General features: G+C 41.0%; 2 protein-coding genes across 6 annotated transcripts; one reads left to right on the top strand and one right to left on the bottom strand.

Moving 5' to 3' along the window:
- The first annotated feature begins 54,154 nt into the window (after positions 1-54,154).
- On the top strand, positions 54,155-80,146 carry ARHGAP22 (Rho GTPase activating protein 22). Of its 2 annotated transcripts, none has more exons than XM_031053185.2 (7): positions 54,155-54,383; positions 60,375-60,582; positions 64,531-64,663; positions 69,184-69,257; positions 71,066-71,187; positions 74,224-75,124; positions 79,250-80,146. In XM_031053185.2, exons 1-7 carry the CDS (start codon positions 54,263-54,265, stop codon positions 79,476-79,478), a joined length of 1,788 nt encoding a protein of 595 aa, XP_030909045.1. In that variant the 5' UTR covers positions 54,155-54,262; the 3' UTR covers positions 79,479-80,146. The 2 variants fall into 2 exon arrangements, with proteins under 2 accessions (XP_030909045.1, XP_030909044.1); XM_031053184.2 differs by having other exon boundaries at positions 71,051-71,187.
- A 3,515-nt stretch (positions 80,147-83,661) lies between these two features.
- Positions 83,662-143,936, bottom strand: MAPK8 (mitogen-activated protein kinase 8). 4 transcript variants are annotated; one of them, XM_031053375.2, is made up of 12 exons: positions 143,894-143,936; positions 115,224-115,390; positions 110,693-110,822; positions 109,562-109,620; positions 109,304-109,442; positions 102,375-102,540; positions 97,492-97,563; positions 95,363-95,545; positions 94,373-94,497; positions 93,368-93,431; positions 91,408-91,485; positions 83,662-88,716 (listed from the first exon to the last, which is right to left on the bottom strand). In XM_031053375.2, exons 2-12 carry the CDS (start codon positions 115,343-115,345, stop codon positions 88,571-88,573), a joined length of 1,284 nt encoding a protein of 427 aa, XP_030909235.1. In that variant the 5' UTR covers positions 115,346-115,390; positions 143,894-143,936; the 3' UTR covers positions 83,662-88,570. The 4 variants fall into 4 exon arrangements, with proteins under 4 accessions (XP_030909235.1, XP_005153964.1, XP_030909236.1 ...); XM_005153907.3 differs by lacking the exon at positions 97,492-97,563 and adding an exon at positions 97,908-97,979 and having other exon boundaries at positions 143,907-143,926; XM_031053376.2 differs by having other exon boundaries at positions 83,662-88,721; positions 143,907-143,926.
- Positions 143,937-144,179: the final 243 nt, after the last annotated feature.

Genomic DNA, 144,179 nt, shown 5'->3' with positions numbered 1-144,179 from the left:
ACCAGTTGTTACTACTGTCTTGTAGGTAGTGGAGACTGCCAGCTGCATGTTTAGACAGTACCTAGCACTTAGCAGCCTACGCTTAGTGAACCTCTTTAGTCACTGCTGTGACTCTATTTCCACCAGAGCTCTGTATTTTAGAGCGGCATGACACATGGAGTTATGGCCTAAATTTTAACAGAGGCATCTGTGTCAGCTGTTTCTGTGGTGATGTTATTATCATCAGTGCATCTCAGGTATTGAATTCATAAACCAGGTTGAGAGGCAAAGTTTGAGGCATAATGTAAGGGAGCAAATTGCAGAGTAGCAGTGGTATAAAAATTAGCAAGTTGAATTTAGTTGTTTCCTGAAAACTGAAGAGAGAAAAAAAAAATCTGCTTTCTTTAGCCAAAGTAAAATCTTTGGAGTTTAAGCAGGCATATTAATTTAGGACATTTCATCCGGTATTTACAGCTTTTTTAAACTGTCAGGAGAGCCTGAGGTTTCAAAAAGATTAATTCAGGGATGCCAAGCATACACCACACAGGCCAGAACATTCCCCTCCCATCCTGTTTGTTGGTGGTTCTTCAGATGTGGGCAGGAAGTGGGTCAAGGACTGGAGGGATTATTCTGGTAGTCTTGTCCCTGCTGTGCTCCTACCCAGAGGCTCCATAGATTTTTTTTTTTCCCAAACACGTGAACAAAGTAAATCTTTCAGGTGAAGAAAATTCTAACAGCTCCTATACATGCAATAGTGATGCATCTGATGATGTGCTGGAAAGCACATTCAATGCATCCTGCATTTGACTCTGCACATAGAATCATAGAATTGTAGGATAGTTAGGATTGGAAAGGATCTTAAGGTCATCCAGTTCCAACCCCACTGCCATGGGCAGGGACACCTCACACTAAAACATGTCACCCAAGGCTCTATCCAACCTGGCCTTGAACACCACCAGGGATGGAGCATTCACAACTTCCCTGGGCAACCTATTCCAGTGTCTCACCACCCTAACAGTAAAGAAATTCTTCCTTATATCCAATCTAAACTTCCCCTGTTCAAGTTTGAACCCATTACTCCTTGTCATATCACTGCAGTCCCTAATGAAGAGTCCCCCCCAGCATCCTTCTAGGCCAGATACTGGAAGGCTGCTATGAGGTCTCCACGCAGCCTTCTCTTCTCCAGGCAGAACAGCCCCAGCTCTCTCAGCCCGTCTTCATACAGGAGGTGCTCCAGTCCCCTGATCATCCTCGTGGCCCTCCCCTGGACTTGTTCCAACAGTTCCATGTCCTTTTTATGTTGAGGACACCAGAACTGCACACAATACTCCAAGTGAGGTCTCATGAGGGCAGAGTAGAGGGGTAGGATCACCTTCTTTGACCTGCTGGCCATGCTCCTTTAGATGCAGCCCAGGATACAGTTGGCTTTCTGGGCTGTGAGCACACACTGAAGCCAGCTCATGTTCATTTTTTCATCAACCAACACCCCGAAGTCCTTCTCTGCAGGGCTGCTCTGAATCTCTTCTCTGCCCAGCCTGTAGCTGTGCCTGGGATTGCTCCCATCCAGCTGTAGGACCTTGCACTTGTCCTGGTTAAACTTCATGAGGTTGGCATCAGCCCACCTCACAAGTGTGTCAAGGTCCCTCTGAATGGCATTCCTTCCCTCCAGTGTATCAGCCGAACCACACAGCTTGGTGTCACACGATGGGGGTAGGGTACAATGCTTGAGGGTGTCTGGAAATGTGAGTTACTTTCAGTACCAGTTACTGTACTTGTGTTACTGTGTTTGTGTTTTACTGTTTGTATCGGGCAGAGGGAGACTGAGCATCAGGAAGTTCCCACACTAAACAACTGGGCAGATAGGAGAGTGTGGTGACTCCTGGCTGCTGCCCTTGCCTCTCCAAGAGCTCACCCACATGCTCAGCAGCTGTAGTGCCACAAACTGAACCTCATGGTGGAGTTAGTTTTGCAAGATAAGGAGCATGTGAATAAGGAAAATTGTGTCATGGTTAAGATGCAGCCTGTGCTTCATAAACTGAAGTCTGTAATACTCATCTGTTTGAATTATGACCCTCTACTCCAGATAGACTTACTACCTGTTTATTTTTATTTTTCTTTCTCCCTACATGGAAGCAGCTGCCTATTTTTATGTACTCTTATGGGAAAATCCAATATTTGTTCAATTGGAAATAATTCTGAAACTGTTCAGGTAGCTGCACCCATTGAACGGGCAGCCCGGCAGCCAAGGTGGTAGCAAGGGATTGTGCCAAAGGCCATGAAGAATTCCAGCTGTGAGCAAATGTGAGAGCAGACTCTGGATACCCAAGCACTGCCCCTTCCAGCTGTCGTTTCTTTCACAGCTGTGGGAATGTTTAAAAATTATGGATGGCTAGGGAGGAGGGGAAAAAAGATCACAGTGACTTTCAACTCTGGCTGAAAGCCAGATATGTTGTTATGGGCAGAAATTCAGCATTGCAACTGCAGCCATGAGAGGCTGCATTTATTTTGCATTCAGAGACTGGGATTTATTTTTAAGTATACTTAATTCCAAGTTTCTTTCTCAGAATGCGAAGCCTTTGTTGGCATGCTGGGGCCCAGCCTGCCCTTTCTCACTCTCCCTGCACTGACCTAGTCTTGTTTCATTCATTCCTCTCAGCTGTTATTAATGGAGATTGCCTAGTTATTTTTTCATTCTCTGTCAGCTATTCCCACTCCAGTTTTGGTGTCTGAGGGACTTGGGACAGCTGAGATGGATGTGTGGAAGCTGGGGTGGATAGAAGGGTTAAGTTTCTGCCTCCAGATGTTTACCTGCCAGGTTCTATTCCCATTGCTGCCCTCACATTATTGGGGAGCTTGCTTGCAGCAACTGTGGTTAGTAAATGAGATGATTCAAGCTGGCCTTCCTTAGGTATCAATTTGAAATGCTTGGGCCATGTAACTACTGTCCTTTTCAGTGCAGATGCCCCTTTTAGTGTTGGAGTTGGAGACCGGGGTATCCAAAGCACGTGAAATGATGGCTAGGATTTCCTTCTGTGAGTTCAAATAATGTCATGTCTAGATTTAGATTGTCGTCAAAAAAAAAAACATGATCATCAGAGTTTGATTAAAAAATTAATTTTAAAGACTGAAATTACTCAGTGGACTGTTGTAAGTTCAGAGAAATGTTTGTATTAAAAGAGTAGGTGAGACCATTTTAACTGTATTTCAAAATTACATTTTCCATCTCTTTGAATGAATGGGAATTGTATGGGTATTTTTCACATAGAAGCAACAAATTTCAGATTAATGAAGAGTCTTATTTCTTGATCCAAAATTGGTTATGGAATTGGTGAGAAATGCTCTGATGAAAAAATACAAAACTATGTCTTTCGGTATGTTCTGGATCTGTTACTGTGACCCTGTCTACCTGCAAGTCTTTGAAAACCTCTGGTGTCAGCACATGGATGAATGACATGTATGGATGTTGTTGCCTACGTCATTGAGTAGCTGTTATGGTTATCCTTAGGCTGCTGCTGGTGAAGCTCTCTAAATAACACTAAAAACCTAGCCCAAGGAGGATGAAAGGGCCTGAGACCCAGGGTGTGAATCCGTTTCGTGCTGCATGTTCATGCCTCCTTCTGTGAGGTAGCTTGACATCCTGAATTGTAAGCTTCTAGAGAAAGCCATACAGTTTAGCTTAGGCAGCGTTGTTGCTTTTTGGCTATCCCTGATTCCTGTGCTGGACTGGTCAAGTTGAGAGGTCCTCTGTGCCAATTTAGGGTAGCCACACCTGTGGGAATGGAGTTATGTTAGGTTGCCAGGTACCTTGAAAAGTATCTGAACACTAAAGGGATATTAGGGTAAAAAGAATATATTTACTTTTTAACAAATACTAGTTTTTGTCCACCTGTGTTTTAAATAGATTCTAGGAAGATCCAGAGACTTCCTGCTGTTCATAACTTAACAAGAGATTCAGTTTTAGTTCTCTCTGGGCAAAAGTGTTAACTCCTTTATTGGTTTCTGTGATGGTGATGGCCTGTGGGCCATCATTTACCCAGACAGCAGGTAGCAGGTGTTTACCTCTTACCTATAAACATAAGAATTTGCATCTCTTAGAAGAACCACTCCTTCCTGGCTCAGTGGAGTACAGCTTTCAAACACAGCTCTTAAAACTGAAATGTATTTCTATAGAGAGCTAAAAACAGACATCTATATTTTATATAAACATATAAGTGAAGGGGATGAAAGGAATTGACTGTAAGGGTATTAGACTGAGATTAGACATAATGGCAGCCTAATAAGTTTGTGAATAAACAAAAAAGTTTTGAGGGACAGAGAAGTTAGGAAAACTTCATTCAATGAAGCCAGAAACATCCATAGTCAATTATCTGATTTACACTGTGTTCCCTACCATACAAGGATATTGGGAAGGCAGAATTCACTCAGAAGCAATGAGGTGTGTAGACAGAGTAAGGTTGCTAAAATAGGAGATCAGAGATTTAGTCTTAAAGCAGCAGTGAGATGAGTCAGTCTCTTTAACCTGGAACTCAAGACACCGTCTTCCTTTTACTGGGAAAAGCAGATTTTTTTTTTGTTGCACCACATTGATTTGTTAATATTGTAGGAATTGAGCCTTTGAGGTTCACTTTTGTCATAAACGTGCAAGTGATGCGTGTATGTTGTAATGAAAGGCTTTAATAAAGTTGATTAGGAAGTGTGCGTGTGACTCACTGCTAATAATACCAATACAGCTGGAGAGGCTACAGAGACAAGTAACTGCTGTGTTGGCTTCTAGCAAGGGTTCCCTTCAGGCAGGGAGCAGATGGGAGATGGGGGAAAGAAGGGAGTTAGGGGAAAATATGGGTTCCACATGGAATTGTTATTGTTCTGTTCTGTGTTTTTCCCATATAAACTCAAAGTGCCACCCCAGTTGCTTGAGGCAGGAGAGATCTTGCAAGAATTCAAGGGCCTAGCAGACTCATGAAAAGGGCTGGCTAGCCCTCTATCCTTACAGCTTTGGCCTTTGGTGCTCTGGGTTGTTGGCTTTCAAATTGCTTTGGATTTTCTTTTTTGACTTACTGTTGGCAGCATATATAGGCCCTGGGATGTTTTCACATCCCTTTTAACAAGTTCTGCACCACCTGCTTTTTTTCTGCTCCCTTTCTTGTCTTTAAGGCATGAAATACTGTAGGGAAAATGCTTCTGATAGACATGATATGCTCTTCAGAATGAGGATCAACCTGAATTGCTCCTATTCTAATATTCTCCATGGCTTGAGGCTTGTACAATGTTCCGTGGGTTATTTCTGGATAGCATCATAGACATTAATGCTGAGGTTCCCATTCCATTGCAGGAGGTGCTGTCTGACAGTATAAGTGGATAGGCTTACAGGAAATCTCAGAGAAATGTGAAATAGCAGTAAGAAATATGTGCCAGTGCAGGACTTATACCTACTATTGACAACTCCAGAACTGCCTGTCAGTTGAATAGCAGCTCAGCACGCTTGAAAAAGAGCAGTAGTTTATAAAAAACCTTACGTTATATATGTGCAGGAAGGAGTAGAACTGATTCTGAGTCATCTATGTAGTTGTGATAGCCTTGCCAAACTGTTTACAGTAGCTTGTGTATAAGGCATATAGTAACAGAACAGTAACAGTTTTACTGTAACCTTGCTTTTTCATAGGCTGATCTCTAATACTAGTTACGTAGTAATTTTGTTGAAAACTACAATTATGAGAGGAATCTGGTTTTCACAGATATTAGGTTTTTTACAGTTTAAGTAAAATCACTTAATTAAGATGAGAATAACATGGAGATAGTCCTGGTCATGAGGCTGGGAAGCTGTTCAGCTGAGCATACAGCAGGTAACTGTATGACAACATGTAAATTCAGAGAGTCATGTAATTCCTTGGAATAGAATTGATGATGTGAGGTCTCTTATTTTGCAGCCCAATCCATGTTTTCTTTGCTGCTTTCATCACATACAAATTCCTTTGTAATTAGCCATTCCCTGTCATCTCTCATTGTTGCCAAGATTAATTTTTCCATAACATACAAGTTTTCACATAATACATTGTTTTTAATCTCCTGTGGTTATTTCTGTCTTCATAATCTATCTAGGATTTTTCGCTCTCATTTTGTCATTTGCAGTTTACAGCACACTATCTTCACATACTCTTACACTTGCAAATCTTTATGAAGATATTATCTGAACACTAAATGAAAATTACAAGATGTGCTCTTTTGGGAGAGAGTAATGTTGGATGCCTCTAAATGTAGTAGCTTTTGATGCAAACATGAATCTAAATACAAGACCTGAAGCATAGCTGAGACTAGAGCCTCTAATACTGCATGTATTGTGGTGAGAAACTAGACATGTACTGAAAAGCTGACAGTCTGAGGCAGTTCCAAGAATTTAACAGGGTTTTAGTACTGAAGATGTAGTCATATGCTGCAATGCACTGTTCTGAGTTGAATTAATTTTGATGTTTCATATTTGTACTAAAAAAAAAAGTACATCCCCTAGGCTCTAAAGCAGCCAGCTTTATTTCGACACAAATATGGTCTGCTCATATAGATATGCTCTGCTTATATCATTCCAATTTTGTGCTGGATTAGGTATCTTTTCTCCTGTAGCTGGCATGAGGCTGATGTAAACTCTCTATTGTGTGCTTTTGCTAATTTGACAGAAATGTGATTGTGTCCATGCCTGATCTAGCTCAGTCATGCCTTAAATGATTTGGTAGCTTAGAGCCAGCAGTAATTGTTGTGGAACTTCTGCCATGTTAAGCAAGACAGAAATAAGAAGTTGTCATCTTCACCATTTTGCATAAGGGGAGCTACAGCAAAGGGAACAAAACCATGTTCCAGCTCAGAGCAGAACTGGCCTTCTGTCTCTGAGCTTCCTATTCTGCTGCTTGCTGTTGCATGTCCCTTCTCAAGTTTGGTACACTGCATGCTGTGATAATGCTTTTTTTGAGAAGCCTTCAGAGTTTTGGGTTCCTCTGGCAGCATTTGTGCTCCAGACAACTTGAGTTACTGCAGTAAGGAATTCAGGAGCCACAGGAAATGGTACTGTAATGAAATCCAAGCATTTTGCCCTGCTGCACTTCTTTCCTTGTTGTACAGCCTTATTGTAGCAACCCAATCCATTTTATCTGTAATACTTTGCCCTTTATAAACCAACGCCGTCTCTGAAACCCATTGTTTACCATCTTCCCATTGATTAGTGTTTTATTCTCTTTCTATTACTTTTATTCTTGCTTGGAGAATGGGTCTGGCTCAGGCCAGTAATTACATGGGTTATTCCTCTTTTTTGCTATGCCTACTTGTAAATTATAGATTATAATAACATCAAGCTTTATAGTTAGCTGTAAATTTTGCATTTAATGTTAACATAAGCTTGATTACAGTTTCCAAAGGGACTGTCAAACCCTTGTTCTCCTTTAAGGTAGAGTTAGTGCCAGGTATAGACACAGTTTGATGTCCACCCAGCAAACCCACTGTCATGTGTGCAAGGTCATTATAGCAGAATTAAGAAGACTAGTTATTTTGAAGTAGCGTGTGAAGTCCTGCAGGTCCAACCAGCAATCTTAGCTCTGGTTTTATCAGATCATGAATAGAGCGGGCTAAATACCAGGTAAATCTCCCAGAGTTCCCGGACTTGGACTTAGCCACTGACCTTAAAGAGTCAGTCTAAGGGAAGGGCTGTAGAGGAGAGTGCTGAGGAAAAAGAGAGCAGAGGGCAGAAGGAAAGATCTAAAAGCAAATTGAGATGGTGAGAAGGCTCTCTCTCCTGCTGAAGTTACTATCTCAGAAAGATCATTTGCAGAGGTGCTCTCCTTCCTCAGGCCCTTTCCCTAGGTGACCCAGTTAGACTCAGCAGAATTCACTTGGCTCCTTTCTACCAGGACAGAAAAAATTGGATAGCCATCAGGACCAGGTTGGGGTGGTGGATCTATCCCAGCCAAGACAGCCCTTATTGCCCAGGGTACCACCCCTTTACAGCCAGTCTGCGTGATTCAGGCAAACTTGTGCAGAAGCTGTTTTGGCAGTTACAGGCAACTGAAGGAGTCTTCAATGGATGTTGCTGGGCAGCTGTAAGAAGCAGCAATGTTCCTAGCCTGGCAATAATGCAAATGTTGCATTTAAGGAAGAGTTGAACACGGGGAGGTCAGGCAATGTCAGTTTTTAACTCTACTTCTCTTGCTTAGTGGATTACCATGATATACTGCTTAGGCTTGCTGGTCAGATCCAGAGCAGTATCGTTGCCTGCTCCTTTTGTGTCAGTGCTGTGGACAGTTTCAGGAAAGCTGGCTCCAGCTGAGCAGTGGCTTCTGTAACAGCTCCTTGACCGTGCACAGTGGATAGCCAGTGTATGACAGCATGTCTGTTGTCAGCTGCTGTACAGTGATGGATCCTGTTCAACATGCCTCAAAATACAGGTCAGAAGCATTCTCAGCTAATGTACTGGTCACTGTTGCTCTAATTACTGTATCAAAAAGCATCTAAGCAGACAAAGTTACTTCAGAAATTATTCTCACGCTGTTTGGCTGCAGCAGCCTGTTCAGAGCTCCTGAAAAGAGCCACCTATGGATCAAAGCCATGGCTCTTAGGACTGAAAATGCAGACATCCTAGTTCTGTACTCTGAAACAATAATGTATACACTGCAAAAATGGGGAAGAAACAACAAACCAAAAGTATTTAGATGAAGAGAGGTGTCTTCACTTCTCCCCTTGCCACCAGTAAGTTGCTGATATGGGAAAGATCATCAAACCACTAGGCTGTTCCAGAGTTTGAAATGCAAGAATAAGTCATTATTAATGTTATTCCTCTTTTTGTCCTCTTTATTGACAGTCTAGCTTCTCAAGTGACAGTGTGTTAGTCATCTTCATTATAATGTTGGTATTGAACATCAAAAGCTTTTCCTGTATTTGTTGTGTATCCTGGGGACCATTGCAGCTTCACTTTCACTCACCTCCTGTCCTCTGCATACACCTTCTAAATTAGAAAATGGAAAATCTAGAAGTAACTTATAAAAACACAAAGCAAAAATTGGCATGTAGGAGAACACACTGCAAAAGAAAGTTACCTCATTTCCAGTGTTGCCCTGCGCTCCTTTTTTCATAAGTTTCACTCTCAACAGACAAAAGTCAATATAGCCCTGCTGACTTCAGTAGAGCAATGTCACCTGGAAAGCTGAGCTTGTAGGGAGCTGCCTCTTTCATCTGCAAATTTAACATCAGTCCTGGATTTTGTGACCCAAGCCTCACCCAAGTGCCATAGCAGTGTGCCTGTTCTGTCTTACAGGACATGGCTGGAGATTTGTTGACAGCTTTGCATCCATCTAAAAACTGGAGAAAATACCTTCAGTTATGCAAGTAGAGATGCTTTCTTTCTGACAATGACTTCAGTAGCCCTTTTCCTATGGTCATCTGTCCATTTTTACTCAACAGATGTATGCCCTCCTGTAAAATAGGTTTAGGACTTTGATCATATTCTTGATCTCCCCTACTCTAATTGAAACAATCCCCAAAAAGTACATACCAAAATTAAGAGCAGTGGGAATAGTTTCAGATAAATGGATGGCTTCTATGCAGGAAGAAACTGCCTAGGTCGTAAGAGTAGATAGAGAGAACTGGATATAACTGTGAACAGTATGGGCAAACAAAAAGGGAATAATTAATTATTCAGGATTAATCATAACACAGCAGGTAGGATCACTTAAATAATCAGAATATCTATTTTTTAAAATGGAAAAAAGGCTTTTTTTTTCTTGACAATTAACAATTATATTGCAGCCCTCATTACTGTAGTTTATTATGGGAGCTAAAGCCCAGATGATTTCAGAATGGGCTTAGGCACTCATAGGATAGCAAGTTTGTTGGTAGCTGTTACAGACAGCTGTAACATATGGATGTGTATATTCTGTATACAACAGTGAAAAAGCTACATTTCTGTTGTACTTTTTCTGTACCTTCTTCCTGTACATCCAACTCTGATCTGACTGAACATGGTTGTTCTTCTGGTTTATAGTTTTGTTTCTTTGTTTTAACTTAAGCCTCAAGTTTGTATAGTGTTCTGGAACTTGTTTTAACTTGCAGTGTTGTGGCATGTATGATATACCCTGACCTAAACAGTTTCTTTACCACTGATACTGGGGGTTGGACTTGTGAACCAAGGTGACCTGGGCTGGATACAGTTTTCCAGTATGTTAGATAAACCCATGGGATTCAACCCTTTTGAGCAAATGTTGCACAGCCTGAGACATTTGAGGCTTTTAAATGTCTCCTGCTCTGGTCCTTCCTCCATCCTGAGACTGCACCCCCCTCCTTTCTTGCCCTGGGGCTGCATTATGTTCTTGACATAAACCATTGATGCCCTGTTATAATATCTAACCAATAATGATTTCCCTCTTTAAATATTTAATTCTCTGTATTTGAATAAGTCCTGAGGTAGAAAATCATAATTTTTGGCTGCCGTAGAGAGCAGCTGACCCCAGTCTAAAATGGAGTTTGTCATGGTACAGCTGGTGATCTATGGTGACGGGGTAGCTAGGCTACATGAATGTTTGTGTGCAAATGATTTGCAACAAATCGTCTTGGCCTGTTAGGTGAGGGCATTTGCATTGCTATTACTGGGTATTGGAGTTAGCATCTTGGTTTCTGGCTCTTCAAATGTTTTTGAGTGTGTATCACTGCATTAGCTTCAGGTATGTTGAGATGATTCTCTGCCATGCAATGGGTGAGAAACTCAGAGGAGTCAGTGCAGTTTAAAGCAAAATGTTGGTAAATTTGCTTCATATCTACCATACTCTGTATGAAAGGTGGAGAGATTACATTTCATTCTCTAGGGACAAGTGAGTAAAGCAAAGTAATGCAATCTCACAGTACCCTATGGACTGTGGACCTGTGTACAGTAGAGGAGCGATGAAGATGCTGACAGTCCTTATCAGTGATGCTAGTGGTGTGAAAGGTTTAGCTGGTGAGTGTTGATGGATCAAATCAGTTCAGAGCACAGAGCATACAACTGTCTCTTGCTCTCCATCCTCCACTGGGAAAGGAACTGTCTGAGACCCTGTAGCATTATGCTGCAGCTGCAGGGCCTTTTCTGAACAAAGAGGAACTCTTAGGCCTTAACCTAGATGCTAGTGAAAGAAGGAAAAATTGGATTTGGGGTTTTTTTTTTTTTTTTTTTTTTTTTTTTTTTTTTGCTGCTGTTTGGGGGCTTTCTTGTTGTTGTTATTTTACATTTTGGTTACTTGCCTCCATTTTTGTTCTCTAGGAAAGTAATGATCCTGGGGGAGGAAAACTGTGGAAAGATAGTGGTTTAGGCTTCCTAAATTAAATTACCTTTCAGCAAAGCAGCGAGGACAAATTCATTTTGAGTCATCCCAAGACAGTTTGCTGACTTCCAGACCAAATGTTTTTAGTTTATTTTCACACTGTTTTTCCTAAGCTTTTTTTTTTGCTATAGATCAGCAGAAATATATATATCAAGAGGAATATTTAAATACTTCATGAAAGATTTAATAATTTGAGATGTTTTAATTTAGGCCAGACCCATTTGTACTGAATTAAAAAGGTGTTCCAGTCTCCTGGAAATATACCTTCCACTTCTGGCTCTGTTCTGTTGTGGAGATCCTTCTGTGGGTTTAACTACTCTAACTGCACCAGTCTGAAGTTGAATGCATTTTGTACAATCGTTACTGCTCAAGGGTGAAAATAGCTGTGTTCTCTGATCAACACAGCTGGTTTAGTAAACACTGCCAACACAGTTAAGTATCAGTTACCTGTTTCCACATGAGGCTTTTGTTCAGTGTGACCTACAGGATGTGTTATGGTAACAGATCTGCAGCTTTGTTAGTCTAAGCTGAAGCTGTACGAGAATGATACTTCAGTCTGTATCTGATATCCCTCTGGCATCATTGGAAAAAACTCATAGTATAAATCTAGCTCTGGAGCTTAGTTAACAGGCCTAAAGCTGTCAGCTGTGGCTGTGCACAGGAAAGAAGTGGAGCCAGATTCTCAGCTGGGGATAAATTAAGATTTGCTGACATCATTAGAGCTGATTGACTTCTACCTGCTGAGAATTTGGCTCAGTGTCATGACTGCATTTATTTCCCCTGCTGCCCCTTGAAATACAGGCATCTTCTGTTTGATTGAATATGTCTGTATGCTAGCTGGGACTGTTTCTGTTGTAACTGCCAGTTCTGAAGAGAAGGTTTTTACCTGCTTGTCAGCTCTATTAGAGAGAAAAGGAAAAACTGAAAGTTAAATGTCAAGCCACATGATGATGCTGTGAGGAGACATCATACAAACAGAAGGGATCCTGGGCTGAGTTCAGGACTAAAGGGGTTGCAGGTCACAGGCAAGCAGTAATATAACCCTGAAAGAAGAAACATTCTTGGTTTAGGATACAGGAACATGCACTGTTTCTGTTTCCTCATATTTTTACGTGAAAGAGAAGTTCTGTCTCAGTCTCAGCCCAGTGGAGGGGTGTGAAAAGAGAAATACTGAAGTATAGAACCTTGGTACTTGAGCCTGGTTGTAGCCTAGCATTCAGATTCCATTCAAAACCAGTGAATTGCTAAGGCAGATGTAATGTGCTTGAATGAGTTTAATAAGATGATCAGGACTCTGTTTACCAGTGTGGCTTGCTTAGAGCAGTGCTCCCGACACCCAGGGAAACAGGAAGAAATTATAATTAAAGGCAGCTTTTAAATTCAGTGTGTGGCTGATTTGCATTTTACCATTTTATTCCTCTTTCCCCTTGCCCCTATAAAAGCCTGGGGAGGTTTGCATGGTGAGACTGGCATTGCTGTGTTTCATTATGTATGCTTGAGGGACTGCGCAGTGGCAATTGTGTAATGAGAATGAAAATCAGAGATTACTCTGGGGAGAAAAAGAAACTTTTCCCTTAAGTGGTGCTCAGAGGCTTTCATCGTCTTGATTGCACATGTGGGGCAAGGTTGCGACTCTGTTACTAGCAGTGCTGGAGGATGCAATGGGAGGCTGTGTGGTGCTGGAGGAGATTGCTGGGGGCATGTACACAGTGGCTCTGGAGCTGCAGAATATCTCACAGAAGCTGTGCTGCTAGCTTATGTTGCACATGCAGTCTGTTCAGCTCCTATCTTTTTGTAATTGTCTTCATTTTCACTATGCTGTTTGGGATGTAGAGTACAGATGTCTCTGCTAAACTTCTTTGCTTGTATGACTAGGAGCAAAATCGCACCAATTTCATACACTGAGGATACAAGCAAAGGCTCTTCTCAAAACACTTGCAGATTTACAATGACTTATTCTGATCCATTTTATCTACTGTGTCACTAAAAGCTATTCTTTGCATTTAGTTCCCGCAGTAAAAATGTTACTGAATCAGTTTGCTATCAACATCTTTAATTAAGCACTTTAGACATACTACTTTGTCTTGTTCCACTTTGTTAGTGCTGTAGACAGATTTCTGTCCTTATTTTGGTTTAGGTACCTACATAATTTCATTTATTTCTTTTACAAAATTTAAAAAGATTGTGGGGCTTCTCTTTCAGAAATATGTAGGCCTACATTCATATGCCGTGGCTTATTAGTATGTGTTTTCCCATAAAACCCTAATTTTGAATACTGTGATTATGTAAATCTTTCAGCTTTCATTAATAAAAAGCAAGTCTGTTGCTGCTTGTGAATTTAAAATAAAGATCTGTAAAGGCTCATGAGCCAGAAGATAAACAATAATGAAAAATTCCCATCAGCTGGAAGCCAGTCTCCTGATTTTGGTGGGCTGACCTGTAATTTGTGAACACCTGGAGTGACAGTGATTCAGAAGCTAGATTGTGTGCAGACTGGTTGACAAACAAAAGTCACTGTTACTTCAGAAACATGTAATTTAAAAACCAGTCAAGATAAAAATGCTTCCTGGAAGCTATCAGTGGACTTCAGACTACATTGTAATCTTCTGTATCAAGTGTTTTTTCAGCACATCATCCTCTTCAGTTTAAGGAGTTTAGGAAGTCCTGGTAAGCAGAATAAAGAAGCACAGGGATGTACTAGGGAAATAGCATCTGTCCCGCTCCTATGCCCTGTGAAGTGAAACTAGAGAGAAAAAAAAAAAATGAAACCAAAATCAAAAAACAACAAACTATAGGACAAATTCTGCAGCCTTTATGTAGGGGAAGTCCTATTAACTTCAGTGGGAAAGTTTGCATTCTGATTTTTAGGAAATTAATATCATATATTCACACAGTAATGCCACAGGGCTTTGCACAAGTGATGAATGGAGCAGTGAAATGCCTCTAACTCAAGATATTTAGCACGCAATTCCTGAAAACTCTTGTCTTTGGATTTTGAAAACCTTTTCTTCATTGGAACATATTTGCTTGAATGTGACTTTAGGAATACAGCCAGCGGTGCTTGAATATACCCATAATGTAGGCATAAATTAAACCCCATTCTTGCTCTGGGACAGATAAGCATGAAGGGTATTGGTATTGATGAATCATACTTAACTCATCTGTGAATGTGTCTGTTTAATGAAGCCATAATATGTTAATATTAACACTGCAAAAAGCTGTAAAGTTACAGGCAGCCATACTAGCTAGCTACAAGCATTTAAAAGCCTGGGCATGAACTCCTATTTGGCTATTCTGGCCATAATTAATGATGACAAGTATGTTGGAAAAATAATTATTTTGCTTACTTTTATAAAGGCAATTAGTTGCTCGAGGCAAGTGAGAGGGTGGGATTTATGTGGTTGTAATAAGCATATGTAGATGACATCTTCCCAGAAGAATATTGTAGCCACAGGATCTTTATAATTGACCTGAGATCCCTTTGTTCTGCAGATACAATTTATGTATGTGGTTCACAGACTAAAATGACCCTACTTGTTTTAGGGCAGGCTGGGTTCTAAACTGCTGAAAGGAAAAAAGGCTGTTTTTATCAGCTCCATCAGCAACGGATAGAAATCTCTTATGGTCACTTTGCAGGGGGTAGAAATCTTTTTAAATGGGTACCCTGAGTGCACGTTCTTTCCATCTGATAAAATAGAACTTGAGGGTATGGGAGCAGGCTGGGGTGAGTGCTACTACAGTCATCTGTGTAACACACCCCTACTGTGTTACGGCTTGCATGGCATGGCAGCTTTTGCCCAGCATGTGGCCATGCCATCCTCTGATGGCCACTTGCCTGCTCATTTACCATGTTCAGCTGCAGAAACTTGGTCGCTTTCCATCCCAAACATGGTGGTGGAGTCAGTGGAAGAGCCTGCTCCTCCACTGCCTGTCACTCTAGTGCATTGTGTTAGTGGGTGATGGAGGGCAACTGCTCCACCTCCACTCCTCCACCTTCCCCACCAGTCATTGCATTCCTTCTGCATTCAAGGGTTGAGAGCCATGTAGCCTTGTCATATAGGCTGTGATCACATGCTTTAACAATAAGGTAGAGACTTACTGCCTTTCACTTGGAGTTTCATGCAGACTTTGCCCAGGTGGGAAATAACAGCAGAAAGTCCCCCTAGGCTGTAATTCAGTGGAAAATTCCAACATGTGGCCACAACTAACAGTCTAACAGAAAGCAGCAGTTTTCATGTCTGTTGTCAGTCACTGCACTGCTCCTCTGAGGTGGTGAAATTCTCTTAGGCCACAGGAGAGAGAAGGGGAACCAAAAAAACTATGTATTGATCACTTGCGTGCATTCAGAAAAACCTTCCTCATATTCTCTCTTTTGTTTTTAGTCTTGTGGTGATCGTACAGGAGTCATGATCCCTTTCTCCAGTTCCCATCTGTAAGATGGGGGAAGATGGTGCTGACATTCCTAGTAAAGCATTTTGAAACCTGATACAGAAATTTATTAGAGAAAATTCAGTAAGGAGAGTCATAGATGCTTTTCTCCACACTAGTCAGCCTGCTGCTAACAGCAAGGATGGTGCTCAAGTGTTTGTGCTCTGTACAGTCTCTGGGAATGGGAATCTGAAGTTGTGGAAAGGAGGATCAGAAGACGAGAGACCCAATAACTATATTAATGCATTTTTTTGAGTGATGATACCTAACAGAGAAGTATTTATCTTTCTTGTAGTCCCAGTTAAAACTAGACCTTTCTAAAAGTGCTACTAAAGGAAGCAGACTGAAAGCTGGGTGAATTATTATGTTGGATCCAATCCAGTCTATTCTTGGTGTCTGCAGATTTTTGTGAGGATAGAAATTTTCACCTGATATCTCTCTGTTTGGAGAGCTGATTAAGGAAAGCTATGCCTAAGAAACAGAAAAATACGAGCGAATAAACAGTTCCCCCATTATGAAGATACAAGGTTTTAGGGTTCCTCAAAGTAGGTTATGGCAGTAGGAGGTGTGGAATGGAAGAAAAGGAGTCTGTGTTTCATTGCAGTGAATGAGACACACAAATGTTTTTTGCATAAGTTCAAAGTTCCCTCTAGAAATTGAAAGTCTTAACAGGAGGGCAACCTTTGCTTTTAGCTCCAAGGGCAGAATGAGTTGGAAATGAAGCGTAATATAGGGGCACTGGAGTAAAAAGCAGTAGGGTTTTGTGCAAGGTCATTAAATGGCAGATTTTTAGGCAGATGGGATGGATTACTGTATTAGTCAAAATTTGACCTTGTGTTAAAATGGCAGAGAAGGAAATTCCCTCCTTGTGGGTTTACTGGGTATTTCTCTTTTGTCATTTTAATTTACTGTGAGCAAAAGGCAGACTTACTTCAGCATGAACTCCAGTCTGGTGAGTTGCTGTGTGGATGGCACTTCTGCTGGCAAAGAGGAAGTTGAAAGGTAAAGGGGACATTCCAAAGTCAGTTCTAGCATAACATCTTTTCCCATGACCACACAATGATAGCAGGAGGAAATGTCATGACATTCAGGGAACTCTCTGAGTTTATCCTGACTGCTGAGTTTCTCCTTCAAAATGACTGGATTCTAGTGTAAATCTTTGTGTGGGACCTTCTGGAAGGAATTGTCAGTGGTGGAAAGCAGCTTCCTCAGGAAAAAAAAAAGAAATCTAGATATTCATGGCTAATCTGTGAACCCATAGGTTGTGTTAGATCTGGGAGATCATCTGGGTCGTCCTTGACAACATGAGATTAGGTTCAAGTATTGTTTCCAGATTAAATATGTTGTGGATAAATTTTACTAGACTGATTCCTTCCATACACAGACACATTCTGATGTTTGCCAGTTTGATCATGGATGGAAGAGATGTAGTAGGTACATGCACATTAATGTGTGCAAAATTTTTCCACTTTCTGAAACAGATGGTATTGGGCCATCTCCAAGGGCAGGGAAGTAACTAGTTTGGCTCCCCATTCCAAGATCATGTGAATTCCCAATCCCACCACCTGCAGTAGTTCACAGGTGGCAACTGCCCATATCACTGACTCATAGGCACTCTTTTCTTACCCTTGTCCTCTCTGCTCCAAGGTGCTTAAGTACACTTTTGTTCAAATACCTTAACATAATTAAGCTAAACACAGGTTAATTTAGTTTACTATGGAAGAATTGTGTGCCTGAAAGCTTTACAACTTATTTTCAAACTGCCTAATGAAAGAACAAAGACTTGGGTTTTTTTGTATGGTAGTACAGATATAGGAACAATGGCATCTTATTGAGCATCACAGGATTTATGAATGCTCAGCTATGGTGAAGATTTTCAGATTTCACACTGAATGGATTTCCTTCAAGTATGAAGCTTGGCTTTCCTAATAAAAAAAAATATATATATATATATATATATATATTTGTGAGCTGACAACACATGGTTCAAGAAAAGGCCCTGCTGTTAGCTTTCTACCTTGTGGAGTGCACCCCTAGTTTATACAGTCTGTATTATAGAATTGTATGCTCTTTTATGTTATAAGAATAGTACTAGTTTCATTTGGATCATTTACTGGTTTAGAAATCTGATTTCACATCCAGCCAAGTCAATAGGTTATTGGTTATAGGTTATAAATTTTTTCCTTTTCAGGTAACTGCATGCATCTCAGTGCAGTGATGACTTGGCAGTATCACAAAGACTGGAAGCAGTAAAAGCTGACAGCTGAACCACCCATGGAAGTATAGGTCTCTTGCTTTTACATGTTTTCCATGACAAGTCTATGAGCTTTTAAAAGAATGAGTCCTGTATTCTTGTCATTACTCATAGGAGGACTTAAAGCATAGAGAAATTGATGTGTCCCAGAGTGCACAGGAAGATTTCTGGCATTGTCCTTTATATTCCAGGGAGTGAGGATGGAGGTGTTGCCTGCCCAAGTGATATGCTGTGGTGAAGTGAATTAGAGGTAGATGACTAGGAGAAGGCAGACATGGATAAATATCATTGCCTTATATATACTGTCCCAAATTTATGGAATTAGACAGGATACGAAGGTGGTACCAAACTGCCTTAAGCTCTCCAGACAGGGCAACAGAAGCAACAAGAATAAGGCTAAATTTCCAGATCAGACTGTCCTGGCTGAATAAAAGCAAGAGAGTTTTAGGTGGCTTTTTGTCCTAAAAGCAGCATGGCAGAGTGACAGCACCATAATTCTGGAGGGCAAAATAATGGACTTCAAGTACTTGTCCTTCTCTTAGTACCTACTGCCTAAGAGCCTCAGAGATTTTTACAAATAAAAACACGGTTGTATTGTCACTCCATTTGAAAGGTAGGGAAACTGAGGCATCAGTTATCAGGGTGACTGGAATCAAAACCTTCTGATGATTTCTTTTACTGCTTAGGAAGGACTCTTATTTCCACAAGTGCCTAGGAAGAAAATGAGGAGATAGCCCAATGATCTAACATAGCAGGTTTATAGTGATCATTTTTCACTCTAGACAAGAACTGGTTAATAGAATCAGGGTTTTTATGTTCTCCAAACCTGATGTGTTTTGTTTGGGTTTTTTTTCCCCCCTTCTCAACATATTGCTGGTTGCTGTAGCAGCTGAGTAATGCAGAAGTTCTGCCTGAAATAATGCTTCCTCCTTATATGATACTGTACATATTGTCATGGAAATTGTCCTCATTTCCCCCGAGCACACTTTAAATAACTCAAACAGCAGTGCTAATGAGCAGAAAGATATCTGCAGTCCCCACCGTGCAACTTGACATACTTTATCCCACTCTGAATTCTCTTTGCTCATCACTGAGCATTTTAAAGTTCTGGTATAATAATTCGCTTTCTCTCTTTGGTCCAGTCATTTGCTCTTAGCACTTGGTAATAAAAGGTCAGCTTTGGCTGAAACATCAGTGTTTCAGCCATGCCATTTTTTACTGCCAAATATCTTAAGAAAAGCAAGTGTCTCCGAAAGGGTAAGTCATTATATTTTTGGTGTGTTTACTGTTGTCTGTTTTGCTTAAAATCATGGTAAAGTATTTATTTGGAATTAATAAGCAGTGGGAATGGATCTATTCATACTGCCGGTCGGTTAGCACAGGGGGTTTGGTTATGCTGTGTGCATTTTTGGTTCAAGATACTGTGTATGTTATTATCTTGCATTTTACACTCACTAAAGCTGACTGAGAGAAAATTTAACCCTTTAAACAGGGATCATATGTTTTGCACAGGGGTGGAATTCCTAATGCAGAAAAAAACAACAGAATGCCTATTTATATTTGTTTTTCCAGATAAGTTTAAGTAGGCAGCTTAGTAATGCTCTGGTATTTTTGTTTCTGTTGTTGAAAAGGAGCTTAAAAAAACAAAAAAACAAAAAAAGAAAATCTACACAATAATAATAACTTAAAATGAATACTGCCAAGTGAAGGAAAAGCATATTTCCTCTTAGCATCTTTCCTATGAAGGGCTACATGTGTGCATGATTCAACATAGATTTTTGGTTCACTGTTGTGAGGTTTGCTTTGAGAATCGCTGTGTGGGTTTTTCCAGGAAATGTGATTGTTCTACCTCCAGGTAGATATAAAACTGTTCATGAGAGCAGTTTGCCTCTAGCATTGCAGAATTGTCAATGTAGTAAACTCCTAATAGTGAACATACTGCTTGTATTTTTCTTGTTCTGTTGCATGTGTATTTATCGTGGTTTGTTATCTAGCCAGCAGTCCAAATGTGGTTTTATGCAAATGCAAACAGAAGTAATTTCTTGTAGCTGGGACATGCATCAATTCCATGGGATCTGAGAAATTGGGCTGCTTACCTGGCCAAGCATTTAAAATATATATATATATGTACATATATATATGTATGTATGTATTTAAGATATGCATTTCCCTAATTCCTTGTTTGAATATAATTTGTTTCTAAGGTATAGCTACATGGTGGAATGGAATAGGTTTTCATCACAGGCTGAAAGTTGAAGAAAAGGTTTTGAAGATATGTGAATTTCTTTTCTTTAACCTACCTGCATGTTTACTACTGGGTTCTTATTTTGAAAGTGGGGTTGACAACAAGAACTATCAGCTGGGATGTGAGAATTGAGCTAAGCTCATCTGTAGCCACTGGTACCAACCTTTTGGTATTTTGTTGAGCAAAATGTATGTGCAGGTACACAAATGTATATAATCATTCAGGGATTCTTAAGGATAGGATCATATCAGGAGTCTACACTAGAAAGAAGGAGAAAAGGTTATAGTTCAATTCTTAATTTGCTTCTGCTAGGTTCTTCTTTAGGGTTTTGTTGTGTGTGTGTGTATATGTATATGATACTTTACAAGAGGGCATAGGATGGTTTTTGCTCCCTTTTTTCCTTGTCTGCTGGGAGCACTCAGCTGACCACTGCTTCTTCCCTTATAGCATGTGCCACAGCAGAAATGTCTCTTTAGGCAGATGCTGAGGGAAGGTGCCTGACTTACCCATGTCTGCAGAAGGCATGGCAGGAAAGGGTTGATGGTACAGCTAGGAAAGGTAAGGAAGGCTATTTTTGCAGGTGCACCTGAAGATAAACTCGCTCAGCCCTGATGCCTCTACAAGAGTAGGGGGAGCACATCCTGCTGAATACCTATCCATGTGCTATGAGATGTTTCCTGACCCTCTGGTAAGAAGCTGTGATTTATTAGATGAACATCAGTCCCTTTAGGCTTGGAGCCCAACTTTAGACATTGAGCATGAGTCAACATGACCCTCACAAGGTTATAGTTTGAAGCTGGGGAGCAGTCATTCACTACTTAATCTTTGCCTAGTCACCTGAACCTTGTTGCTGCCATGCTGCAATTTGGAATTCCTGCCCATGAAGGCAGATGATGTGCTGGTGTGGGAGAGGACTAAGGCTCCAGAAGCAGCAGATGGGGGTAGGAGCTGTGGCTGTAGATCTAGACTTAGTGGTGCTCAATCTGTTGGGAGCCAGAACTGGTGCCATAGTGCAGCAGCTGTGATTTGCCTAGCCCTAGAGCTCAGCCTTGAGAGAAAGTCTTGCATGGAGAGGAAGGCAGTGAGGAAGTGTCAGCAGTGCTCCCCCCACACCCCCCATGCAAGCAAGAGGGGGCTATAAAGTAACCATTTTAAAACCAGAATCAGCATGGGCATGATCTGGTCCTTCAGGAGATGACTGAGGGAAACTCGGCCAGCAGCAACCAGTGTTGCTGTTCTTAGAAACTCACTACCAACTCTGAAAAAAGGAAAGTGAAAATTGTCTGCTAACTGGGCAACTCAAACAGCTTTTCCCTGAAAGCAACTTGGTGAGCCAAAGAGGGTAAAGGGTATTGCCTGTCTGAGCCTGCTTCTGCCAAATCTATCTGATCTGTGAAAGCCATCTCACTGTCAAGGATACTCCTGGTGCAGGCATAGTGGTAGGGTAGGGATCCTCTTTCCTTCTGATGCCCACTCTGCTCCACGCTACCTTTTCTTTTGTTGCTTCCAGAATAGACTGGGAAGGGAAATGCCAAAGCAGGAAGGAAGAATCTGTGTGTCTGAGTGGAAAGTGCTGAGTTACCTGGACAACTCCATGTTTAACATCAGTCTATTGCTAGTCTTGCTTTAAAGAGGCCAGACTCCTGCTAGTTTTTGAGCCCCTTTTCCTCCCGTTACTTGAAGCAGTCCCTCCTCAATCCCTTCCGGAAAGCACTTCATTTGCAGAGATTTTTACTGTGATCTGAGTAAGGACATATTTCCCAGTAAGTAAATGTGGTTGTTAAAAGGCATTAAATGATTACAGAGTGCCCTAGGCATAGCATCAAAAGTGCAGTTGCATAAAAACTATAGTAGCCGCAGGCTCCAATGGGTCTGTCCATGCTGTTCTTTGTGTCTCTGAACAGGGGAAAAGCAAGCCAGCAAGAGCAGTGAGGTTTGTGCATGATCTCTTTCCCATAGGTTCAGATGACCTAAGGATAGGAGCTGCACTGTAGACAAGTCCATGGCCAAAAATACTGGTCACATGGGAAAGAAAAATCCCAAATAAACACTCCCGATTCAGGCTGGAGTGGGAACTTGCTGAGATTAATACAGGAAGAGGCCAGAAGAGCTGAAAATTGGAATCTGATTCTCCTAAATCTTATAACTTGAAATCCCAGGCAGTGCAGAGTTTTGTCTCTTAGCTCTCTGAGCAATGTTTGTACCAAGTTGCGGCTGAAGCCTGATTCTCTCCAACTGAGCTTTATTCTCACCATGCTCCATTTATCTTCTCACTAGCACTCCAGGCCAGGCTACACAGCATTTTGGATTAATTCTCTCTCTGTTTTTGTGGGATTAAGAGCTTCCAGACATCCCTAAAATGAACTGGCCAAGCTGAAATACAACGTTTTCTCTTGCTGTGCATCCTTCACTTTGCAGACTGCTGTGCTTGTGGAGATTCCTTAGAGGTCTCATTTGGTGATGTATCTTTAGGCTACTCTTACTCTCTGGTAAAACCTACAGCAATGACAGATACTAGAAGGCTACAAGACTTCTTTATTTCTCCTATTGCCAGCTTTAAGAGCCATCAAACTCCTATCAGCTGCACACACACCTCTTAAATAAGACGTTAAACCTGTTAAAAGTATTTATCAACCTCTACAGTCTGTTGTTAAAACGTACTATTCTCTCATACGCCTTCCTACAATAAAATGTCTGCTTTCCTTCAGCCATTCAGTGAATACCAGCTCAATACTACTCAAAACTGGGCTGTAAGATGTCATACTGTCAGAATTGTTTCAGATCCTGGAAAGTCACCACTGACTTTTACCTGCCCTTTAATTTCTTGTGAGGGAAAAAGAAAGTTTCAGCTCCAGAAAAGCCTTTTCCTCTTTAATAAAAAAAAAAAAAAATTAATAATGGATGTTTTATTACCAAGTGGTCCTTACATTGCTGCAGCTGTAGATTTACAGGACTTCAAAGCCAGATGATTAAGGCACAGTTTGTAGCCAGGCAAGCTAAACAATCTCAACTTCAAAGGAAGGGTTGGTCTTTAATGTTGTGGGCTTGCTCTTTGTATTCAGCAAACAGAGCTGCTGGGGAAAATGCCATGTGCAGCAGACAAGTGATGTGGCTGCCACTCCTGGGAGGGAGTCTGTTAGCTGCTGCCTGAGAAGAGCAGCCCACACCCAGCAACCTCAGGATATCTGATGGCTGCTGATTAGGTCATTTTTGCCTGACGTCAACCTATGAGACTTTAAGTGTCTGCTTTCACAATGTTCGGGGCCACTGTGCACTTCCAGGGGTGGCCATGCTAAAGGCAGGATTTGGGCCTAAGCTTTGTTGCCTCTCCTGATCCTTTCTATGTCTGATTGTTTTTCCCTCTCTGATAAGCTTGTGAGGTGAGTAGGTTTATATGCATTAGGGAAGTTGAGAGAGGCTGTCTCAGTGAAGTGTTCAATCCATCCAACATTATGGTTTGAGAGAAGTTAATGCTAGAACTGGAGATGAGGGTGCTCAACACCTATAATAGTTGTGTTGAAAAGCAAAACCATGGGCCATCATGGTTTTGCTCTTATATTAATACTTTGTCACAGAATCACAGAATCCCAAGGGTTGGAAGTGACCTCAAAAGATCATCTAGTCCAACCCCCCTGCAAGAGCAGGTAACCTAGAGTACATCACACAGGCACTTGTCCAGGCGGGCCTTGAATATCTCCAACGTTGGAGACTCCACAACCCCCCTGGGCAACCTGTTCCAGTGTCAATCACACATCACCTGCTCAATCTAGCAGGGCTAATAGGGAGAGAAGAGGAACTGGATAGCTCCATTATTACACACACCTGGGAGTTGTGGTGGTATGTGGCTTTACTTCAAATTCTGAAGCCCAGGCAGTGTGACTTAACCCTTTGTGTTTTATTAAACTCCTTATCCATATTTCTGGTGGATACTCCAGTGCAAAAGCCTCATCATGAGGCAGAAAAGGGGACTGGATAACTATGAACTGAATTGGTGAGAGTGTTATTTTCTAAGACTATTTCCTTGACTAGAAATCAGTCTTAGAACTCCCTACAAATAAATTAATTCCATAGATTTGGGGTGCAGCAAGGTGCAGACATGTTGTGGTGAAGTAACTGGGATCAAAGCAAGGCATTTGGATAGAGGATGAGCCCACAGGCAGTCTGAATCCTGACTGCACACTCTGCTGCTCTGAGCATTTGGAGACTCCAAGAAGCAGTGTGCTGGACTCCATGGGTCTGGAGATATGAAAGGAGCTGGCAGGGCACCACAGAGACACGTCTGTCATCCAGCAAATAACTACCAGAGCCATGTAGCTCTGTTGCTAACCTCCCTCATCACTATTAAAATCTGAATGGGACTGGGGCTTTGTCCAACCAGTATCTAGGCTTCTGTGGGATACAGGCCACTGTCTCCATGGGGCTCTGAGTTTCGGCAGCCGGAGAGGCCAGTGCTGCCAAGCATAGTGCTCAAGAGGCAGAGGAGGCCAGCACACTGCTGTGCCTCTCAATGAGCCGTGCGTATGCTGCTGGGAGAGCAGTGACTTCAGCTCACCAGTTAAACCTCTCCAAACAGAGGAGGTGCCAGGCAACCACTGTGGCTGCCGAGAATAGGAATGGCTTTTTCAGACACAATACACTCCTAATTTCTGATGTGTCTTTCCCATTTTGAGAGTGCTGGTTTGGTGAAACAGTGGACTGCTTTCCGTCCTGTGATGGGGGAGCAGTCTTCACGCTGTTCAGCTTGTTCTCTCTTATTCTTTGCTTTTTGCTTTCTAGGGTTGGCACTGTCTTTGCAGTTGCACATGACTGACCTTCCAAACAGTATTCCTTGCTTTATAAGAATCAGTGTTTAATTAACCCAGGGTGCCTGGATGTGGTAGTTCTGTCTTTCATTCCTGGTTTTGCTAGTCACTAGCTAATATCCTGGAAATCATTTCGTGTCTCTGTATCTCTCTTCTCCATTGGTATGTAGGAATTTCTCACTCTGGAATTTGCACTTTTTTAATACAGAGAAGTCATTTCCTCACAGATGCATAATATAACCTTGGAAAGTAGTTTTAACTTCTGCTGTACCTGTTCCCCTGAAACACTAATGTTTAGTTATATTTGAGTAGAATATTCCAGCAATCAAACATCTTTTTGAAATTATTTTGTTAATAAATCAAACTAAATCAAACACTGAAATCACTTCCACTTGCATACAGTTGTCATAAGTTTGTTTTGCAGTTACTGTGATGTGACTATTCTTCATCCAAAAAAGGCAGTCTGAACTGTGTTGGTTACTTTTTAATTGGACTGCAGTAGCAGAGCTGGACCGAATGAAGCTGGTCTTGCAGTAAGGTGTCCTTTAGGATAAGCTATGTGGTATGAAGAGCTTCTTTTACTGTCTACCTCCTGAGAGTCAGCCTTCACTCATATTTAGGCTCTAATATGGTCAGGACTGCAATATCTGTAGATAGGAACATTTAAGGATAACATGTTTTACTGCATTTGCATATATGCTCACTCTTACTGTTTTTATCTAATGCTTTTGTGCCTAGGTACCCAGATCACCTAACTGAAATTAAACTATGCAAGAGAAATAGTAAATCTTCTCTCTGGAAGGCTGGAGGAGCAATGTCCATTTGGCAAGTGCTTGTAGATTTGCTTCAGAGACTACAGATGAGTTCTCTCTTAAGAGATAACTGGCAGGGATCAGAGTTTCAAGGCAATAGTTTACTGCTGTCTTGGGTTCTTGCTTTCAGACTGTGAACTGTTTAAACAAAAATAATGATAAAAGCTTCTGTGTCTTTAATGCTAGGGCAATAAAGCTGGCGGCAGTCACAAGTGCAGCTCTATAGTTCTGTTATGTTTTCACTGATTTTTTTTTTTTTAGGGACTTTCAAACTCACCTGATTGCATTCAGTAAAACATGAGGAAGGCAGGAGGAGGCAGCACTTGCCCTGTCCCCCTGTTCCATCTGGTTACCTGACTGGGGCTCAGGCAAATCATAAAGCCATTAATGACTTTTTTTCCAGTCTTGCAGACCATTCACACAAATGGTTCTTCCATTTCCAAGCCTTGTCCTCCCCAGCACCCTGTGTACCATAGCTTCACTGCTAATACATAATTCATTATCTGGAAAGCTGCTGTTTTAATGTAATATTAAACAGGCAGCAGCTCAGCAGGTGTCCCCAAGGTAAGGTGGGTGGCAGCTGCTGGCTTCAGGCTTATCAAGATTTCTTTGTTTTGAAACAGAAGCTGGAAGGCTTTTTAATATACCATGTCATTGGCTGAGCAGATCCTGGTTTCTGGCTGTTATCCTGCCTTTGACTGCAAAGACAAAAATTCTTACAACACATGCCACCTGCAATGGCTGCATACACTCCCGTGCTCTCAAGAAAGGAGCAGGGTGAGGAGAGAATGGAGACTCATGAGGTACATGCATGTGTCCTATTTCTTGCTCTCACTTTACTTAGTGGACCAGCTGGGCTCAGTGTATCTTTGGAGTAGGCCAACTGATGTCAGCATTGCCAGAATGGGCTTTCTGGTTCTGTAAGCGTAGAAACATCCAAATACTTTTCTTATAGATCATTCCAAGAAATGAGGATGATATTCCACCATTGTCACCCAACTGCTAGTTCTCAGTGGCCATAATCATAGAATCATGGAATAGTTAGCGTTGGAAAGGGCTCTGTGTAATTAGATCTAATTTATATAGTTAATGTCACTGGCAAAAGCAGCTAAATTGGCAACCCTGGTATTTCTGAGTAGTATATCTCAATGTGCATTGGCCAAGGCTTTTTTGTTCCCTGGGACAGGAACTTCATCTTCTGTACTTGAGCATCATAAAATACATTGATGGCTGTGTTTCCTCAGAATATGTAAGCCCTAAATTTTCATGTGGGAACTGCATGCTGTAAACCTGCTCTGTCTCTTTATGTGGTACCTGATTCTAAGCTTAGGGAAAGTAGAGATTTTTCATACAGTAACATTTCTTGCTCTACAGATAACTGCAATGTAATTCTATTTTTTGGCTAAGCAGTGTGAATATTTATGTTACAAATACACTCTCACACCAGGAGAAAGCTGCACTATCACACTTTATTGTTGTTAGCACCTGTGTAAGGTTTCAGACTTCCAGGGCACATTCCTGTGTGTTGTAATGTCTCCTAAGCATTTGTTTCCTTTCTGTGCTCCTTTGTGGAAATTCTTTTAGTTTGCCCTGCTAGTAAAGAGACTTTATTTTATGACTGTTATATAGCTTTGGTCAGCTGCCTTTGCTTGAAGCGCAGCAAAAACTTCTAAGCAGTCAAAGAGTATAAGATGATTTGAAGGAGCTTCTGGCACCATACTGTAGCCTTTAGTAGGTTACAACATGCTTTGCTGAGATACTGTTTATGCTGGCATAGTGGAGAAGAGGTTGCTGATCCAGATATTCAAATACAAAGATTTCCCATATGCCAGTTAACAATTCTGGAGGAAGACTATCAGGAGAGAGTACTTAGACTGCAGTGCCAAGAAGATCTAGGAAGACCTGCAGAGGTTCAAGGATTTCTGCAACAGCAAGGTCGCTTTATTGGAGTTTGCCCTTGTCCACAAGTACTGAGATGCACAGACAAGAAAGTCCATACCAGGTCAGAAGCGATGTTGTGTTCTCTGGAGCTATACAGCAGCAGGTCAGTGATTTGATTGCTTTTGTGCTGGTGCAATTTCTGAGCTGTGGAGAGAAAGCTTGCAAGGCAATGCTTGAGGCAGTTCTGCTTTGTGATGAAGACTGTGAATAGTCCCACATCATAAATGTGCTTCCTCAAGCAGTCATCCTGAACCATGCTGTGACCTCTAAAGGCAGGCACCTGAGCTTTATTGTCTGCCTCTATTATAAAGCTGACTATCATAGCTTGTCAGAAGAGATTACCTATGCGCAAGGCCTTTGGCCTATCATGGAGAAGATACAGAAGCATCATGATGGGATGCAATGGAAGGGTACGTTTGTAGTATTCAGTGTGCTATAGCAGCAGTGAATGCTGCAGACAAGATTACCACCACAAAATCCACTGAGTCTCAGAGAAAAATATTCTGTGCAACACTCCCTGGAATTTCAGTGGGAACAAGTTCACCAGCTAAAGACATCTCCCAGATGAGTTATTGTTTACCTAACAGGCTCTTTTAATTTCTTGTTTAAATCTGATTTAAATCAGCATGGTTTTGAAAAGTGAGGTTGCATCTGCTAACGATTAACCACTTTAAAGGAACTTTTATGGGCTTTTTGATAATGCTGCTAACTGGGAGGAATATTGCCAATCGGTGGAGAGAAACAGAATTGATTTTTGTAAGCATTGTTCTGCTAATTATTCAGTTGTCCTAAAGCACAAAGAATTGAGGACCTTTCTTTTTGCAACAGCACAACCTTGAGTCTATTAGCCATCCACAGCTGTGCTCTGAGCAGTTGCAGTGTTAAGCCCAAGGGAAAAGTGTGAACTTTCTTTTTTGCCAAAGAGCACTGTTGCTACAGTGAAAAGTGTGATGTATTACAGTTATGTTTAGAGGATTCATTGGTTACCCAATGCATAGCCGGATACAAGAGGAGACTGCTATAAGACTGCTGTTTTGTGCAAACTGTAACAAGCTATGTATTTGGATCAGAATATCCCTGAGCTCTTGGATTTGGATAACTACTTCCATCTACATTGTCTCATCATTAATATTGGCAAGGGTTTCCTCCAAATTTGCCAACATTTTTCCAAAGGTCTACGCTATGTATTCTTTTGCGTTTCAGACCCTTTTCTGCATTAATACAACAAATAGCTTCATTTTTGTAAAAACAAAGTCAGTAACTGTTGAGTCTTTAATGATAGCCCATTTACTTGTTGCTGCCAAAACTGTGATTATAAAGCTTCAGTCATTTCACTGAAGAAAATAATAATGTTTGTAATTGGTTGGCTTGAATTTCTGTAGAACTCTGTGTTCAGTCTACAGAGAGACAGAGTCTTTACTGGCTCAGCTAAAAGCTCTGGTATCTACAGCCTAAGCTGTAGCAGCTGATGGCTTCACTTCTGTTCTCTTTAGTTCAAAGACCTGGGCATTGGCTAAGATGGTCCTTTTAAAAATACAGTGAGGGTGTCTTTGGCTTCATGGTGGACTAGGGGAAAGAAAAATAGGTTTATGAGAGGCAAGAAGGAGGAGAAGATAGTTGTAGAGAGACTTCTTTAGAAAACATAAGAATCACTTCATTCACATTGGTGAGCAGACCTGGCAAGTGTGAGCACAACATTTCCAGAAGAATGCAGAAGTTGGATATTATCTCTCCATTATGAAACTATTAAAGAAAAGTAGATCAGACTTTGCCATTCTGATGTTGTGGTAAGTAATTTCTTGTCAGGATTTAAAGTTTCCCTCATGTCTTGTCTTCAATGCTACAGATTTGAAGAAATTTATGAGAATTAGAAAATTGCTTGTGGTTGCACAGTAATGCATAAAAATTATCCAGTCATTTTTATTCAGACATTTCAAAGCACAAAGTATCATCATCTTTGGTCAGGAAGGAATTTCCTCCCTTATAATAGCATGTAAACATAACCACAGTTGGAATATATAATTTGATACATTCCTCAGAAGTGTTGAGCACTTGCTGCTTTGGAGAACCACATGGAACTGTGTGGCCTGCTTTGCCACTATTTTCTGAGTCTTTTGTATATATATTTCTAACTTTTTGTACCCTCAAACTGACTGTTGCCTTAAGTTAGATGCCTCCGGCAATGTGCCTTGTAGGGGCAAGCACAAAGCTTCTGTCAGTGGGCTGCTCTGAGTCACCTCCCTTGAGTGTGCAACTTCTGGCTCGAGAAAAATTCATTTCCTTTCCATAAAAGCCAGAGGACAGGAAAAAGCGACCAGCAGCTCTGCATAGCCCAGGCAGTTCCACACTTCATCACGATTAAGGCCTAGGCCCACTGTAACCCTCCAGATCTGAAATGCATTGAGGAAAGACTGCAGGGGTTAGCTGTCTAGAGTGGAAGAAAGGAGGGTAAGGGAAAGCAGCCTGCTGTTGCTACAAGGTTGTCTATGAAACACGCTGGGGGAAAAATCTACACAACCTTTTCTTTGTCCCCCTTGTCATTCCTACTTGCTGTCACTATCGCAGTCTGGATTTTTGTTGCAGGGTTATGCTAGCCTTTTGTGGGAGGAAGAAATGGCTACTTTGTTGGTTTGGGTGCTTTTTTCCAGCACACAGGTAGAAAGGGAGAGAAGTTATCCTTTTGTCATTCCAAGACAAATACTTCATGAGGTGAACAGCTCCCTGAATGACATGTCAGTCCAATTTTGAAGGAAAGGTTTGTGTTCTCTGGGGCTCAAGTCTGTGCAAATGGAAGAAGCTGAATGGCAGTTGTGCTTGGGCTCCTGACATCTTCAGGTTCTTTTCCAGCAGGAACTTTGTTTTTCCAGTGAGAAGGTGGTGCCAACATGGCAGATACCTGTTAACCTGGCAGGCAAAACAGTTTGTGTCAGAAGAGGCAACACTATACCCTAAATTTTCTTCTTGTCAGCAGATACTGCTGGTAAGAGGAGTGACTGTGCCATTGCACACTGAGAGCTCCACTGAACAAGCTGCTGCCATCTCTGCTTTGATTGAAATTTTGAAGTGAACATAGTCTCCACTGTAACCCCCTATCAAGAGACCTTATCTGAGTCAAGAGCCACAAGGGTTTAGTTGAGCAAGCTGTCACTTGTTTAACAGTCTAATCCTTGAGGCATCATGGACATGGTTAGAATATCAGTGCTGAAGATTTCACACTCAGGCTGGAACACACAAGTAGTAGAGAGATGAAGTAGTGTCATTCAGCTCCTAGCAATTGCTGGTGTAGTAGTTGTTCCTCATGTTAATTATTGTCGATCATTTTGTCTTTAGAATAGTTTTTCTGGCATCCTAAACTAGCTGTGATCAAGTTAGAGAGACTTCATCTCTTGCTGCTAGCTAATAGAAGCTAATACAAAACTCAAACAATAGCAATACAGCTTGCTTATAGGGATACTGTATGGAGCTGGAAGCATGTTTTACAGGCTCCCAAAACCACTCTACTTAGAGAAGCAACGTGATCACTGTTTATGGCTGTTTCTTTTGAGAAGCAAGGTGATTGTGGGCAGAAGCTGGAGGGAATGGTGCATGAGCTGTGTTGGTAGAACAGAGATGCTACATCCTTGAAAAAAAAATAATAATGTGCTTAGCAGGTGCATATTATGCCTGGGCTTATCTCAATCCTAAATACTGGGCTGCTGCAGTAGAAATGGCTTTCCCACATTGTGAATTCACCTTAGCCAAGTTAAACTGTATTTTGTGGCCATAGTGAGCAGCAAATCCCAGGCAGTGTAACAGTCTCCTCTCTGAAATTTCAAATAATTGAAAAAAAAAGAGTTACAAGAGTGTTGGAGTGTTATTGCAATAAATGTTTCTAATGCCAGAAGCGTAACTTAAAAATGAATGAGCAGGTTTTTTACTGCAGCTTCTCACAGTTCAGCCTAAGGCAGATAAAGCACATGGAAAAATCAGCGTACGTAGATCTAAACATTACAAAGTACTGAATGCATGTAAGTACGTTTTATAAGTGTGGGGTTCAAGGTAGAGTTTGTGTGCAATGCTACTTGCTTTTTTTTTAAGAGTACTTCAGATTATTTTCCTCCCTTCCTCTTATCTTGCATCTCCTTTTGTTTGTCATGGTTCTTGAAGTGTGGTCACTTACCAGCATGTGGCCTACCTGGAATATGGGTTTGTTTATTTTCAAGGTTTTGGGTTATTTGAAGTGATTGGTACCCTTAACCAGTTCTTCAGTTTAATTAATAGGTGAGCCTAAAGTAATACAGGTCACATACATTGTCAAGAAAGGCATCTATGTTATCATATTTGAAAAATTGTGTGTCAGGTGAAGTTCCTTATAACTGGAAAAAGGGAAATATAAACCCCATTTTCAGTAAGAGGAAAATGGAAGACTTGGAAAACTACGGACCAGTGAGTTTCCCTTCTGTGCCTGGCAGGATTACGGAGCAGATTCTCCTGGAAAGCCTGCTAAGGCAAGTGAAAAACAATGAGGTGGTTGGTGACAGCCAGCATGGCTTTGGTAAGTGGAAATGCCTGACCAATTTGGTGCCCTTCTGCTGTTCTGTAGAACTGATGGATAGGGGCAAAGCAGCTGACATCATCTAAGTGGACTTGTGCAAAATGCTTGACACTGTCCCACACAACATCCTTGTCTCTAAACTGGAGAGAAATAAACATGATGGATAGACCACCTGGTGGATAAAGAATTGGGTGGATGGTTACACATAAGGAGTTGGGGTCAACAGCTCAGTGTCCAGCTGGAGACCAGTAACAAGTGGTATCCCTCAGGGATCAGTGCTGGGACCGGTCTTGTTCAGCATCTTTGTCAGTGACATGGACAATGGAATTGAGTGCGCCCTCAGCAAGTTTGCTGATGACATCAAGCTGTGTGGTTTGGTTGATATGCTGGAGGGAAGGAATGCCATCCAGAGGGACCTTGACACGTTTGTGAAGTGGGCTGATGCCAACCTCATTAAGTTTAAGCATGCTGAGTGCAACGTCCTACACCTGGGTGGGAGCAATCCCAGGCACAGCTATGGGTTGGACAGAGAAGAAATTCAGAGCACCCCTGTGGAGAAGGACTTGGGGGTATTGGTTGGTGAGAAACAGAACATGAGCCAGCTTCAGTGTGTGCTTACAGCCCAGAAAGCCAACCATATCCTGGGCTGCATCAAAAGCAGTGTGACAGGTTGGATAGAGCCTTGGGCAACATGGTCTAGTGTGAGGTGTCCTTGCGTATGGCAAGGAGGTTAGAACTAGATGATCTTACGGTCCTTTCCAAACCATTCTATGATTCTGTCTCCAGGCAGGAGGGTCAAGCTAACCAGATAAAATTTTTATGCATAAAAGGACAAAGATTAAACCAAATCTTCAGTTCTTGCATTTAGCATACACTTGATCCTGACAACTGAAATAGAGTGCTAGCCTTAGGTTTCTGTAGTCCACGTACTAGTACAGAAAAGCTGTAGTGCCTCTGTTCATGTTTAGTCTTGTCAGAATTTTTGCATAAGAAACCACAATTCTGAGGTCTAATCTCTTTGTTGGTGTTTTCTTAAAGCAGTTTAATAGCATCTGAAACCGCAGAAGGTGTGAGGAGAGAACAGATCACAGGGCCTTTGGATTAGCTTATAGCTGGCAGTGGTTTTAGAGTGTTTGCCTGACTTTGCTTTATTCTCTGGGATGAAGATCTGGGATCCAAAAATCATTTAGGAACTCATGAAAATCCTCAGCAAGGAGTTTTATTTGAAAATTTTGTCATCTTCTACTTGTAACTGTCATTAAACCTGGTGGATTGAAAGTATTTAAGGAAATCAGTCATTTATATTTGATGGAAATGTCAATGAGATTTTAGTTCATGCCTGTAAATCCCACCATAAGAAAATCTGCATTGTGTCAATTTAAAAGCTGAATTTACTCAGTGCCATAAAAGGTATTTAAGATTTTATTTTTCTCATTGACACATCCAAATGGAAAGTGAATTTTAGAATCCCTTCAAACTCTTTCCAAACCCTTTACCTACAAAGGTACACATTTCTGTAGGAAAAATTGCCTTTATGTTGTCTGCTGGAGCTGAGAAACAAGAAATGTGTTTTGATCCAAAGCTTGTTTCTTTCAGTTGCACTCCACAAGTTTCCCCTTATGTTAAAGGATCACCAGAAAAAAAAAAGTAGAAAAGGAGTGGAGTTACTGGCTGTAACAAAGTTTAAAGTGCATGCTGATGGTAGGTTAGCCCAAGATTCAGGTATGATAGACAGGGTCTGCCCCTAGCATTCAGGCTTTTGGAAAACTTTGGTTCACGGGACAGTCCTCAGGATAGAGGTTCAGCATTAATCAGAATCAAAAGCAGTGACTGAAGAAATAGAATTAGGCTTCAAGTGACTGTTCTAGAGCACTGATAAAGACCTTTTGCTTACTAATATTTCTACCGTCTTTTTCCTTAATGCAAAGATCAAGAGTGGGGTTTTGGTTTGGGTGTCTTTTTTTCCTGCTGTGTAAAGAAAGATTCCCCCTAATAATAGAGCTGCCCTTAATCTTGAAAGAATTAATCTACCTAATTTTTCACTTTCATTCATTACTGGGGAAATCTGAGAGCCTTGAATGTGATACTTTTAAGACAATCATAGAGAAAAGGTCAGTAAACATGAATCATTGCAATTGTTCTTTTCAGCTGTGGGTGCTAGTTTTGTCCATTTGTCAAGATCATTGTTGCTGCTTGTCTGCAGTTAAAGGCTTCCTGTCACTACTTGCTTTAGTACCGAGGGCAAACATGTCAGGTGGACCTTGCTTTACCCACTGGGCACCCCTTTCATAATTCAGCCTTCAACTGCCATTTGCATCCCCACATACTGCAGCAGCATGCACATGGGCAGCTAAAGTTCATTCTTACTGAAAATACCACTGTACTATCCACACCAAAGCAATGCAAACATGTAAATATATACACACAAATACAAACATTTGTAATTGTGTAAATTTTCAGTAGAGTTGAGATAATGACAATACACAAGTGCATCAGTATCCATAATGATGAAAAAAATGGGTGAAAGGCAAACCAGATGGTGGGTGGAAGGAAGGGAAATGTTATGAACAAAAAAAGAAGCTGCCAACTTCAGCAGAACCTGAGAGCAACTTTGAGAATAGAAAAGTTCCTCCTTTTACATTAAATGGGGCAGAAACATCTACTAGGAAGTCCAGTCCTGTTCCCGCTGAACTTCTGTTGGCATACAGACAAAGGGGATCCTGGCTTCACAAGTGTTGATCTTAAGAACATTAAGCTTCTATGAATGAAGTTCAAAGCAAACAAAAATTCCAGTGTTTCCTCATTGGAAACAGCTGTATAAAGGGAGAGATGCAACTGCAAAGATTCTTCAAACAGGGACACAGGGCAAGACAGGTAACCAGCATAATGGTAACCTTATGCTTTGCAGTTTCCAGTGAATGCATACCAGACTAAGGATGATCAAAAAAGGAAGAGTTTTCAGTAAATAGGTCTTTGAAGTGTGGATTGTGATTCCTGCTGCTGTTACTTCAGCAAGTCACTTAGCCCCAGTGTTTCAGTATTTCATCTTCCTTGTTGTGGGGTATGGGGAAGAGCTGAAAGGAGGACTGTTGCTAAGGATTAGGATGTGGTGTGTTCCTCTGAGGTGAACACTGTACAGCTGACATCAGCAGCAGATGGCTTCAAGGCCACATGAAATGCAGTTGCACAAACCACATAAGCAGATGGCATATGAGAGCAATTCTGACAGCTTTAACTACTCTGGGCCTGGAAGAGAGAGCATTCGTGCAATGCAGCTAGGGGCTTGCAGGTATGTTGTTCCTTCAAGGCAAAGATAGCTACGAGTGTATGTAAAGCAACTTGACAAAGGTACCTTGAGAGAGGGGTGGCAAAGCATTGAAGTCAGATGGGATCGATAGCCCTTTTCATGGTGAGCAGTAACAAAACAAGTCCCTTAATTTTTCTAGGCTGTTACATTTACTGTATATAGTTGTATGGTTTCTGTCACCTTTCCCAGTCTTGAAGCCACTCAATTGCTGTACATCTAGGAGAGAGGCAGGTAGTACTGACTACTTGCTTTGTGGATTGGGATGGAATCCAGTACATCTTGTCCAATGTGACTGAAAATCTGAATCAGATCAGGTGATTCAATGCAGGATCCCCTGGTCATGGGTTAGTGCTGAAGCAGCTGGACTATTCATCCGCAAAGTTGAGCCCCCTACATCTATCAAGGTGCTTGCACTCCGTGTTTGCAGACAGTTTTATTTTTCCTATGGTCTGGAGAGGTGAAAGTAGCCTTGAGCAGAAGGACTGGATGCCCGTGGCAATCCTGAGTTGGTCTCTAAAGGCCAGTCCTGTTTGTATGGGGGCTTGATTAAATAGGAGTGAAAACTTCTGTTCAAGGAAATGAAAAGCCCTTGTCTGTGTCTAGAACCATTAGCAGAGTGTTTCTCCCTATCACAGCGCTGAGTAGCCAGAGCACTGTTTGATTCACACAGTAGAAGCACTTGTGCACTTCATAGTTGGAGTCTGACAGCAATCAGAGTAAGAGCTGGAGCTCTATTAGTAGCAGAGATGAGGTTTGATTGCAGTATCTGAAAGCAAACTTCTTACTGCTGTGAGAGGCAAAACTAAAGTTCCATATTCAAGGGTTTATAGGCTGGAAGGTTTACAATTGTTTTCCCGAAACAATTTCTATAGACTAGGATAATTGAACTGATACAGGGCTGCATTGCAACTCAAATCTGAAACCCATAACAAGATCCTGGATTGGATTTAAGCTCAGAAAAGAAAACATCTGTGAACTTCAGCTAAAATTCTGGACTTCTGAAGAAGGTGTATGTGGCATTGTTTCATTGTTTGTTTGAAAAATTTTTAAGTGTTTGAATTCAGTCATTTCTCGTTCTTGTGATGACAAAGACTCAAGACCTATTGAATGTTTCAGTAGCATAAAGAGTCATATCTTAACTCTGCCCTTTAGGGAACTCTAGTTCTGCTTGTTTCCTCAAGGACGTGGTGAAAGGAGCCATCTATGTGCAGAAAGGAACATAAATAAAATGTTGGGGGTTTTTTTTAATAGTTTATAGGGGGGTGTCTGCATGCTCTGCTACTTCATAGTCATGTCATGTTAACATATGAGGCTTTCTCTAAGAAGCAATTCTGAAGTGTATTCTTTTTTCTAAGCTAGCCTCTGTGTGTGGAGTTTTCTTTATTTGTTTGTACTTATGTGAGTAGTCACTACTGATTCTCCCACAGGCAGCTTGTAGGGTCATGACCTTGCTCCTATTTAAAGCTCCAATGGGGAAAGCCAACCACAGAGGAGCTTTATGTAGTTTCTGGCAAAGTCTCAGGTCTAGCATGTACAGGAATCTTTCTTTCCCATCCTGTTTTTACTTTCTATAGACTCAAATAGAAGTATAAATGTTTGGGGTTTTTTCCTTCTAAATGTCCTCAAAGATTTAGAAGGCAGCTGGCTGGTCCAAAGTAACACCTTAAGGGAAAGTGTGTTGTAGTCAGGTCCCTGTGCTACAGTGATTCAGTGGCAAGATGCTGAGACATCGCTGCTGCAGAAGTCCTGTAAAAAGTCCTCTTCATCTTTCTATGCTTATTATGCTTCATATAGCAGTTTTTGTATGGGTTGATCCAGCTGTTCTGACTAACTTTGCAGTCTTTTTCTGGAAATAATTTGAAGCTAAGATTATGGTCTTTCTTTTGCCCACCCAAGCTCTTTTGGCTTCAGTGGGCAAGATTTCAGCTGAGTACCTTTAAATTGAAAAATAAGATCTGTGTTTACTTTGATTAAGCTCAGTTGTTTGCTGGTAGTGTGACCTATTCTGCACATGAGTTTTTTGAGACTGTTTAATTTGGTAGGACAAGAGGAAACAGCCTCAGACTGTGCCAGGGGAGGTTTAGACTGGATATTAGGAAAACTTTCATCACAGAGAGGGTGATCAGGCATTGGAACAAGCTGACCAGGGAAGTGGTGGAATCACCATCCCTGGAAGCATTTAAAAACCATGTAGATGAGGCCCTCATTGACATGGTTTAGTGGTGGTCTTGGCAGTCCTGGAGTAGTGGTTGGACTTGATGATCTTAAAGGTCTTATGATTCCTTTGAAAAGCTAGCTTGAGCTCAAGCCCATCTATATACCAGATGTCAGATCCTGAAGCCATTTCTGGTGCATGCTGAGGATTGTGAAAAGTCTTTTTCTTGCTATGAGATCTCCCATGAGATATTTGTTGTAAGAGGATGCGGGAATATGTCTGCCAGGTAAAGTTAGACCTCATGACTGCTGCTTTCACCATGAGGCTGAATATGTTAGTAAAAGAATTAAGCTGTGACAGGAATTTCACATACTGTAATTTCCTGCTCTGTATGCAAAGTTCTGTATGCAAAGGATGAAGTAAGTTCTCCTTGGACTATAGCAGCACATTGATCTGTTCAGATACTGGCATCCTAGCCTTGAGATAGAGAGCTGTTCTGCTTCATATATCTTCATGGATATGAATAATTCAGTAAATTCAAACTGGAAGACTGTCCAAGAGAATGCTATAAGGAAAGAAGCAGAATTTTTATACCTGAAGCAAAAAAGCATTATGGCTTTTGTTTCTTAACCTGCATGCCTAGTCCCAGGTGGCTGTTGTCTCTCTTCATTACTGAAAGACTGCCTCAGGTTCCCAGTCCAGTGAATTCCTTCTCAAGAGCTACCAAATCCTTCCCAACACATCTCAGTTTACCCCTTTTGCTTTGCAAATCAGTGTATCTTAAGCATGTCAAGGCCAGGAAACAATAGCAAGGAAAAGTATTTCTTTGGCTTGCAGGCAGATCCTAGCTTGCTCCTTTCCCTAGATTACCAAGGATTTAGGAGGAAGAGGTTATGTATACACTAAATCAGTTCTACGGAAACCACCATACACCATCATCCTGCTCTTATCTCTGAATTGCATGGACAGGCAATCTCAGCTGCTCAGCACAGCTTTAGCTTGCCAGTAGGTACTGAAAGTCATGTAAGTGTGGAAATGACAGTGACACAACAGCTAAGATGTTATCTTCTCAGCAAAGCCAAGCGCAGTTTCCATGGTGATAGAGAAGCTCCAGGCTGCTAGTGATGCAGCTGCTGTGTTGGGCAAGATCAGTAGCCTTTTTATACAGAGGCTGTTTTAATAAAGCTTTTATTTGTTTATGTAATCCTTCTTAGATTGTATCCAGTTCTGGAACATAAAACAAGGGGCAAGAGGAAGATTTAAACTCACTGAAGTTGAGTGCTGACCTAAAATGAAAATGGGAGAAGGGTGAAAATGTTTCAAGTCTTGGAGTATCCACAAGTGACAGATACATATTAGAGTTTGAATGCATTTGATATTCTGTGTGTTTGATATTCTGGTCAGTACTTCCCTGAGATATTGCATGCCAATGGTAATAGCTCCTAAAGTTATTTCATTTAGGAGAGTCAGATTCATATGGTTGTCTTAACTCCTGTTAAAAATGCTCCTTCTGAACTGGGATTTTGGATGGGATCCAAAATCAGAATGAAGGGGTTTGGGTTTTTGCTTTGCTTTGTTTTTGGTTTTGGCTTTTTTTTTGGGGGGGGGGTTGTTGTTTTTTTTTTTTTTAATATTGAGACTAGAAATCCCAGGGTCTTGGGGAAGTAGATGATCTTGTAACTTCTGCATCCTAAGCAGTAGATTGTCTTGCAATTAATATAGTCCCCTTTTTGGGTGATAATTTCTCAATACCTCAGAGTAGGTATGTGGAATTCATTTATTACTCTTCTTGTGGAGTCTTATAGTCTGTGCTTTCACTTTGCTTATTGCTGTGACAAGCAGGTACAACATCCCCAGGTTCCCGCACTGGAAAATGCACTATTTTCACTTCTGCTTTAATCTTCTGCCAACCTGTGCTTTGTGGGTCCTGCAGCACATGGGTAGGAACTGTGTGTAAAACTGCTCATTTAAAACAACAATTTGATCATTCTGACCCAGACTTTTGGTGGTTTTAAACACCGGTTCCTCTCTTCTGGACTAGATGTTAAAAGAGTTTGTATTCTATCTTTCAGGTGGTGCAGGGGACCGGGAAAAGATGCCTGTCAATCATGAGGCTTTCCTGCTCATGGCTAATTCCCAGAATGAAATGGAAGATTGGGTGAAAGCCATCCGACGTGTTATATGGGCTCCATTTGGTGGAGGTATTGCAAATAGCTCACATGCACATAAATTAAAACATTTGCCTCAAGGTAAAACATATTCTTGTGATACTAGGATATGTGTAACACTTTAAAATCACTGAGATGCCTAGATAAGCTCTTGATTGTCTGAAGTGTTTTGCAGCAAGATGATTGTATTGGGTTTTTTTGCCAGGCAATGGAAGGAAATGGGAAGGGAGGGCACATTCAGACTATATAACTGAGTCAGAAATGGGTGATGATAATAAGCATATCACCATTGTTGGTACTCAGTTTTGTACAGCTCATTATGAACTATTCTATGGACCTTCCTTATCCTTATGGACATGAAAGAGTGTGCCTAGTTATCTCAGCTTTCTACCACAAGGGCAGATGACCATCTTTATCCTCTATAGAGCCAGAGGCAGCAAAATTTTTCATCTGACTAATGCAGGGCCCAGTTGAGAAGACAAAGCTTCCACTGGCTTCAGTGGGGTGTATCCTGAGGAAGAACAGTAGGGTCAGGCTGAGTGAACAGCTGTAGGATAATACAGCTGTTGACAATTCCTGTATTTAAAATGTACAAAAAAAATCCAGACTCAACGTTCATACTATACTACAATGTTCAAGCTGTTAAGTCAGTAGACTAGATAGGAGGTGTTTTTGTGGTTTAACATAGAAGGATTCAAGGATGTTTTCTTCTGGGTATGCTATTGGTGATAGCAGCTACTGTCTTGGTACTGGACACTCAATGCTTTGAAGTGACTTGTGTGCTGTTGATGGAGTTCGTTTAAATAGTGCTATCATCTGCAGATAGTGACATCGACCTCTTTTGAGAGGTACAGATAAAAAAGTGCCAGATAAAGGTTAGGTAACACGATTACTTCTGTTGAAATTAAGTTACTAATTTTCCTGGATCTAGGGAGGGGAAAAAGCGACCTTGGTGTAATTGAGGGAGGCTGAAACACCACAAGGTCACTAAGAAGACCCACTGTTTGTTAGGAGCTTTTATGTTGGTTGGGGGTTTCTGATGTTTTTTGGTTTAGGTTTGTTTTGTTTTGTTTTTTTTTTTTAAAGTAACTCTTATGATTTGAGTCTCTGATTTGGTTTGTCTGGAGGAGATACAATCTCTATTGCTGATGTAATTTTTTCCTAGGTCCTTCTTTCACCTAGCAGAAAGAGTGTATGTACAAAAAGCAGCTCACACATGATTCTGAGAGGCTGAATGTGGTGCTTTTGTGCTGTGGTCAGAAAAAGCTCTTCTCCCTAGTAGAAACTGATCTACCATGATTTCTCCTCAAAAATTAATATGTACTTGTTTTGCTTTCTTTCTGAAATTGAGTACACGGTGAAAGGTCTTTTAGACTCTGACCTCAGTGCAGGGCCTTCTTGCACTCCATCAGAAGTCTTAGAATCTCAGAGTCTGTATTTCTGTGGCCATGTGTAGTGGATCTTTTAGTGTTTTACAGCTTTGCTGTGTGCATCAAATAAATACTGTGAGGAAGAAGGAGACATTAAGTCATGATGAATAGTACACATTCCCGCAACAGCATTATTCTCTAAGGCATCATTTTGTCAGCACTGCTAGTATCAGTGTAAATTTGGCTTTTTTTTGTTAGTGTTCATGTTTTGTCAGTCTCTTGGAATAGTTCCAGAGCAAGCATCTTTTCTAAAGTATTACAAGACTAAATAATTACAAATCCTAAGATATTAAAAGCAAACCCATGAGGACAGCACAAAGGTAGGGATGCATTTCTTTTTTGATGTTTGTTTCTTTATGGGGACAGTATTGTCCTAATTAATTTGTTCTTTTTCTATACTTCTAAACTTCCCTGCAGCTGTCAGGTAATAATTTGGTTTGCCTTTAAACAGAAACTTACTCCTACATTTGATACCAAGAATTGGGGTTTTGCAGGATACCAAAAATATAGAATGAAATAGTGAGAATGAGGGAGCTGGGCAATGCAGGGGTGAATACAGCAGCACAGAGAGGGAATACAGCAGCTGCTGTTTGTTGCTGTTTTCACATACTGCAGTTTTGATCTGGTTCCATCTATGTCAGTGTAACTGCTGCTCTGGCTGTTGGTGAGAGCTGGCTTAAGTCCTGTAGAAGAGAAGCAGTGGCATTTGCAGTGTTGGAAAGAACTGTGATTGTATATTGATGTTTTCCCTCTGTCTGTGGGGAAATATCTACCTAAGAATATGGGCACATCCTGGGTGGTCAGACTGGCCTGTGCTTGCTGCCCTAATGCTCAAATGCATCACTTTAAAGCTAGTTTGTCTATGTCTGCTTTATAGTCCAAGCTGCATTAGCAGATTCTTGTTCTCTGGTTTCATTGATTCTCTGAGCTGACTGCAGTTCTAACTGCTGTCAGGATTCATCTTTTCCCACCTTGCAACCACGTGCTCCCACATTTCATTCTGCTAGCACTAGAGGTTATGCAGCTGTGCAGTAGGAAATGACCTGGCATTAAAAATGGTTGGAAGATTAATCTGTAGGTAGATTGTCTCCCTGGCTCTGCTAACCATGCACTGCAGGGCTAGCTCCAACACAATGAGGACAGTGGGAAGAGATGATGGGGTGGAAGAGAGCATGCTTGTTCATTCTGATTGCAATTCACACTTAATTGACTCTGTTCTGCTCTCGTGAGACCACATCTGCAGTATGGCATTCTGGCCTGGGGCCCCAAAGGTAGTTCAGAGGAGGACATAAGAATGATCAGTGTTCTGGAGAAAACAGACTGAGAGATCTGGGCTTATTCAGCCTGGAAAAGAGAAGGCTCCAGGGAGACCTTATAGCAGCTTTCCAGTACCTAAAAGGGGCATTAAAGAAATCAGGAGAGGTGTTTTTACATGGGTTTGCAGGGACAGTGCAAGGGGGAATGAATTTAAACTGACAAAGGGGTGATTTAGATGAGATATTAGGAAAAAATTCTTCACTATGAGAGTGGTGAGGCACTGGCATAGGTTGCACAGAGAAGCTGTGGCTGCTCCATCTATGGAAGTGTTCAAAGCCAGGAGAACAGAGCTTTGAGCAGTCTGGTCTAGCAGAAAGTGTCTTTGCCCGTGCAAGGGGGGTTGGAACTAGATGAGCTTTAAGATCTCTTCCAACCCAAACCGTTCTGTGATTCTATGAAACCATGGAGCTGCATTCTCAGTCTCTTTACTCTTCACAAAGTATTTATAGGAATATCAATAACTAGGAAATAGTTAAGAATTACAAACCATTGTTTCCAAATGGTTTTAGCCAGTTTGGGGAAATGATCAAACCTACTCTTCCTTCTGTCAGAATCAGAGCAGGACAATTTCTCTGAGTGAAATCCCAGCTTATCTCAAACGTGGGAGGACAGTAAACATAGCTGTCTCTGTGTTTTAATTGAATAATTTGAACTCTGCTGTGCTACTACCACTAATTTGAGAGCCAAGTCTTATCTATCGACACTTTTTAATATATGAAGCTAAAGGGGTGAGGGAAGGGATTAAAAAGCAGGCTTCATTATTAATATGTAAATATCCAGCCCTGGAGAAGGTTGATATGGTGTAAAAATGAATTTTGCCAAGATAAAAGGGAAGGCTTAGCCACACTTTAATCTTCCCTGATGTACTGAAAAAAACATAAATCAAAAAGGTTGAGGGTATCTACTTACTTGTTGATGTGGGCACATGAACTGTGTTTAAAGGTGAAGAGCAAAGGCTTCTCAAAATAAAACAGAAAACTCCCCAAAGCTGCTGAGGATCCCAAATTATTAACAGGAGACACATGCATGCTTAAAAGCCATATGGAATGTGTGCTTTGAAATACACTTCAAATGTGGCCTTAAAATAAAATCCTAGAGTTCCTAAGTCTTTTGAAGAAGAGCTGTCTTGTTTATGGGGAAAATCATTTCTATCAAGTTTTCCTGCATTTCAGACTCCTGAATTCTTGAGTCTAGTCCATCTCATTCAAGCAGATTTTGTAAACTGAGATTTGAGAGTACTCTGTATGTTTTGATTATGCCTTTAAGAGCGGAATTTGTCACAGTGGCTTGGTAAAAGTGAGTTTTGGATCACATTCTGACAGAGGGTGCTTAAAACTGTTCCCCATGACCCTTCTCACCTCTGTGATGAATAAATTTTGCCCTGAGTATTCACCAGTGAAAGTTTATTTGAGAAGTCCCTGCAGTCATGCTGCTCTGCAGCTGCTTTTTAATATGGAGTGCCACAGTGCTACATTGCAAAGGGTTTGTGGCCATAAGGTCGAGTGAGAATGAGCCTGCCAGTATCCTCTGAATGCGGATGCACTTAGCATGTTTGGTGTAGCTGGAGGGAGAGGACATAATTTCTTACTTTCCATGTACAGTGGAGCTGTACTTCTACTTTCCTTAAAGAAACTGCTTTTCATCTGTTCACCTCTCAGTTGGCATGCTTTCTTCATTTTTGACTTGCATCAGATGTAAACCATACTGTGTCTAAGACTGATTTTTTTTGGCCATGAGGTAAAAAGCTGAGTTCTTTTGGTGCCCAAGTTGAAAACTGAGTGGCATAACTCTCCCTAACAGGCCAGCACGATCAGCACTGCATGGGGACAGAATCATTCTGTGTTAATCTTGTGCTATGTTTGTTCTGTTCTGTTTACATATTCTTTCTTGTCATGAGCAGTTCCTTGCTCCTTTGCCAGAAATGCATGTCACAACTGCTTTCTTTCTCCATTACTTTATCCTAATTTTTCCTCCTCCTCATCCCAAGCTTTCATTAGCTTCTTGTGATGGAGGGGAGGTGAAGAAGTTGGAAGGGATGTGCTTCCCTTATGCAAACACAGGAAGTTTTACACTGTGACAAAGTAATTGTCCTGCAAGAGCTCCATGAGTGGTTTCTCTATTTTGGAGGAATAGTCACTGTTGAACTGGCTGGCTCTAAAGAAGTGTCCACTGATGAAGCCACTCGACACAGTATTAAGTCCTCTTCTCCATTTATATAAAAGGTGATGTGTGGATTCTTTCTTCTCTTGCCAGTGAAACAGTGCACAGAATGTTTCTGCTGGCAGCCACGGCCCTGTGCAGACCATGTCTTGTATTAGGGGAGAGCTGCAAGCTAGGGGACAAGTCTCTGGGGTGTAATTTAATACCTGGCTAAATGGTGGTGCCTTTCAGGTAACATGTGCATGACAACAAAACATTGAGTGTTTAGAAGGGTCAGATATTGGTATTAGTTGTATGTCCACTAGGATGCCAGACTGTTCGGGAGCTAACATATGATATTAAGTCTTGGGAATCTGAGGTTTAATTTCTCCACCTGTAAGACAGAGATTTTCCAGCAAGAGCATCATGAGCATAGAATTGTATCAGTGAATTTAAGACACTTAACGAAGAAGAGGGAGGTGGCTTCAGTTACCTGCCCTGTATGAAGGCAGGGAGGAGGTTTCTGCTCCATGTCTTGCCAGAGGGCCCCCTACAGTGACAAACTCAAGTAGGATTCCTGACCAGGCCAAGAGCAGCCCATTCCCTTGGTGGCAGGGTGAGCTTCCCTTGTGCCAGGCTCCCACAGGTGTGTGGGGAGTGATGCTGGATGTTTGTTGTACCTGATGTGTGCCATTATCTCTGCACAGAGATAGCTGGCGCCTGATGCAGTTTATCAGTGTTTGTTCTTCAGTGTTGTCTCATGGTGGGAGATGGGACCAACCAAAGGAAGAGAAAGATGATGGGGTTTATGAGTTCAGATATGTGTCCAGGACTAGGGGATACACAAATCATCTGCGAGGAAGTGCTGGTTAGCCTTACCTCAAGCAAAGATATCACAAAGGGCAAACTTGTGAATACAGAAACTGAGACCCAAAGTAGAATTAAAGTAAGTTGGGAGTGGATCTTGCTGCCAAAACTGCTTACAACAGAGAAAATTTTAAGATCAGTTTCTGAGATCTGATCAAATTATTTTTTTCCAAGTTACTTCTATCAGGTATATCTGGGGTTTATATTACTGCTTTATGACCAATATCTATTGCCATCACGAAGTAGCCTTGAGGTGGGGAAAGGCTGTTGCCTGCATTTTTTTTTTTGTAAAGGAGGAATCTGAGGTATTGAGCAATCAAGTAACTTGCCTGAGGTCACAATGATTATCTGTGAAAGAACCATTCTGAAAGCATCTTTAAACAAGGCAAATAAAAGGATGTCAGCTCAGGAGAGCAAACTTTGGTTTTCTTATGGATATGCTTGAAAGAATCCTTAGTGATATGGTCCTGAAGAGAAGGGTCCAGAAGTTCTTTCAAGGATTCCTTACTCCAAGCTCAAGAAGAGTCCTCTCCCATACTCAGGAAACCAAGCAAAGGTGGCAGAAGGCCTGCATGGATGAAAAGCAGCTCTTGGCAAAGTCTATACCTAAAAAAGGAAGCATACAAGACATGGGAGCTAAAGCCCCCCTGGAGTTGAATCTGGTGGAGGTTGTGAAGGGCAATAAGAAAAGCTTCTTCAGGCATATCAACAAGAACTCAAAGACCAGGGAAAATATGGGCTCACTACTAAAAGAAGCAGGAGACCTGATGATCTTTGAACAGACATGGTGATAGGGGAGGTCCCTGAAGACTCCTGTATTCAACGGCAGGAAGTACCTGGGGAAATACATTTTGGTCAGCCTCACCTCTGTTGCTGGGAAGGTGATGGAGTAAACAAACCCAGAAATCATTTCCAAACATATGAAAGTGAAAAAGGTGACTGGGAGTAGTCAGCATAGATTTATGAAGAGGGAATCGTGTTTGACCAACATGATAGCTTTTTACAATGAAGTGGTGGATGAGGGAACAGCAGTGATTATTGTTTGTCTTGACTTTAGCAAGGCTTTTAGCACTGTCTCCTGTAATACCCTCATTTAAAAATTCATAAAATACAGATTAGATAAATAGACATTAAGGTGTATTGAAACCTGGCTAAACTGCTGCTCTCAAATGATTGTGATCAGCAGCCCAAAGTCTACCTGAAGGCTAGTCATTAGTGGTACACCCCAGGGGCTGATACTGGGGTGAGTACTGTTTAACTATATTAATGGCCTGGATAATGGGACACAGTACACCCTCAGCAAGCTTGCAAATGATATTGGGAGGAATGGTTGGTGCATCACAGGGTTGTGCCATCATTCAGAGGGGCCTTAATGGCTGGAGAAATGAGTGGACAGAAACCCCAGGAAGTTCAACAGAGAGGAAGGCAAAGTCCTGTATCTGGGATGGACAGATATAAACAACCTTGTTCATCAGTTCAGGCTTCCTGCCACTTTGCTTGTCTTCCTGCACATGATGGGGAGGACTGTTCTTGAGCTTGGAGGAAGTAATGCTTGAAATGAAATCTCCCGAACCCCTCTTCTGTCCCAGTACATACTGGGAGCTGACCAGCTGGAAAGCATCTTTGCAGAGAAGCACCTGGAATACTGTTGGACAAGTTGAGTGTGAGCCAGCAATGCACCCTCATGGCAAAGAATGCCAACAGATTCCTGAGCTGCATTAGGAAGAGCATTGCCAGCAGGTTGAGGGAGGTAAGCCTTCCCCTCGGCACTTATGAGACCACATTTGGAGTGCTTTGCCCAGTTCTGTGATTCTGTGATTCTTGGCTTCTCAGGACAAGAAGGACATGGCCCTACTGGAATGATTCCAGCAAAAGCCCACTAAGATGATTAAAGGACTGTGGCAAGTGAAATAGTGAGAGAAGCTGAGAAGTCTGGGATTGTTTAGCCTGGAGAAGTTTCAGAGTGGATCTTATCAGTGTTGTGTAAATACTTGGTGGAATGGTGTAAAACTAAAGCATGTCAAGGGCAAAAGGTATTCCTTACTAACTTTTGAAGAGTCTACCTTTAGAAGTCAGATGGCTGTTCCAGTACCATATAAAATTCCTAACCTTCATGTCAACTGCATATATTTCATCTTTAAAGCTGCTGGCTAAAGGCTTTAAGTGACATCCAGTACCACTGCCAAGCTTTTCTGGGCTCTGAGTGGAAACCATGCAGTAGCCTGGTCTTGGCAGAGCAGAAATGGGGTAATTTCAGAGTATTGTGTCACTGTATTTTCAGAGGGGCAAGTCACCTGCTGCTCGTTTTAGAAACCCCAGGCAGCAGCACAAGTTCTGCACTACAATGCCATATCTTTAGTTGTCATTAACCAGTTTAGTTCCAATGGCTTCTGAGTGATGATGCAGTTTGACTTCAAGGGAATGAATTTGTATCACTTTGTTAGTGTTTACAGTCCTGGGCACCAAAGAACAGCCATCCAGAGCTGGAGAAGGACAGGCAGCTGAGCAAGAATCCTTCTTGGTGCCCCTGCTCAACCAGACAGCAAATACAGAAAAAATACAAGTAGAATTTACTTCTGTTACATTTGCAAGTGAGCAGGGTAAAGCTTCTCATGAGATTTGCTTGATGGAAATGCTGACTTGATAAAATGAAATGTCACATGGGAATGTCTCCATTTGGATGAAACATGTGCTAGGCATAGTTTTTCAAGTTCAGAGCAGATTTTTTGATACAAGCTCTGCCCTAAATTAGTCTTGTATTCTAGAGGTTGTATAAGCAATTGAGATGGAAAATCTACCCAACTTAGGCACTTTCCTCAAAAAATTACTTTGAAAAGGGTCTTGGAAAAGAGAAGATTTCAGGAAAGTTGGATGGATAAAATTACAAATGTATGGAGGATATTGAACCGATATAAAAAGTGTTTAATGCAGTGCACAATTAAATTATGAAACTCAGTGCCACAAGATCTGGAAACAAAAATAATAAATGGATCCAAAATAGAATTAGATGGCTTCATAGAAGAGAAGGCCACCTGGGATATCAAAGAAAAAGTTCTGGAGGGCGTCATTAGTGTCATATAGCTTGTATTGCTAAAAGCAATCCACCTTTAGGTAAAATATGGTGGAGCTTGGATTTGCTTTGATAGTAGATTGTTTTCCTATTCCTTTCAGCTAGAAGTACTATGGAGAAGTAACAGTGGCTGTGCACTTGTTATGTTGTTGGTGGCTACTGCCTGTAGTACACAGTCTGAGCAGTACCACCTCCTGCACTGGTCGTTTCTTAGTGAGACTGTTCTTGTAATCATTAGATTCATGCTTGATGTTTGAAAGCTGACAGTCTTTAAAACATTGATGGTTCTTACTGCATGTCCTGGCAGTGTGTGATTAATGGGATAAATACGTTCCTGTGGTGTTTCTCAGCTTGCAGGCAAGTATTTTATTTCTCTGTTTTAGTCCTTTGATGAATGTTGTGAGAATATGTGCTTACTGAAGGGGACTGGTAGCCTGCTCCTTGCAAGTTGCAGTTTTAACCATTTAGGAGCTGAAAACAAAGAAATTCACTCTGTCTCTCTTCTCTTAGGTCCTTTCTGAACGTTACCCTTCTACCTGCCATAGTTGTACCATCATCATGTAATCAGTCTTGCAGTTTCCCCTTTCTGCCATCAGAGTTGCAGATCAGGGAAGGGAACATTCAGCCCTTAATCTTTTCTAGAAGGCTAGCTGATTTACTGAGATGTTTTATCCATTTTTACAAATTGGAGCTAAATGCCATCTTTTCCCCAAGCACAACGAGTCAGGTTCAGTTTTTTTGCTAGAACTTAGATCCCCAACTGTACGCTTGGCTAGTGAGGGTATAAGTTAAGTTTCATATAGATTGAGGATTTCAGTTGTATAGTGGAGGTTGAAGGTAAATTGGTTAACAGATTTTCATCAATGAATGAGTTTGAAGAAGCAGCAAAGTGAAACCATGTGCAATTTACCTGGTAGTGAGTTTTACAGTTGCAGGTTACAGACTGACAGAGGTATTTATGATGAAGTTTGATTTGGATAAGCATCCATGTGTTCTATGTTGTTCCCATCTTCTTCTCAGTGACTGATTGTGCATAGGTTATCAGCCTCATGGGCTTGGGATATGGGAAGACTTGAGGGCATAAGCTTGTTTGATTTTCTGAATTGATAAAAGGGCTGGGTTTCTAAATTTTGGTTGTGAATCTAGATCACAGACACTGTCAGGTTTCAGGATGGCCAGAAATCCTGAGAGTTACTTGTTTCATTCTGTACCTGAGCTGAGGATCAGCAACAGCTTTTGGACTCCGTGATCCTTGCATTTGAACCCACAGCTGGAATTCCCATCCTTCTCTAGAGATGAGACACTGGTAGCAACAGTTATACTACGTCGTAATTCTTTTTTAGTTACTAACACCCAGAATTTTTGTAAAGCTTTTCTGTGCAGTGGGGGCATCAACATGCAGCACACTGGAAAGAGAGGATCTGCTGGTCAGATGCTTTCTACAGACATAGCTTCAGTTCAGTCTATGAAAGCTATCTATTAAATGAAGACAGGCATATGCAAGAATAAATAAAAAAGTTCTGTAAAAGATGTTCTTATGTTGTGGGAAGAAAGAAGCTTTCCAGGGCACATTTGTCCAGATCACTGCTTGCTAAAAGCCATTTTTTGTTGCTCTTGATGTTTTGTTCTCTAAATTCTTTCTGCCTTTGTTTAGAAAGGAATAGACCAATAAACACAGGCATTTGGCTCTGCATTCAGAATACTGTGGTTAAGTGATGTTTAAGTCTGTTTGTCATCTTTTTTCTGTGAACAAACAGAATCTCATTTTAAAGCATAAACTGGTCAGAGACCATGGCAGGACAATTTAGAGTGCTTCTCAGTCAGTTCCTTTCTTGACATATTTTAGAGAGATGGGAAAGCACCTCACATAGGTAGAATGCACTGTGACAGAAGGATGAACATAGCTGTTTGCTAACCTTTTAACCCAGGGTGAGCTCTTTATCAGTTAGAACTTCTTTATCAGCAGGAGCCTGTTTATTCTCAAAAGATTTCATCTTACCAGTAAAGGTTGAGACCCCATCCCAGAGCAGGAGAGGGGTGTTGGGACATCATTTTATTCAGAGAAGGATCTGTCCAAACTGTTTGGAGAGGTAAGAATCTGGAAGGGAAATTTTCTGTACAAGGGACATACTGTTGAAGTCTTCCCTGCTGGGTTCAGCCCTTGTGAGTTATCAACTCTAGACACTTTACTGCGTGCTTTCAGTAAACACAATGGATGTTCATGTGCCCATGTTTGCCTGGGTTAAAAAAAATGAGTCTGTACAAGGCTCAGTTTACTTTATAATAGGGAAATTCATCTCCAATTTGAACTTGGATACAGGTCTCTTTCTGTACAAATAGATGAGGCAGTTTCCTAGATCTGAGCTCTCTCAGACAGTTCTGCTTGAGTATACCTGTATATTAGCTAATACTCTATGTAAGCCAGTGTCTAAAAATACCTATACCCTATGGGCACTTCCTAGAGCTGTGCAAGCCAACAAGTTTGCTCACAATCAGAGATGAGGAGGAATATTTTCCGAGTTCATGTGGGTTCACCATTCTTGTCTGTTGCAACCAGATTCAAGACTGAATTTGACCTGAGTTAGATGCCAAGCCTGAGACATGCCTGCATTTTCAGAGGTGGTGTGAGCTGTAGTGAACTTCCCAGCCAGTCTCAAAGCTTGTAGTGACATGTACAGGCAGAGTTCTTTCTCCCTGTTCTGGTACCTGCAGCAGTGTAACTGGTGATAGTAGATAGGAGAGCTTTCTTCATACAAGGACACCAGGAAAGAAAATGCCTCCAGCTCCCCAGCAGAACGTTCATGAGATATTTACTTGCTAAACTGTTTTATAATCCTAAATTCTTTAGAAAATAAGAACCACCCAGTGGTAAGCTTCTCTACAGCTAAATAAATCCACACCAATATGGAAAGAGGGAGTTCAGCCTCCTTTTCTCCCCTTCTCTCCCTGGCACATGTATATGGGGAGGTCTCCAGGTGAAATTTTTGATGGTAGTTTATATGCAATGTGGCCCACTCTCTGGATTTTATTACTATTCTTGCAGTATCAAGTATACTTCTGAAGTCTGCAGCCTCTGCAATCCAGTAATTATGTGTGAATCTTGGATTTCATTTTTGAGAAATGTGGTTAATAGAGAAAGTGGGATTCAACTGCAACCTGGAAATTCAAAACACAGAAGTCAAATACATACATATATATATACATATATGTGTTGATTTTTATTTGTCTCATCATATTCTGTGGTCTAAGTCACAATTTTTTAACACAACACTTTGAAAGGGATTGAGAATTGTTTCACATAAGGCTAAAGGTGGTAACTGGGGAGTGTGTAGATATGAAGCATAATGTTGCAATCTTCTCACAGGACACCTATAGCTGCAGAGCTACTATGTGCAGGGAACAATATGGAAGCAGCTGCCATTTTATGCTTTAGTTGTGGTGCTTATGTGAGCAAGCATGTGCTCCTTCTGCTTCTTATTCTCACCAGGGAGCTGTTTTCTTTCTTTGGAGAAGAGTTTACATTATCTTCATAATCTCTCATACAACTTGCAGTATTATAAGCTATGCTGAAGTCTAACCACACTTTGAGTCACGCTGTGTTCTTGGCCACAGAGAAGCTGTGAATTTCATGGGTTAATTATACTTTGGGTATAAAATTATCCATGTTAAATGACATTACATTCTATGTCATTGGATACCTCCTTGTTCCTGTGTTTTGAGAGTTGGAAAACAGAAAGGAAGAAGTGAATGGAAGAATAAAAGTCTGCATTTGCTATCTCCTGGGCTCCCATCCCAAACTTTGAGTCCCAGGCTCCATAATGTTATTAGCAGATGTGACACACTTTGAGGGGTAGTTCCAGAAAATAGTGCCAAAAATGCTGATGGTGTCTCAGCCGTTCAGAAGAGGATTGGTCCTAGTCACTGCTTAGCACTATGGGCAGTCTCTCCCTAACCTGCAGCCTGCTCTGTTCACAACAAAGGCAGAGAGATTAAATAGAAGGGTGGAGAATATCCACAATCTCATTTATATCTTTTGTTTAAGGATCTCTATCACTTTCTGATATCTTTTAGTGGGCTTTAAACACTGTCTAGTGTATTGTCTGGCTTCTGGTGTCCAGTTGTGCAATACCTTGCTACACAAGGTATACCATGAATAGTTAAGGATACCTTGCTGCCTTGCTGTTCAAGAACTGAAGCTTTTGATGTTGGTACTGCCTTCCTCTGTAATAAGAGACAGTAATTTCTTCAGGAGCTTCTGATTAATATAGAGAATGTAGAGACAGAGTTTGACCTCAGGTTTCCCAAGTTGTGAGACAACACTGTCTCACAAAGTATCTTCTTTGACCTGTGTGCTCAAACTGAACCACAGTATAACTAAGAAGGTGGTGGGCCGCTATGTTCAGATGAGTATGATCTATCATAGGTTTTTTTACCTATAGGTACCTATAGGAGATAGGTTTTTTTATAAAAGAAGCAGATGAGCAGCTGCACACAGGGATAACACACTGGTTTTTCCTGCAGAAGAAGATGAAGTTAGCCAGATGTAATAGAATTCCCTAGAAGCTTTGGGCAAAAGTTTTGGGTGGTGACTGCTGCAGGTCTGCAGTCACACGAGTGCATTTTGTAAATAGGGTAGGGCTGACCTCTATATAACTGCATGAGCCATTGTGTGATAAGCATTTTTCCTAACTATAGGCTTCTTACCCTGAGAGCACGAGTCAAGGGGGTAAAAGTTTTCCTTCAAGTAAGTCCTGGGGATTGATTCACATGTAATTTCTTTCCTTACCAGTTACTCAGCTGAGCCATTAATCATCAGCCAGCTTCTCTGTAAAGGGCTAAAAGCAGAGGCTGTGAGCACAAAAAAAAGCTGCACAGGTCAAAGACTGCAACTTCTCCTAAGCTTCATAAAACTTTCTAACATGTCCCAGAGCTCTGGAGATGATCTCAGAGGACACCAAGGCTAAGGTGGGGGAATGTTCCCCTTCAAAATCAGGTTTCTGCTTCTGGTGCTTTGCAAGAAGTTCTGAGGCCAGACCAGGGCACCAGGTTGCCTGCAGCACAACTGGCATTGCCTGTATCAGGAAGGGATCCAGAATGCAGCATGCAGACAGCAACTGTTGCTCAGCTTTTCCAGCTATCTAGAATAGATCTGACAAGCAATTAGAGCATGAATATATTACAGAGCCGATGGGGGATGCCTTTGTTAAAACTTGTGACCCATACTTAGCTGCTGTTTACATTGGCGGCAGCTTCGAGGGTGGGCAAGACCCTACCTGCCTGTCTTTTTCTTCTCTCCTTCCCCTTGTGGAGGGAGCCGGGGAGCTCTGCATCTCATTGGATATTTCAAATGCTTTCTGCACAAGTCATAATTAATGCCGAGTTGCGGAGCTAAGACCAGATGTGCTGCCGAGATTATCTCTCAGGGCAGATCGGCTGCTCTCCGCTCTGTAGCGCTGGGTGAATGGAAAGCTGCCAGTGCTGGGACTCAGAATGTGTCTGATGCCTGAAGTCAGGACTTTCTTTCTCTGCCGCTCCTGCTGTCTGACACTGCCTGGTTTCTGCTTGAAGCTCAGCGCCTGTCATGTAGCAGAGTGCTGCACAAGAACGAGAGGTATGAGATGATTTTCCAGAGTTCAGATTTGTTATGGTTTTCTTTTCCTAGAGGAAAAGCAGATATTTGAGTTTAGCCTCAGAGAAGCTAAGAATCTTGAAAAGGTGCTGGCTCTACAGAGAGGGAAAGAGTGGGAAGCTCCCAGTCTATGGCCAAAAATACTACTGGATGCCAAGCTAGCATTTGAAAATAGTTTGGGAGAGTTCTGTTTGCTTTTACACTGAATATTTAAATGGCTGTATGTGGATGAGAGCAATTATCTCCTACTATATGGAGACTGCTGTTTGTGGGGAATGGGATCAGAAGATACCAAATTCTACCACAGACCCATTTGTGTGACCTTGGGAAAGTTACTCTATCAAGTTCTCTTGATTCCTCCTTATCTGTCACTTCCTTTCTTTCTCCCAGTTCTTGCATGCTTTGTCTGGCTGGATCGTTTAGTTGTTAGGGACTATCTTTCCTTAGGCACGTACAGCTCCTAACATGGAAATCCTTTTTCAATTGCTGATGCAGTAATTCACAGTAATAGTGTATGCTTGGGTGGGCTAGAGGAGGGGAAACAGGAGTTAGAGGTTTGTGTGTGTTTTGTGTTGTGGAAGCATATGCATTTCTGAATGTCTGCCCATGAGTTTTTTCCTCAATGCTTTCATGTGTGAGAGGGACAGATAAATGGGAGCATAAGCACGAATGTGGGAAGGTAAAAGTAGATTACCTGTGCAGGTGAGCACGTATACAATCTTCACATCCATAAATTGTCTGTTGGTGAGGCACCACATGCCTCACAGACATGCATGCGCGGGTGTATGTACTGTTGTATAGCAGCATCCAGGTGTGTGCCTGACTATCTTCCCACACATCTTTTAACGTGTGTGTACTAAGCTATACATACAGCTGACATAGGTGTGCTTGGACTTTTCCTATTTTAAGTACATACAGAGCCCTCAGTCTTCCCCATAAAGAAAAAATCTACTCAAGAACTGACTTTATTATCTCTGCCTTTATTTTGGTTGAAATCAGAGCTCTGATGAGGAAAAATGAACAGGGAGAATATATTTTCCTGCCCACTGCATGTCTGGACAGCATAGCTGAATATATAGGCTTTGTATGCCTGGAGCTGGTGGGTGAGCTATTCAGGCCAGGACAGAGAGTCTGTCTGTGTCTTAGTCAGTACATCATTACTGGCTCGCTTTTTCCACAAAGAGCCACCTAAATCTTGAAAGAACAGAGACAGCTTGTTGGAATAGAGGAAAGAAATCCTGTAGCTCTGCTAGCCTCTTTTTTTAGTATCTCTTGAATCTTTCTTAGATTAAGGCTGTAGTCCCAGGCATGCTGGGGTTTTTTGTTGGCTTTTTTTCTGCTTTGAAACCAAACAAAAGGGCCTAGCTATAGATAAAGATATGACAAGGAAAGTTAACCCTTGTGTTGCCAGTAGCTTTTGGCTTTATTTCCAGCCTAACTCTGTCTGGGAGTGTGACTGGATGGCACTGGCTCCCCTTCTTCTGAATGAAGAGAAAGATTTTAATGTCTTCCAGCAGGATCATCGAATGGAGTGAAGTGCTGCCAAGTTCAGTCTGAGCTGCAGGGCCTGGTGATTAAAAACAGGCCTGTGCCTTGACGAGCTGGGGGATGAGGCTGTGTGTGACTGTCTCCAGATTTAGCTTTTCCTTGCAAGGCAGGGCCGTCCCTGTCCAGCCCAGAGATGCTGTCATATGCTGGTAGTTTCAGGGATATTTTAGTACATCAGTTCTACAAACCCTTCTGAGACCTAGCAGAAGTGAGATGAGTTTTGTAGAGCTATCAGGATACTGCTTCCCAGTCTGCCCTTGTTTAGTCCTGGGAGGCTGAAGTAGGTGCATCTGCTATGTCTCTTGCCAGCTTAGCTGTGAAAGTCCTGGCAGTAATTTTCCTGAGGGTAAACTTCACTAAGACCCCCCAGCAGATGTCCAGATGAAAGATTTCTGCAAGTGCAGAACTGTCAGCAGCTCACATTTGCCTTTGACAGTCTCTTTGCAGCCCCACTCCAAAGATAGCTCTTAGCTTGCTCCTTCTCTGAACCCTATCACTAATTTCCTTTTCTAAGCCATGAACAAGCTCTGCAGCCACTGCATAGATGAACAATTTCTCCAAAGCAAACCTTCTGGTCCCACTGTAGCTGCAGCTCTGATTTCTCCCTCTAAACCCCAACCCTAATGCTCTTATTGCCAAAAGACTTGGCCTGAGAGCAGTATTTCTTCTGGGTAGCAGCAGCTGAGGGAATACTTCTCTTTGGCTCAGAAAAAAAAAAAAAAAAAAGAGAGCTAGGATAGAGAGAAAGAAGATGCATAGAGCTGTGGTGTAATTCAGACTGCAAAGGGAAAGTTGCAGTTGCCAACAGACTTGGCTTGGGTGAAAAATTGTGTGAAGCTTTGCCTACTTTTCCCTAGCCTTGGCTGGTCTGTGGTCAGCAGCATGCTCTAATGCATGCATGTTGTCTGTGCAATGTTCAGTGACCTTTTATAGTGCTTCTCTGGAAAATTAGGGTTAAGGGTTGAGGGAAAGAGAAAACATAGATCTGCAATTGGAGTTGGGCTGGACTGGGGCTGCCAAACCAAGGCAGGAGGCAGCCAAGAGAGCTGGACTGGGAGAAGTCTTTCTTTCAACCTGGCCATGGCTACAGGGTTTTTTCTTCCCCTCAGCAAAACATGACCCGTGAGAGCTGTGTGATCTCTCCTGTATAGCACTTCAGCACACACTCACACAAGAAGAAACCCAAGATTGTGCCAGCTCCTTTCACTCATCATATGATAGGTAGATCAGCTTCATCTTCAGTTCTGTCAGTCTTCGTTTCCAGGCTGCTTTTTCTTGTTACCCATTTGAAATGATGTGAAGGGAGGTGAGTAATATTGCAGTTAAAACAATATTAGAGTGTCTTTGCTTCTTCCAAAGATTGCTGTCTCCATCCAGGAGAAAAAGGTGTTGCCAGCCTTTATACCTGAGAAGGGAAAAAGACAGGGTTCCCAGCATCTGACTCTGTGGCAGACACCCACAGTAATGTTAATCCTGTGCTTGTGAAAGGTCCATCTGCCACTCCTGAATCTCAAAACAGGTCACTCTTCTATCTGTGTTATCTGTCACATTCCTTAACCTCTCTGTCAGTGGTCTCTGGCTGCAGTCCACTTGTTACCATGAGGTCACTGGAGGGTTGATTGTACCTGTAGAAAGCTACTGCTGTTGTGATTCAAGCTGACTAGGAAGGCAAGGACTGATGTTGCCTGAAATGCATCAGACCATATTGCTAACCACAGGCTAGCCAAGTCTAGGTTTTTCCCTAGACTTTGTAATGCAACTGGACATTATGCATGCAGCTGTTTTATGTGTGCTTCCGACGTGTATGTCTGATACTATCATTGTCCTTGCTCTAACTTCAACCTAGAACACCAGAACATGAGCTTCTGGAAAGATATTATCTCTCTGTCCTATATCTGGGGAATGCAGAGCATTTACCTCTTTCCCAGAGCCTTCTCTAGACATGCCCTTTAGGAAACACAGCTGTGATTCAATGAGTAGAGAATTCAGAAAACAGGGCTGCTATCCTATAATTCTCATGACATCTGCCACAGCCTGACCTCCCTAAACCTGTATGTCTTTTTACCATGTATAATTTCAAAGAAATAGATGGGTTTGGTTGGAGGAAGTTCTTTGTCTTTAAGGTGCCCAGCTTGGTGACTGACCCAAGCCTGCTACAACTAGTGCTGTAGGACCTTGGTTTGCATTGACCTATGGCCCAGGATCAAACATGCAGAGGAAGAGAGAGAAATGGTCACTAGCAAAATAGCATGAGGGAGGTTACAGATGATGCATGTTCCTGGATCATTCCTGTGTATATTTACTATGATATGCACTGTTGAGAGTTACTCCCTCATGAGCAGGTTCAGCAAGAGAGGCTGAGAGATGAACAGGCCACGGAGACTTCACTTTTTCAGCTATGATCTGGATTTGGAAGTTGTCTAAGAAGCTGGGCTGAAAGGTTTGCTCTTTCATGGCTGCCTAGCCTCTGTAAGTGCCCTGGAAACTCTTAGACAATGCTGAACCCCACCTACCAAGCACTTCTGCTGTGCCCCATCGTGACAGCAGGGATTACGTGATGAGATTACAAAGCAACCTGTGCAAAAGCAGGAAGAGATTCCCTGTCCTAGAACGTGACTTCAGAGACACCCTTCTCAGAGAAAATTCAAAGAGATCAGAAAAGAGAACTAGTGAAACATTTACTCTTCAAGAAAACCAATATTTACAGTGGTAAAGATAAGTCACTCCCATGCTCCAGGGCATGCCCTCTCACCAGAATAAGGAGGGAATTTCCTTCAAGACTCTTCTTGGCCCTCCAGCTCTGATACTGTAATGCAGTTGTTTAGGCTGGAGTGTAAGGAAGGTTTCTGTAAGGAAGGGAAAGGAAATTGGACTTTTGGATCTTTCTTGCATGTTTCATTCAAGAAGCTGCAACTGATAGTGAAAGGTTTGTTTCCCTGAGGGGTCAGCAGGGACGGACTGAACACAGAAAACAGGTATGGTTTGACATGATATCTCCCGTGAAGGACAGTGAATAGTGGTTAGGAAACTTCCTGCCAGGAGTTATTCTCCCATGAATGCAGCACTAAAATAAAAATAGAAAATGTGGTTATTATAAGGAAAGTAAGTAGAGCCTTAAGAAAGGACTAAGTCCCCTAGCCTGGTGTAAGCACATGCATGCATCCATTAAATACTGCTTCTGGCTATTGGTTGTGAACACAGTATAACTCCAACACTGCATGCTGCTTTGAGTTTATTTTTCCCTCAGACCTGCATGATTGAGTGCTGAATGCATAATCTAAACCTCCTTGATATCAGTGGAAAGCCTCCTGTTGCTTTGAAAATCTTTGAATAGAGTATCCTATCTGCTATGGACTGGTCTCATCTGAAATGGAGTAGATTCTGTGATTCTCTAATTTACTGAATTCTTATTACCAAAATATGATTAACTTGAATGCTATCCTCCCTGACTCCACCACATGTTATAGGATGCTAGAATTAGGGCTCACGACACAGCTCAGTGGCTGTCCCTATAGATGGAACAGTCTCCTAGTGGCAGGGATTAAACTAAAACCTCTGGGTTTTACATCCTGAGCCCCTTCTAAATTGCTGAAAATCTGGTGCCAAGAGTGTCATTCAGCAGCTAGTATTGACCAGGAACTCCAATGTCCCCAAAGAGGAAGACAGTGTTTCGTATTTGATGATATATGTCTACAATAGATCTGACTTAGAATGGCCTGTGCTAGTCTGGTTTTAGAGTACCTGCTGCTTCTGATATTTTCAAGGTGCAGGAAGTATAGCACAGTATTTTAGTAGGAATTTTGCATGCATTTTACTCTGTTTTAAGTTTTTATTCAATAATTTTAATTAAAGGAAAAGAAATTGAAATGCAAAGCTTGCAGGATGGTGGGGGATTTTCACTATAACCAGTTTTAATGTTAACAGCTGTATTCTGTCATGTTATCAGTCCCCTGCTAGTGGGATTGCTACCTGCTGGGCTGGGCAGCTGCCAACTGTTGAAGGGCAACTGTGTGACAGCTGAGGTGGGTGCCTGCAGAAAGGGTTTGTGTCTCATGTTAGTGTGGCCTTTGTTTTGGCATCCGTGGGACAGAAGGTGCAGTGGAAGCATAACTACTTAATCTAGATTTAACACTGCTGCATATTTTATACATTATGCATAAACATAATCTTAACCCCACTTTTCTTGCATATAGTGAGATACAAACTGACTTAGGGCACAGAATAGTTTGAAGCACTCTTACGCAGGAAAAAGCCCCACTCAGCATATAACTCTTGGCTTTAAAAATACTGTTTTAAAGTCTGCTAGAAATTGGACCTTCTCAAGGGTTCACCCCTCCAGTTGCGTTTCCCTCACTGTATGCCCTGATCCATAGCTCAAGAAGAGTTTGAGCTGATACACAGATGTGTCTTGCTCTCTGTTGGCAGGGATCTTTGGACAGCGATTAGAGGACACTGTACAGTACGAGAGGAAGTATGGCCAGCGCTTGGCCCCACTTCTGGTGGAACAGTGTGTGGATTTTATTCGGGAGCGAGGTCTTACAGAGGAGGGGCTTTTTCGGATGCCCGGCCAAGCCAACCTTGTTAAAGATCTGCAGGATTCTTTTGACTGTGGAGAGAAGCCCCTTTTTGACAGGTGAGTTGACATCACCAAATTTAGGCTGGTTTATCTGTGGCATGTAAAATCTGGCAAGAATGGCCTTGCAGTGGCTATTCTAGTTTACATGTTCTTTACATGCCATCATTCTCTTCATTTAAAGTGTTGCTTAGCCTTTTTCCTGCATGGTGTTGGGTGCAGAGGCCTTCATTCAACTAAGTGCTTGAGCAGAGGGAGAAATTGAGACCATTAAGCTAGCTAGTTGGCAGATCGTGGATCTGTGGAATCTGTGGAATCTGTGTTTGTGGCAATGTCTTGACTCTTTCACTTCCTTTGTCACCAGGTTTCAGAATAGGCACCACCATCTTGCACATCTTTGCTGGCTGTGATGTGTGCAATTTATAGAATTGGTGAGCATGTCATAACAAAGCATTTTCTGACTGCAGAAGAATTATTTTTTTCATCCACAATTTCAGCAGTTGAGATGATACTTTTATTTCAAAACAGTAAATATCTTTTGATTTTCAGCAAAACTTGAGTCAAATGTTTCTGAAATAAAAACAGCAATTTTGCATTTTTCTTCCCAGTATAAAATGTTGATGTAATCAGTCCTTGCCTTGTACAAAGACATGCTAGCTGCCTTCTTGTCCTGCTGACCATACCAACATCAGGGAGCAGCAGGACCAGCTGCTCTAGCGAGCAAGGTGAGCCAGGAGCCAAGTTTGGTAACGAGGCTGGCAGAGTCAGTGACACAGTCCAGTGATCACCTGGCAAATCCATTGTGATGAGGCAGCTCCAAGATCAGGTTAGGTAATCCATCTGTGAGTCAGAGTCCAGATCAACAGGGTCTGTAGCCAGGCACAGACATGGCTGTGAGGCAGTGGGAGCTGTAGCTCAGACACAGGATAAACAGTAGAAGCTCAGTTTAGTATTGGCTCCCATGAGAAGAGTGTCAGCCCTGGCTCAGAGCACTCCCATCCAAGGTCAGCAACAGAAGGGGGGCAGCTCTCAGCTGTGCTATCTGTGTTGGCTCTGAGCCCAGGCAGTCAATTAATCAGGAGGGATGGATGCTCTCGGGGCCCTTGCAGCCAAATCCTGTCCATAACTGTAGCATTTCCTTCCTCTCTCATACATACATGCTACCCAGAGGGATGGTCAGCATTGTGCTAACCTGAAAAGTGCTTTGAGAAATGGGCCTTGACCCTAACAAAGACTTTGAGCTCCAGGAATATTTGGATCCAAGGCTATTTTACGTATCTGGCCCAATCTCTATCAGAGGTCCCTAAGTATGATCAGATCTGGGATCTTGACTTGGACACCTGGCTCCGTTTCTTGCTGGAATTCACTATCACCACTTTCTCAGGCGATACACGCAGCATCTGGTGTATCACCAGCACATTAACCTAGGGGATCACTTCCTCTGCACTTACCACCAGTCTTGACATTGCCAATAGCATCCCTGCCCAGTGCTGAAGGAAGAGGAAGCAGTCTCCTGCATGGGAAGCACAATATTTGGTCTCATCCTGGGAGGAATATCCCTAGAGTTTATTGGGAACATTCCTCTAATTCTTCCCTCCCCTCAACTTCCCAGACCACCCATCCTCCTTTCTTTGATTTTTAACCACAATCAGCCTTTGCTCTCTAAATAGAAGTGTCAAATATTTGGAAATATTTTCATGAAAAAAATAAAGTTTGAAATCATCAAATTGTCTCACTTGATCTTTTCTTAAACAAAATCTCTGTATTTGTAACTGAATGCCTGGGTGTTCTAGTTTAGAATTGGAATTGTTTTAACTCGTGGAAGTGAAAGAAGTTATTTTGGAAAACTCTTGTATTTTGGAACAGGAGTATCTACAGAAGGAATTAATTAGGAATGACAGTTTTACTTTCATCTTTAGTCTAATTAGTCTAATCCGTACTAACTTCATTGTCATGAAGATAAGCCAAGCCTGCCCCCAGCATTTTTAAAGCAGGAAGCACCTTTATTTCCATAGTCATTTGCACTAGCTAACTAGATCAGTGCTAAGTCTCACCTTCAAAAGAGGCAGTAAAGATCTCCATGAAGGAATGCCTGCCTTCTGGGTAGTTGATTTGAAATGTGATAACTGATGGTTCAGTACAGAATTAAAGGAGGCAAGCCTAGGGGATCCAAATAGTGTGACAGTTGAGAGTCCCCCCATCATTCCTTTTTGCTTTTTCCACTGTAAGCTCAGCAGCTTGTAGGTCCAGGTCTCTGGTCTTTGATACAAATCATCACAGATAAGGGGAGAGGCTAAGTGAAAAGCTTACCTCAGCTAAGTGAAAAGCTTTTCGTGCATAATTTTCTTGATGTATAACTAAAACTATTCATATATGGCTTATGATAACTAGGCAGCAGCAAATATTTTCTGCAAGTGTAAAATCTGTAGGCTTTTTTCCAAATCAGGTGCAGGGAAAGGAGTATCTTCTTCTTTTTTTTAACTCATTGCAGTCAGTGCTTGTAGATGGCTCTTGTATCCAGAGTGATCTTCCAAACACTAGAGCCTGCCTGCCCCATGGTGGATCAGATCTCTTTGATGACTGATAATTAAAATACTTATTTTTTTAAAAGGCTTGTTTTTCCAATTTGAGTTTTAAATGCCTATGTATATTCTTATGAAAGGACAGGTGCTGATGTTTTGGAAGCATGTACAGCAGTCTCTTCTTTTGTGTTTCCACACTGCTGCAAGTTTGGCTGGATTTCACATGGCTTTGAGAATGAAGCAGTTACTGCAGCCAGCAGACCTGAAGCTGTAGTCTGGGCTCTGCTTCTGGGTAACAGTCATATCCACCATCCATGCCTAAAGCTCTACACTAAAAGAAAAAAATAGTAAGGGTGATGACCTCATCTCTGTACAGTATTTATAATCAGCTGAAGAAAACAGCCATGTGTAACTGTGGTATTCCCAAATGTGATGGAGCTGTTTAGTAGGAATAGCATTATCAGGATTAGCAGGAAGTAGTAGCTGCTAGCAGCTGTTGTAATTTTTCCTGTTTTGTTTTATCTCTGTGCTCCAAAAATGCTTAAAAACATACTAAGCAGAAGAAATTCAGCTTTTAGACAGGTAAGGATTTGAAGCTCTTGCTCCATGGTTACCAATACATTTTTCTCAGAGCTCTTTAAAGACTTTCAGGGCAAAGGTGGGTAGCAGGGAGCTGGTGACAGAATCTCTTTAGCTTTCCAACTGTCAAAACCTTCCAGGTGGTCATCTGCAAAGATTAATAAAGTTGTACATCATGAGAGGGGTATTGTCATACATCAAAAGCTGGATATGAAACTGAAAAGGTTCATCATCGTAGGATCTGACACCTCAACCCCAACTTAAGAGCAAAGGAGAGAGAAGAGGAAAAAGTTCCTGAGGGGGAGAGAAAAGAGAGTGCTTGATATCCCAGCATAACAAATGGGCTAGGAAATGACAGATACTCCAGCCTAAGAGCTGTGCCAAATGGCAATAGAGACCCCAGGGGAAATACAGCTCCCTCCATTTTTTTCTGAATGGTTGACTAGGATACTTGAGGGCCTGGCCTATCAAACTCAGGTGGGTGCTGGCTGAGAAGAGTATAAGGAAGGAGTAATCAGTGAGAGGATCAGAGATTATGTTTGATGCACGAGGATGCAGAGCTCTACTCCCTGCTGTGTGATCACTGTGCACTTGCCTGGTTGGTATTGCCCACAGTCTTGATCCACATTGTCTGGGAACCACACCACCACCCTACCTTAAGCAGTATCATGGACATATATCTTCCACTGCCTGTATTGTCTGAGGTGCATTTATATGTTGACAAAATGGGAGGTTTCCCTTGTTCCCAGGTAGACCCTCCTGCTTAGTACAGGCATGTGGCAAAACAGCTTCTGTCCATGTGCCGACTTTGTCCCTGTCCCTGCAAGAGACCTTCATGCACCTCCAGAGAAAGTAACCCTTAGGGTGGTGTGGGTTTCTAAATTTCCTTTCCTCTTCTCTATTGCAGCAACACTGATGTTCACACTGTGGCGTCCCTCCTGAAGCTTTACCTTCGAGAACTGCCAGAGCCTGTCATCCCCTTTGCCAAATATGAAGACTTTCTTTCTTGTGGACAGCTACTCTCAAAAGATGAGGGAGAGGTCAGTGATCCTTCTAATCTGCCTCCTTCTACCTCAAAGATTGTTCCTCAGACTCAGCATAGTACAGCTTTTTTCTTGTCACTCTTCAGTCCTGATTTAAATCAGTGAAGTTCCTCGGAACCTTCCTCTGAGTTTTCCTAAACCATGAATTGGGCATTAGTATCACAGGCTCCTGCTTGAAGCAGGAGCTTCTTTGAAGTCAGTCTTGTAGCCTGGTAGTTTTCCTGAACAAATTCTGTAGAATAATTTGCAAGAGATTCATGGTGGGAGATCTGGGTTCCTTTCCAAGCCTTGCTGTTGACTCATTAACAACCTGTATGAAGTCACTCTTTTTTTTCTGTGTTTTCAGTTTCATATATCAGAACAGCTTCCCAAAGTTTTGGTGGATGAGGCGTTCATCAGTGAGAGGGTCTTTGTCTTTTCTAGAGGAAAGGTGCTACAAAAGGACAGCTTATGATATTATCCCAAAATAGGGGGAAATATGCTATGAATATTTTTCCAGAACCTTCTTCTGATGTTCCTCTTTGATTTTCAGGCAAGAAAAGGGACTGACAAAACCTCTAAGTCTGTGGCAATCATGGAAATTTTGATTCAGTGCCTGGGAGGAGCAGGATAATTTACAATATGATTGATTGATTTGTTTCATCCATATTGTTCCTCTTGTGGTGATGTCTGAGGTCTTTGCTGACTGCAAAGACACGTTGGATCTGGTCTAATGCGGGTGGAACCGTGCCACCTTCTAAACCAGAAATTTAAAGAAGCTCTAAGGATTGTTGTTAGTGTCAGCTAAAGAAGCAAAGGCCTGAGGGCTTGTAAGTTGTAAGCTGCAGTCCACAGTTCCATCCCTTTTCTGTGTGTGGCCTCAAAAGAGAGCTCACATCTTTGTCTCTGGTGGGGATTATAAAAACTTCTTTACTGAGAGCCTGCAGTTCACCTTCAGTTCAAGTGGTATAAGACTCTGGGGAGATTCAGTCTTTCTTGATGCCCATAGGAAGATGCTGGCTTGCATGCATCAAATGTAGCACATCTGATAATGTAATTTTTTTATGGATATAATGCAAGTTTGCTTCAATCTATACTCACATGATGTATCCTGTAACCAACCCTGAGAAAGCAAATTTCCATGTATGACACAGCATATTGCCACACATAGATACGCATTTGCATTCTGGACACAGCCACACCAGTGTGCCAGTGCACTAGTAGTGCTGTCTTAAGGGGTTACAGGTATGTGACTATTATCTCCCAAACTTGCTCCATTTCTTCTTTATACTCAGGCAACTCTGCAGGGTGCTGTGTTACAGACAGCACAATGGTTGATTTCACAAGAAACAGCAGCATTTCTAAGGCAGTGGAGCTGGTTGCATTTTGGTCTCAGGATGTGCAGACTGGGAAGTTTTGGATCCATTAAGCACTATTGCACAAGAGTAGAGACACTGCCAAGTTGGGCAAACATAATTGTACATCAGTGCTCAGCTTATTAACTACGTAGTTGCCTGATTTTGCCTGCACAGGCTGCAGCAGTTTGGAAAGCAATATCTCTGTTGGTTTTGTGGGAGCAAGGCCAGACTCAAATGACTCCTGGTGCAATATTCTCTTTGGATTAGAAAGGCAATGTGGAGCACTAGATAACCAAAATGAAAACGTACGAAATACAGCATTGTTAATAGCACAAAGTTTTCTGACTAGACTGCTGTAAACATAAGCATTTATATTTATTTATTTTGTCAGGAAAATCTGGAACCTCAACAATGGCTGTTTACATTTTCAGAAAGAAAGGTGAAGTGCACACACCAAGGGTGGAGATGCAGTACGTGCACAGTAGCACGTGGAGCAGAATGTAGCACAAAGTATACCCAGCCTGTAGGGCCTGACTCGCCTACGACATGGAAAATCCCACAGCTCAAAAATGCAGTTTCACTGAAACCATAACGCTTTAGCATGAAATAATAAGCAGGAAATTTCAAAATAAAATGCTTCATTTTGAAAAAATATTTGGATTTTTTGGGTGAGAGTTTTGGATTCAAAATATGGTTTTTTGTTGTTTTTTTTTTTTAGTTTTCAGTTTTATACACCCACCCCCCAGTAAAATCAAAATTATTGAAGGCAAAATAGCCATTCAAATAAAACTGTTGGCACCCCGTGCTGCTACATTGTGACCATAGATAGGAATTATTGTGATGTTAGCTCGGCCTAACCTCCATCTGCAGCAAAAAATACTCCAGCACTGCCCTAAACTTTCAATTTTTCATTCAGAATGCTGTTCATCTTCATTCTGCACCCAGCTCATCTCTGGTGTCGGAATGCAAACAGAAATGTAACAGAGACCTTTGGCTGTGCTGAGGCCTCCAGGCATCAAAATCAAAAGATTTGATTCTCATGCCAACTGGTTTGGAGGAGGGATTGAAAATGAAAAACAATTTTAGAGTAAGAACAAATGAAAGATCTTCAAATATCTCAAAACTCATTCGAGTCTGAGCTGGCTTAATATAATAGCATTTTAACTTTCACTGCTGCCTGTATTCTTGTGGTGCACACAGAAGTTCAGTGGGCTAAGCAAATGGCTTTGAATTTTTAAAGAGGGGTCTGAATTTGAGTGAACATCTAAAGTGTTGCTATCCCAGCTAGAAGCTCCTAATTGTCGCTGAGCCTTGGTTTTAGGATCACTCCTTGGAAAGCATGCATCTGTGGCAAATTACACATGCAGCATTTTCAGCAGAGTAAGAGTTAACACTGCAAAAGACCATGCTGAATTACAGTGCAGTGCCTCTATTGCTTGCTAGGCTGCAGCCGTAAGCATCATTGGTGCTATTTATTAATAATGGAGAAGATTTTAGCTTGCATTTTCCTTTACTCTTTCACTGGAGTGTTAATAGTCTCAGCCTTCTGCCATCTGTTGGTGGGTTCAAACCTGTGGCAGACCTGAGAAACGCTGCAGCTTTTTTAACCTGGAAAGTGTTCATACCCTGACCAATATGAAGATACTCCCTGTGTAATTGCACATTTGTGACAAAGAAAGAATTATAAATTTTTAGAACCTTTTTGTTTCTGTTAGGTAGCACCTTGTACCTTTAGGTCATGTTCCCAGCTGTTCTTAACTGCCTGAATTTTCTGTTCCAAAGCCCCCTCTTGCATCCAATGGAGAAATGGTATTTTAATTTAGAGCACTTGAGATACAGAAGAACAGAACAAAAGTTTGAAATAAAATGGGTTACAAAGCAAAACTCAAGAGGAAATTAGGTCCATTAGCTCACCTATTTATAGTTCAAATTTCTCACTTGAAAGCTGGATGACCTGAACAACTGACCTGAACATTCACAACAGTAGCAGCTGTCCTTGATTCACGTTTTCAGAAATTTAAGAGAGGATTGAGTTTGTCAAGGTGGCTGTTTTTTTTGCTGGTGTCTCCATTGTTGTCTTAGTTAAATCAGCGTCATTTTTAAGCTAGGGAATTAAAAAGGATTTACTACTTTTAAGAATATTTTTAAAGTTTCATTTTTTATTAGAGGACTTTTTGTTGTGTTGGGACATACGGGATAAAAAAAGTGTGTCTACATATAAGGTGTTAAGGGTAGAGGTGGTGCTCTCTGGATCTTTCTGACTTCTCTGGACCACAGAAATCAGGAAGATCGTTCAAGAGGCTGGCCTACAGAATTTGCTCCCTACCAATCCTTAGAAATTGAAGAAAGTTGAAATGAGTGTCCAACTGCATTTCTTTGGGGTGGAACCAGCTGCTTCTGGAATTTCTCTATTGTTGGTTAGCAGCCTTCCATCTTTAGTTAGCAGCTTTGCTCTTCCCAAATGGGCTTTGGTATCTGTTTTCCCACAAAAGATTTAGTTATCAAAACCCAGCAAGTCTCCAGGGCAACTGCAGGGTTGACAGAAACAAGCAAATGGTGCTTGGGATGTGGAAGGACAATAGCCTTCTGAGTCAGAGGTTTTCACTAGATGATTTCAGTAGCTTCAGGGTTTTAAGTCATTCCTCCAGCATATGTCTCATCTTACAGTTTAATGCAAAGACAGAATTCATATGAGGAAATGTGTCACAACTCAGAATGACTGCAAATGGAAGTAAGTTATTAAAAAGGAGGTAGTTGAATTGGAATGTTGCTTAGGTTTTTCAGAAGAAAACTCCTCTGCCTAGTTAAGCATTGCTGCAATGTATTTGTGCTACACTCAATGCCTCAAAGTTTCAAATAGGCCAGGTGCTGAAAAGGCATATTTGTTGGTACACTTATACCAATGCCAGTGGGCAATCTGTGAAAGCTAGCAGGCCTCACTAATTGAGGGCTTCCATGTTAACAATTAAAGTTGTCAGGACAATTTCCACTGATTTTGAGAACCAAGTCAAGTTCTGGACATTGCACTGGATGACACCTCTTTTAAAGCAGTCCCATTGTCTTATCTGTTATTCATGATTTTGAATCTGGAAAGAGGACTTTGTAGCACTGAAGGAAAGTCACGTATGCTTTGCATCCTTTATATTAATAGCTCTCCTTCTTGTTTTTCCTGCCCCTCAGGGTACCCAGGAACTGGTTAAACAAGTGAAGAATTTGCCCCAAGCCAACTACAACCTCCTCAAATACATATGCAAGTAAGTGAAGTTAATTAACACTTGGAAAAGTAAGTTTATGAGGCTCAGTCTTAGATGCAAATAATTTACTCTGAAAGTATGAATATTCAAGCATCACTTTACATGTAAGTTACTGCTATAAAACATGTGGAGGTGAATGTGCAGCCTGCCTGAAGGAAGCTCTTCTTTTATCCAAGAACATCAACCGACCAATTTGCTGTCACCCACAGCAAAGATACTAATATGTTATATTATTTATTTCAGAAGTACTTAGAGACCAGTAAGGAAAGGGATTTTTTTCCAGGTACCACACACTTGGAAGATTTATGACACAAGCTGAATAGCAGATGCAGTTATAATAGCCAGCCTGGCCTCAGCGCTGTTTTGGAAGGGGGGCTGGGAATAGCTTCCTCTTGGAGTACCATGGACTCTGCAGCCTTGTCTCTTCCCAGCTCTCTGCTGATCTTCCATTTGTGCAAAGTGGGCTGGAATGTCTTTTGGGAGCTGGAACTGACTGTTACCCTAGATACAGTGTAGTGAACTTTGTAATATTTTAGTCTCTGTCGTAGGTAGTCTCTTTATGAACAGTGGGATTTGCATATCTGGGGCAGGCAGTAGACATAAATGCTGACATGAAGCCCATGAGTTACTCAAGAGATGTCAAGCCCTTCCCAAGTGTACAGACAGATAACATTTCTGAAATGTATTTTTGAATGCTTTAGAAATTATTTTTGCTTTACTATAGAAGCACATAGTCATTTGTTTTAACAACTGAGCACCTCAGAACACAGCTGAAGCAGGGGAATATAATGATACATGTTTCTAAGTGAAGACCTGAGGAAAGGAAAGGCAAGCAGAATTTGCTTCTCAGTGAAGAAAACTGAAGATTCTTAGGGTCTCAGCACAGTGTCCACCACAGGGCAAAGCTGCAGAATAAATGGGAGTGCCAAGAAAAGCTATGCTGTCAGTAGAAGCATTCAGAAATTTGTCAAGTAGTGCAGAATGACAAGGAAATTTTTGCTTGCCAGAAAACCATCCAATCATCCAAAAATTATCAGTAGATTAGGAAACAGAGTACAGACAAAGTAAAATACACTTTTGGGGCCACCGAGTCCTATTTCCTGCTATTGTAGGTCTGCACGTCATATAGCCCTTTTTACAGCTTGGCTAAGTATGCACAAGCTATTCAGGTGTTTGTTACAGCCCTTCTCTTACTACAGCTCCTACTGGGAGAGTGTTCCAAATTGCAAAACATTAACTGTTACAAACTTCCTGCTGATTTCCAGTTTATGCATTTAGATAGCCACTCTGTCTGGATTTCTTCATGTGCTGTCTTTGGCTTGCATAGACATTTTCTTGTGTTTGTTTGCCCAGATGATGCATTCACAAGAAGCATTTGGGCTACCTCTCTATCTGTATTTTATTAGATTCAAGTCACAAAGCTCTTTCCACAGGCTTCTAGTTTGAGGACAAGGACATGACTGAAATGTCTTTTTACCTCTGTTATATCTGGAAGTGAAAACTGGCAGAAGTCAATCCATGTGATTGGAGATTTCCTATAATAATGTGATAATCTGTCATTTCATACCCAGTAGGCTGATAAACTGGTACTTTTGACAGAAGCCATCTTGTCCTCTCTTGTTCATATACTAGGAGGGATCTGAGGTTTTTACTGAGTTTTAGTTGCATTAGTCCCTAGAAGCATTTCAGGTATCAAATTTCCATAAGCACAAGACAAAACTGTCCCTCCTCCAAAATGTCTACAGTCTGAGAAGTGACTTGCTTATTATTTCTCTTCTCCTTTGACTTTTCTGGGGGGGCTTTTCAAGGTTCCTTGATGAAGTTCAGGCTCACTCCAGCATTAACAAGATGAGTGTCCAGAACTTGGCTACAGTATTTGGACCAAATATATTACGGCCCAAAATGGAAGATCCGGTGACCATGATGGAAGGTAGGCACTACTCTTATGAAATAACAGAACACCTGTGTTTTGGAGTTGTAAGAGTATGCTGCGCAGTCAGCAGCAAGTGAAGCGCTCCCTTTCATCAGTGCTTGTGAGGGAGTGTACAGGTTCACCTCTGTTATCCCACTCGCTGCTGGCCTGGGAGTGTCTCTCCACCACATGAAAATGCCTCTGTCCTTTTGCAAGTTATTATATGAAACTCATTTTGAGCCCACTGCTAAAATGAAAGCTCAAATGTTCATCAGAAGGATCATGCTTAACTACTGAACTGCTGTCATTTGGTATAGATACATTTTGGTGGTTAGACAGCTCACTGTAAAGGATATTCAGTCCACACTGAAAGAGGAACTGTAATTTTTGCTGTGCTACAGTGGCTATAACTAGGTGTCTTAGAAGTCTTCTAAGCAGGCTAGGTATGGGTCAGAACTTCACAGAAGCCAAGGAATCAGTTGAAAAACCACTGTTAATTTTGGATGTAAAAATAAGAAGCTTGAAAATTATCTACCTCCATATGGTTCAGGAATTGCCCAGGCCATGATCTCTGGCTTGCTGACACAGGAGCTGGGGTACAGCCCCTCTCCCGGGTGGCACTGCAGCACAACTGTGGTGCAAGTTTTAGCACAGTTTTTGCATCAAGTTTTGTGAGATCTTGGCAAGCCTGCTGGATGAATCCATCAATTCTTTTGCATTATGCACAGATGGAGATGCTGTGCCCAGGATGTCTGAACTCAGCCCTGGCGCCGCTCCCTAGTTGTAGGGAACAGCTCATACAGTGCTCTGCGTGATGGAAATCCTTCATGGAACACCAACATTATAGAATCATAGAATAGTTAGGGTTGGAAAGGACCTTAAGATCATCTAGTTCCAACCCCCCTGCCATGGCCAGGAACATCTCACACTAAACCATGTCACCCAAGGCTTCATCCATCCTGGCCTTGAACACTGCCAGGGATGGAGCATTCACTACCTCCCTGGGCAACCCATTCCAGTACCTCACCACCCTCACAGTAAAGAATTTCTTCCTTATATCCAATCTAAACTTCCCCTGTTTAAGTTTTAACCCATTACCCCTTGTCCTGTCACTACAGTCCCTAATGAAGAGTCCCTCCCCAGCACCCTTATAGCTCCCTTTCAGATGCATTAGTAGCAGCAGTTTTTTTATCTCTGCACAAATGACCTCTGAAAGGTACTGCAGATGTGTGCCCTGCAGGTGTCAACTCATTATAAGGCAGCAGGCCAAATTCAGAACACAGCCTGATATACTGTAGCTGTCCAGGGACTCGAAGTTTTGTTGCAGAGATGCGGGCCGTATTATCAAAGATAGGTTTAAGACCTTCCACTCGAGGCAGGGAAGGTACAAACCTGTGGGGAGGAGAAAAGGGGTGCAAGAGTAGGCGCTGGGTCGTTTCGTTGTTAATAAAGGTGGGGATAGCCGAGACCTCAGTCTGTTATGTGATGCTGTGACTTCCCCTAGTGGCCAGTTGGCCAGCATTCCAGCGCTGATAAGACTTTCAGCCTTGGCCATCAAAATGTTTTATGTTCTGTTGCTACAGATGACAAGTTCAGGTTCATTCACCTCAGGTATTTTATTATGCCGTTCACCTGATGGCAGAGGTGCTGTGCGATGTGTAGGTGCACAGGTGCCACGGATGCTGTGGTCTCATTGCCTCTCTTAATCATCAAATAAAAACACTGCAGAGACCTGACCTGGAATTCTGTATTATCATAGACCTGAACTGTAGAAAAATGGAGATTCAGTGGCTGGAATTTTAGTCTTGATCATTATACTCATAAGCAATAGTGATGCCAGTGTTTTGTTTTATTGTTAGTTAAGAATAAAAGATTGGTTAAACAGAAATAACAGAGAAGTGGAAAGACTCTCAGTTTTAGTTTAAGGGTAAGATGGGTCTGTTAAACCAACTGAAACAAAAAAATACTGCTGATAGTTCATAACAAAAAGCACTTCAATTGTGTTTGTTTTCAAATTTAAATAATGAAGTTCAAATAGAAATATCTGAAGTGTGACAGCCAAATTGTTAGGAACCTTTCTTCTCCAGAGAGGTTTCTTTTCTTCCATGCATTCACAGACATAACATAGAAATTGAGCTCAGTACCTCTTGCTATCAGGCCAAAACCTTTTTAAATTCAGGCTCTTGTCTTGAACCGCTGAGGATGTTAGTCTTATTCTCTATTTTGGACAATACTTACAGACAGGACTACGTATTTGACCTTAAAGGTTTTCCTCTTTTGTAGAAAATGCTTTGTATTAGGTTCAGGACGTGACGTTCTGTGCTGGCTCACAGCAGTCTACTCAGCTACTGGGAAACAGTGACAACTCATTTCTGTGGATAGGTAATTGCAAGTACTTTCTGTACTTGCTGTACACTTCTGCAAGTGCATGGATCATACAGATGTCATACTTTCTGTAAGTTTCTCTATACACTGAGTGCAGCAGAAGCCCTGAACTGAAAGTTCTGGTTCTTCCATATACCCTCTCTCTGGGCCTGTTAAGACTAAAACTGGATGCAAAGGTAGCTCTGTAAACGTACTGGTTTTGGAGGCTGGACAGATCAGTACTCTATCCCAGCAATTAGTGTGTGCAGGCCTGGAATGCATATCTGCCCAGGGTTATGCTGTCCTGCATGGATTCAAACACTAATTTTGATACTAGCTCTGTACCCCTGCCTTGGTGTGCTACAGGCACGCCCTGTTTTCCAGGTATCCTCCTCGTCTGTCATCCTCAAAGGTGCCATTAAGTAGGCCAACTTAGTAATCATTGCTAGTGATTATTTGTACTCTGCTATATTCATGAGCTGGGCTGACACCTGCATCCTTCACAGTCCCCATTTCCAGCAAAGGGAAAGATTCCTGTCTCCTGCAGTCCTGTACAGAAAGGTCTAGAGCACATGTTTGTGCAGACCCATTGCAGTGCATGGTGGCCACAGGCCTGCCTCAGGAGGACCTTACATGTGTCTGAGGTTTCCCATGTCTCATCAAACACTTGTCTCTGCTTTCTCCACACAGGCACCTCCCTAGTTCAGCACCTAATGACAGTGCTGATAAGCGAACAGGGGCGAATCTTCGCTGTTCCTCAGGCTGACGTGCCAGGGAGCCAGTTGGAAATCAGACCTGTACACCAGCGCAGTACTGTGGAGTGGATCTCTGAGGAGGATGGGGAGGACAACAGGTCGGAGAACAGCATTCCCAGCCCTGCTGATTCGCCTTCTAGCAATGCTGTAGTACTAGAGACCACCCCTGGGCCTGCAGTGAAAATCACTCCTTCAGAGTACAGTGGCAAATTGACTCAGCCTGCCACCAGCCCCAGCAAAAGAGTGCAGACACTGCCTCCATGGAAATACTCCTTCCGCCAGCAGGGAGCACGGTCTGTGAGTCCAAAGTTGGGCAGCTCATCCTTAGATATCCCCAACCTCTCCTCCAGTGGGAACTGGTTGATGAATGGACTCTACTCCCTCCGAGGCCACCGCCGGACAGCCTCTGGGGAACGAGTTAAAGACTCTTGTTCTTCCCAGAGACTCTCTACTTATGACAATGTCCCTTCATCCAGCCTCTCCCTTAGCACACACAGTATGGCCAGCACCACATGGTCTACATCATCGTGTGAAATCTCTGTGATGGACTCGGTCAGCAGCTGTGCAGCCTGCCGGGCCAGTGACTCTTCTGCTTTAAGCTCTCTCAAAACTGAGTGGATAACTCAGGACTCACTGTCTCAAAGTGAGGTCAAGACTGCAGATCTGGAGAACAGCTTTGACAGGTTTCAAGCATGCAGCAGCGGCAGTGAACAGAGCAATCCAGCTGCAGCTTCCAGAGACTCTGTCCAATGCTCTAGGGCTTTACAAAGCTTGGTGGCAGAGCTAAAGACAGAGCTGAGCAAACAGAGGACTGAGTATGAGACTAGTATCAAAAGGTAATGTCATCTGCGGGGGGACAGTTTTCTGTCAGCATTACCCCTGTTGGAACATGGGTGTGGGATACCAAGCGTATCAGGTTCTCAGACCTGGAGTTTGGGTTTGGGAGAAAGCAGATGTGGTTCTGCTCTTTTCCTCACTGCTCTCTGAATACAACCTCCCTCCCTCTGATCTGACAGGATCAAAAAAATGAGATTTCCATCAAACAGGGAATTCCAGTATTTCACATTCTGTTTCCACTGGAAACTAGAACTGCACAGGTAATACCAAAATCTGCTCTCTTAGCTAGTGTCCTTGGAGATACATCTTGGAGGGATGGGGACCCAGGGTGACCAGGCCTTAACAAATAAATGTTAGTCTGCAGGTGCCAAGAGGGCACCAACTGAGGGTTTCTTGCTGCTTTTCCCAATGGAAATATTCTTCAGGAAACTGATCTTGGCTCTCCTCTGTTTTGGTGGGGGTTTGGTGGTGGTGGTGTTGGGATTGCATCTCAGCTACAACTTTTTTTAGTACCCCTTTTGTGTTGAACTTCTAGAAATCTCACTTTTGACTTTCGATGTACTTGTGATCCTTTGCTCATAAGGCCACACGCTGACTTAAAATAGCAGCAAGATGCTGCCTATACAGCAGATATGTGAACTGTGTAGCTCTTAGGCCACTCTGATGCTTATTTGCACAACTGCAACTGATGGTGCTGTACTGCAGGTCTGTGCTCAGAAAAATTTCTTCCATTTTCCAGGAGAGGCTGTAAGAAGTATTGATAACAAGGAAGTTATATTTATTCATGTGAGTTAGTGTATTAGTTATATTGTGTGTATTAGTTAGTGTGTTAAGTGTTTTATAGAATGACTTTTAGGGAACTATGCACATGAAATATTGTTGCTTAAAGGAATTAGATATGTTTTAATACACAGCCATATGCAAAATTGCACACCATGTTAAAATACAGAATAATCATCATTGGCCTGGGCTCTGCAGCACACATACATGGCATGAAAGAAAGGTTCTAGTCCCATTTCTTACAAATAGTCCAGTTCTTGGTTTTTTTCCTGTGTGTTAAGGTGTTAATTATTAAAACTGGTAGCATTTATAAGATTCAATTTCCAATCAATTTCCCAAACATGGTACCAAAAGCACATACAACTATTGTCAGGGATTGCATAGCACAGCTCTAGGCTACATTTGTTGCCTCTTTTTTTTGTTGTCATTGAAGTGTTTTCTCAGAAATGCATTTGAACTGTGATCTCTTTCAGTGGGACAGCATTTAGAATAGGAATTTCACTTGCTATCTTCCTGCTTTATTTTATGATTTCCTATGGTTGTGGTTTGTCAGACTGCACCTTTTCTGCATTGTACTGCTTTGATACGTGAAGATGGAAGGAGAATCAAACCATGTAGCAGTTTGGTTCCCATCTACCATCACAGAGTGGGAGAACCCACCTTGTTGGACTGCAGGTAGAACAGCCACTGAGAACACCATCAGTTGCTAATATGGTGTGTTGGAAAATGTCTGTGAATGAGGATGGTAGTTCATGGCTTAATTGTTGTTGTTGGTTTTTTTTATGCCCTAGTGATGCAGAATGAGAGGGAAATTAGGGTATGGGCTTGCATTTCATTCTGTAGAGGTGCTCTGGCAGGCTTTGTTGCAGGGATAGAATACTATACATGAGACAAGGATGCAAAACTTGGAAATGTGTATCTGCACACATTTACCTGCTGCCTGGGGAGGAGAGATGGCTTTACACCTCTTATCAGTGAAACCATTCCAAAAGGGGCTTTCTGCTCTTGACATCAGGGAATGTTCAGGAAGAGCTGTTTTTCATTCCTGCTATTGAGCAGTTTCAGCTGCTTCAGCTCCAACACCTGCCCTCCCCTCCAGCTGTGCATGGACAGACAGTACTGGGGCTGGAGGGGAGGACTGTAAAAATGCCAGGTTTTCCAGGGCAAAGTAGCTAAGAGAAAAACGCCTAACAAACTAACAGTTTCATAAAACCAAGCAAGATGCAATCACTGCCTTTTTGTATTAAACAGGATGACTCCAGCTGTTCAGGACTTACAGCCTGAAGGATTGTGCTGTCAAGTCTAAGAATTTCATGCCAAGTTTTTCAGTTCTCAGAAACTTTGCAATGTTTTTACAACATGTGCAGCAATTTAGGTGTGCAAAAATATGCTCCTTTTGAGACTGCATGAAAGTCTGCTCCTGTGGAAATACAGGAGCTAACTAGCAAAGAAGGGAGGCAGCTTAGCAGGAAAACTTTGGGCTGCCTCACTAGCTTTATTTTATTAAAGATAATTTAGTCCCCAAAAGTAATAATTAGTGCCTTTACAATTGTACGTGTGCTTGTGTGGTTTGCAGAACTCTTGTGTGTGTAGCAGGGCATGTTTTAATGAAGGAATATGAGCTTTTTGTTGGCACATACATAAGTGGAGGGAAAGCAGAGTCAGTACCTGCCTGGGGCAGAGGTAAGGAGCACTTGCTGATGGAAAAGCTGTTATTTATCACCATCAACTGCCCATTTTCTTTCCCTTAGTCAGAGGGAAGCATGTTTTATGGCCTTCATGTAACCAGCCTGTTCAAGAGTATTTCTCCCTCAAGGTTATTATAATTATCAGGCATTCTCTGCTGAGTTTCCGTAACTCATGTTTACCACCTGGGACTCTTAAGGAACTGGAAGTATCTTGGAGAGGAGTATGATGCTGCGTATGGAGAAATGCTGTTAAGTACTATGACTCTACATACTTAAAGACATGGGCAGCTAGTTTAGGCTGCTGTAGCTGACCTAAGCCTTGTGGTGGGATCAGGATCTCAGAGCTGCAGGATCTAACAAAAATATTATAAAGGGAATGTGTTTGTGTGTAGAACCATCCTGGCTTTAGATAAGTCCTCTTGTATTACAGAAAACAACCAGCTGGGTGATAAAAGTCTGCCTCCATCAAGACGGGTGTTTTTTTGCAGACATGGTACACTATTTCTATTCACTCACTAGCGCAGGTGTCAGTCTGCTGGACTCGGTAATCAGCGCATCTGTGTGCGACTAACTTGTGAAACTTGTAACAATTGTCGTATTGCCACTCCTAGCTGTGCATGAAGGAACAGTTTAAGAGGATGCACTGCACTGCCTGCATAATTACCTCTTGGTCACAAAACACAGACCTTCAGTCACTGGCATAAAGGTCATCCTTCCCCCCCCCCTTTATTGTTGTGGAGGCTGTAGCATGTCCCTGTTGAATCTAGCCTGTCTAAAAATAACCCATTCAGTTTCACAGGGAAGTCAGACACCCCAGCTTCACAGCTGGATATTACGGAGATCAGTGAACCTAAGAGGGTTTTGGTGGTTTTGTTTTTTTCGTTTTGTTTTGTTGGTTTTATGTTGTGGTTGTTTTGGGGTTTTTTTGCGGTGGGGTTTTCATTGTTTGGTGGTTGGGTTTTCTCCTTGTTTGCTTTGGTTTGTTAAGTTAGAAGGTGGGCACTTTTCCTAGGAAAAGCCTGATTTCTAAAATCTTAAGCCTGGCATTAGAGCTTTGTGCTCATATACCTTTAACATCTGTTCTTTGGATTCTTTCTTACATGTAACATTGATTTTTGCAGAAGTTTTTCATACTATACACAATTTTATTCCTCCACCACAATGTTGGTGACAAACTTTACAGAAAAATAGCATAAAATGCATGATGAGGAAGGAATGTGATCTCATTCCTACCTGACCTCTAAGGATGTTCCTCTGTACTGGGTATCCATATAGCAATTCACAGTATCAGGATTAAAACAGAGGTTAGATGATTTTGGAATAATACGTGAACTCAGCCACAGGAGTTAATACATCTCCTTAGACACTGTCTATTGGGCAAAAATAAGCATTGTTTTGTAAGACTTGAGCATATTTTCTCAAGATACAAATAGAGGAGGCTCCAGCTTTCAAGAAGTCTCTGTCCTTTCAACTCAACATTAATGAAATGACAATTAGTGCCCTCTTTAAAACTTTCTCTTAAAATATTTTAGCTCTAAGTGGAACAAACTCACATTTATTATAGCTATCTTCAGCACTATTTATTCAGCCACTTAAAAAAAAACAAAACAAAACAAACACTTTTTTTTCCTTTCCTCTCTCTCTTTTGGTTTTAAGAATTGAAGAAACAAGCACAGACCTGAGGAAACAAGTGGTTAGGTTAGAAGAAGAACTGGACCAAGAACGAAAGAAATACACGATGCTGGAGATAAAACTGAGGAATTCTGAACGTGCTCGTGAAGATGCTGAGAAAAGAAATCACCTCCTGCAGAAGGAAATGGAAGAGTTCTTTTCAACATTAGGATGTTTAACTGTTGGGAATCAAAGTGCTAAAGGCTCCAAGTAAAACAAGCTGATGTACAGCATAGAAAATTCTATTTCAGACAAAACCAGTGAAAATGCACATTTTGTTCTGGTATACTCATGCATCATGAGTAATTTTACAGTGATTGTGCTCTCAGTAACACTTGCTCCGTTGTCTTTACATGTGCTGTAGTATTTGGGTCATCTGGGAAAGACTGCTAAACACAAGGCTTGAAAGTGTAGGTGCCAGACTGCCAAGAGAGTGGGCACCCTTTTTATCCCCAAATCAAAAGATGCTGTTCTCCATAGCTGTACTGCTGCCATTTTCTTATTTGCTGTACCTTTTACTGGCCCAAGAACAGTGGAAAGTCCTGCAACATGGGAGGGGTGGTCAGAATCGAAGGACAGGCTGAGCCTGAAGCTGCAGGCCTCCTACACTTGTGCTTAGGAAGATGGCAGTCCCAGTGTCTTACCACATTCAGTGTGATTTACCATACTGATTTAATGAGTTTTCTTCCTGCTCCCTGCATAAAATTTGTTCAAGTTTGTTCTCCTTAAAGTGGCGTTATTTTATGAAGATAATGTGAAAACAAAGTCTACAAAGGAGATGAAGATACCAAAATCTTGGTAATTTACTAAAATTGTTCCTTGCCCAGCAAACAGTTCTTGTTTCATAAAAAATGCAACTTATTAAAGAGTATGTATGTGATATCAGATTGGCCACATAAACTCTATGGAACTTTAAATATGCACATTTTGCCCTAGGTATCTGGGGGGGGGGGTGAGCCAAAACTAGAGCAGTATTAGCTGCAAGATCTCATGAGCTGATGCGTACTGATCAGACATAGAGGTAGGAGAAGATTCTTACCATCAAAATGCTTCCAGTTGCTGAGGGATTTTTGTCTGTAAAACTTTAATAGCAAAACCAGTGGTAAGATAAGTCAGTGCAACTGGGGGGGGGGGGGGGGGGGGGGGGGGTGAGAAAGGGTGGAGATCTGTCTTTAACCTTCCTAGGACAATTTGCACCTACCTGCTTTGTACCATTTTTACTACACCAGCTGGTATTTTTGTTCTTAGCTCACAGGGAGATGAGGGCACAGGAGTGCAGCAAACCACCCAGCAGCCCAAGTTCATCACTTCCACTGCAGAAAATCATTAGAATGGACTTGCAATTTCCAGTAACTAGCAGCCAGGGCTGACCTCCAAGGGTCTTCTTTGGGAAGTTCTGCCCAACATTTGTAGCTCTCTGAGCCACGTGGAACCTGCACACAGAAAATTGTTCCACCAGATTCAGCTTGAACGCTGCTTGCCAGGCAACGTTCACAGCACTGCTCCTTCTTTCTTGGCACGTATCTTTGACAGCTGAGGCAGCTTGGGAGGCTCAGAGGAGAAAGATTTTTAATGGAAAAGTGCCATGACAACACCAACTGGCTGAAGGGAAAGTATATATTGGAGTGAAGGTGCTCACTTTATTCAAGTATTTTCCAAAAATTACCTGAATCTGTATTTTGTTATTATAGATGAATGTAACTCATAGGTCAGGAAATAAATAACCTTAGAATGGACTTTTTTACCTACCAGCAGATAGCACACCTTTCAGTATTTACTTACTTTTCATCTCACAGATATCCAAGTCTTTCAATATTTAAAGATCAAGTTAACTTGTTTCTACCTCACTGTAACACTTCTCTTCCTACAGAAATCTAATCCATTTAAAGCGAGCAAACCCAAACAAACATTTTAACCAGGAAAGATTAGGTTAAGAGAAGTCAAGGAAGTTGATAAAGTAAGCTGTAGGGATAGGTTAATTCAGATATTTCACTGCATTTTCCCTTCCCAAAATATCCAGCTGTGTTGGATTCCTTACAGACCCAGGCATGAGGCAGCCTGGCCGGTACCTGGGTGCTCTACCGAGGCAGCCCTGCCACCTGCAGGCAGTAGCGTCACCCTCACCTTTTTTATGCACCACTCCTCTGTCTTGTATTATTACTTATAGTCACAACTGATCCTGCAAGGAACCTGGTGGCTTATTTAAAACAACAGCATTAAGATGCATAATGTGAGAAGCCACTGTTGTAACAACGATTCTGACCTGGAAGAGCACAGTGGATTAGGTAGCATTAAGTCATTACAAAATAAACCTTAATATCAGAGTAGCCTAAACTGGGTTGTAAGTAATTCTCCTCAATCAGTAAAAGAAAGTTTCTATGTAGGCATTCAAATCCAGGTTATTTAATGCCTTTTTTTATTCCTAACCCCCACATGGGTACCTTTTGCTATATCCATCCCACATCCCTTAGATTATTTACATACAGGAAATAATGCAGTATTATCAAGTGCAGACTACTCCCTTTACTTCTGGCATGCTACAAATTTAAAAACAGAGCCATGCTAGAAGCCTAAAAAACAAAAATGCAAGACTTTAATGCTTATTAAACAGGTTTGCTGCCTAAGTCTCAGAGAAATCAAATGAAGCTGCAATTCTAGATATTCTTTAAGTATTTAAACTTAGGTAACAAGTACATATAGCAGAACTAGGGGACAAGCCCACCTATCCTAGATCTGCAACTCCAAATTAGCCGCATATGTCAACTGTGTAGCACTACATAATATTAATCTGCATCCAGGATAAAATTCTTTTCAGTATCACAAACAAAACTGTATTCAGTCAAACTGATTAATAGAACTAACCGTTTCCCTATTACTGTGCTCCAGCAACATCTATTCCTCTTGTTCATGAGGGCTATATTTCAGGTTCTTTTAAAGATGAGCCACTGCAGTAAGTAAAGCCTGCAAGAAGTTACAACTACCCAGCTCATCCTAAGAAACACACCATGGTAGGATGCAAACCCTAAAGCAGAACAACAGGGGCATAACATGCATTTCCCATCATGGACAATTATGCAAAAAATGGAACACACTTGGTGTTGTTCAACCTCATGAATGCTATGTCCTTTATTTGAAGAAAGCAATATACTCTTTCCTAGCTTTAACTCCCATTTCTATGCCCTCTTCTCTGTCACTTCATTTGCCAGCTTCATGGATCTTTACAAGCATTTACAATGTACAGATTTGGTAGTAAGACATGACAAAAGGCTTTACCTGTGTGATCTTCCAAGCCTGGAATATCCTTTCTACTACTATGAAGGCAAAAAAAGCATAAACATTTTTCAGTGATAGAAACCCAACACAACCATATGCTAAAAAATAACCAAAATACAAGAATACAAGAATGTTACAGAATAACAAAAACCTTATGTAAATCTCCACAGCATTTCTAATATGAAAAGGAAAATTAACGATAGCTTACTGAATTATCTACATTCACTAACAAGCTCCATGCAAGCCAGCACACGATGGAGTGGTTTAGTTCTTGGCCTAAGTCATGCACAGGCAAATCTCTTGGCAGAACTAAACTGTTGCAAGACCTTGCTCTGTATTAATATATGTTACTCAGAATCAGCTGCACTTCATGCTAACATATGCTAATAAAAAAGAGTATTTCTGAACCTCACTGCACTCCTGGAAAAGTACCTCACAAATAGCAGGTCCAGAGAAACAAAGCAGGCTGCAATACTCTCTTTCCATTACAGAGGTACACAAAGACAACTGAAGAATATGCAGACCAACATAACTCAAAGGCAGCATGATTCTTTGTTTAAACAAATAGAGAGATCCCACTGGAAATGAAAGCAATGAAAAGCATTATGTTAGGATTTAGCCCCATGGTAGAGGAGCCAGTGCAGGAAGTGGTCCTGGCACCCAAGTTAGGCCTCCAGTAAGAGCTCTTCAAAAGGCACATCCTTAGGCTGCTCCAAGATGAAGTTTTGAGAAAGATTTTTCCCCAAGGGCACACAGACTGGGCCCTCCTTTCCTACACTTCACAGCCAATGGCTTACCTTGTTCTGAAACACAGGGTCCCAGCAGCTGTATTTCCAGGAAAGATTGACAGTTGACAGCAATGAAGTAAGACTGGATTTCCAGTAGTCACAAACATGCCTGGTATTAAGTCTGTGGCACATCCAAAGCCCATGACAATAGGGAAATGAAAGAAACATGTCACTGTGCCCATGAGTGAGCTCACATACAAGACAGGAATTTAAGTACCATTTGAAACAGATGAATTCTCAGGAAAGACTGATGCTAGGAAGTCTCCAACTGCAGCCATATTATGAAAGCTACTCCAGCCTAGCAATGAAGAAACACTACATGCATAATGGTCAAACTTTTTTTTTCCCTTTTTTATTTAAAATAACATTATAACCAATTGACATACTAGATAACAATGTATACATTCCAGTGGTGCACACATAATGACCTATGGCATGAATGAGTAAAAAAACCACAATGTTCTCAGTAATGCCCCACCAACAGCTTATTTGGAGGGAGTAAAGGAAAAGCAGGAAAAGGTATCAAATGTGGGAAGAAAAAAAAGACAGTTTTTCTCAGCATTTTTAATGGTGTATCTTCCCCTTCATATTTCTTGGGACAAAATAAAATTAAGAATATACTTCAAAAGGGGCAGAAGGAATGATCACAATAATTAGGGTTTTTTCTCAAACTTTAGTAATAAAAGTTAAAGAACTCTCAAAAATAGACTAGATATTGGGCCTACAAAAGTAATTCATCTGTATGCAAAGCTTACCAAGAATTATTCCTTTTGTAAAATGTAAAGGATGAGCTGACGTTACTAGTAAGCTATTTTTACCTACAAAACCAGACTACAATAATAAAATCACCAATTTACAGCTAACACAATATTCTAGATGTACATTACTGTACACAAGCTATATATTACACATGACCATCCTATGTGAAATCTATAAGAAACATACTTACTGATATTGTCTCAACATTGGCCAGTAGGTTTATTTTTTCTAAAGGAAGTGTATTTCTCTATTCACATTCAGTGTAGTTCCAATAGCATGGGTTAGTTTTGCTTAAGAAACATAGAAAGTTCATGTGAGGTAGTTCAAGAAAACCTAGCTTAACTTTTTAACTGCAGAAGTAGAAACACAATGTGATCTGATTCATGACACGTTTCTGTAATGCAGGGATATATAAAGAGGAGAAGGGAGTGAAAGAGTTCACTTAGAATACCACTCTTATCCAGTGCCCTTAACTAAGAATAAATTAAATGAAAATTTGGGTAGGCAGTAGAGTCTTAGCACATTTCTTCATTAAACCTCTCTTTCTAATCCTAAAAAATGCAGACAATTCTGCCTCAGCTCCAGTCCTCAATGTAAAAATCTAAACACTGAAAGGGAAATAAATTTTAACAGCATAGACAAGCTGCTGTCAACAGCAAATAAAAACATATCTAGAAACAGTAATTCACCTCCTTCAGCGACTGGCAACAGTAAGCCCAAGTGTAAGGTGAACTACCTTCTCTCACCCCTTTCCCCTCTAATCTTAGTTGAGAAACAGTTAATGTCATACACTTTGGATCCCTGGCTAGATAGGAACCATCCTCCTGTACAAGCTTTTAGATCATGTTCCTTTATGCAGCGTTGAGATGAATGCCATATACTCTAAAGTAGGGCATTACACTCACGCAAAGGCCTGTCAAGGTGCTTAATTTTTGCTCTCTAGCCAAACAGCCTGCATTCAGAGAAGCAATTCTCCATAGAGCCAACCCATGTCAGTAATACCATACTCAGACACAGAGGCAGCAGAGGGTGGCAGTGCCTCAACTGCCTGCAACAGAGCTCACCCCATCTAAGTTACTAGCTGGGCCTAAACCACTCTACCTCCTTGAATTCACACCCGGAGGTTGGCAGAGGGGGACTTGCACATAACAATTTATGCTAATACTATCTTTGTATCTAGCTGGAATTCCTATCCAGAATGGTACTACTGCATATAACATAGTCAGCTTTTTCAAAACTAAAAATGCAAAGCTGGACAGTAACCTCACAAGGAAAAGTACCAGATCAACTCAGCTTAGCAGGCTTAATACAGCAGAGGTGATCTGGTTGGTCAATTTGGCCTTGAGGCTGTTCAGCTGATGGGTACAGCTCTAGCAGCCCAGCTTCTCATACACATGAACACACTTCTAACACACTTCTAAAAGAGAGGAGCTATTTTATCCTTGCTGCCTGCCACAGCTCTGACCAGAGAATGCTGAAATTAATCGAGTCATTGTTGTCCAACTTTTAACCTCACCTGACATAAGAAATCAGACAGCTCACTGTAATTCCATCCCTACCAACTCCTAGTGAATTGAAACAGCCCTAGAAGAGCAAAGTTGCATGCACTTTAGTGAAGCCTGTTGTCATGAGAAGATTTTGGAATTACAGACTAAAATAAAGCTTAATAATACCTTAGGAATAAAATTGTACAGTGTATTAGATAGTATATAATCTAACATCGGAACAGTAGACAAAGGCAGCTGAACTCCAGCTGCCCATTTGTTTGCTATCAGTGGCAGTGTACAATTATTTCTGAAATAATTTTATATTTCAATAAATGAAAAGGGAAGTTAAAACTAGCATGTTGTTATGATAATTTCATTACTGAATCTGAATTTACCATCACTTTGATTTGCCTAAAATTCAGGCAACTGAGTGGAAAAGAAAAGCAACACTGCTTTGCAGATGGTGCCAAAAGTGAACTATACATTTCCACAGGCAAAGCTCTGACCTTACTGAAATAATCCCTTTAAGTACAGTTCACTCACACTGCAACAGGTTGCCGTGGGCAATCCCACCCATTCATAAGCCCAAAACATTCTATGATTAACCCTACCTTAAAAGAAGAAAAACTCAATTTTTAAAGCTATTTTCTCTGGGACACTGGAAAGCAATAGCAAAAATTATTTCAAAGTCTCAAAATACTTCAATCACTGCTGCAATCTGGAGGGATCCAAAATAAATTTACATAGCAATTATAATTACCAGATTGTGTTCTTAACAGCATTTACAGGCATCAGAAGTTGATTTTGTCAGTCTTGACTTCATTACACTGGGCTGATGAGAATATCATTTGACCCTAGGTAACAATGGAGTACTGTTGTATGACCAAAATTTTGGCTTAATTCACAGCTTAAACTTCAATTAAAAAAAACCCTACAAAATAGACTGTTCTGTCGGTCTCTGTTGAACTTGAGCAGATTTTCTATGTTTCAGTGCTAAATGAATCCAAACATGTCCTGCCTCTTCTGAGGTAAAATATACAGTTTGGCAGGATCCATTAAAAATAATTGCCTTAAAAAATACGGTTTAGAAAGGCAATACTGAAGTATCAGATACAAGTGAGGAAAGCAAAATTACATGCACACAGCACTTACCAGTAGTCTAGCCAGGCCAGGAAAACAGAATTTAAGTCATCTTTGAGACATTACCATTCCTTGTAATCCTGCATGTTTTCTAAGATGACAGAAATTGGAATCATTACTATCACTCCTATTTTTTTCTGAAACTTACTGCAAAGATCATTTTTCCTCTTTCAATTACAACTTCAAAAACATACTTATTTAACCCAACAAGCAGAAGGAACCACACTGAAGAACATCTGTCATTCCTGAATGACCTCTGTAGCCAGTTATACTATTTGCTTATGCTCTGTGCCTGGCAAGACTTCTGTATTCTTTTATGCTCACTTTTGTGAGCATTACTAATTTAAAATCTTCTTCACATTCTAATTCACTACACAAAATATGCATCTACACAAGGCAATCAATTGTACAGCCTAGCTTCACTAAAAAAATCTGCATTTTCCAAAGGAATAAATTCTGAATGATTGTTAAACTCATACATAAACTTAAGTCAGTTACACATAAATCATTCTGCAAATATAAAATGTAAACAGTTAAAATACTTCTGTGAGGAGCAGCACCATTTTACATGACTACTTAGTAACTGTTCTATATATTTCAATATATCTTTTGTTTAAAAAGTATTGAAACCTGGAGCATCAGTGCTGTAAACTACTGAATATTTATGACTTAAAATGAACCATTATTAAGATTTCTGCTACACTGGTCTTATGGTGAAATGAAGATAAACATTAATTTATACAGCACTACTTCTCCCTCCTTTGGATGGCATATATTGCTCACTTAATGCATTAGCTACAGAAATCCTGAGGTTCTCCTATGGTTTTTAACAATCAGTTACTTTTGGTGGAGAAAGAACAGCTGACATTTTGCCCCACTGCATTTGTGTCATTCCCTCTTTTACCCAAAAAGCACTTGCCTTCATAGACAAAACTAGCAAGAAATAAAACTCCTAAGAATCACATATTGCATGACAGTATAGCTACAGCATATTCGTTTTCCCTCTTGGCAGTCTAGACATCCTGGATACATTTCATTTTGTGTGTACAAAAACAGGCTACAAGCTAGAAGTAAACAGTTTATTGGCATTGCAATGTATTATTCATGAAGTATCCTTGTGTTTTATGGCAATCACAACATTTGGCATGCCACAACTCTGCAGAAAATATCACATTACTTTGTTAGGCTAGATATTTCTGCAGCTTTGAAGATATGCTTTGCTTCCTTAAGTTCATAAAACTGTTCAGATATGATTACTCTGCCAAGGATTGTATACTGTTTCTCTTAAAAAAAAAAGAATCACTAATTGTTGCTTTTGCTGAAGTATCACAGGCAAGTGGCCAAAATAAAAGAGGATTTTGTTCACTGCCAGCACCAGAGTAGTATGCCCAAACTACAGCTGGCTGCACTGAATTCCCTCCCCCTTCACCTGGACATGGACACATGACCAAGCATAAAACTTTGAAGGATATCATGAACAAAACATCTGGAATAAATTCTAATTAAAAAATTGAAAACCTATAAAATCTTAAATAATTCATTATATGGTAATGACCACAACATTAATGTGCTTTGATAAAACAAATCTTACAAATTCAGTAAAAAAAGTCAGCAGCATAACAGTAAAGCAAATATGCAGATTTTAAAACCACAATAAAAATTATCAGGTTTAATATTTTACAGTTAATTACAGCAAAAAAGTGGCTGCTTTTAACACAACTTACAGTTTAAAATTACAGCACTTTATGATGAATTCTACGATTATTTTTGAAAAAACACTCAAAAATACCACCAAATTTTAAAGGTGCCCTATTAATGACTAAAAGGACCCCCCTCCCACCCCCCAAAAGACCAAGTAGTCATCTACAGCAACCCAGAGGTCCAGCTGAGGTTTCTAGACTGCTGTCTGTATCAGAGGCCAATGTTGGATCTGTTGACATTGAAGACACATCATTGACAGATGACGATGAAGATGGATGTTGAGAGCCATTGATCATTGCTGCACCTGTGCTATGAGAAACAAAACAGCAAATCAGTTGCAGATACAGTTGCATGGTTCAGTACTTGCATTAGTCTGCTTCTTCCTAATAGTTATGACTTTCCCCTGTTTTGGCAAGTTTCATGATGTGTCTCAATCTGTTGTCAAAGTAAATAAAATCCACAAGTCTTTAATACAGATCTTAATGAATGGTATGTCATGAACCACAGAACCCACATGGCATGACACCTGTCAAATCACAGTAAATGCTGATGGCTGAAGGTTAAAAATCACAGATAGTCCTGCATAATCACAGACAGACCATACTGCATAAAGCCAGAGATGAGATGCCCTACAAAATGTTGAGATGCAAAGCTAGAATACATCTACATATTTTATTAAAGGAAGAAGAGGCCTATTTTTTTTCCCCATCAGATCCTCCCCTTCCAGCTGGGTAATAGCTGGTGTCCAGCCAGACTGCATACATTCAATCTCAGATACACAGTGTTTTTTTCAGAGTCTGGACTTCAGTGAACTCTGAGCACACTCCACGATAGCTGTCCAACTTTTACCATCATTTTTCAGCAGTGCATATGATTCCTATCAATGGACAGTTAAAGGGCACATTTTGCTCCAAAATTCAGCAACAGTTTCTGAAAGTGCTCTGTAATTTTCCCACCTAGAAACTACATCTACTACTCATCTACTCAGTAGATGAAAATAGTGGTTATATCTTTATCTGAAACCATAGCAGTTACACATCACACATCAAACCAGCTTATGGCAGTAGAGCACTACTACCTACCAAGATGTTTCTTGAGAACTGAAATGAACGAAGCATCAGTTACACAGGGACAATAATAGAGGAATTTAACAGATTTATAAAAAGAGGTGTCAACCCCATACATTTAATTCAAATATGCAGTATATCTCAAAAAGAATTTAAAGGGTTACTGGTACTTTAAGAGCCACATACTCTCCCCGGGGGCCCCAGATTCCTATAGCCCCAGAAGGAGTCAAGACAAACAAGGAGTTTGCTTTGGTAGATGAGGACTGGGTTAGGGATCAGCTATGCAATCTGGACATCTATAAGTCGAGGGGTCCAGATGGAATACACCCACGGGTGCTGAGGAAGCTGGCGGAGATCATTGCTAGGCCACTCTCCATCATCTTTGGTAAGTCATGGGAAACGGGAGAGGTGCCTGAGGATTGGAAGATGGCAAATGTCACACCAGTCTATAAGAAGGGCAAGAAGGAGGACCCGAGTAATTATAGACCAGTCAGCCTTACCTCCATCCTTGGAAAGGTGATGGAACAACTTATTCTTGGCACCATCTCTAGACATATCAAGGATGAGGGGGTCATTAAGAACAGCCAACATGGTTTTACCAGGGGGGATTCATGTTTGACCAACCTTACAGCCTTCTATGAGGAAGTGACTAGGAGGGATGATGGTAGAGCGGTAGATGTGTTTTTTCTTGATTTCAGTAAGGCATTTGATACTGTCTCCCACAGCATCCTCATAGATAAGCTAAGGAAGTGTGGGCTTGATGATCAGGTAATGAGGTGGATCAAGAACTGGTTGAAAGGAAGAAGGCAGAGAGTTGTGGTCAATGGGGCAGAATCTAGCTGGAGGTCTGTGACTAGTGGAGTCCCTCAGGGGTCAGTGCTGGGACCAGTGCTGTTTAATATTTTCATCAACAACCTGGATGAGGGAACTGAGTGTGCCCTCAGGAAGTTTGCTGATGACAGTAAACTGGGAGGAGTGGCTGACACACCAGAAGGCTGTGTTGCCATTCAGCGAGATGTGGACAGGCTGGAGAGTTGGGCGGGGAGAAACTTGATGAAACTCAACAAGGGCAAATGTAGAGTCTTGCATCTGGGGAAGAACAACCCCATGTACCAGTATAGGTTGGGGGTTGACCTGCTGGAAAGGAGTGAAGGGGAAAGGGACCTGGGGGTCCTGGTGGATAGGAGGATGACCATGAGCCAGCAATGTGCCCTTGTGGCCAAAAAGGCAAATGGCATTCTAGGGTGCATTAGAAAGGGTGTGGTTAGTAGGGCAAGAGAGGTTCTCCTCCCCCTCTACTCTGCCTTGGTGAGGCCGCATCTGGAATATTGCATCCAGTTCTGGGTCCCTCAGTTCAAGAAGGACAGGGAATTGCTTGAAAGAGTCCAGTGCAGAGCCACAAAGATGATTAAGGGAGTGGAACACCTCCCTTATGAGGAGAGGCTGAGGGAGCTGGGTCTCTTTAATTTGGAGGAGATTGAGGGGTGACCTCATCAGTGTTTACAAATATGTAAAGGGTGGGTGTCAGGATGATGGAGCTAGGCTTTTTTCAGTGATATCCAGTGATAGGACAAGGGGCAATGGGTGTAAACTGGAGCATAGGAGGTTCCACGTTAACATCAGGAAGAACTTCTTTACTGTAAGAGTGACAGAGCACTGGAACAGGTTGACCAGGGGAGTTGTGGAGTCTCCTACATTGGAGATATTCAAGGCCCGCCTGGACAAGTTCCTGTGTGATGTACTCCAGGTTTCCCCGCTCTTGCAGAGGGGTTGGACTAGATGATCTTTCGAGGTCCCTTCCAACTCTTGGGATTCTGTGATTCTGTGATACATTTGAGGTCAGTTACTCCTGCATATCCTGAATAGCTTTCCTCCCTCCTGTCCTACAACTCAATGTAGCTTTGAACTATTCTTTTATTGTAACCAACCTAAAGGGGCTGGTTGTCCACGTATAACCCCATTCTTGGTTCTCTCCTCCAGGTCCATGACTTCCTTGTATATCAACTCTGAAAGTGCAGAGAAAGGAAGACAAAAATGAATTTGCAAATCCAAGACTGGATTGATAATACATCTCCCATTATAATGTACATGAATTTCATAGATTTAGTACTGTTCAGAATTAGGTTTGAACAACAGGCTGTAGGCTATGGAACAACTGGCAAGTGATATAAAAATGTACAATTATTTTAAATTGGAGCTACAATGGTCTGGCATTCTCAAGAACTCACTGATACTGCTCTAAGACTCTTAAGTCCAGGCTGCTTCGGGACCTGAGGATAAACGGAGTCTTAATCTCTCAGTATTTATCAATAGATTCTTTAGTACAGATAAACTCATCAGCAGTCTTCAAAGGAATAGGTAGAAACAAGCCCATACAACATTGCCATCCTCCTGACACACATTTGCCACTAAATTTCTTCAGCAAGAACATCTAAAGGTCCAGATCACCACAAAATGCAATACAGTACTGCCACATAACTAGCCACTCCAAATGAAAGCAAATTTATTTTCCAGCTACAGAAATTCCTCATCCTTAAACAGTTTAGAAGTGTTTCTAACATGTATCAATCATACACCCTGGCCAGAAGGTTTCTAGGCTAATGGCAGCTTATTACTCAGAAAATACTTCAGCTGTGAATCTAGAGAAGTAACAATAGAAAAAGGGCATGTTAAATGCAACTCGTAAGAGCTGACGGTCAGAATACTACTTCTTATCTGTCACTGCCAAACTAATGCAATGTACAAACAATTTAGAATAAAAAAGCATTTAAGAAGTACAATTTCAAGGGCTGTGGGAGTCTCAAATGTAAACTCTATATTGCTTGAAATATCCTCAGCACATCTGCCTCAAAAGGGAGATAACATTGCTTGGAAGGAGGAATTTCCACAATTTTCCTTATCTTTGCCTTTACGATTAAAAATCAGTTTCTAATAGAAAGCGACTTAAAAGTGTGGGAGTAGTGTCCATTACCAGCCAACACAATGCAATATCAAAAATGATTCATGAAAAAATTGCCTTGTCTTTTTTTCCTCTGGGGATAAAAAAGTTATAGAGGTCTGATATCCCTTTCTGGACATTTTCAGCACAAAGTATTAGAACGCTCAACTGCACTAAATTCTTGATTAAGTGCAGCATTTATAGCCTGCAGTCTGGATTTGCATTTTTATAGAACTAAAACCTCTGCAATTGTACCACCCTTTTAGAAGCACTTTCAAAATGAAGCATAAGTTTGCCAATTAACAAATGTGTTCCCCTTATACTTTATCATTTTACAATTCATATACGATTAGGAAATATAGATACTAAACCGGTACTGAACACTAAAGACCATGCACTTGGGGCTACAAGACTTACATCATACTACTATCCATTCCACACCTCAAACTCAGGTACTTCCTCAGGATCCTATAGCTGATAACCAACAACATTTCCCACACCAGTCGTAACTTCAACTACCTTGCCTACCACTAACACTTGTTATAGCTTCTTCTTTCAAACCCTCTGCTTGATTTAAAAGGAGTGTAGTTACTGCTGGTATGCTCTTCACTTGAAGACTAGTGCTTCTACTTCAGACTTGTATTACTCAAGCTCTTGCATCTTTTCTAGCTGTAGCAGTTAGTCCAGAAGAGTTATCCTCCCTAGAAACACTGCCTTCGTGATTTGCAAAATGTGACTGAAATGAGCAGGAATTAAGCTCACTACAAAGGCTTAGCACCTTTGCAGGAAAATTTTTTAGCGTCCAAACAATCAAGAGCTTGTGAAGCACTGACCTATTGCCTTGCAAATCCAAGCAGTTTGGGTAAATACTATTAGGTTGCTCAGAACCTTAACAACAGTAATCACTAGGACCTAGCTTACTCCCAAAAGTCTTATTATATCTTTCTTACCTTTCCATTCTTCTATCGTGTGCTCCCTCTCATCTAACTGTTTATCTGGTATCTTTGGTGGAGGCTGAAAAACAAAACTAACTCAGGTTAAAGCAATTAAAATGGATACAAACCAGAACAAATTAAAAATTAAAGTTCGTACTCAGAATATGTAGCTGACATAAAAAATGCTGTATTTACATGGTCATGTATCCTCTTATACTTGGACCTGGCTTATTTTCTAGGTGCTGCTACATGTTTTAAAGTTCTTCTGATTAACAGATTTGCTTACATTATCGTAATAATTGAAATAGAAATTGAACACTCTGGTCAGAGTCATCTCCAGCCCAAGCAGCCCTTTTTATCTACCTACTGCTAATTACTAAATTTTCCCTCTAGCTATTATAGATCAACAGAAATCTAATTTCACCATTTACATCGAGCATCCTTTTCTATTCTTAGTGGATCAACCACATCCACCAACCACCTTTTTAAAAAAAGGTTACTTTTTTCACAAGCTGAAATTTTCCTGAAATGAATTTTAAGAAAAAGTTTCAATTACTCCTTTTGCTCATCAGTGTTACTAACTGAAAGCTCAAAATCTCATACTGTGATTTTGCTTAAACACAGTTTATGAGTATTATCAATTGCTGCAACTAATGAGAATATTTCTCTCACCCAGGAGTAAATACCTCAGAAACCTATCAAGGACAATCATGCCAAATAACTGAAGCTTTATAAATTACAACCCTAAATAAAAGGTTTCATATGCACTGCAACATGTCCAGGAGATTAGATGCAATTGTACATGAACATACACACATACAGGTACTTTGGTTTGCACCCACTCCTAATACTATTTCTAATAAACATGTCTATCTGTATCAGTAAAAATGATTATGGCTCATTTAAGCTTCTAGTGAAATGTGTAGATCAATCAATAATCTTTCAAGCAGTTATATCAAGCATCACAAGTTTGCTTTAGTACAGTACCTTCCTAATCAGAGACCTAAAACAAGAACTTACAGCTTCTGCTTCTGAAGGATCATACCAAACATTGATGTATGGGTGTTGCAGGGCTTCATCCACTGAGATTCTTTTAGAAGCATCTATAACCAGCATTTTTGATAACAAATCCCTTGCTTGACTTGCTGTAAAAGTAAAATTTTCTATTTAGACCAGTTCGACACATAGTGCAATTGCACAGTATTCCAAAGCTCCTAAGGAGAGGAGACCTAGAGTAAACAAACTCCAGTTTAATATCTATGCAACCCTCACGTAATCTGGAGTTTAGGAAAGTGGTCCATTTGATGGAAGGAAAAAAAAATTTGAAGAGAATAACACAGGTGGGAAAGGGGCTGGACATGTTCCACTACACATTTTCAGCATAAAGCACCCCTTAGTAGCATAAGCTACTTATAGTATATAAGTATATAATATAGGCAGCATGAGCACCCCTTAGACATCCTTAAGTAAAATGTAACTCACCTTGCAGCATAGTCCTGTCTGGAATAGCAGTGGGTAAACACCTATTACCCCCCTCAGAGTTTATGGAGAAAAAACTGTCATGTATTGTTACTCACAAAAAATATGGTGGGTCTGCGACTCCACTGAGTAGATGACTTTTTAAACCAATGAGTTATTGCAATAACTACAGAATATGTATAATGAATATAAAACCTTTATTCTCCCTAGAGAAGGAAGATCTGCTCTGCCTACACAACTTCCAAGCCACCCTCCTCCCACTCTTCTCTAAATCATGTTGGTATCTGTCATTGAGAGGAATGTATATATTTACTTTTCTTTACAAAAGTATCTCCAGAATAGGAGCTGTTTTAGAAATGAGAAAGTGGAGATAAGCATACACCAGCACGCTCATCCACTCCCATTATATTGTAGTATTTAAATCCTTAGACAGACAATGTTAGAGTGAATAAAACTAAGATATGCTTCTGTTCAATACATCACAGTTTTAAAACTTTTTAACATATACAACACACAGAAGACAGAGCTTACCTTTAAGCTTATTATGTTCAGAGTCAGCTGGGAAAAGGACATCTGGAAAGAGTTTTTCAAAACTATATCCAGCATATTTAGGTCTATTCTCCACGTAAGTTCGGACTGTAGGCTGTAATTTCTTCATAAATTCAGGGCATGGTGTTCCTAGCTGCTCTATAACTTTATTCCATTGATCAATATCTAAGGTTATACAGCTAAGAAAAACACTGTGTCTAATTTTTGGCTAGAAAGTTATGTTAAAACCACATGAAATAACCAACAGAGACAAAACATAGAAAATTATAATAGAATATCAAGTTCACCATCATTTATTGGGACTATCTTAGAGAAAACAGTGAAACAATGAAAGACTATGATAATGTAGTCCCGGCATCATGTATTTTACTCAAAATTGTAATTAACTAGAAAAGGATATACTTCTGAGAAACAGAAAATTAAAAGGCTCACAAAACATTATTAAACAAATTTAAATGAAGGCACTGTTTAGGTACTGGAGAAGACCTTGCTTCCCAATCTGAACACATATTCACAGTATAGAAGCTACTCGTAAGATTTATCCCTGCAGATGCTTTGTCTTTCATTCCCATCTTGATACCTCAGCCCAGCTGGACTTTCCCAAGTTGGTGATCTGTCACCAACAACATGCAACACTGAGCACCAGTGGGCACACAGAGGATGGAATCTTGGCCCCCACATATCAATGACAATTTTGTCAGAGACTCAAATATAGAAGTTGAAGAGTTTCAAGGATGCATAAGGAATGTCTTAATTGAGAAGTTTACACAAGGTACAGGGGAGATTGACTTGTTCTCAATATAAGAATTTAAAACATATTACTGAATAAGAAAATATTTGGCTCAGGAATTCCTACTTGCAAATGGTTAGATAGTGGGAGAGAGCTCAGGTAAAAATTTATATGCGCTTATATATTCTCCCCAACTTTTTCTCTTCAGCTACCACCATAAACTGGATACTGGCCTACATAAACCTTTAGTCAGATGCAGGCCTCCTCTTATGTTCTTAAAACTTGACAGCAGACCTTTACATTGAGATTTTCAATCTCTACAGTGCTTTAGTATAGGCCTTGGGAAAAAAAAACAAGGTATTTAAATTGTATGGCACTGAGCTTAAATTGAGAAGCCATGTTTGCAAACCAGACGCATAAAGCTAAGCATGGTGCAGCTCATGCAATGACAGAGCTGTGTGAAAGTAAGAATGCCGTGGATCTTTTCACTGTGCCTCAAAATTTTCACCCAATCTTGATCCCAAATGGGATTCTATCAGTTACTAAACAGTTAACCTGCAGCAAAAGCGGGAAAGATTTCTGATGTGCAACCACCAGTAAAACAAGATGCCAAATTCCAATTAGATCCATTAATTTTAGCAATGATCCAGAGGTTTCAGCTCTATTCACTTGGAGCAGACCCTTTGTCTGAAGTACTGTTCACAGGACACACAGATACCACAAAGCCATTCATGGAACAGAGAGACAGAAGTGCCAGACATTTTTGAAAGCTGTTTGCAGGATCATTTCAGCATACAAAAATACAAAACTCCAGAGTGTAACTAATGAAGCAGGTTAGGAATTTTTGGTACACATTTCCTATGGAATGTAAAGAGTTAACAACTACTAACATGCTTGGGTAGTAAACAAGATTAGTAAGTTATTACATAGAAATGATCTCCAAAGCAAAAAGCAATGCATGTGAACCAGTAAAACAGCACCTAACAAAACAAAACAAATCTGTCTTAAATGTGACAACACCCAAAAGCAATGGACAGACACTGTGTTAAACTGGGAAAAGAAAAAAAGAGGAAAACAAATTAAAAAGGAGGAAGAAAAAATAAGCCTGTTTGCCCAAGTGGTATTTTGTTCATCTTACTTAGTATTAATCTCTAAAGACAGTCATACACATTAATGCTATGTTGTGGTTTTGCTTTAAATGGTATAACTGTAGAAATTTTTGCAGCTTCCTGGAAGCAAAATAATGAACTTGCAAATTGTATTTTAAAAAGGCAGTTTAAAACCAGAATATTACGAATTAGAACCACCTTAATCTGGAACTATATTGCTGCAGTATCTTTTGACCCTTTACAACTACATCCTAGGCCAAAGGTAAGGATACGATCTGTACCAGGAAATAAAACACCACCTTTGATCATTTCTCCCATGATGCACCCAACTGACCAAATGTCAACTGAAAACAAAATGCAATGATATTAACATAAAAGATAGTTATTAAAATAAAGTAAATAAAAACATCTAGACACACAAACATGAAGTGACTATAAAAAGCGTGTGTAATGAAAATGAGTGAAGGTGAATGTATGCTAACTACAGGACCAGCAGAGACTATGTCCTACTGCTAGATGCAGCCTGAATATAAATGAAGCTCTTGAATTTTTTTAAGTATATCACAAGAAAAATCCATGTTCATTTAATAAAAAAAAATTGTACAATATGCATTTTCATGACACAACATCAATAAAATGGTTAATCACTTCCTAACTAATTCAACCTGCTGCAGCAGCACAAGGATACAGTCCCTTCCTGGAAACAGGATTTTGTGGCAAACCATTTCGCCCATAATGCACCCCACAGACCATAAATCCACTATGTTTGTAGCACAAAAAGAAGGAAAAGCAAAGCAAAAGGTCATTTAAAATTAAAAGAAGCATAACATGACTGCATTCTATAAACTGCAGAGACAGCACAGGAAGAAGAGCAAGTCTTTATATTAATCAATGAAAACACTTTAAAATACACCATATATAAGGATTAGCTTTTAACTGTCTCAAATGCAAGGCAGAAAAACATCCTTTTGTTTAACACAGTGCTAGAGCAAGAGCTAGAGCATAGAGAGAGAGAGGGATACACAGGAATCAAGCAGAGTAAAGCTCTTCTCCAAGCTCTGAGGCTTGCAAAGCTACCTCTGCCAATAGACTAGATTGGAACACCAAAGGTGTTTCATGAAAGTAATTCTACTGTAGCTGTAGGAATAATTTTAGAAGTAGCAAAGTAAACCAAACTTTAAAAAAATTGTGCATCTAAACATTTAGGAGGAGAATTAATGGGTTATTACATATGAATTTAAATTTGCCATGAAGTATTTTCTACAAGTCAGATTACCATGCATCTCTCTTTCCCTTTAAATAAAAAGCAAACAGAATCAGTAAAAGATCATTTAGAATTTTAGAGGATCGGTTAATGACAATTAGTATGCTCCTATAAGATTTTCAATTAAAATTATTTGTTTAAAAATATTTCTCCTGAAATAACATCTTGTACAAAAGAAAAATTCAAAATCCTTTTTTTTTGTTGTTTTTTTTTTTGGGGGGGGATACAAAGTACACATTTTCTACAATACCTTAAAATTAATCACTCAGAAGTCATACTCAAAGATGCAAAAGTTTACTTTTCACAGGTATGCCAATTTCTTTTGTGGTTACTTTCAGAGATATTGTTAACTTTGGATGCACAAGTTTTCTTGAAATCATAATAATGAAATTGTACTATTATAAATACTTTTATGAGAACAGTTGTATACTAAAAATCACACGTAAAAGCTCTGAAGGAGCTAAACAATATCAAGCAAATAATGTTGCTTCTTTTTGAAAATATTCATTCCCCCTTATTTATAGTTCCTCTAAAATAGTATCTAAATCATATGATAGGAGATCATAGTTGTACATATTAATAGGTCAAAATTAAGGGCCTGGTTCATTTAAACAAATGTTTGAAAACATTTTGACTAGTGGTGTTTTTTCTTTAAAAATTCTTTTCAAATACTTAAAAAAGTACACATTCTTTGGCTTAGAGACCCAAAGATCAGCAGCCAAGTTTTGCATTTGGCTTTTAAAATGAAGTTATTTATGTTGGCTTTTTCATCTGCAAAACAATCTACTGCTATCAAAACCCATAATATACCCAACTCTGTCATAATTAGTTTGTGTCCAACATGATAAAAATGACACCTATAATTGCATGAAGAAGTCCGGGAAGAGAAATAGCATGAGACAATGATTTATTTTCATGCCTCAGAAGACAAATTACTTCAGAGGTGAAGAAAAACAGTAGAAACCATTCTTCTGGTCATCCTACAAAACCAAACTTACAATGTTTGGGGATGTTTTGGATTGCTGCTTTCATTAATCAAACAAAGCCTGCCTACTTATAGGTCTCTCTAACTTCTTTATTAAGCTAGATTAACTGTACACTGAGGACTGCTCCTGTATATAAATCTATAAAAGACTGAGTACAATATCATTACAGACTTGAAAATTCTTTCCAAAAACCTATTGCTTGTCAGAGTGTATTTTTTAATTAAAAACCTTGTTTGGAGAGAAGTTACTATTTTCTATAATACTAAGAGAAAAATAGCACGTGCAATGGAAGTTAAACCAGTGCACATACTAGGGAAGTTAAAAGCAGTTGCTTCAGATGGTTTAGGGTTTTCCTTGCTTTTCAAAGCTTCCTTGCTGATAATGATGCATGTAACTGCATATAAATCAAAGTATGTTAAGGTATGTGTGCATGAGCAGTTTTGGTGTCCTTCAGTTCTGAATTTCTTCAGTTTGCAAGACCTGGTTTCTTAATATAAAGTACTTAAATGTGCTTTATCTTCTTCAGTATCAAAACCTAGATGTCTATAACAGGTTTGTCTGTGATCTTTGCTAGTTTTAAAACAAGTAAAATTTCCTATGTGTATCATACAGTACAAAAAGAACAGTGCTCTGAAGTATGTATCTCAGTCATCAAAACATATTGCAATCCTCCAACATAAGTTCAGCAAGGCACTGGAATGGCATAAAGCTACCAGATGACCCTGTTCAACTAAACTGAATGCTAATGTTAATCATTAGTTAGCTGTAAATTTTTAATATTTAACTCTAAAATAAGTTAACTTGTAATTTAACTATGGGTTTCAAAGGGATAAAATAGGCACTGATGTTAAACGGTGAAAACTCTCGACAGCCTGTGGTTCTTACTGTAAGTACATCCTTGATATCTGCCTCCCCATCAGGGTAGCTCCACAGTGAGGAAACTCATCAGGCAGTGATTTAGAAGAGTAACAATTTATGCAGTAGCTTTTTAATGACATCAGTCCATACGGAAATGCAGACTGACTTCCGACTCAGCCCAGATATTCATCCTCCAGAAGTGCAAGTCTCAACTCAAGAACCATGTATTTGGCTTTGCAAAAACAAGAGAGTTTTTCATATAAAAGTAATTTTTAATTGATATTCTGCTGCACAAAACAATACAAGCTTGCTTAAGGAATAGGACTGTCACTAGCATGACTAGGTGCTCTAGAACACAATCTATTTAACTTAATTTGTAACCTAATTAACATTTTAGTGGAAAGAATGTTTCACACTTTTGTAAGTCAAAATTACTTACAGAGATAAATGTAAAACGGGCAAGCAAAATCAGAAAGCTTGTGAGTTCCATTGTAGCAATTCCTTCTGTAAGACAGCTGCATGACTCAGATTACAGTTTTAGGTTCTTTTATCTAGTCTCTCTAAAGTGGCCAATATAAAGTTTGGGGAAGAAAAGAAACTTAATATATGATTTCTACAAAACTTTAGCAGTTAAAAAGAAAAAAAAGACATTAAGCTTGGTCCACTCAACTTCTGACTTCTAAATTATGGGAAAAATAGCCAACCCTGGAGGCCATTTGAAGAACATATACTCTCTCATGCAAACTAATGATCCAAAGAGATATAAAAACCACAGCCTTGCAAAGAAAGGTCTGTTCTTATTCCTTTGATAGGGCTTTTTTCCTTGTAAACACCGATAGAGGTTACTATTCTTGGCTTTTATAAATGACAACAAAATCAACTCTCTATGTACACAGCAGCTATTGGTTACCCACAACCTGAAGTTACTTTGCCATAATGGTACGCAGTTGCCAGGCAAGTTTGCAGACTATATTAAGAACTGTGAAAAGGAGAGCAAGCCCCAGTTGTGTCAGTAACCTGAGGAGCCATGCCTCATATCACCAGGAGACAGCTAACAAAGCCTCAAGCATCACGGCATCTCATGGGCGTTTCTGGAAGACAAATCAATCAAGGGTTTAAAATACCTTGAGCAAATGGTGGTCTCTGTGAAGTGTGCCTGCCTGAGGTGGAAACACAAAGGGAGCAGAACTGACCACAATGACAGTAGATCAATGAAATGGCAGCAGAATTGAGGTCACTACAGTAGAATGTCAGGAATGACACATTACTTTTGGTTCCTAAAGAATACTAGCTGTTTCATTCAGGAGGTGCTATGTACTTTTATCATGTTTTTCCCTCAAATACTGTATCCCTTCCTTATATGATCATAGAAGATATTGAGAGAAGGGCCACAGAGTGAGTAGAAAAACTAGGGATGTATGCAAGCAGAGGGACAAAATAAACAAATTTCCTCTGAGTTCATCCAAAGACCATGGACCCCAAGGAATCTGTGATACTTCATGAAGGTACTATCTACATTCTTATCTCAAGATTTTTTTTTTCAGCAAGGACTTAGTGCAACAGGACTGAAGTAGGCTGGTTGCCACAGTAGGCAGTTTTAACTTGTCTGTTCCTCAGCAGCCTTTAAGTTACCTATGTCTTGAAAGGCTACACTGAATATAGTTATTTAAACATTAAATGTAGGACACACATTTACTGATGAATTAAAGTTTACATCCTCATCAGGAACAAAGTCAGGTCAAGGTGTATCAAGGTACGTACCACAAATTAAGAAAATATATTTCCAGTTCTTCCTGGATGAAACTTGATCTACTAGGCATGTTATTTGAATTTTTAAACAAACAAGGCCCTCAATTTCTTCTCCTATTAAATGCAAACATTTCTAATGGGTTAAGCTGAATAAACAAATTGGTGTATCCAGAATCTGCATTTTGGTCACAAGGCTAATTTATAAAATTTTTACAGCTTGAAAAAAACATTAACATGTAAAATGTGGTGTGCCAAACAAAAAATAAAGCTATGCCAAAGAAAGACTATAGTTGCTGACCGTTTTCTTTGTATCCCATCCCTAGGATGACCTCTGGTGCTCTGTAGTAACGAGTCACTACATAAGGCGTCATCATAAAACTAGTTCCTGCAGTTCTGGCCAGTCCAAAGTCAAGAATCTTCAAAGTGCAGTCTGACTTTACTACTATATTACTGGGCTTTAAATCCTTTAAAAAGAAACATCATATATGACTGCTAAGACAAGCACAAAGTACTCTGCGGTTCACATTTTTAAAAGATAATACTGCTAACATTAAACCCCACATATACAACTAGGATATTGCTTAACTGCAGCTTCTTTTCCCCTTGCATTAATTCATGTGCATTCAGCAGACTACAGATTAACTCCCTTAATGTGCCTGTAGATTTATATATCAATTAAAGAAGGAAAATACAACCAGCATTACAAGATAGGTTAGCAATGTCTGAAATAAATTGAAGTTAGTAAGAAATGTTAGCTCTGAGGAAAGGTCTAGAAACTGGTCACTGTAACAACAGTTATTACTATGACGCAGAACACAAGTAACATGACAACTGCTGAAATAATTTCACAAAATAATCATCTTGATACAAAAATTATTAAAATTATAACATGAACATAAAAAACAAAAGGTTTCTTTACTAGCTGAAGCTGCATTACCTCTTTTGAACCAATGCAGAAGTTTCTCCGAAGAGGAAGGAAATCCCCATCCTCACATAGATTTAGTTTCCTATGTAGGACTTGGTTTTATACTTATTTTGGTGACCAAACCCAAAAGGCACCATTGAAAAACTGCCAGAAATTAACACAACCATTAAATTTGAGTGGTAAATCCCCAGATACAGTTTCAGATCATCTTAAAAGTTTGGCAACTGTATTCTCTTCATCTGAACCCTAAAACCACAGTGACAACAGTGGCTTTACATCTACTTATACAAACATTACACAGGCATACTCAGTCATTATCTCAGGAGGACCTTACACACAACCGAATGTCACAAAGCAAATATTACAGAGTAACTTCAGAATAACTTTGCCATCATAAAATCATTCATAGCACACCCACTGACACAGATAAAGCCTGGATCCTTTCTGCCTACACTCTACTAAGATTAATGAGAGGAAAAACCTGGGATGCTGCACAGAAATCCAGCATTTGGGCTGCAGGCATCTGGTAAGTAGCCCTATCTTTCACTGTTTCATAAAGACTTAAAAATGGCTATCTGCAAGATACAGTAGTTTTCATTTGTACTTGTATGGCTTTCAGCAAACTCCTCAGAAAGCTAAGAAAACTGCATTAGACAGGAAACCACAAAAGAGTTTCAGAACAATAGAATTTTAATGGGTAATTAAAAGTCTTGCATACTTACATATTCACGCATTCACTTCAGACACACACTCTGCAGACAACTTTGACTTAAAAGATTATAAACACTATGAATGAATTCAAGTACTATAAGGCATTCCAGCTATTTAATATGCATGTTTCAGATTCTGCTACAATGCTATCAGCTTTAATTTTGCACACTTCTATTATTTGGAGTCTGAGTCCCAGGTGCATGCCTACAGTATTAACTATACTCATCCTCCTCAAAGCTGAAGGAATAACACTGGAAATACTAAAAGATCTTCACTTTTTAAGAGAAAAATCACTACGAGGACAAAATGCAAAAGCTTACAGAATACTGTCCATCCTTAATTTCTGAACACCATGTAGTGTCATGAAGCCTAGGAACATGATGTAATTTACAATACAGAACTGTCCATCAAAAACATGAAGGTAAGTTGACTTACACTGCATCCAAATTCATGAAGGCCCAAAACCTCTTATGTTTTAAATAAACAGTCTCAAAAGATCCTGTAAGAGTGATCAGGTTAATTATGCTGCATAAATATATCCAGAACCTATAGCAGAAGGTATCTTGCCTAACCTTAAATATGTAAAATATCAGTGGCTAAAAATCTAAAGAAATATTTGTGTGAAGGGCTTCCATAATTAGGCACCTTCATTAAGTGCTCAAAATCATACAGGATGCAGTGTTTCAGAGCCTCCATGCAAGACTAATGAGACACTGTGTCCTTCAGCAAGCCAGTGAGGCACAACTGAGGCAATGCTGATGATCCATCCTTTTCAGACTGCAAAATATAAATGAATGTGTACTTCTACACTTGCTGGAAACTCTGTCTCTGCAAAATACTTTGAAAACAGTACTGTTAATTTGCCATCATACATTAAAGCAGGTGTAAAACTACAGTCAAATCTTTACCAAAATTAAATCCTTATCTACTGATGTGGCAGCTAAGTTTGCCCCTACAACTTTGAGGTGAAATTGTCTAAAACTCTTTGATACCTGCCTTGTCTGGTGCCACCAGTTTGCTGTGAAAGAAACCACTTATTTCTAGGCAGGCAGCATCCAGTGCTGCAGGTACATACACAGATTGTTGTAATTTCACTCATTCAGCAAGCTTTCAAAAGGTTGCTGAGATGCTGAGATTATCACAGCTGTGTTAAAAGCAGAAGAACCTGGTTAAAAACCATGTGAAACTACCAACACCAAAAAAAGCTTAAAGCTTTAGAGGACACTAAAGAAGTACACTAGATTCACAGACAGAATGTTCCACAGGCAGCCACAGTAAGGTAGACTATGTTTAAGGAGTATCTAGTTTCAATAAACTAATAAGCTTTAGACATTAAGGACAGTAGTGCTGAAAGCCCAGGAGAGTGGTATAGAGAGTTACTACTGCAGCTACTATATGACCTCTTTCCAAGCATGCCCTCTTTGTCTTCTGAGGTTTTGTTTGATTTGTTCCACAGAGAAACAGGATTTTGATACTTTGCACCTTGAAGTATAAAGGCATAACAAATACAGGAGGTGAGCAATACAAACATTTTGCTTGAACATACCTATCTTTTAGCAAAGTCTGAGAAGAAGCTGTAGGCTGAAAATGTACTGTGAAGACATGCAAGTGAAATGTATCTGCCCATGTCCTTCAAAAGCATTCATGCATATATATGTTACTATTTACAAAGCAATTGTACCTATAGTCTCTTTGGAATAGCTTATCCCTGTCACATTTCAAAGACTTCACCCATCTCTACAAAGGTAGGAATTTTATCCTCAAAGCTGTTTTTTATTCCTGCCCAACTACCTGAGTAGGTAGTTCTTTTTTATAAATGTACGAATGTTTATATTTATCCATGACTCCTACAGGCTTGAGGGTCTGATTCCTGCTTTATGGGAGCACAAACTGCCCCTGAAGCAAAGTTTTAGAAGCTCCCTCCTGCCTGCGCCAAGATGCACAGAAAGAGACACTCATACGTTACATACTCGACCATGTCCATAAAATACCCAGTTTTCAAAAAAAAAAAAAGATGACCTAGGAGAACCTGCAGCATTAATCTTGCACAGCCAGGTACTGAAGAGACCAGAAAATGTCAAGCTGCATACAAAACCATTATTTCAATCCCATGGGCGCATGCATTAGGACACAAAAACCTAGATAATCTCAGTAATATACAATACCACAACTGTGGCAAGTGAAGTAACCTAACCCTGCCTATCATTCCCAGAATAACACAAGAAGCCCACTGACCTGTCTCAATGTCCACCAAGAAGCACAGGGTGCAATGCCTAGTTGCAGATTAGGCTTCTGCCTACACTTCCTTGCCTATCTTTCAAACACAGCAGTAAAGGGCAAACTGCAAGCAAGAAGGAAGCCATCACGTTCCCTCCTAGAACTCCTCACTGGAATGAGGCAGCCAATGCATACTAGAGCTAGCTGAAAAAAAGGAAGCAGTGTTTGCCCATTCAAACTGTACACTCTATTCAAGCAGTTGTCCCTGTTCCCTTGAGGGAAAAACAGAAAACTGGAATGTCATACTGCCAGACACAGCCTGCAAGCCGTAACAACACATCAGTCACAATGAGGCGGACTACTGAATTGGACAAGCATCCTATATAGTAGCTCCTGTCCTAGCACTCAGAACTGCCATTCATGATTTGCTTTACTGTGTACTTCACCCATGAGGAAGACTATGTAGCACTGCCTGAAAGCATCACATATTTAATATGCTTAATAACATCTTCTGCATAACTTCAGAAATGAAAACTTTTAAATCTCTCTAAAAGATTATAATGAAAAATCTAGCACTGCAGAAATAGAAGCTTACAATTTCCCAAAATAGCAGAGATCATATCTGAAAAGCTGTAACTAGACCATCTCAAGCAAACTTTACAGTACATATAAATATATATATGAAATGTTCAGCCTGAACAGGCCAACTTAAATTCAGAATGTCTTGACTGTATTGCAACACACACATGCCATTTAAAAGCAGTAGTCAGTTTTGCCTGAGGACAGTCCGAGTGAATGCTTTGTGACACACAGGTATATAGAATCATAGAATCATGGAATACTTAGGATTGGAAAGGACCTCAAGATCATCTAGCTCCAACCCCCCTGCCATGGGCAGGGACACCCCACACTAAACCGTATCACCCAAGGCTTCATCCAACCTGGTCTTGAACACTGCCAGGAATAGAGCATTCACAACCTCCCTGGGCAACCCATTCCAGTACCTCACCACCCTTACAGCAAAGAATTTCTTCCTTATATCCAGTCTAAACCTCTGCTGTTTAGGTTTCAACCCATTACCCCTACAGTCCCTAATGAATAGTCCCTCCCCAGCATCCCTGTAGGCCCCCTTCAAACACTGGAAGGCTGCTATGAGGTCTCCATGCAGCCTTCTCTTCTCCAGGCTGAACAGCCCCAACTTTCTCAGCCTCTCTTCATATGGGAGGTGCTCCAGTCCCCTGATCATCCTCATGGCCCTCCTCTGGACTTGTTCCAGCAGTTCCACGTCCTTTTTATGTTTGAGGACACCAGAACTGCACACAATACTCCAAGCAAGGTTTCATGAGACCAGAATAAAGGGGCAGGATCACCTCCTTTGACCTGCTGGTCATGCTGCTTTTAATGCAACCCTGGATACAGCTGGATTTGTGGGCTGCAAGTGCAGACTTAAGTTGGCTCATGTTAAGTTTTCTCATTGCCCAGCACTCCCAAGACCTTCTCCTCAGGGCTGCTCTGAATCTCCTCTCTGCCCAACCTGTAGCTCTGCCTGGGACTGCTTCCACCCAGGTGTAGGACCTTGCACTCAGCATGGTTAAACTTCATGAGGTTGGCATCAGCCCACCTCACAAGTGTGTCAAGGTCCCTCTGGATGGCATTCCTTCCTCCAGCGTATCATCCAAACCACACAGATCGGTGTCATCAGCGAACTTGCTGAGGGCGCACTCAATCTCACTGTCCATGTCACTGACAAAGATGTTGAACAAGACTGGCCCCAACACCCATCCCTGAGGGACATCGCTCTTTACTGGTCTCCAGCTGGACACTGAGCCATTGACCACAACTCTTTGAGTGCGGCCATCCAGCCAGTTCTTTATCCACCGAGTGGTCCAGCTATCAAATTGATGACACTCCAATTTAGAGACAAGGATGTCATGTGGGACAGTGTCGAACGCTTTGCACAAGTCCAGGTAGATCACGTCAACTGCTCCACCCCTGTCCATCACTTTTGTAGCCCCGTCATAGAAGGCCACCAAATTGGTCGGGCAGGATTTTCCCCTAGTGAAGCCATGCTGGCTGTCACCAAGCACCGTGTTGTTTTTCATGTGCCTTAGCATACCTTCCAAGAGAATCTGCTCCCAGATTTTGCCAGGCACAGAGGTGAGACTGACTGGTCTGTAATTCCCTGGGTCATCCATTTTCCCCTTCTTGAAAATGGGGGTTATATTTCCCTTTTTCCAGTCATCAGGAACTTCACCTGACTGCCATGATTTTTCAAATATGATGGCCAGTGGCTTTGCAACTTCATTCGCCAGCTCCTTCAGGACCCGCGGATGGATTTCATCAGGGCCCATGGACTTGTGTGCGTTCAGGTTCTTAAGATGGTCTCGAACCAGATCCTCTCCTACAGTGGGCCCAAGGTCTAGGTTTTCACAGTCCCTGCATCTGCCTTCCAAGACTCGGGTGCTGCGGTCAGAGCCTTTGCCAGTGAAGACTGAGGCAAAGAAGCCAGTCAGAACCTCAGCCTTCTCCAAGTCCTGTGTAGCCAGTTCTGAAAGTTTCCGGAGGGGGCCTACATTGTCCTTAGTCTGTTTTTTAGCCGCTACATACCTATAAAATCCTTTCCTATTATCTTTAACATCCCTTGCCAAGTTTAGCTCCAATTGGGCCTTAGCTTTCCTAACTTGGTCCCTAACTACCCTGACAACATCCTTGTATTCATCCCAGGCCACCTGTCCTTGTTTCCACCTTTTATAAGCCTCTTTTTTCTTGTGAATTTTTCTCAGCAGTTCCTTATCCATCTAAGGAGGTCTCCTGACCCTCCTGCTGCACTTCCTTCTGGTTGGGATGTCACATTCCTGAGCTTGTAGCAGGTGATCCTTGAATATTAACCAAGAGTCTTAGGCCTCCTTGCCCTCTAGGGCTATATCCTATGGAACCTTCCTAAGCAGGTTCCTGAAGAGCCCAAAGTCTTTCCACTTACAGGTCTTAATCACCATCTGTTTATCTGGAGACTTCACATATTTATTCATTATTCTGCTAGTAAAAAAAAAATGGGCAGTTCTTTCAGAAGATGGAATTTCAGGTTTGGTTACCAAAACAGTAAACGCAGAGACACTTTCAGATATTCTTTCCTGCTATGACTACTAAAATAGAGTATGATACAGAATTAGAGTAGGCAATGTAACCCGCTTCAAAAATTGTTATTTGTTCTGTACAGATTATTACCAAATCAAACACTGAAAATGTTCATTCCAGAATTACAGCAGAAATGTGATGATTTCCTTTTAGCCCTTTCTGCTATATTTTTTTCCATCTTTAAGTACTCAAGTCCAAACCAGGTGAAATGGAAATGATCCTCACTTAAGTTCACTTACTCTATGTATAATTCCAGCTGAATGAAGATGTTTGATACCACACAGCATTTGGTAAAGAAGATAGGACATTCGTTCATGGTCGAGCTCCATCTGAATCACTTGGCAAAGATTTGCATCCATGAGCTCCATCACTATGTAGCTTATGAAAAAAAAGAGTAATAATCAGGTAATACTGTCATTTTATTGCATTCTTTCCCTTGTTCATCTTTCTGTGTATTTTTAAAATTAAATCCCAGCTTTATTTCAAATCAGACTTACACATCTTGAAATTCTTCCAGGGATTTTTGTGGTGTGAACACATTCAGTAGGCCGATTATCTGTAGGAAGAGGGAAAGGAAGTATAATTGCACCACAGCAATAGCAAAGTTGCAATGTCAATGTTTCAAAACTGATACCCATTATTCTGATGAGATCCTCCTGGTACATCAAGATGCTCAGTGGCTCAACATGCCTAATATGCTGTAATAGATACTAAAGATTGTAGAAGGAGTACTTTTTCTTCACAAGTCACACAATCAAAAACCACTCTGTGCATTAACAAGGTGACACTAAAAGTTTGAAACCTAAGGAAGTTAGTCAGTTTTCCCCTGCCTCCTACTTGCAGTCTGAAGAGAGCTGGTAAGATTTTTATTGCTTATGAAGAAAAATAAAATTAAAAACTGACAGACTACATAAGAGATACAATTTTGCCATTGACACAGAAAATACACAAAATTTTCCCGAATAGCTAAGAGGCAGAATAAGTCATCTATCCCTGTTTCCTTCCCTAGAAGCCATTTTATCTTACTGAAGGGGAATTAAGAGGGAAGGCGAGGAAGACTGCACACAGCCAACTCTGAACGAGAAAATGGACAATGCCAGCCTTATGTAGTTCAACTCTAATAAATTTACCGTTTATTATTCTCTCCCCATGTGATGTGGAACAAACCTTTCTATGACCTGCTCTACTCCACAGCTTTGCAAGCATCAGACAGTTCATATTCTCACAACATAAAATCCCCAACTCATTCATGCACCAAGAAAAAAAACTGGTGCAATAGAATTATTACAGCCTTTTTCTCCTATTTGTCTAGCAGCGGACACAGAAATAAAAGCGTGCACTTATCACTCATGGCATTCTTATTTTCCAGCTGCTTGTAAAATGTAGCAATGTAACACTGACTCCCTTCCTGAGTTTGAAGGCGGTATTTAAAGACTGGGCAGGTATTAAAACTAGTCAATAATAGCTCTCCTGAAAGATCCTTCTGTACTTCTCATGGAGATACTAGGCAATGAAAAACTCTATATATAATCTACAGAGGATGTCAACCTCTGAAGGCACTTTTAAGACTTCAAAGTATAACCTTCCAGTTACTTCTTTTAACATTTAAAGCAGGACACTGCACTCACATTTTTGTGATTAACACACTTCATAAGAACAAGCTCTCTGTAGGCTCTTTTAGCGTGGGTTTGGTTCTGAAACGGTCGGCTTAACTTCTTGATTGCAACATTTCGTTCAAGGATAGCATCATAAGCTGCACTGCAATTAAAAATAACATTATTACATCTCAGTGTCAAGATCCTTTAAGCCATGCCATTTGCCATCTTTTCCAGACACCTGATATCATACCCGCAGTTAAACCAAATTTCCACTGTTACCTTTGGATAGCGCAATAGTGAAGTATGTAACACCTGAGTGATTCAAAATTTAGAAAGGTTTCACAGATTCCTAGTATTAACACATGACAATCTCCACAAAATAATGCAGGATCTCTGCTTCCTAAAATACTTCACTAAAGATATTGATATTTTGCCACTTATTGGCACTCAAGAACAGACCACCTAAAATACCAAAACAATTCAAACATAAAAAGCACATCAATTTCACATAAAATCTTCATACTGAAAGGAAGGGAGGAGAGAGGAAAAGTATGTTAAATCAAGGTCTCATGCTTTCACTTACACAGTGGCTTAATTTCCTTATGACAATGGGAGCATTAAGGTCAAGATAAAGCAAACCGAAAAAGTTAAAACAAGCTTTAGTATCTTGATGTCACTGGCTTTTACTTGTTTAAAAAAAAAAAAAAGAGTAACACTTCATTTGCAGACTAATGCCAAGACTGTCATACGATTCAGTGACACAGGCTGTTACTGAGGACAACTCCAAAATGTATTACATTCCCATGACAGGAAGGTGTTTCCTGTAAGAAGTAATACAACAGCTGACTACATGCAGACTCACGAGATATTTACCAGTTACTAACAAAGTTTCAGCAGGATAAACACTGTTTTCTTGTTTCTTATCAAGAATCGCATGCAAACCTAACAAAGAACATCTGCCAGTAAAGGATCAGCATCTACTGAATCCAACTCACTCTCTCAAAAACAAACTAACAAAATCATGTCTACATGTCATGTGGGCTTGAATTTTATTTTTTTAACATATCACTAAATTCTCTAGTACTTACTGAAGAAATCAAAAATAGAAACAACATATACTGGTAACTTTCACTGTTACCCCTACAGGGATGCTGGAGAGGGACTATTCATTAGGGACTGTAGTGACAGGACAAGGGGTAATGGGTTAAAACTTAAACAGCAGAGGTTTAGACTGGAGACACTGTGAGGGTGGTGAGGTGCTGGAATGGGTTGCCCAGGGACGTGGTGAATGCTCCATCCCTGGCAGTGTTCAAGACCAGGTTGGATGAAGCCTTGGGTGATATGGTTTAGTGTGAGGTGCCCCTGCCCATGGCAGGGGGGTTGGAACTAGATGATATTGAGGTCCTTTCCAACCCTGACTATTCTATGATTCTATGATTATTAACCCAGCTAAAACACAAAAACAAATTAAAACCCCACGTGTATCACATATGGTCTAAATGCTGATAAAGACAAGATCAAGGTAGTAAAGAGGTTATAGGGAGAAGTAAGATTAAAAGGATTACACTTTTTACTCCCTTTCTCTTCTTCAATGTTTCTTTTGCATTTTTATGCCCCTGGTCAGCTTCTTAAGAGTTACAATACACTGGAAAATCTCCAAATTCCTGTTTTACCTTGTCATGGTTTGAGCATGTTTTGAGGGTGTTTTTTGTTCAAGGTTTTTTTTTTTCCAGCCAGGTGGGAGGGGAGTCCGGGAGGAAGGAGAGTCAGGACACCTGACCCAGGCTAGTCAATGAGGTATTCCATACCATAGCACGTGATGCCCAGGATGCATACTGGGAAAGAGAAAGCTGGAGGGGAGAGCTCTGGAGAAAAATGGAGGAGGGAGCACATGGTGCTCGGCCGGGCAGGGTGGAGTGAGTTATGGGTCGGTGGCTGGTGGGGTGTTGTATTCTTTTCACTTGCTGTTTGCTGTATCATTATTATTTGTAGTAGTGAATGGCAGTAGGGGTTTTGTGTTATGCCTTAGCAATTAAACCGTTCTTATCTCAATCTGTGGGGGCTACATTCTTTAGATTCTTCTTCCTAACTCTCCGGGAGTAGGGAGACTTGATTTAAACTACGACATTTTTGGCGCCCAACGTGGGGCCCGAGGGATTGAGATAAGAACAGATCTGAGCGGATTTATGGTCTCTTGTCACAATACTGATTTATTGGCTCTTAGAGGTTTTTCTCTGGATCTCGCTGTTTCGGGATTTTACCGGGTACTTGGTGTATGGATTGGATGTGTTTGTGTTTGTGTCGGAGGCTTGTAATACGGTGGGGCTCCGGCAGCAGGGGGGGATGGACGTGGCCGTGGACTTGGACTTGTACCAGGCCGTCCCGCTGCTCTTCGCCGTCCTTGTCCTTATCCTCGTCGTCGTCTGTGTGGAGCTGCGTGAAGCCAGGAAGGAGCGGCCCCGGGAGCTGCCGGCAGCTGAGGCTGCCAGGGAGAGCGGCACGGGGAGCCAAACGGCTGTGGCAGAGCAGCGGGAGCAGGCGGGGGAGGAGCGGAGCAGGGCGGTAGCTGAGCAGGGGGATCAGGCTGTGGGGAGGGTGAGTCCTGCGGCCGTTCCCGACCCTCCGACGGCCGAGAGTGTCCCCCGGAAGTCGCCCGCCGACCCCCAGCAGGATGCAGGAGACTACGCAGCACTTCCCAGCAAGGCAGAGGAGGAACCGAGTCCTGCCGCCGTTCCGAACCCCGCAGCATCCGAGAATATTCCCCGGAAGTCACCCGCCGAGCCCCAGCAGGATACAGGAGACCAGGCAGCACTTCCCAGCAAGGCAGAGGAGGAAGATCTGGACTCGGGAGAAGAGAAGCTGATAGTGGGAGAGCTGGCAAGCAGGGCAGCTACATCAGCCCCAGTGACAAGTGCAGCAGCATCATTTGAGAGTTCTGACGGTTATGAATGGCTTTTGGGTGCCCTTGGGACCTGCCTGCTGATTGTGATGGTTTTCGGCATGGTGGCACACACACAGAGTGTGTTCCATCCACAACCATTTTGTCTGATCCCAAAAGTTAAGCAGAGTCAGGTCTGGGTCTTGTCTAAGTTTAGATAAGTACATAAGAGCACCAGTAGACTGTTCCCAAGGCTGGACAGTCATGAGTGGCAGGGCATGTGGGACAGTATGGCCTGGTATCTGATCCACTGGGCCCCTCCAGTGCTTTGGAAGCATTGGAGGTGGAAGGCAGCTGTATGGAGTCCCCAGCAGCAAGCTGTAGAACTGCTGAAGGGGACGGTGAATGATTTTGAGCCTGGTGGGCCCAGATACTTCAGGCCATCAGTCCAGAGATGCAACATAGAGATGTCTCATGATCGAGGGGTGGACTTAAGAGTGATTGTGTATTGGAAATGTGAGATCTGGGCATGACGTGAATGGTATGGAATAAGGGGTGGATAATGTCATGGTTTGAGCATGTTTTGAGGGTGTTTTTTGTTCAAGGTTTTTTTTTTCCAGCCAGGTGGGAGGGGAGTCCGGGAGGAAGGAGAGTCAGGACACCTGACCCAGGCTAGTCAATGAGGTATTCCATACCATAGCACGTGATGCCCAGGATGCATACTGGGAAAGAGAAAGCTGGAGGGGAGAGCTCTGGAGAAAAATGGAGGAGGGAGCACATGGTGCTCGGCCGGGCAGGGTGGAGTGAGTTATGGGTCGGTGGCTGGTGGGGTGTTGTATTCTTTTCACTTGCTGTTTGCTGTATCATTATTATTTGTAGTAGTGAATGGCAGTAGGGGTTTTGTGTTATGCCTTAGCAATTAAACCGTTCTTATCTCAATCCATGGGGGCTACATTCTTTAGATTCTCCTTCCTAACTCTCAGGGAGTTGGGGGACTTGGTTTAAACCACGACATACCTACATCCTTTTCTTGAACATCCAAAAAACTCAGAAGCTGCTTAAACAAACATTTACCTTTGGGACAACATCATCACACAGGGAACAGTGGCTACAAGCATCTATTGGTCTCCAATCTTATATCAATCAGACACTCTTCAGTATACAAGAGAACTCTTACTCAAAGAATTACGTTGTGAAATCATGTTTTCTTAAACTTGCATCACATATTTTACGTATTACAATGGCAGTCAGTATCACAAGTGCTCACTAATCGGTATGATTATAAAAGGAAGGGAAACTGTCCCCTAACAAACCATTTCCAGAAGTAAAAGGATTTACAAGCAGCAAATGTTATACAGAGTATTTCTGGCTTTTATTTCACTGCAAACTGCGTGTGTTGGGATTAGGATTAGTTTCTTAATCATTTTTTTTATTTTGCTCCATTAATTTGTGGGGCTCAGCACAGCTGCCTGAATGTGCACAGAAGCATATCAGGAAAGGACATAGGTCAAAAAGCAACACCAACAGCCATTACTGAGGAAAATCAGCCAACACTTACTACTGCCATTTTGCACATAAAAATTGTTTTTCACACTCCTACTCAGTAATATAAAACAGTTAAAGGACTCAGAAAATTCTGCTACAGGAACCTACAAGCACATTTACATTTCAAAGAAACCTTACCATACTATGCCTTGTGCTCCTGATCCTATTGGTTTTAAATTTTGATACCGTTTCAATACAGTGAAAGTAGAATCTCCAATTTCAACACTGTAGAAATTGTTGTCACGCTTGCTTCTGCTCATGATGGCAACTCAGCTAGATCACTTCATCCAAACTTTGCTTCTGGCCTGTAAATAAATAAAATTTGAAAAATTAAGATTTTACAACTCTATGAAATATGACAAAAGGCAAAGTTCTTTCTAACGCACAGAAGACACTTTCTCAAATAAGTTCCATATACAAAAGTAGGTTCTTTTTAATGTCTGCAGGAATGTTGTGGAATGTGTCTGAAATGTTTTATTTTTATGAATGTTCCTAAGATACTCTTCTAAAAGGGCAAAAAATAATAGAATAAGAAAAATAAATGTATGGTAGCAAAAATCTTAGATGACAACAACAGACAATTAAAAGGCAGGAAGCTACGGGTCATCCAGAGAACTCCAAGAGTTCTGCCACCCCTTCACACACACGCAGCAATGGAGCATGGCTTGGACCAGTCGCTCCCAGAACTCCCTTCCAACCTGATTGTTGCATGATTCTAATCACAAAAGTGACAAAACATTAACAGCTCTTCCAGACACTGCAATCATCAAGATGGTCCTGGTCACAGCTGGCAGGAATACGTGTAACTGATGCAGCAACACATACAGGCAATCTAGGCCAGAATGGAAAAACTGTCCTTGTCATGGATCTCACATACTAGCTCCTATGAATAAAAGTAATAATCAGGGGAAGCGAGAACAGGAGTCAGCAAAAAAGGATGTGTAGTTCAAAATCCCTTCATATTGAAAGAAAAAAAAAAAAGGAAAAAAAAGAAAAAAATAAGGAAAAAAAAAGGTAGGCAACACCTCAATGCACACATTCACAGGACAAAACAAAACCCTGCATGGTGGCTTTTACTGTATCATTTCCTGTTTCTTTGATGATAACTGTGCACTGACAATTTTCTCTTTACATCGGTTCTGGGTGTAGCTGCAAAAGATGTCTATTAGTACAAATTCCTGTTTACTATAAGACCGTGCCTCTTTCTCAACACTTTCTTCACAGATGTAATCACAAAAATTTGGAATAAAGATGCTCAACAAATACAAATTACAAAAAACCCCGACTGAATTAGGAAAGGCACAATTTGTTACAGAAGGTGTGCAATCAGCCACACAAATTTTCAAAAATCAGGAAACAAAGGTGGCAGACAACATTTCACACAACCCTACATCTGCTCATCGTCAACTGAGAAAAAGAACTATTGAGTTTACCCACTGAAACTGTATTAAGATGTGACATTGAACAATGTAAGATTAAATGGAACAGCTTAGTAGGTAGAGCTGTTTGGTATTAGCATCAAGATAATGAGAGTTTTATATTCCACTTTGGATAAATCCTCAAATACAGGAAAGATGGTTTCCCCCATCCAAGGTTTTCAGGTGAATATTAATACCTTCCCATTTAAAGGTCAGTATTTTGAGTAGCCAAACCTAAGCATTTTATTGAACTTTTGAACTTTTTTTCAATTTGGTGAACTTCATGAACAGAGCAAATATAGTTTAAGAAAAGGATCTTGAGAGACAGTATTCTCTTAGAAACAGATTTTACATGTAGATTACACATGGTATTACTATCAAGCAAAATTTCTCACCTTATGGCTTTGTCATTTGCTGCACAATATTACAAAATGTGCTTGGTACTATGTACTGGAAAACCTACATTTGCTAACTATTTTATAACTCAAACCAGTACCTTGGCATAGTCCAGCATATGTGTGTAATCTTTCTATAATAAAAATTTCACCCCTTTCTGAAGCTATCAGCTTTGCAGTCACCTAGGTATTGCCTACAGTCTAGCCTCTCTGCTCCAAAGACGAATTAAAAAAAATCCAAACCAATCCATCTGTACACTAAGTCTAAGCATCATAGTTGAAAAGCCCTACTTCTACTATTGCAGTAGATATGCTGATCCTAAAAAAAAAAGTCTGTGACAAGGTTCAGTATGCAAATTATCTCTTTCACTTTAACCACTGACTGACTGTATCATGTATAGAGAAGATACACTCTGAAGGTGTCTCCAGCCAGGAATGCTGGGGAATCTGCCCACTGGCCAGAGAGAAAGCACAAAGGGTAGTTTTGCCTATACATGAGCACTGGTGGCAAATTATTTGGCTAGTAGACAGCTTTGATCAGGACTACAACATGCAGGATGTACCAGGCCATCGTTCTCACTCATTCTAGGCTGAGTCTCCCCCTCTTCATCAATCTTTGGTTTTGCCACTTCCACTCTCTGCTGTGCATGAGGAACAGAAAGCTCACCTCTCTCAAAAAGCTGTGTCCTCACCTGCCTTTCCATACCCATGGAGAAAAGCAGGCCTACCCTAAGGAAGATATGTCTAACTATGCTTTTTCAAGCCCCAAAGTATGCAATGTTTTTGGTCCCCAAGCCTGAAATCATTTAGAGGCAAAGCTTTTCATTGCACTGCTTAAACAGAGAAAGGAAACATCTACAATATCTACTTCAACAATCAAAAAACACATTCAAAAATTCAAATATTTTATATCTATTTAAGTAGCTATAAAAAAAAATTAAAAAAATAAAGTATTCCAACATAGATTCCTAAAGCTAAATATTGTAGATACACTGTACCACAATTCAGGGCATTTTAAGAGTTACAGTTAGAAAATAATAAAAATTAAAAAACCCCAAACCATAAATCTGCTAAACTTTTCAGTCTAGAACAGGTTGCCGAGAGAAGCTGTGGCTGCCCTATCCTTGGAAGTGTTCAAAGCCAGGTTGAACAAGGCTTGGAGCAACCTGGTATGGTGGAGGTGTCTCTGCCCATGTCAGGGGAGTTGGAACTGGATGGTCTTTAAGGTCCCTTCCAACCCAAACAATTCTGTGGTTCTATCTTAATTCAACACAAGTTACAAACTTTTGCTGTCAATGGTTTAATTATTATGGGTTACTTAAAAAAGAATGAACTAAGTGATTGAGGAATGTGATTCAGGAACAGTCAGATGTAATTAAATTTGCCTCTGCCCTGCTGTAAAATTCATCAACTGATGTCAGTCATGACACTTAGAGCTTAAATCTAAAAACAAACCCCCAAAACAAACTAACTCAAACAAAACCTCAGATTAGTAAATAAATAAATAAAAAGGATAAAACCATTAACATTCTATAAAAGAATTATCAGATGATGGTTTGAAAGACTTTGCCTACTACTGGACCTTTTAAAATGTTGTTAAAGTATGCTATGCATTGCTTGAGTAACACTGAAGAGCCTACAGTGCATTGTATCTTTCTACTGGCAGTTAAAAATCTCAGCCTTCTAGTTGCCAGTGTATCTATTTACAAAATAAATCACAAGAAACTTTCAGTGAATGCTTCCCCCTTAGTCATGAAAATTCTTAAGTAATTATTCCTTTTAACAGATGTTCTTAGCAAGCTGTGGGTGTTTTGTAAGAGAACTGATCTACTTGGACCATGCCTCAAACATCTCACTGCTACCTTGACCCCATACATCACTAGCCTTTCAGTACTGTGAAGACTGAAAGTTTCTCAGACCACTACTTGGCAATATTTCCAAGTCCTAGGAAATAAACAAAGAGCAAGACTGGAGAGACAGGGTTTGCAGTGCAAAGATTGCTTCTGCAGGAACAGTTTACAGGAGGTAGTAAGTAAAAACAAACAGCCCTGCTCTGACATACTGCAAAACCAAATTACTTCTGCACTTTCAGTAAGGCACTATTTCAGGGAAGGGACTTCTTTTTGAAAAAGGAAGTTTAAAGAACTGAGAAACTTCAAGTCAAGGTGTAATGCACAAGTGAAGCAGTCAAAACACAGGAGGAAAACTCAAATACAACTGTGACTTTTTTGTACTTTAATATACATTTCCATACAGCAGCTCTGGAACACCACTCCAAATTTAATGTTTTATATTTACACACAAAACACTTTCCCCTTACCTCCAACCCTCCTGCATTTCATCTGGCCATTACAGATTCCTCAGCCAGACATCCATTTCCTCTACACCCCTTCCCTCAAAGTCTCTTATAGCTTCTACGCAGTTTTGTGCATCAACCATGAAAGTGTAAACCTCTCATTTTATAAGCAAGTTTACTTTCACTCAATTCTTTGCTCCCACTCAGCTCAGAATGAATTGTGCTCCCTGTCTCTTCACCTCTCATAAAAATATCCTCAGAAGCGCCTGGGATTGCCCAGCTCTGTAAATACAGATCCCAGAACAAAGTCAAAGACTTCATTATTTCCTTCTAATTTCCTGCTAATTTACTGGTGACTAGTCTTATGAAGTCTAGCTTCAAATATCCACACTACCGAAAGTCTCAGTCTTTAAATATTAAACTAAGTCTAAATTCAGAAACTGTCAAGACTTTCAAGATTCTCACACAATGCATGCCTGCAATATCTTTCATTAAAACATGATTCAGCTGTATCAGATAAACTCACCTGCCTGAAACTTGACGTTTAGTTCCAATTTCTAGCAATTTTGCAGAAGCACATATGGGAAGAAAGGGAGGATGCAGATCCAGATTTCTATTATTAATGAGGAAACTAATAATATATTTTTCCCATTAACTGTCAACTTCCCAGAACACTGTCAACCATCAGCAGGGGAAGAATCCCACAGAACACTTCAATTTCCTCTCCCATATCAATTACTGCGCTTTTCCTTGAAAATACCTTGCCTAAGCAAATTTCAATACAGCCTGCAACTACTCAAGGTAAGGATACTCTAAAACTGAATCCTAAAATAGCATGGTAAGGTTTGGCACATTAGTCTATTAATCATTCAGATTGCCACAAGTACTATTTACCTGAAGCAGCACAACAAAACATTGGCAATGGAAATAACACTATATCCATACAGTGAAAGTCCTCTAGGGCTCCTGCAAGGCTGTGTGTGAGTTTTAGTCTGATTCCACTAAAAGCAATCAAGAACTCAACAGTCCTGCAGCAGACATAAGATGGTCAAGAATTTCTACTCATCAATTCTTTTACACAGCCTCGTAAAGCTTAAGTTCTAAAAGCATCAACACAGACGCACTGAGCTTGTAGCTCCTTGAAAAGAAAAGCAGCATGTACCTATGAAAGTAAGTGTTATGGCTAACCTTAACTAGCATAGCAAAAACTGTTTGACACCCCATTCTACTCCTCCTCCACAAGTGAGTAATACTGACAATGAAGACTGTCTAAATTTCTTCACCCAGGTTTAAAATAAGCATATTTAAAAAAACAGTGAGTTTAGAATAAAAGAAACCATGTATATAGCAATGTTTATACACAAATATGCAAGCTTCTACCATTTACTTCTGCTCAAAGAAAGGCATATACCTTAGTATTTTTTAACAAGCCCGTTTGATATAAACTTGCTGACCTCAAGGTATCTGGAAGATAACATAATGCTGTATACTAATATCAGACTTTGTCTCTAATACTGAAAATACTAAACTTATTAAAAAAGATACAGAACAATCAATGGACAATATATGTTAAAATATTTTTCCAGTACAGCCTAAATACAATTGAGAAACAGGATTTGGGGATGGATATATGGGGTGGGAAAGACAAGCTAATACTTTGGTTACACAGCTTTAACTTTAAAAAATCCTACTGCAGGTGCATTTAAAATCTTAAAAAATGGCCAGATGGATTCAGTCTTAGGTAAAACAAAAATCTGCAATGCAAAATTATATAAATAGTAGCAATGTATTTTGTAAGCTTGCCTTTGCAGAGTGTGTAAACTCATTTCTCTAGAAGGCAGAGAGATGACTTGATGCTCATTCCAGATCCCTTTTTATTTAATGCTTTTTATGCCTATGATCTATACCACTGAACGGTGCTATAAAGGGGCCTCCAAAGTAACAGAGCTTCAACTCGGCACCTTCCCAAACTGTAAATAAACTTAACGTGCTTGAACTAGAGCTGGCACTCCTGTGGCTCAGTAGAGGTTTATGGCTATGCAGAGCCTGTGGTGCAGTTATCAGACCTGCACCCACCATGTCCTTATGGCTGGACTTAGGCAAACACATTTTGCTTTTAAGATCAATCCAGGCTCATCTGCAACAGCACTCTGCGAAGTTTATCTGAAACAGCAGGTAATTACAATGACTTGCCCAGCTAACACAGGCTCTAAGTGTTGTATGTCTGAGTTACCCACAGCAAGTTTATGTCTCCACAATTACAATTTAACTGGAAAAACATGCACTTTCAACTAGACATCCAAGTTATTCATCTTCAGCACAACACTACCATCAAATAATACCTTCTTGGCTATCACACCTGCTAGCCTTCACATTAGATACAACATCAGTGCTTTTTAAATCAAAGATCACTTTAAAGCAACACACAATTATGCATAATGTTTCTTCTCTCCCGGACTGACCTGAATGCATGCATTCTAGGCATACAGAGGAGCAGAAATGGAACAGGTTTTGTGGAAGAAAGGATCACCCCATTCACACAAGAGCACAAAATATTTTATGACCTCTTCATAGAATCATAGAATAGTTAGGGTTGGAAAGGACCTTAATATCATCTAGTTCCAACCCCCCTGCCATGGGCAAGGACACCTCACACTAAACCATGTCACCCAAGGCTTTATCCAATCTGGTCCTGAAGACTACCAGGGATGGAGCATTCACTACCTCCCTGGGCAACCCATTCCAGTACCTCACCACCCTAACAGTAAAGAATTTCTTCCTTATATCCAGTCTAAGCCTCTGCTGTTTAAGTTTCAACCCGTTACCCCTTGTCCTATCACTGCAGTCCCTAATGAATAGTCCCTCTCCAGCATCCCTGTAGGCCCCCTTCAGATACTGGAAGGCTGCTATGAGGTCTCCATGCAGCCTTCTCTTCTCCAGGCTGAACAGCCCCAACTTTCTCAGCCTGTCTTCATACGAGAGGTGCTCCAGTCCCCTGATCATCCTCATGGCCCTCCTCTGGACTTGTTCTAACAGTTCCATGTCCTTTTTATGTTGAGGACACCAGAACTGCACACAATACTCTTCAGCACTTTTCCCCCACTCAAGACAGTAACAACAGGAAAGCTTCAAAGGTTGCATTGCAAACTGAAAAAAAAAATGCTTACATTTGAGAAACACCTCTTCAAACAAAGAAACGGAACCCAAGAGATAATTTTCCCATCAAGGACATGGAAACAGAATTGGCTGGAATAGTGCCAACTTAAAGGATGGAGAAACATATGCTCTGGACAGCTAGGTCTCCAAGACTGCTCAGTAATTGCTGGCTTACACCTTTACTAGACAACACAAAATGAAAATCCAGGATTCATCCCATGCCATAATGCACAATACCTTACCCTAGGTATTCTTTTATGTAAGAAACTATATGTATTCAGTTTGCCCCTACTGCAGTGAAGAAGTACAGCTGAGAAGACATTTTTGTACCCTAATACCTTGAAATGCACTACAATATAGGATATGAGAAAATACGTACGAGGCAACAACCATCATTACCTACAAGTTTTGTGTGGAATCAGCCTTGATTCACATGCTCATGGTTTCTAAGGCAATCCTTTCCTAAGAGCACATATAAATACGCTTAGTCTTAGAAGAAAATTAGGATGCTAAGACAGCAAACAGCCTTTGGGGCAAGGTGTGCCTTATGTGAAACACAAATACCAACTAAGACAGCAATCTACATACACATGCTGAAAACTGAGGGCTCCTGGGCAAAGCTGTTTTACAACTAAAGAAGAAGATTACTGCAGTAGTTGCTCAGAAGTAGGGTGACAAAAGATTAAGACCATGACAATTAAAGACATGAAGAAATGGAAAAGGCAATTTTAAAATAATTACATACATGAACAATTAATTAGTAATATAGTCAACATTATAATGACATAAGGCACATATCAATGATGATTCAATAACTCATTTTAGAAAAGGATCTAACACTAGCAAAATAAATATTCTGTAGGAATCTATGGTTGACCTAGAGAAACCCAACAGTATTTCAAGTATACGTCAGATTGCTTCTGAAAGCAAAACAAATGTATTTTGTACCTAAAGCTCTGGCATTAATGAACTTTATACAATTTCTTTGTGAAAATACAGTTTGCACATAGCTGATTTATATTCATCATGTTTTTCTGAATGCTTGTCTAGTTTTCAGCTGTCACATTTAAAGGCTTCTAGACATCTGTTAAACTGGTATTGCAAATAAAGACCAGTTTTCAGATACTTAATAAATGCTTCAAAGGCTCAAATTCAGGAAATGGAGAAACAAAATAATTCTTTTTCTTAAAGGTAACTTCATAAGTCATTCAGTTATTCACAAAATTAATTGCAGTTTTAATAATGTTTTCTTTTTCCATATTGCACTTAAAACTGAAAGTTGTTTTTCACACTACTTCCAGCTCTGTTAAATGTTGATGCAGATAAGGAATTCAGAAAAAGGCATTAACATTAGCTGGGTGAACACTGAAGCAAAGTATTACCAGACCATTATAAATGCTAAAGCTGTCTGAAACACCTGAAGCTTACTCTAAAATGAAATACTCTCATTGTTGACTATAGGATTAATTAACATTTTACACAGCTTTCAAATTACACCTTCGCAAATCAGGTAGTTTTAAGTTGAAAAACTTCCACATGATTGCCTAAACTACTCCTAACCATGGCACGTGTTTAATGAGGTCCCTAGGTTGTGCATAATTGATGTGAAATTGCTTCGCACATCATCTAATGTACCTCGGCGTTACAGGAGTCTTCCATTTCGCTTACACTGCTCACAGGAGGAGTGGCACAGCACAACACCTTAACTCCAGAGTTTCATCTCAGGACCTATTTTCAGCAGGCAACTATTAAACAAAACCACAAATATCCTGGAGTGATTCTTACATACCCCAAGTCTGAAGTGCAGTGCAGGCACATTTTTAAAAATAACAGAACACTTTTACATATCTTTTGGTAACCAGAAAGTCAAACACTAAAGAGGAAATTCAGAAAAGGTGACAGGTTTGATACAGAAAAATAAACATTGTTTTAAAGCAAAAAACCTTTCAAGTATGTTGCAGCAAACTGAAACTTCAGAGAACATAATACCATCTGTTTATACAAAAAAAATATCACAGTGGTTCAGAAAATGTTACTGCCAGATTGATAAATCTGCAGGGAAGACTTAGAGCCATCTCTGTTAAACCAACTCTGTTCTAGGTACCTTTCACCGGAAACAACTATGCAGAGTCTTAAATTAACAATGCATGAAATCCATTAATTCTAATGCAATCTTTCCAGTGGCTTAACAATGCAGTTTACAGGTTCATATATTGTCTCTAACCGCATGATCCAGTCAGATGACAGGTTGACTTTTTCTGAATATAGTTTCCTTCATGTATTTCTGTCACCTCACCTGAATATCAGGACAATAACTGTAATCTAAGGAATCAACTGAGAAGGGGAGGACATTCCAGGAAATAAACTGACACATAGAATCACAGAATAGTTAGGGTTGGAAAGCTCTAGTTCCAACCCCCCTGCCAAGGGCAGGGACACCTCACACTAAACCATGTCATCCAAGGCTTCATCCAATCTGGTCCTGAAGACTACCAGGGATGGAGCATTCACTACCTCCCTGGGCAACCCATTCCAGTAGCTCACCACCCTAACAGTAAAGAATTTCTTCCTTATATCCAGTCTAAACCTCTGCTGTTTAGGTTTCAACCCGTTACCCCTTGTCCTATCACTACAGTCCCTAATGAAGAGTCCCTCACCAGCAACCCTATAGGCCCCCTTCAGATACTGGAAGGCTGCTATGAGGTCTCCATGCAGCCTTCTCTTCTTCAGGCTGAACAGCCCCAACTTTCTCAGACTCTCTTCATATGGGAGGTGATCCAGTCCCCTGATCATCCTCGTGGCCCTCCTCTGGACTTGTTCCAGCAGTTCCAGGCCCTATTTATGTTGAGGACACCAGAACTGCACACAATACTCCAAGCAAGGTTTCATGAGACCAGAGTAAAGGGGCAGGATCACCTCCTTTGACCTGCTGGTCACGCTGCTTTTGATGCAACCCTGGATACAGCCGGCTTTCTGGGCTGCAAGTGCAGACTTAAGTTGGCTCATGTTAAGTTTTCTCATCGCCCAGCACTCCCAAGACCTTCTCTGCAGGGCTGCTCTGAATCTCCTCTCTGCCCAACCTGTAGCTCTGCCTGGGACTGCTCCCACCCAGGTGTAGGACCTTGCACTCAGCATGGTTAAACTTCATGAGGTTGGCATCAGCCCACCTCACAAGTGTGTCAAGGTCCCCCTGGATGCATTCCTTCCTCCAGTGTATCATCCAAACCACACAGATCGGTGTCATCAGCAAACTTGCTGAGGGTGCACTCAATCTCACTGTCCGTGTCACCAACAAAGATGTTGAACAAGACTGGCCCCAACACCCATCCCTGAGGGACATCGCTCTTTACTGGTCTCCAGCTGGACAATGAGCCATTGACCACAACTCCTTGAGTGTGGCCATCCAGCCAGTTCTTTATCCACCGAGTGGTCTATCTATCAAACTGATGTCTCTCCAATTTAGAGACAAGGATGTCACATGGGACAGTGTCCGTCCCTTTGCACAAGTCCAGGTAGATCATGTCAGCTGCCCTACCCCTGTCCATCAGTTCTGTAGTCCCATCATAGAAGGCCAGCAAATTGGTCAGGCAGGATTTCCCCCCAGTGAAGCCACGGCGGCTGTCACCAACCACCTCATTGTTTCTCATGTGCCCTAGCATGCCTTCCAGGAGAATCTGCTCCCAGATTTTGCCAGGCACAGAGGTGAGACTGACTGGTCTGTAATTCCCTGGGTCATCCATTTTCCTCTTCTTGAAAATGGGGGCTATATTGCTCTTTTCCCAGTCATCAGGAACTTCATCCGACTGCCATGATTTTTCAAATATAATGGGCAGTGGCTTAGCAACTTCATTTGCCAGCTGCCTTTTCTTGGCCAACATTCACCTTATTACAGTTCCATAAAAAGATTACCTAATTTAATGAAACACAATGACCTGAACCTAATTTCACATTCAAAAAATCACTTGGAGCCCCAGTCAGTATGAAGGAGCTGTTTACTATTCGAACATCAGCTTTACACACCTCACAACAACCCACACTCCATACTGAATTCCAGTTCAAACTTGCACAGTGCCCCCTCTCCCATCTATAGAAAAATACAATACAGACATTTGTAAAATTAGAAGGAACTCTGTCTCTCCTCTTAAACACAAAACAATCTGTGTGTAGGCCAGCTGGCAGCACAAAAGGCTCTAAGCAAAGGAGGAAGTATGCCTTCCCCGTGACAATAAAAATTAACAAATTACATTGCTTGGAAAAGAATATTTACATAAAACTTACTTTGTAAGTGACTCATAAAATATCTAAAATTCAATTTCTTTTTCCAAATTCTTAACCTGGTAAATAAAAAGTCTGTACTTATTTATCAGTGGTCAATAAAAATACCCTTAGTAAAATCCAAAATTCTGCTAAATTCAGTATTTCATATTGTCTTCAAAAGAGCATTTCAAGAAGCTGTATTACTTTTTGAAAGAGGCACTCACAAAAAAAGTCTAATAATCTGATTCTAATCTTCACAACTGATTTGGTTCCCCAAATCCCAGTTGATTGCAACAGATAAGTAAACCTACCATCTCACATACAGAGACCTTTCTTAAAACCATCATATCCAGATATATGTCTAAGAGAATTATAAAGTACCCCAAGAATCATGGGGTGCTTTGAGTTTTCTTCATCCAGATTAGTAGTGACTGAAAGTAGGAACTCAAATGGAGAAAACTAAGCATTTTATTTAAGACTGAACATGCTGAAGTACATGCAGCTACTTTAGTGTTGACAGAGAATCTTCTGCAGGTGAGGTACTCTCAGATGCTCTAAACCAGGGTGCTTTCTTACAACACATATGTCTCTCCAGTCTTTGGACTGCTTATGCTCCCTAGACCCATCCTTCTCTCCACAGATGTAACAGTACACACTCCCCATTCCTTACTTCCCTTTCTGACTCAGAAATCCTTGCATCCTCTACTCCACCAAGTCCAGCTTTGGGGCCAACCTCCTTCATTTCCTGCCTCCAGTAGAGGTGTTCCTGTGCTTCCTCGAAGCAGAAGCAGTTCCTTCAATCCTCACAAACGCCAGACCTTGCACTTCACACATAGGCAAGAAACTGCATCTCCCCTCTAATTTTCTAGAAGTGCTGAGCCAGCCTGGACTACCCCGTAAAACAGGAATCTTTCTAACTACCAATTATGACTATGGATTATGGAATAAAAAAAATGTTTTAAAAATCAGAAACAAAGTAAAACTTTTCCAGATCCTGAATCAAAGCAGAAATACAACTTTAAGATTTACTAAGGATAATATGAAGACAAAAAGAAAAAACACCAAAACCAAAAACACAACAACAAAGAGAAGCCTGAATTAGTAGAGGAAGATTTGGGCACCTGTAAACACAGTGAGGAAAAGACAAGAGACCAGAATCCAAGAGCACTGAGGATGAACTAATCTTCTAGGGAGACATCATGGCTATCTGCAGAGCTGCTGACAAATGCTAGTCAACTACTCAATAATTCAGAGTTCTTTAGCAGACAGCAAAGCATAGCCCTCTATATTTTCTCCTTGCAACTATGGGTGAACTTTTATCTTTAATGTTTATCTTAGTGAAGAATTTGGGAGCAGGAAAGGAGGGAACTTCTTCATAGAAACAGAACCAGCAATTTTTTATTGTTTTATTACTTTTAGTGAGCTTCCTGCAATTTAAATCTTTTCCAGCCTAATATTTACACATTTTATGAACTGTAATGGCCAAGCCAGCCATTGCATTACCCACTGAATAAAAATAATTCCAGTGTGTTATAGAAGGGGGCAGATTGCACCCATAAAATTTCATAGCTACTGAAAGTCAGGTTCCAGCTTAGGGACAGACTAGCAGTTATTAAAGGTAGTATGTATATACATAAATAAGGATAGCAAATTCATGTTTAATTTTTTCATCTTAAACTGACCTGCTCCTTCTAGTTATTTCAATTAGCACATGACTCCCATGGAGGGGCCGTGACATCAGCCGCAGCACTGGGGCAGAGCGCAGGTAAAAAGCCTGACCTACAAGCACCAGTAGCACTTGGAAGCTTCTCTTTGCTTTGCAGGAAGAGAAGTGAGAGGACAGTTACTGCTGGAAGTCAGTCAAGGATTTCTCCAGGGAAGAGGAAGATACTTTTTTCTCCAAGCAGAGCTCTTCAGTAGCAGCTGCTGGCAAACACAGCAGCCCCTTGAGTTTTCCCTTTTCATATTGCTCCTCTCTCAAACCAGGTGATTTCCCCAAGGCTGAGAACACCTTCTGCAGTGGAACTGAAGCTGTAACACCCTAAGGATTATATTTGCAGGGTTAGTCATACAGCCAGGAACTTGAAACTGGCATGTTCCCTAACACTGCTTCTGTCAGGTTACTCTGGTCAATACCCCAGCCTCTCAGCCAAAAGCAGATGTTTATACTGCTATTCTGGGAACCTCACCCAAAATGTTTCACAAGCCACAATAAGAGGTTAATAATAAAACCAGAGATGAGCTCAGACAGCTAATTTTCAACACTACATTTTATGCCTGAATTCCCTGCATCAAATCATGTTAAAATACTAGGCAGCCACAAATAGCAATCAGTCACAGGTTGCCATCATCAGTGCCAAAATATTAACAGCTGAACCTGAAATTGGGTAAACCTGAAGCTCGAGAAAGTGAGCAGCGCTCAGGGATTGTTGTATTAAGCAACTGGAACTTGAGCTTTTCCACTTCAAAAGGTCAGGTTAATATTCGAAGTAACTAACAATTCAGAGGTTGTTTAACAGTAAAGAAAGACCGGCAGCAACAAAATGAAGACTGCAACTAGCAGAATATTGAGATACTGGCATTTGTCTAGAAATAGGTAGCATAAGACCACATGCAAATGCATAGAAAGCCACAAAACCAATTCCTGTTGTTAAGCAATGCTCCAGCTGAACCATTTCCTAGCACTGCTCAGCCAGCTGGCACGGACAGAGCCACCAAAGCTCCAACAGCGATTTCACACACTGCTCCCTGTGGAGCACAGGCGAGGCCAGAATGGCCACTTCACATCACATTTTCCTCAGAAGCTCGCAGCATGCATTTATTCAAACCCAATATCAAACAGCAATATTTTCTAAGGTGGTTTAAGAAAACACTACTCCTGAACAAGGGTCAGCAGCTCCAATATCAAATACTGAACCTATATTCACAACTTCAGAGTACTCTCTATATAAAAAATCAATATTTAACTGCTACGTGCATTTCTAAGCACAATTCTGATACTGTGAAACACTCATACAAAAGATCCAAAATAAGACAATCGATATAATTTATGCTGCTTCTCAAACATTTGTTTTGTTTAATATCAAATGAAATGCAGCTGAGAACTGAATCTTTACAGCCAAACACACCACGTACCATGCACAATCAGGAAAATTAAGAACAAAGTAACAAATGCACACACACAGTAAATTGCTCCCAAAATGACATAAGTTTTGCAATGATTCTCCTTTCAAAACAGATGGATTTTGCTTTTTATCAATAAATCTCTTATTGGGAGGATTTCACTTAATCCACCTTCCTACTCTTGCACCTCAGTTACTCTATATTCTAAAATACTGTCACATAATGCCACTCCATAAGTTACAGCAATTACACTACAAAAAAAAATACTAGCATACAGTAGTCATTCACAAGTTAAGGTACTGCTTGTTAATGGTACAGAGACAATAACAGATTTTGACAAAGCACAGAAAAAGAAACAGATCGAACTGCACATTTCTATTTATCTTCTGCACACTCATATTACCTAAACCAGTCTGGTGACTGGCCTCACCTCTGGCACTTTCAATGCTACTCAGTTTTATCTCCCCCTTTACGACAACCACTAAAGCAGCTGGTCACAGGGGAAAATTATCCACAGCCTGTTGTCTTAGGCTCTGTCTGGCAATTAAGTAAACATCAGTAAACATCACAAACATCAGTAGCTCTAGCTTTGTAATACGGCAAACTGAAGTAAAACAAGATTAAGATTCAGAAAACAGAAGAATGAGAAAATAAGTCAAAATATGGTCTAAAAATGGTCTAAAAATCAGATTTCCAGTAGCCTGAAGACAAAGAAAGAAAGAAGCATTAATGAATGCATTCTATCAGCTCCATGAACAGATGTGAACATTCGTGCTTGGTTATCTACTATTCCTTTAGCCATCTCCCTCTCCTCAAAGGAAGCAGGGAAGTCTGACGGTTTGTGGCAAAGGAGATGAAACCTGTCACTTCTTTAACATCTGCGAATATTAACTTTGTGCTATCCAGATTTCTTGGTTTCTGGAATATATATTTTTAAAAGGCACATATTCTGAACATAAAGCAATCTCTAGAGAATGCCACTAACATAAATTTCTGAAACATCCTAACAACTGTACTGAGACTTACAAAGTTTAAGATTTACCCAAACTTTATCTGAGGCTTGCGAGTTAATTTTGGTGATAGTCAAATCAGTCCTGTTTATCCAAATCAACAACAGCAGCAGCAATTACAACCTCCCTCCCAGCATTTCTCATTGTCAAGTCAGTTCCTATAACATGACCAGTAAAGTCAACACAGCTGCTCTGGAATACCAGCATACCCTTCTCTGGAAAGTTCTCATCTGTGGCCAACGGCACTTACTTAACATACATATCCTCACCAAGTTATAAATCACTTCCGATTTTCTTTCTTACAATGACACTCTGCTACTATATGGAATTCTGTACTACAAGTCTTCCACGGTTTTGTATTTTGTGATAATGATATACATGACACAGAGATCAACACAGGAGGTTGCACAGAGAAATTATGCATTTGTAATGGAAGATACTGCAAATTCTTCTGTTCTTAAACATTATGTTTTTAAGAAGTGATTGATCAGATATTAGCAGAGACTCATAAGATAACTATATTCCTTTGTAAAATGGATTTGATTCACATGCCAGTAGGATGTAAATGAAGAGACAGACAGGCTGCAACATGCGGTATTAAAGAGCCTGTAAACAGGCATTTCTATTGCTGCAGATTCTTACCCTACCTTTCTTTTCTTTAACTGTGACTTTAATCACACACACACACACACACACAAAATAATAGGTAGCATTTTTCTAGAAGAAGCACTATCAAAATGAATAATGCTACATCTACACACACACACACACAAAATCCCCCTGCAAACACTGCTGTGCTGCACTTCATGGGGAGAATACAGCTTCTTCAGTGTAATGTCACATGAAGCTCCACTACAGATGGTTCCATGATGAATCCTATTATTGCAATATATGAAGTAACACTTTCCCGACTGTCTCTTGCAGGTCAGTTTTTTCTGCAGAAATCATAACGCAGAATGGCTCTATCAAAAGAAAACTTGCCTAATTCTACAGTTTGCAAAGAATCTGTTATGACAACAGATTAAAAGACTATTCTTAGCAAAGCTTTTTTTCTGAAATAATAGGCTGAGGCAAGGATCTTCCAATTCCTTAATCCTTTTTCACGTAAAAGATTATACAAAAGGAGAGTAAATGGGGAGAAAATCAAGGCAAACATTTTTAAAAAAAGCTTAAAATATTCAAGTTAACAGCAGGACATTATTTGTAATTCCCTTTTTTTTAAAAAAAAAAAAAAGGACTATTCTTAGAATATGAAATCAGTGAAAATTCAGAGAAGCAAAACTTCAAAAAGCTGTTCCATTTTAAGTATCCAACTTAACTGTGTCAAAAATGCAATATGAATGCATGCTGCTGGAACCCAAAAAATGAATTAAAAATCTCACTTAAACCACACTTCTGCCAAATGACTGGGACTACTGTATTCAAGAGAATGCTATTCCATAGATTTTCTGCAGAATCATGTCATGGTCCATTTAGCTTACTCAGGGACTTGAAAAAGCTTAACCATAATCAGTAACATTGTATAGTTAGGGTTGGAAAGGACCTTAAGATCATCTAGTTCCAACCCCCTTGCCATGGGCAGGGATACCTCACACTAAACCGTGTCATCCAAGGCTTCATCTAACCTGGTCTTGAAGACTACCAGGGATGGAGCATTCACTACCTCCCTGGGCAACCCATTCCAGCGTCTCACCACCCTTACAGCAAAGAATTTCTTCCTTATATCCAGTCTAAACCTCTGCTGTTTAAGTTTCAACCCGTTACCCCTTGTCCTATCACTACAGTCCCTAATGAAGAGTCCCTCCCCAGCATCCCTGTAGGCCCCCTTCAGATACTGGAAGGCTGCTATGAGGTCTCCATGCAGCCTTCTCTTCTCCAAGCTGAACAGCCCCAACTTTCTCAGCCTCTCTTCATATGGGAGGTGCTCCAGTCCCCTGATCATCCTCGTGGCCCTCCTCTGGACTTGTTCCAGCAGTTCCATGTCCTTTCTATGTTGAGGGCACCAGAACTGCACACAGTACTCCAGGTGAGGTCTCACAGGAGCAGAGTAGAGGGGCAGGATCACCTCCTTCGACCTGCTGGTCACGCTGCTTTTGATGCAACCCTGGATACAGCTGGCTTTCTGGGCTGCAAGTGCAGACTTAAGTTGGCTCATGTTAAGTTTCTCATCGCTCAGCACTCCCAAGACCTTCTCTGCAGGGCTGCTCTGAATCTCCTCTCTGGCCAATCTGTAGCTCTGCCTGGGACTGCTCCCACCCAGGTGTAGGACCTTGCACTCGGCATGGTTAAACTTCATAAGGTTGGCATCAGCCCACCTCACAAGTGTGTCAAGGTCCCCCTGGATGCATTCCTTCCTCCAGTGTATCATCCAAACCACACAGATCGGTGTCATCAGCAAACTTGCTGAGGGTGCACTCAATCTCACTGTCCGTGTCACCAACAAAGATGTTGAACAAGACTGGCCCCAACACCCATCCCTGAGGGACATCGCTCTTTACTGGTCTCCAGCTGGACACTGAGCCATTGACCACAACTCTTTGAGTGCGGCCATCCATCCAGTTCCTTATCCACCGAGTGGTCTATCTATCAAACTGATGTCTCTCCAATTTAGAGATAAGGATGTCACATGGGACAGTGTCCATCCCTTTGCACAAGTCCAGGTAGATCACGTCAGCTGCCCTACCCCTGTCCATCAGTTCTGTAGCCTCATCATAGAAGGCCAGCAAATTGGTCAGGCAGGATTTCCCCTCAGTGAAGCCACGGCGGCTGTCACCGACCACCTCATTGTTTTTCAGGTGTGTAATCTAACTTGAAATTCCTAAGAAGAGAATAAATTATTAATCTTGGCACTACACTGTTTCACCTAACTACAAAAGGAATTGTTAATTCTAACTGCACCACAGGAGTTTGCCTGCATATGCTAGTCTTCTGCCCATCCAGTGACAACTGGCAAATGAGTAGTATAGAAATACAGGCAAATCATCAGGAAAATAAATCAGTAAATAATACTCTGAGTACTTCAATGAGATCTGTACAAGGTTAGAAGTGAAATCCCTTTCCAGGATTACTTCTGGGGTAGGAGGAAATGCTTACTCTTTAACCTCTTGTTGTAGGGGAAGGTGAAGCTAAATGTTTCAGCAGAAGAAACAGATCAAAATATTCTCTAACTCCTTTAAAGGACACAAGCAAACAAAAGCTACCAAGTGACCTAAAACAGTTGTTAAATATCAGTGATGAAGAGAACAGTAGCTACAGGACATTATAGGAATCAAGGAGCACGTAACGTCTGGGAAAAATGTTCTCAGGATGTTTTAAAACTACATTTAAGAATTCTTTCAATAGTTCTACAGAAAAAACACTCTAAACATTTAAACTTTAAATTCCACTTACAAAAAGTTATAATCCAATTATGAATGTGCTACTTTCACTAATTCATGGATTTATCTGTCAAGTACAAGTAGCCTAATGTGCCCTGAAATCCTGTCTAAAGTATTTGGCATATAATACCTCAGTAATAAGAGCTTTAGAATGGAACAAAGTACTCCAAAATATATTACAATCTCAGCCCTAACAATCCCTTCACAGATACCTCTAGTAATGCAGCACAGTACTTTGTACAATAATTTTATGGGACTGGGGTGGGAAGCAAGGCAGAACAGTTCAAAATAAAGGCTTTACTATCTAGGTAGTTTTAAGAAATATACACTAACCTACAAGATGCATTACTAATGGCGATAGCCTGTTCTGTTGCCCTATTTCTCTTATGCCTCGGTAGTGCCTGATGTTCTATCCTAGCAAAAAAAGATCTAACACGTAAGTTCCCAAACTAGGAAGAGTCTAAGAATTCCCATTCTTTAAACAAGAACAAAAACTCACTTCAGAAGTTAGTTTTCTCTTTCTTTCTTTCTTTCCTTCCTTCTTTTCTTTTTTTCTTTCTTTCCTTTCCTTTCCTTTCCTTTCCTTTCCTTTCCTTTCCTTTCCTTTCCTTTCCTTTCCTTTCCTTTCCTTTCCTTTCCTTTCCTTTCCTTTCCTTTCCTTTCCTTTCCTTTCCTTTCCTTTCCTTTCCTTCTTTCTTTCTAGCTGTGCATCATATGCTAGAGCTAGCGGCTATGGACACAAAGAGTCATGATGAGAAATTTTCTGAAGAAAACTCAGAAGAAGGAATTTTAAATAAACTAAAAGAGTGGGAGAATAAAGTAGCTCTACATCAAGATTTCTAACTTCTCTGAAGTGCCATGCTAATATTAATGAAACCTTTTTATGTCCAACATAATCTTATTAGAAACTGAACTTTCTTTTTTTTTCCTCCATCTCAACATATGAGTGGCACAAGAACCCTGTAATGCTCCAGTTTAAAAAAACAGCAAAAGAAACCCTCACTATTGCTCAGCAACAAGGAGTTTTGCATTGCAGCAACCATGCAAATGAACGTAACTCACTATTGGAAGGCTTCACTGCTCATAAAATGAACCCCAGCACCTACAAGGACCTTCCTCCTGCTGTGTGTCTCCTGAGTATTCATTTTCAGCACAATATAAAACAAGCAAACCCAGCCCACACTCTTCTAATAAAGCTTTTTAGGATACCATGTTACTATCCTTCCAGGATTCCAACATTCACTCAATGAACAATTAAGAATTTATCAAGATTTCAACTGAGAGAGGGTAGACTGAGATTAGATATAAAGAAGAAATACTTTACTGTGAGGGTGGCAAGTCACTGAAAGAGCTTGCCCAGAGAAGCTGTGGCTGCTCCATCCCTGGAAATGTTCAAGGGCAGGTTGGATGGGGCTTTGAACAACCTGGCCGATTGGAAGGTGTCCCTGCCTATGGCAGGAGGATTGGAACCAGGTGATCTTTAAAGTCCTTTCCAACCCAAACCATTCTATGATTCACGCTGACTGGCATGTCAAACATGTGATTTGCTTTTACTGTTTCTATAGTAAAAATTAAGATTACATGCTCAAATCTATGCTTGTAGTTTGTCGTGATTTAAAACCCAACCACAGTCTCTCTCACACACACCACCACCAACCCCCCCACACTCCCAGAGGAATGGGGAGGAGAATCGAAGGAATGTAACTCCCATGGGTTGAGATAAGAACAGTTTAATAACTAAGGTATAACACAAATCACTATTGCTACTACCAATAATAATAATAGTGATAAGGGAAATAACAAGTGAAGAGAATACAACACCTCACCACCTGTAGACTGATAACTCTGCCTGACCAAGCACTGACCAATACCTCCTCCAACCCCCCAGAGCCCTAGCCCTTCTGGATAACTCTCGGTTACATCCTGAGCATGATGTGCTATGGTATGGAATACCTCTTTGGCTAGCTTGGGTCAGGTGTCCTGTCTCTGCTTCCTTCCGGCCTCCCCTCCTCCCTGGCAGACCATGAGACTCACAAAATCCTTGATCAGAGTAAACATTTGAGCAGTAACTACTAACATAGGTGCTATCAGCACCGTTCCCAGGCCGAAAAGTCAAAACACAGCACTGCACCAGCTACCAAGAAGGAGAAAAAAAATGACTGCAACTGCTGAACCCAGGACACAGTTCCACAACCAAGATCCTACAAGTATCATGACTACTGATAACTTTGCCCTGACATAATCTTAGGTGATAAAAGCTACTAAAGATTACATCTAGGGCTTACAAGGCTGTGCCATCCACAACACCAGATCTCCCCTCCGACTCTGTCTTACACACATGTGCACCCGTATTCGTATATTTAACTACCTATGGGTTCAAACCCCAGGAGAGCTGCTTTGCTGAGACACAGAACAATCACTTTGGGTTTTAACTTCCTCTTCTGCTCACCTCCCTTTCTTTAAGATTTCTTGTTAACATCACTGAATGGACAAATACAGAAGAATTAAAAGAAACATATGAGCTGCACAACACTGTCTTCTCAAGGCAACACAAATATTAATGACAGTAATACAGAAAGATTTACGGATCTGACATGGCTCTTGTACCTTCTCTCAGTTGCTATTAGCCCTACAAGCTCTCTGTAGTCATGAGCTGCTATGGTGATCAACTGGAAATCAGAGCAGGTCTGCTCCATGAAGCCACTTGCTCGAGTAACCATGCTCCAGCTAAGCATTAAGGAACCATCACACACCCAGCAGAAGATCAAAGCCTCACAGCAGCAGCTGCCGGTATGCTCTTCCACTACAGAAAGCAAAAGCTGGAGGAACTTCAGCTGGCTACAGGGTTGCTTACTCCGGGCTGTTCCTTTGGAAATGAGTTTTCTTGTTCATCACAATGATCATAGGCATGATAGGTACCATAACCTTTTTTTGTGTGCACGCTTTATGCTAGCCTGCAAGCACTTCTGGTCTAGCCAGCTGGAAAGCTCAATTCAGTGCAGAAATATTCCAGTATAGTCGCCAGCAGTCTTCAATGAAGATCCTTATCATGTCTCATTACTTTTCCCTCCACAGCTTCTGATACAGTTCTGAGCAGCCTTGTTATCAACATCACTGTGCCTTTGTTTTGCCAACTTCCTCAAGCTACTTTGAAAATAAAATTTAAAAAAAATCCATAAAGAGTAAAATCATAATGGGGCTTGAAAGCAGCCTCTGGAGGTCATCTACCTGCTCAAAACAGACAAACTTCACATTTGTATTCCTATCAGGCTGCTCTGGACCTTGTCCAGTCAAGTCTTCACAGATGGAGAGCACATGGCCCCTCTTGACTCCTGACGCAACTCTCACCCACTCCCATGCAACAGACATTTCCTTCAAGACCTACAGAAATTTCCATTCTTATGTCTTATGACCATTGATTCATCTTTTACTATATACTTCTAAGAGGAAAGCCACTGAGATAAGTGGCTATCATCTCTGTAATGCCTTGCTTAAAGATGGTTAAATAGAACAATTACCTTCTCCCTTAGCATTCTCTTCCTCAGAGCTGCAGACCCAGTACCTCCTCCTCACCCTCAGGTGCTCCAGTCCCCAACCATCTGAGCAACTCACTGCTAGATTCTGCTAGATTCCTTCCAGTCTGTCTCTCTCATGCAGGGCATGTATATATGTAATCTACCGCACAACACTGCAGGTGGAGCTCCATGGCTGCCCCACAAATGTGAACAGTGTTTTCCCTGTACTTGCCAGCCAGGCTCTTGCCAGTGTAGCTCAGTAAATTAGCCTTGAAGACTACAGAAGCCCACTGCTGAGTTCTGGTAGCTTCTCATGCATCAGAAGCCCCAGGTCCTCTTCTGCAAGAGTTGCTGCCAAGTCAGCAGTTCCTAGCAACTGACAGCAGCAGAAGCATTTTCATTTTATGCACCTTCACGCACAGGAACACATGCATGGTATTTCCATGACTTTGAGATCGCAATGAGAAACATGATACATAATGTTCATCCTTCTTACTTCACAATAAAAACACCAGACTAGAGACACTGCAGGTTATGCTCAGCAGACTAAGGTTTGGTTTTTTTTATAAATACTCAAAATCAGTAATTAGTGAATACGCTTTCCAGCAGCTCTGTAGAAGGCTTTCCCTTTTTAAGCGTATATACACATGATCACAAATACAGTATTTCTTTTGTTTGCAATACAAGTGACCATTAAGTGAAAGTGTATTTTCTGCAGTCACCATTTTAGTATTAGTCTACAATATCCAACTGAGAACGATTTAATAAGCATCCCGTCTGTTCACATATCAAGCAGCATTTATCCAACAACAGAAGTGACAATATGGGCAGCAACTAAGAGGTTTATTTAGAATGAAGCTTACAGGCAACGAATTTGGACAGAAAAGAACTAAAAATTATTTTCTAATCACTTTGAGGAAAAAAGCATCTGACATCAAGAAGAAATGTGTTGCTATTAATTATAAGCCTGGTACACCAAAATTATCGTTTCCTCACACAAATCTAAGAAAACGAAGGCCTTAGAAAACCTTTACAAAACAATTTTACAGAATAAGTAAGTCAGGGTAATGGTACTATACAAACAGCTGGTTGGGCAGGTCTCCATGCTGATAGAATCATAGAATAGTTAGGGTTGGAAAGGACTTTAAGATCATCTAGTTCCAACCCCCTTGCCATGGGCAGGGACACCTCACACTAAACCATATCACCCAAGGCTTCATCCAACCTGGTCTTGAACACCGCCAGGGATGGAGCATTCACTACCTCCCTGGGCAACCCATTCCAGTACCTCACCACCTAACAGTAAAGAATTTCTTCCTTATATCCAGTCTAAACTTCCCTTGTTTAAGTTTCAACCCATTACTCCTTTTCCTATCTCTACAGTCTCTAATGAATAGTCCCTCACCAGCATCCCTATAGGCCCCCTTCAAACACTGGAAGGCTGCTATGAGGTCTCCATGCAGCCTTCTCTTCTCCAGGCTGAACAGCCCCAACTTTCTCAGCCTGTCTTCATATGGGAGGTGCTCCAGTCCCCTGATCGTCCTCATGGCCCTCCTCTGGACTTGTTCCAACAGTTCCATGTCCTTTTTATGTTGAGGACACCAGAACTGCACACAATACTGCAAGTGAGGTTTCATGAGAGCAGAGTAGAGGGGCAGGATCACCTCCTTTGACCTGCTGGTCACACTCCTTTTGATGCAGCCCAGGATACAGTTGGCTTTCTGGGTTGTAAGCGCACACTGCAGCCGGCTCATGTTCATTTTCTCATCGACCAACACCCCCTTCTCCACAGGACTGCACTGAATTTCCTTTTTGCCCAACCTGTAGCTGTGCCTGGGATTGCTCTGACCTAGGTGTAGGACCTTGCACTTGGCATCTGACTCAACATCAGTAATAACCTCAGTGTCTTATGCACTCAGGTCCAGTTGCACGTGGAGGAGCTCTCACTTAAAGGCTTTGTAAAATATATAGCAGAAGCAAACTGCTATGTATTGTCTGCTGTATGATAAGTTAGAATGTTCCTTATGCTACAGAGAATGCTCTGCTTTCCAGCTCAGGAAAGGGGTCCTGCTACCATGTGCTTGGTGTGCTCCTTGAGCTCACACATCAAAGTTTTCATCAAGGAAATCTTAAGTCACACTTTCAAAGTATCCAGCAATTCTGGGTCTTTCTGATTTTGTTTTCTGTGACTTCATTCTTCAAATATTAATTTTCTTTAATTAAAGAGCTCATGCATACCTACACTTATTTAGTAAATATGAACAACTTGGGAAGCTCATCAATGACCTACATCTGCAGTCCCTTATTTTGAGTGAGAGTCGGGACAGGAGAGTAGGCATTTCAAGCCTTTTTTCCTGAAGACTTCATGCATTTGTGAGACACATTATAGCTTTTCCCAGCTTACTAAGAGAAATTTTGAAAGCTGAATTAAAAGCTGCACCTACCAATCAGAATAACTAAAAAGATAAATGCTACATATTTCTGAAGTGTCACAAAAGATGTGCATTTGCATTCCTACATGTCAAATATAGTCCTACAATATTTCTTTCTTTTTTCTTCACAAACACAATATTTAAAGAAAGCAGGAAAACACAGTTATCAGCACTGTGAGGATGTATCTTCTGCACCAGCCCCTTACTTCAAGTCCAGAAATTTTCAGATTGTTTTATTTTAGGACCCCTGTTGATACTACACACATGCTTTGAAACAATAGTCAGGTGTGCAAGAGGATGTCCTTCCTCATGAAGTTAATAACATAGAACTTCTATATCAACATTCATTACAAATGGGTCGTCATCCCAAATTAATTTTGGTCTCTACAGTGCATTCAAGAAACCAAAATGAACATCTTGTTCAGAATGCTTTTCAGTAACAGCAGCAGAAAACAAAGTCTGCAAATCAGATCTTTAAACAAGTACCTCTCAACATAGAACAGGTTTGCCCACATCCATCATTTTTGTCTTCAAGAAACTACTGCTTGATTTGTAAATACTTTTTTGCATGTGTATGACTGACAAGAATCCCCACCTAAGCAGCCTCCTTGTCTTCCAACCTGTCAATGGAATAGTTGTTTGTTCAGACACGTAAGGGAATTAATCAGGCTGAAAAATAGTCCAAGAGGAAGATCTTTTCAGCTGGATCAGTTAGCTCCTTGATCTATTTTGCCACATACCAGATGGTAAGGAATAGCAGGTAAGAGAAATTGCTTTAGCAAAGTAGCCAGTGAACATGAAACTATGGTGTGATGTTATAGAAATATAAATCCTTATAATTGCTCTGAAAACTCAAGGACTTTATCAACCAAGTATCTTTCACTAAGAACACAACAGCCACTGTTAAAAACAATATCTGCAAGTTCTGTAGTTTTATGCAAATACACCTTGTAATGGAGCAACAAATGCCTCTCTAAATACAGCTCATCTTTTCACAAGGACAGCCAGAAAAAGCCTTTATCAAATTTAAAGGTTTAAATGGAGATGGAATTTCACAAGAGGATTCTTGAGAGATTTGAAAACTACGTATTTAGATTATCAAACCACAGTAAAAAGTGTTTTGTAGAATCCATGCCCAAACTGTGTGAATTTCACAGCAGGCAAACAGCATAAGTAGTCTCAACTGGATTTTTAAAGTGCTTTCAAAAGCCAAGAGATCTTTCAGTAACATAAACAGAAGCCTGTTTCTGCAGGTTTTGAGTTAAGGACTAAGTTGTTTTTTTTTTAAAGGAAAGACTCACCACAATAAAATACAATTTTATTAATAAAAAATAGGATCAAAACTATATTAGTCCAATTGCTAAAGGGATACAGCAATGAACAAAAATACCTAGTAAAACTGTATACACACAGAGCACTTTTTCCCCCCCAAGGGGGGTGAGTGGGAAATTTAAGTTTAAGAAACAGTACACTATATAGACTACCAAGGACATTTATATTTGTCCAAAACACTGGATCAATCCTCAGAAATAAAGAGCTGAGCACATACTTTCCATGCATCTTTTAAACAATAAGCACTCAAACAATTTAGTTGTGAAGGATGAAAGAAACCAGAAACCACATCTACAATGAACAAATAACCAGGTAGCATTATAATCTCAAATACTATCCTATTAGCTCATGGTTTAAAAAACAAACAAACAAAAGAATAAACTCATTAATTTCAGGTAAGTAGCAGGCAGAAAACAAATTGTTGTCAAAATCTTTAAACACTTGTTTATTCCCTAACATTGGCATAGTAATACATCAATGTAACAAGTTTACCTAAACCGTTTGCAAAGAGGATTACATCTGTGTCCCTAAAAGCCAGAGGCCTTGGTCCCTAAAGATAAGGGTTAAAAGTTAAAAGCACACGACACATATAGAAAATGCACCTCTGTTCCTGCCTAGAATAAGCAGTACAAACCTTTAGGACTCAAAACCATATTATATCATTTTACTAATGTTTCTGACCTAGAAGTCTCCATGAAGTATACGGTAGCCCGGAAGATTACTTTGAACAATTGAATGCTTATACAAGCCAATGGTCCAAAAAGGTTGGGAACTTCTGCACTGGAGGACAGGAAGATACATTAAAATTCCTTTTTCAGACTGATGACAAAACTTCATACACCCTCTGCAACTGTGGGTTAGTCCTGTTCAGCAGATGTTTCTCTCTCCCTTTTCTGAATATAGTTCTGGTCAGCTGGCCCTTCGAACTCAATACCCATCAGGCAGCTGCAATTTGTCTGGTCCTGCACTGGCATCACCCACTCTGCAGAACTCCATACCTGGATCCTACTATCAAGCTAGTCTATGATACGCATCTTTGAACCAAGTGGGGTATAAAGACAAGATGGCTACCCCCACAGACTGAGATGAAAGCAGGGGACTATTTGACATTCAACATATTTTTGTTAACTATTATCTGAAGAATTAAGAGCTTTCCTTCATTATATACAAGGAATGTTCACATAAGTCAGTGCACTCACTCTGACAGTACCTTTAACTAGGTTAGGTGCATTTCCTTTTATGTTGCAGTTTAAACCATTTTCAAGTTGCCTAAAATACTGATATATCTGCAAATATATTAAGATTGAGGTTTCATACTATTTTGGCCTAGCAATGAATTTGTTGGCATCTCTGGAAGTGAGAACAGATGAGACCACCACTGGTTAAGTCTCTACACCAGTAAGTAAAACCCAGTTGCAGCCAGTAAGCTTGCTCAATTCCACATGCACATGCCCTAGGGCAAGTAATACTTTCCTTCCCCTAACAAGCCTAACACCCTTTGTGTTTATATTATCAGACAGGCCAAAGTGTGTAGGATTTTTTTTATTGTCTGAGAGGCTTCAGCTCGCCTGTTCTGTACAACATCAATATTCCATCATGCTATACACTCTAAACCATTACTGTAGATGGGGGGATGGTGGGTGAGAACAAATCAAGTGGGATTTACATTTGTAGATTATTATTAGGGGCGCTCAGATCAAACTCAAAAACCACTACAGATAAAAAGGCAAACTGGCTTTGGGAGCAAAACTGAATGTAAGCACACAGAGAAACTAAAGAGAAAAAGAAATCCTCTGCAAAGAAATAGCTCACTCCCTTCCCAATAAATATAAGAATTAAAAGACAAACAAATTAAAGACACCGCTGTACTCCCCCTGCCAAGCACCTATTATCTGGAGCAGTTACATTATCCCAGAGGGATATTTTTTACCCAGAGGGGCATTTCCAGAAGCAAGGTCATGGAAGTTGGCCGCAGAGGTAGCTCGCTTACTCACAGGGTAGCATTCCGACCCCTCGCCCGCAGACCCTTCCCTCCCCGGAGGCCGAACGAGAGCCCAGGCTGCAAGGCGACGTCGGCCCGGCCTGCCCCGGTTACCCCCGCTCCCCGCAGGAGGAGGAGTCCCGCGCCGAGCCTCCTGCCCCTCCTGCCACACCAACAAAGAGGTCCCCGCCATTATCCACAGAGACACCTCCAGCCCCAGCAGACAGGGAAGGTCAACAGACCGGAGAACCCCTCACCGCCGCCCGCCTCTGGGCAAGTGCACAGGTCGGCCCCAGCTCCCTCCCCACCGCTGCCCCACCGAAACATAAACAAAACCGACGACACCGGGCCCGGCCCCCGCAGCGCGGCCGCTCGCCCGCGTACCGTACCATACTACAAGGAACAGTGACATACTGCACAATACGATACCGTACGCTGCCACTCCCTGGCTCACCCTCACTCCCCCCACACTCCCACAGCTCCAGCGGGGCTACAACCCCCCAATACAACACTCACCACCGCCTCCTACCTCGGCCGCTGAGTAATGAGCCAGGGCCGGGCCGCGCACACGCACCGCGCTCCGCCCGCCCGCTGCGGCTGCCCGCCTCCTCCGCTCGCCTCGCCTCGCCTCGCCCCGCCCCGGTCCCGCTCCCGGCTCAGGGCTGCCGCTGCTCTCGTCTGCCTTCGGCGACGCGCTCGCGCTGCCCTTCACCGCAGGCTTGCCTCGTCCCGCGGCCTCGATCTGGCCCTTTCCGGGGCTGCGGGGCCCCGGCTGCCCGCGCATCCCTGCTTGGCACCAGCT

The sequence above is a fragment of the Melopsittacus undulatus genome, chromosome 4, assembly GCF_012275295.1.
Source record: "Melopsittacus undulatus isolate bMelUnd1 chromosome 4, bMelUnd1.mat.Z, whole genome shotgun sequence".
In the NCBI taxonomy this organism is placed as follows: Eukaryota; Metazoa; Chordata; class Aves; order Psittaciformes; family Psittaculidae; genus Melopsittacus; species Melopsittacus undulatus.
The sequence above is the reverse complement of the archived record's forward strand: the minus strand, read 5'-3'. Positions and strand labels throughout refer to the sequence as shown.

Coding starts and splice junctions, on each gene's coding strand:
- ARHGAP22 (XM_031053184.2), top strand. CDS start 54,263: ATGTGTCTGATGCCTGAAGTCAGGACTTTCTTTCTCTGCCGCTCCTGC. Junction 60,583..64,530: donor GAGAAGCCCCTTTTTGACAG/GTGAGTTGACAT, acceptor TCTCTATTGCAG/CAACACTGATGTTCACACTG. Junction 75,125..79,249: donor TATGAGACTAGTATCAAAAG/GTAATGTCATCT, acceptor TTTGGTTTTAAG/AATTGAAGAAACAAGCACAG.
- MAPK8 (XM_031053375.2), bottom strand. CDS start 115,345: ATGAGCAGAAGCAAGCGTGACAACAATTTCTACAGTGTTGAAATTGGA. Junction 102,541..109,303: donor CAGCTGGAATTATACATAGA/GTAAGTGAACTT, acceptor TTCTTTTTAAAG/GATTTAAAGCCCAGTAATAT. Junction 91,486..93,367: donor CACGATAGAAGAATGGAAAG/GTAAGAAAGATA, acceptor CTGCACTTTCAG/AGTTGATATACAAGGAAGTC.